At 46.2% G+C, this 107,109-nt stretch overlaps 4 protein-coding genes across 11 annotated transcripts; 2 read left to right on the top strand and 2 right to left on the bottom strand.

Annotated features, from left to right (window-relative positions):
* Positions 1 to 11,719: 11,719 nt before the first annotated feature.
* On the top strand, positions 11,720 to 18,256 carry hpda (4-hydroxyphenylpyruvate dioxygenase a). 2 transcript variants are annotated; one of them, XM_049017432.1, is made up of 15 exons: positions 11,720 to 11,827; positions 12,305 to 12,331; positions 12,719 to 12,781; positions 13,305 to 13,409; positions 13,686 to 13,728; positions 13,850 to 13,932; positions 14,832 to 14,921; positions 15,259 to 15,365; positions 15,699 to 15,776; positions 16,151 to 16,313; positions 16,461 to 16,532; positions 16,664 to 16,786; positions 16,906 to 17,022; positions 17,216 to 17,252; positions 17,963 to 18,256. In XM_049017432.1, the coding sequence occupies exons 1-15, from the start codon at positions 11,825 to 11,827 to the stop codon at positions 18,004 to 18,006; spliced, it is 1,155 nt and encodes a 384-aa protein (XP_048873389.1). In that variant the 5' UTR covers positions 11,720 to 11,824; the 3' UTR covers positions 18,007 to 18,256. The 2 variants fall into 2 exon arrangements, with proteins under 2 accessions (XP_048873389.1, XP_048873388.1); XM_049017431.1 differs by lacking the exon at positions 17,216 to 17,252 and having other exon boundaries at positions 11,723 to 11,827.
* A 64-nt stretch (positions 18,257 to 18,320) lies between these two features.
* LOC125745029 (E3 ubiquitin-protein ligase RNF43) lies at positions 18,321 to 90,547 on the bottom strand. Of its 2 annotated transcripts, XM_049017416.1 has the most exons (9): positions 88,671 to 90,546; positions 49,386 to 49,508; positions 24,550 to 24,624; positions 24,329 to 24,475; positions 23,597 to 23,698; positions 23,229 to 23,399; positions 22,501 to 22,603; positions 20,870 to 22,243; positions 18,321 to 20,736 (listed from the first exon to the last, which is right to left on the bottom strand). In XM_049017416.1, the coding sequence occupies exons 1-9, from the start codon at positions 88,911 to 88,913 to the stop codon at positions 20,711 to 20,713; spliced, it is 2,364 nt and encodes a 787-aa protein (XP_048873373.1). In that variant the 5' UTR covers positions 88,914 to 90,546; the 3' UTR covers positions 18,321 to 20,710. The 2 variants fall into 2 exon arrangements, with proteins under 2 accessions (XP_048873373.1, XP_048873371.1); XM_049017414.1 differs by having other exon boundaries at positions 18,321 to 22,243; positions 88,671 to 90,547.
* Positions 90,548 to 91,139: 592 nt separating this feature from the next.
* Positions 91,140 to 94,312, bottom strand: hsf5 (heat shock transcription factor family member 5). 6 transcript variants are annotated; one of them, XM_049017428.1, is made up of 6 exons: positions 93,927 to 94,312; positions 93,471 to 93,699; positions 93,262 to 93,392; positions 92,664 to 93,002; positions 92,427 to 92,521; positions 91,140 to 92,173 (listed from the first exon to the last, which is right to left on the bottom strand). In XM_049017428.1, exons 1-6 carry the CDS (start codon positions 93,961 to 93,963, stop codon positions 91,796 to 91,798), a joined length of 1,209 nt encoding a protein of 402 aa, XP_048873385.1. In that variant the 5' UTR covers positions 93,964 to 94,312; the 3' UTR covers positions 91,140 to 91,795. The 6 variants fall into 6 exon arrangements, 5 of the variants coding, with proteins under 5 accessions (XP_048873385.1, XP_048873386.1, XP_048873387.1 ...); XM_049017429.1 differs by having other exon boundaries at positions 92,664 to 92,748; positions 92,863 to 93,002; positions 93,262 to 93,699; XM_049017430.1 differs by having other exon boundaries at positions 92,853 to 93,002; positions 93,262 to 93,699.
* A 2,932-nt stretch (positions 94,313 to 97,244) lies between these two features.
* On the top strand, positions 97,245 to 99,055 carry supt4h1 (SPT4 homolog, DSIF elongation factor subunit). Its single transcript, XM_049017437.1, has 5 exons — positions 97,245 to 97,446; positions 98,082 to 98,188; positions 98,274 to 98,329; positions 98,512 to 98,565; positions 98,706 to 99,055. The coding sequence occupies exons 1-5, from the start codon at positions 97,378 to 97,380 to the stop codon at positions 98,771 to 98,773; spliced, it is 354 nt and encodes a 117-aa protein (XP_048873394.1). The 5' UTR covers positions 97,245 to 97,377; the 3' UTR covers positions 98,774 to 99,055.
* The last annotated feature ends 8,054 nt before the right edge of the window (positions 99,056 to 107,109 follow it).

Raw genomic sequence — 107,109 nt, forward strand, 5'->3', positions numbered from 1 at the left:
GGCGAGCACACTTTACAACAGAACAAACTCCACCAAATTTTCAACTAACAATAAGGATTTAAGCTATTACAGCATACGTAAAGCGAGTTTGAAAGTCACGATTAACTTATGTGATCCAGACAGCGAGCTTACAAGATAGACAAATGTTCTACAGTCAAGAAAAAATAAGTGTAAGTAAAGGCCAGGATTATCCGATAGGCAGTTATCAGTGGACATTCCTGAAATTCCAACTCAAAAAGCTTGCCAGTGAAACTAAGGGAGAAAGGCATAAGAAACATAGACCAGAGTTCCAAAGTGGAAAGGACAGGAAGGACAGGCGGACTGCTGATGGCAAATGCTGAGCCCAAATGCTGCCGAGTCAGGCCTCCTCACAGTCCAGAGAGGTACCATTTCCAGCCTTCAGTCATGAAAAATTTAATGGATCATTTCAAGACCAAGTCAAGAACACACAGCCCTGAAAGATGACAGCCTTAAATAGATGTGATGCCAGCTAATTTCTGCTCATCAGCTCAAACATCACTAACCAATTGTTATTAACCAATTGTTCAGTGGAAGTTCCAGAAGCCATCTTACAAACCAGAGCATGAGTAGTCAGCAAGACACTACCTACTTCATCTTTCCACTGTAAAGGAAAGTTTCAGGTTTTTTATACCCTCTTCAAAACATCTGTGCCAGCCCAGCCGGTGACCAGAAAGCGTGTTATTAAAAGCTGCCACGTTTCAAAATCAAGCAACTGCAGGCTGAGATGGGCAGGTGCTCCTTCCACACGACTCAAAGTTCATGCTTGATCACAAAAACACAATAAAACCTTAACCCTGTGACGTGATCCCTTACTGACCTCTGTTTAAAGTGGGTTAACAGTCTGAATGGGCTAATAAAGGAAACATGTGAAGCCTCCTAATAACAGTTATTCTTTTATTACTATCATTCTTTCAATGAACTTTGAAACAATATTTATTGTCTTTTGAGCAATTATTATTTACAGTGCAATTACTAAATGACATTTCCTGAAGGTACATTAAAATCTTCACTTTTTATGAGAGTAAAAGCTTGCATTCCTCAAAAGTTCTGCACAACGTAGCTGCATCTTCCCCAGGAACCATAAGGCTCAGTCAAGTGTTTTTACAGCATGCATGTTATTGCTACTGAATGCACAGTTCCAGTAAGATTTAGAAACTTTTCCCTTTACATAAAGGATGCAAAAATATGCAAATGGAGAGACTGCTGTGTGTTTCTAAGGCCAAAAAGGGGTTTATCTGAAATGCCACTTCTAAAAGGGTTCCAGGACCAGCTTAAGCAACACCCTTCCAGACATCTTTACAATCTGTGGTTTGGAGAGCTCCTGGGACAAAACTCTTAACTAAACAGCTTCGGTAAAAGAAGTTAGGTTTACTTGATTTCTAACCAGTGAGAGAACAGAAAGTAAAGCCTTTCTGGAGATTTACTGCCTGGCTTGTACCAACTCGCTACTGCATGTACAACATGAAAGTATGTAAACAAAAAAAGACAGGAAAATGATAGTAGGAAAATTTTTCCCTGCGATGGGATCGGACTCTGCAATGGCCTCCCTTCCAGCATTAAAAATGTAACCACAGACCCACACAAATTGCAATTCTTTCACGTGCATATATACCCCTAACTTCTGAACCAAACCTGACAGCACAGCACATTAAGTGTGGAAAATCTCACACAGGAACAATCGGTGTTGCAATGGCACACTATTTTTCAAAGAAATATACCAATGCTTCAATCAAGACAAATACTCCAATCATAAATTCTGAATACATTTCTCAATGTAATTTACCTCCTCAATTTTAAAATTTTGTTGTTGAGTTGCAAACAATGCCAAGAAACATTCTGCCTCTCTTGTATGTTGCTTTGCACATAAGTGTCTGCTAAATAAATACACGTAAATATGATAAATGATAAAGAACAGGAGCAGAACAGAAAAACCTGGGCGCTGTAAAGTTCCCAGGCATACTCAAAATATTGAGGTCCCTTCAACTACAACTTATTCACTCATTGAAGCTCTTTCTTCTGTAAATTTTTACTAAAGCTTGACAATAACACAACAGTCTTTCAAGAGTCAGCCATCCCATAGTTTTCAAATCCTGCTGTATGCCGTTAAACCTGATACTAAATGACTGCTGTCTAGAATGAGTGTAACGAACCAGCTCAAGCCACTGCAGCCATGCGTGTTTCCCAGCTCCACTCACATCCAGGCACTACTGATCATGGGGTCTATTCTCCCATGCACTTAAGTAAAAAACAAAATACTTATACATAGCTATGCATGTTTTTCCCTTAAGCGTAATCTCCCATCGACTTCAGTCAGAGGTTTAAGTGCATTTATGCTTTGTTTCCACCAATGCGGTGCTGAAGCTTTTCCCAACCCAAAACTAGTTCTACACATTTCCACAAAAAAAAAAAAAAAAAAACTGGCCCTTGGTCAGAAAAAATGGCTCCAACATAGCACCACACAAAGCTGGTCTCAGAATTTGGAACTGTAACAGTATTGAGAGTGGAATGGGCTATTGTGTCAAAACTTTTCACATACCTAGAAAATTCAATCCACAGCCGCTATAATTTTGTCCAATAGCGCTGGCGCCAGCAGTGAAACAACTTGCCAGCTTATTAGAGGAATAACGTCATGTTAAAGAACGAAATAGATCTTAATAAATCCAATGCATATGAACCTTTACTTTAGTCTCACTTCCACCTATGTAACATTTCCGTTCCATTCTTTTTTGAAACCAATGGAAACGTGGGCAGGTTCTCAAGCGAGAACCAGCTTAGCACTGGCCCCAGCAGCAGCCCCGGCTCCGTGTTCATGGAAACAAGGCATTAGACATAGATATGTGCTTTGGGCAGGTCAGGTTGGGGAGCATGCACTGGTACAGCATGTTGCCATGCTTACCATACAATGAAACACCTTGGGATCCTGGTTGGTGACCCTCCAGGATGACACGCAGTCCAGTACCACCCTCAGAAATTGCCCATTGATCTGCCACAGCCAGGTGTTATGTGGCTGGCCTGGCTCAGCTGCTCGGGTCCTCAGCAATGAGGATCCTGCGAGCCTGATCACCCTCAGGGAAACGTCCCACATGGCCATAGTGCCTTAACTGACACTCATCCACAATGCAGATAATGTGCCCCATTCAGGACACCCTGAGCAACCACTAATTTTATACAAAGTTAAACCTGAGGTACCAAAGGATACTCCAAAGCGAGAGAGCACCAAAAGAGTTCAGTTTTCATCTCAAGTCACCTGACAGCATCCATGTCTTGCAGCCATGTAGCAAGACAGAGAGCACAAGGACTCACATGTTGCATGTCAATGACCCCTGTGCACATTCTACCACTGACTTAAGTGCACCTTATGTATTTTTCACTACGTACTCTGGAGGGCTATATTAAGTCATGCGCTTCTACACGGTTAAATGCAATACTGCAGTTTCCAGAAAGACGAATATGTAACAAAATTAAATTAACATGTAACAAAATTTGAAACAAAATGTTCAAAACTGCATGTGAATAATAAATTTAATTTATTATAAAATGCAAAAGTATATAGAAATACATGCTCACTGGTCACTTTATTAGGGCTGGCGCTAACAAAAAAATCCTGTTTGATATTTGAAGCAGAAATGTAAATAAGTTTGAATTTCTATTCGAATTTGCATGTAAAAAGGGTCTCAGATTTTTAGACTATATATATAGGCCAAACCAGGACCAAGTAATTTGCTTATACGTTTTCCCATTTATACGGAGAAGAGGGAATCAGGGCATAAGTATAGTCTACAGAAATCGTAATCTTTCAGAAGAGTTTTAGAGAAAAATTCATTGCAAAATATGAATACAAATATTGTAGCAGTGAATGATTTGGAAGTTGTTAGCTTGGGCTGAGATATGCAATCGCTACAGCTTGTGATGCACTAAGGGCTGCTATCATAAAGTGTAAGTGATGCTGCTACCAAAAGGAGAAAAACTTTAAGGCCATTTTACGCGTTTGTCACTTGCGTATACTCTCTTGGAAGATATTCAAATTGACCCATGCATCAAAAACGCTTAAAACATGTACAAGGTGGAACAGTACATTAATTAGGCTAGTTAAGTATCGCTATTCTTTTGTGGGGCGATTCATGAATCGCAACACTAACTACAAAATCGATTTTTTTAAATGAATTTATTAATAATATGTTTGGATTCGAGGTGGACAAACATTGCTGTTCCTCTATTATCCTACTCTAAACTAATCCCACGTTGACAGGCAGGATAGCATCCCCTGTAGTAGGAGCCAATTATTTTCTAACTTTGTTTAGCAATAACAGGAATGGCAGATGACTGAATTTGCGCTGCTCCTGCACAGTTTAAATCCAAAGTATGGATGAACTTCGGCTTTCAAATTTTAAACAATAAGTAGGAGTTGGGCATGAGCCATGCTGCATGCAAACTTTGTACTGCAAAAGTTAAGCATTGTGGCAATACGAAGAAAGTGGGCACATATTGCTAGACAAAATCCTGAGATACACAAGGCAGTGTAGAAGCATAAAACTAACCGAGTTTTTATACTTCTCCACTGCCTTGTTTCTCTCAGTATCTTTTTGATAACTTCTAAGTTAAAATTTATACTCGTATATATTAAGTTGTTTTGCATTGTTTAAATGCTGCCTTTGATTTTTGAGGAGTATACTATGTTCACTCATGTTCAATTACACTGTGCAGCTACTGAATAAAGATTTAGTGGACTCAGATTTTTATTTATTTGTCTTTTTTTTACATGATTTAAGGTTTTAAAATAAAAAAAATCTAATTGGCACCTAGGTATTGCGATAATACCGTATTAGGAAATCACTGGTGATTCCCATTCCTGTTGTTGATTACCATATCATCCAGTCCTACACTGCATCACAGAAACGAATGCTAGTCCAACCAACAATATGGCTTGTGCCAAATAAAACTAGAAATACTGCAAACGTATTTCAGCACTCAAAGCATCGCCATCCATTAGAACATACAGAATGCACGCATTTACAGTAGGACTTAATTTAAAGATTTCAAATCAAAATCACAATTTAAAATAGCATGATTAACAAATCGGAAAGGCTGCAATTTAGGATATGTATTACCAATTTACATTTACAAATGGCAAAAGGGAGCCTTCTTTTAAAGTGGTACCAAAAGTTCAACTGTTATCCAGGCACCCGGCAACCCATAAGACCGAAATAGCTCTTGCAAACAGCAGTTTTATTTGCAGAATCACCGCTGCACCTCTCTCACAGCCCAAATCCACATGTCAGAACGTCATATTTAACATAGGACAAAACCTAAGCAGCACATTGGTACCAAATATACAACTGCACACAGAAGCGAATTATTCTCAAAAACAAACACCTGCACTTAATTTAAAATTGTTCTCATATATAAATGGCAGTACAGTATAATCCTGTCAGAGTGGACTCCCTTATAACGGAATATAGCGGACTCGCATATAACTGACAATTTGTTTGCCCCCCCCCCCAGGGCCGCTTTTAGCTGTAGTTTTGTTCGTTATAAGGGACATGCAGGCTCCGCCTACAAGGTGCGAGGCGTGCCGGTGATATCCAGCGCAGATACGTAGTCGGCATTATTAACAGTCACGTATCTGGTCAGGTAAAGTTGAATTACTATGTGTACAATATAATATTCCCATTTATACCACGAATAAGAACTGACGAGGCGTTTACGTTACTCTCTAACAGGCCTGGATTCTGCCTCTCTGTGGAAAACTGCAAAATAAAAGTGCGGACGACCGTTAATAGCGCACACATTTCACCTAAAGCCTTGCTCTGAATGAACTGAACCGAACAGAATCTGCATTTATGCTTTTTCGACACACATGTAGAATGAGGAATGACTGACCGGCATCATGAAAAATGGGTTATCCTTGATTGGGTATCGCCGCATACCATCTACGACATTTAAGCGTTATGGGGTTACGCACTGATGTGGCACGAGGGACAGCCACAAGCACACTTTTACCGCCACATATCGGGAACCATGGATACCGCTCGAGGCGTCCCCACGGTCAGCAACGGACCCAGTGCTCGTGAGTAGCCAGCGGCTATTCATAGAAGCCGGACATGTAACTCGATCAGAACCGATGAGATTTCAGGTTGGCAGCCGCGTTATCAGAAGTGACAAATCCTGAGAGAACGGCACGGTAGGGAACACGCCCAGTCCTTCATTCTCATTAGTCCATCGTAATATACTACAATTAATAGAGACGCTTTTGCAGGCACTGCAGAAATCAGCGACATGATCCTCACGATGTACCACCGGAATCTCAAGGTCAAGTTTACCTGGGGCGTGACTTTTTTTTTGAAGGAAGATTGGCATCGGGGTTAAAATACTCGGGTGATCCGAGTGCGATATACCCTAAAAAGTTAGACCTTTGCAAATGTTTGCTTTGGCAGTTCCTAAATACATGTAAATCAAACAAACATCAAAACATCACCTCAGTTTATACCACCTGTTTATTTGTTTATGCAAAGTTAATAATTTGCTAAACTAAAATTACAGTTACCACTACAACTGTATGAAACGTAAATAAAATGGAAAGTAAATACTGCACCAAAACCTTGCAAAGGGATGAGTGTCTGGATAGAATGTAAACCAGTACGTTACGAAGTTCTGGAAATTTTACAGAGCCCCCCTCCCCCCCTTATTTCTCTTAAACGCTCTCCGGGCCTTTACGGTCTTTTTGCGGAACACCCTACATGATAGGATCGAATTAAAAGCCACAAATGCGAAGATATAAAGACATAAATGAATACGGAAAATAGCGATTGAGAAACATTTCTACAGCAACCTGTCCAGTTGCTGCATAGTAAGCGTGCGCTAGCAAGACCGCTCACGTGTTCGCGAGGCGGGCACGAGACAACTGCGAAATCCATAAAGGGGTACCGCCCACTCAAGCGTTTCTTCAAAAGTGATAATAAAGTCAGAAATACTGCCGCCTGACTATGATAAATGCGAATTTTCATGTACTTCTGTTCCTGCACATCATGTACCCACGCGTTGATTTAGTTAAATGCGTTGATTCAGTTAAATATACAAAACGTCTAGGATACACATAAAGTTGTACATAAACCTGCTGAATGGCGGCTTTTTGAAACAATTGGGTTCGCATTGTGGTCTGGAAGAGATGAAAGCGTGTCGATTATTGATAATATATAAAAAATGCTGTTAGTTTAAAAGAAAATCGTTGCCTGCAACCATCTACGGCCCCCAAAATACAGTGAGCATAAGCGGCTATAAAATATCATCTACACATTAAAATGGGGTATGTCGTTTATTAAAGGGGCAAAGGAAAAGACCGCCAAACGACTGGCTATGATCTCTTACATTTGCTTCAATAGGACTGCTCAGTAATTAAATGAGTGTTTAAAAACGGACAGCTATCTAGATGCCAACGAGCTAGCTTTACCAACGATGTACGGGATGAAACACATGCACCATAATATCTGCAGATAATAAACATTGGATTGAGGAAACCATATTTGGATGTTAAGGATTTGCCCGTAAGGTACAGAAAATCCGTAAGACAACTCACAGAAAACATAAAAAACGATTTTAAAGCAATTACAATCGAGTTACTCACTGAGAAACAATCAGCTGATAGAATGGTGACTCAGTAGACTACAGCACTTCCGCATTCAATAGCGATGACCTATGCAACAGCCAATCCTGACCATTCTGCTTTACCAATAGGCGCTAAGGATAAGGCCGGATGGCGTCATTGACTGGCTCAATGTAGCCAATGACAGTTCAGAACAGGGGGGTACCCTACGCGTTGAGAATGGCGTGAACACACCCACTGTAGAGCCAATCAAACAGCACCAGCAGGCACACATGGCCAACTACAAAGGCAAGGGGTGCGAGCCAATAGAAAATCACAGCGCGGCACAATGTGAATCACATGCTACTGTGTGACGGCGTGATTTTAAAGTGGTAGCACTTAAAAATCGTTTATAGTCAAGAGCCTATTCGAGAAACTGCGCCCCTTGTTATGTGTGGTTCAGTGGGTTATGATGCTGGACCCGTGAAGGTCGCTGACTTTGTTATATCATGGTCGCCAGAGTTTATTACATCACTGGGGTTCCTGAGCAGGGTCACCCCAGTAGCGCTGGAAGTAGGGGTGCTGAGGGTGCTTCAGCACCCCTCTGGTTGTTGATGGTAATGCAGTAAACTCAAAACATTCTGTCGTGCTTATGTTATCCGCCAAACTCCAGGGACTGTCTGACCCTACCTTCTCCGTTATACGTCGCTTTGGATAAAAGCATGTGCTAAATAAATTAAATGTAATGTAAATTATATAAATTGTACTTATCCATGTCCTGTAACTGCTTATGGGGCAGCGTGTGGCTCGGCGAGCTGTGTCTGTAATCTGGTGGTCACCGGTTCAAACCCAGCTTCAGCATGTCTGCGGGTCCTAGAGCAAGGCCCTTAACCCCCACCTCCCTAGGTGCTGCTACAGGTTTCAAAAAATCCTCGAACGTACAGTCTACAACCAGCTTTCTCTCTATCTCTCTCAGAACAACCTCCAGGATCCTAATCAGTCTGGCTTTAAAGCAGCTCACTCTACAGAGACTGCCCTCTTAGCAGTCACTGAGAAGCTACATGCTGCCAGATCGGCCAAACTGTCATCTGTCCTCATCCTTCTTGACCTATCAGCAGCATTTGACACGGTCAACCACAAAACTCTCCTATCCATCCTTAGGAGTCTTGGCATTGGTGGCCTGGCCTGGCGCTGGCTGGCTTCCTACCTAGAAGGCCGAACATACCAAGTGACATGGAATGGATCCACATCTACTCCACGTTGTCTTTCCACCGGTGTCCCTCAGGGCTCGGTTCTTGGTCCTCTCCTATTCTCCCTCTACACTAAATCTCTTGGCGAAGTTATATCCTCACATGGCTTCTCCTACCACTGCTATGCCGATGACACTCAACTCATCCTCTCCTTCCCTCCCTCAGACACTCATGTCTCCACTAAGATCTCTACATGCTTGGCAGACATCTCATCTTGGATGACCACTCACCAGCTAAAACTCAACACTAGTAAAACTGAGCTGCTTTACATCCCGGCTGACTCATCCCCCCTCCAGGACCTTGCGATCTCTTTCGACAACTCCCTAATCCGTCCTTCGGTTTCTGCTAGAAACCTTGGAGTTACCATAGATGATCGGTTGTCATTTTCCTCACATATCGCCAGTCTTTCTCGCTCTTGTCGGTTTCTCCTCTTTAACATCAGGAGGATACGTCCATTTCTTTCCACTCAGGCTACCCAGATACTCGTCCAGTCCCTCGTCATCTCACGCCTTGACTACTGTAACTCGCTTCTAGCGGGTTTACCACTGAGCGCCATCCGTCCCCTCCAACTGATTCAGAATGCAGCTGCTCGTCTTGTTTTCAACCTTCCCAAGTTCTCCCACACCACTCCTTTGCTGCGCTCCCTCCACTGGCTTCCTGTAGCTGCACGCATCAGATTCAAAACACTGATGCTCGCATACAAAGCCAAAAATTCTCTGGCACCATCCTACCTAAAGGACCTCATCACACCCCGCTCTGCACCACGATCTCTCCGATCCTCCAGCACTGCTCGACTGGTCCCTCCTCCCCTCAAGGCACAAGGAAGACACGCATCTCGGCTCTTCTCTGTCCTGGCACCTAGTTGGTGGAATGAACTCCCCCTAGATGTCCGAACAGCAGAATCCTTGACTGTCTTCAAGCGACGACTCAAAACTTTTCTTTTTCAGAAATACCTGAGGTAGAACTTCTATATTCTTTCTCGACTCTTATTCTGGTGTGTGTTTAAAAAAAAAAATAAATAAATAAAAAAAAATAAATAAATAAAAAAAAAAATCTTCACTACTCAATGGAGTTCTCAGAGATAGTATTCATAGCTTGGGTCCTTATTGAGCTAGCATTGGAAATTCATTGCAGAGTCTCAAAGCACTTATGTAAGTCGCTCTGGCTAAGGGCGTCTGCCAAATCCTGTAAATGTAAATGTACAGGTGGTTGCCCTTTACAGACAACTTACTCTACAAAACAAAGAGCAAGTTGAGGGAGGCATAAAGACAATTTCCCAGTTAATAATAAAGTATCTATTATTATTATCCTATTTAGGGTCATGTGGGGTATGGAGCCTGTGCTGGAGGCTCACTCACACTAAGGACACAAGGCACGGAACAACCCCAGATGGGTGCCAGCCCATTACAAGGCACACTCACACACCATTCACACCTACAGGCAATTTGGTAACTCTAATTAACCTCAGTATGTTTCTGGACTGTGAGGGGAAAGCAGAGTACCCAAAGAAAACCCCACAATGACACGGGGAGAACATGCAAATCCACACCCATGGAACCCTACCAGAGATTCAAACCCAGGTCCCAGAGGTGAGAGGTAACAGTGCTAATAAGTTCACTACCATGTCACCCCATAAACTATACTCCTATTTACCCTAAGTTATTCTTGTTTTTTCTAAATAGGCGGTGATGCTTTGAAGAGAATCCATAACAAAAGATCTAATATACATTAGGTATTCCTATGAATTGCTGACTCTGAATTTTCTTTCAGGCAGAGGTATTCACTTTCACATTCCGTCTGACATAAATGTGAAGGGAAATGACGTGTTTACCTAAAAATAAAGTAGGAAACATACTGGACATTCATGACAGTCATGTTTATGGTTATCAGACATATGTGTATACCTGATAGATGCTGTGTTATACTTGCATATCTGGAACATTCCGCATGTGTCCGGCTGTGTCTTACTGCCATCCCCATGATTCCTGACTGCGGATAAGCATTTGGGACTATTTTGGTTCCCTGTCTTCATGCTAATCTTTTGAGCCGACTTCACATGTTCCGTCACACTGATCACTGGTCATTCAAGTCTTGACCGCTCCCAGATAGATGTGAGAACGGTGGAGCCTGCCACTAAGGCCTGGAGAGCAGCATTCGCTGGGAACCGGGTGTGGCTACTCGTTTGGTGACAGTCAACAAGACTGCTGTTACTACTCTTCTATTTCCAGTGACTGGCCAGCAATGGCTGGCAGCTGGCTGGTTACAGCAAAAAAACGTTAGAACGACAGATAGCTTTGAGCATTACAGGCTCCCTTTCAAGCTACATGTAACAGCAGAGCTGCCTTTTGTGTTAATGACTGGTACGAGGACAGAGTCATGTTTCTGTCACATGTGTTGCTTGAGTTCCTTGAGCAACGTAGTAAAAAAATAAAATAAAATAATAATAGCACAACAGCTCCCCCTAGAGTTAAAATGCAGCTCATGCCTGAACAGATCTACAGTGTCCTCAGAAATGCTCCACATTTTCTGTACTTTACAGGTCCACAAAACAGATTTACTCAATAATGTTTGATGAATTAAATGTGATTCATTAAGGTATACATCAAAACCTTGCTGTATTGTTTTAAATTCCTTTTTAAACTGGTACACAGGATACACAGCACACTTAACCAAAGTACAGTTGGATTACCGGTTGCTTTGGTATTTCTAATGTGATCTACTATGGTGACACCAGAATGGGTTAGTCCCTGGCCCTCAAAGACAGAGTGGAAGATCGATAAGTGACAGTAAACAGGGCCCACAGAGGGGACACTGTCACTGCACCACCAAGCTGTGGACAAATAGCTGGAAAGTGGGTGTCATCTCAGAGACCAATCACCTGTGTCGCTTGGCCATACTTATCTGCGGCTCCAGTGGGCCAGTCTCTCTCAGTAGTTGGTTTCTCTGGTCACCAGTGTCCACTGCAAAACTCAAGATGGTGAGTGTGGGGGATCTGTCTGCTTGTAATATACGTTCATGTTTGGAGGGACAAAAGTTTATCTGTTAATGAAATTAACATTGGCATTTGAATTGCAAATACTTTGGAACTAACAAATAGCTATAGCATGCACAATTTAAGAAATTATCGATCATAGTATTAAATTTAAACTCTAATTACAGATTAGACGTCAGTTTTTTGAAGTTTTGATTTGCACAATTTAATGGTCATTCAGAGTACATTTCACTACATGATGAACTTGTATAACTATGTATGTGACAAATTAAGTCTTGAATCTTGAAAGATAATACATATGTCTAATTGCTATCTTCTACTGAAAGCTTCAGGTGTCTTTCTGTGTTTACACCAGCACAGTTATGATTTCAGGTGACATTAATGATTCCTTAACGTACACATGTCACCAAATCCTAATACGCCTCTTCGGTATAATGCAGGACTGTAACTGTTTCTTTTCAGACTTCCTACACCGACAAAGGAGAAAAGGTAGACTAGTCATTATATACTTATTCAACAACACAAGGGCTGTCAATAGGACATGTCCCTTTGGCGTACTCACAAGTGTCTGTCGAACCTTATTCGTCCCTGTAGATTGAACTGCATTGTTCAAATCAGGAAAGCATTCCTCAGCTCTCATTGACATTTAAGTGGAATTACAAAGACTTTGTAAGGTGGGGCCAACATTTCTTTTTGCATTTCTGTCATTCAAAATACAGTAAGTTTACCTCAAGCACAGCCTTTTAAACTTGTCAGGATACATTAGTCTGTGATCAGTAGGTGCAAACCAGAGGCAGCTAAACAGAACATCAAATATAATTAAGATTGTTGGTATGTAGTTCATTCACCACAGGATTTTCAAATATTTCCTTTCAGCCAGAAAGAGGGAGATTTCTTAAATTCCATCATATAACATTCTGGGTTGGAAATGCCAAACAGGTAAGTTTCAAAAGCATAACACTGATTCTAGAACACTCATTAGAACTGCTAGAAGTTCTTCCCTGGAATCTTCTTAGTATTTTCTTAAATGGACGGCATTGTCATTTAATTAAAAAAACAGTTACAACCTAAAATAACTGGAATTCAATCTTGTTTTTAATCTGGAGGGTAAGACTCATTAACAAATTCCTGATTTTTCTCTAAGGGGCAAAAGGCTTTGACTATATCCAAGGTCATTCACCTTTTTTTTATGGAAATTACAATCTGGGAATTAAGACAAAGTCTCCAAGATATTTACAAGGAGTTATAATATATATAATAACAATATATTGAAGAGTAATGATATTAAAACATATTAATCAAAACATTCTTTTGAAGAATATAAAATTATTCATATTAAACTTTCCCACCTGATAGCATACCGCACCCTAGTGGAAAGTCAGCGCCAGTGTACTTGTGGCTGCCAACATGGGTCTGAGACAGATCACTGATTATTCTCCACTGAACTCCATGGTCTCTGTAGGCAGCTGTATTTTACTGCGACAAGATGGGCTTTGAACCCCTGGCTTACAAAGGTCTGGAGACGGGCAGCCGGGAGATCGTGTCCCACGTAATCAAGCAGGATAAGGTTGTGAACCCCCACTCCCGCCGTCCCCATCACAAACATGCATACAGAGATTTTATGCAGTTTTTAGGTAGTGAGAGTGTAGACTTTTTCGTATGCCGTGATGCGGCTTTTTAATCCTACGTTTGGCAGAATTAACATCAAGGACAAACCTACCACACACTTCTCCATACCATCTTAGAACTTCCCCTGTAGGCACGGCATTATGCCTCATTGCAGGGTCCTCCATAAGCGGAGAAAGGCCTTTTTTTGATAATACATTTCTTATTCCTTTTTCAGATACGGTTTGTTTTTGAGTCAGCCCTGAACCCCGGAATGGAAGGTTGAGCACCTTTTTCATTCTGTGTAGAAAATTGATGCAGCATCACAGTGAGTGTTGTCTTCTCTGAGATTAGACAGTTCCTTCTGTATTCTTATATTGTGCGCTCTTTGTTTTCCCTCAGAAATGGGAGAGCACCTGATGAAGCATGGAGATGGGGTGAAGGACATTGCCTTCCATGTGGAGGACTGTGACTTCTTAGTGGAGGTACTTGGTTGAGTATCACCAAGGAGCACATCATGTCAGGCATCCAATAATGGGTTCCTTTGTGATTTTCTGGCGGGCTTCTTTTCAGTTCAGTTCAATTAAACTTCATTTGTATAGTGCATTTTCGCAATATTACATTGTCTCAAAGCGCTTTACATTATCCCTGCCCAAAGCCCCCATAGAGCAAGCCAGAGGTGACAGTGGAAAGATAAAACTCCCTAGTAGGACAAAACCTTTGGAGGAACTGGACTCAAAGGGGGATCCCATCCTCCAGGGGGCGGCAGAGGAAGTGATATTGTATGCTCTTTATTGAGTTGGATTAGCACTGAGATTTCTGGATTTTTCAGGTGCCTAGTGTACATGTCCACGTCCTTCGGGTGCCATAGAAAGGCGAGCACAGTGACCTTTACCTTGCAGACAGCAGCCATTTAACAATGAGGTTGTCTGAGGTTAGGCAAGCAGCTTAAGTAAACTCTGCCCTGGTTCCACTTCTCCAGAAGTAGTTATCGTTTAACCCACCGATAGAGAGGTTGGCCTATGCCTGGAGGTAGCTGACACATGTGAGAGGCCGCTCTGTTTGCCCACGGCCCTCAGTGCTGACTTCAGCAAGCATTGCGTCCAAATTCAACATGGTGAAATAGCCGAACACATACAAGGGCTCCAGTGGCTACTAGTGCCTTGCGAAGCGTCGGAAGTTGGATGTGCGTAACTCCCCATAACTGACCCTCCATAGGTGATTTCAATGCATTGATTGGTGACAGGTTCCACAATGAATGAATTATTTACATTTTCTTCCAACCACAAGGGGGCACTCGTTCCACATGAGTCAGTATGCCTCAAATTCAATGAGCAGCAAAAGAATCTATGTTTATAGCACACTGGCAAATATCTGTTTTCAGACAGCCAAAGAACACGGCGCTGTGATAGTTAAGAAGCCCTGGGTGGAGGAAGACCAGTACGGCAAAGTGAAGTTTGCTGTCATCCAAACAGTGAGTTGGCATGACCCCAAGGGCTGAACTTTCCTCATCGCAGCTGGACAGGAGGGATATCATTTGCAATCTGACCAGCATGATAGACGATTAGGCATCCAGTAATCTACATTGTGGGTTGACAGTAATTTGCTTTACTAACTGAAAAGCCCGAACATGCATTAGAGATGAATTAGATAAAACTTCACAATCTGTGGACATCAGTCCCATTTCGATTAATCACCAACCAAGACTAAATATTTCTCAAAGCCTAATGTATTCAGGCCCTATTAGCGCATATAGGGCATAGCCCACTCTTGCCAACTAAAGATATTTTTATCTTTTTATTTTTATGTAGTATGGAGATACAACCCACACGCTTATTGAGTACCTGGAACCCTACAAAGGACTTTTTCTTCCTGGATACAATGAACCGCTCTACAAAGATGCTCTGCTACCCAAGCTGTAAGTCAGACAAGTCCTGCAACCTCACATCTTTGGTTCTGGAGTCTTCCATAGCTTCTGGCAGCTATATAGTGTTTATGGTCACCACGTGACACAAAATACTTCAGAATACTTTGGGGGCTGTGTGTGGCTTAGTGACCTAACCCAACCTAACCTAACCCTAGGTAAAAGAATTTCCCCATGGGGATCAATAATCATCATTTAATTTTTCATATCTATCACGATCTCTTCATGTCAAGTTAAAGAGGTAAATGTCCAGCTAGATTCTGTTTAGAAAACTCTAGAAAACAGTGGTGGGTTAAGCTTCCATTCACTTAAAGTTTTTCTCCACAGACCACCAACCTGTCTGAGCTTCATCGATCACATTGTGGGAAACCAGCCAGATGACAAGATGGTGCCAGTATCAGATTGGTAGGGAGAAAGAGGGTTTCGTGTAGCTGACTGAATGAGTCTGAGGAAGAGCAGGAGAATATCCCTTACTTCGGTGGCAATAAATGGCACATCATAACATTTTTGTTTACCTAAATCTCTGTTTTATGATGTCTGCTAGCTGAAGTTCCAGTCCTTAAGTTCAAAATCGCAAAGAATTTTGGGAACAAAATGACCATTCTTATAATATCCATAATGTTTGGGTCACATGCAATACACAGTAGAAAGTTAGAAGTCTCCTAAATCAATGTCAATATAGACAGACAGACAGATGATACATACATACATACATGGATAATCTGATATGTGGCCTTGTGCCTTGCTCACAGACCAGACTACCTGCATCCTTCCTCCAGGTACCAGAAATGCCTGATGTTCCACCGCTTCTGGTCCGTAGACGACAAGCAGATCCACACACAGTACAGTTCCCTGCGTTCCATTGTGGTCACCAATTATGAGGAGACTATCAAGATGCCCATCAACGAACCAGCTCTTGGGAAGAAGAAGTCCCAGATTCAGGTGTGGCTTTAACGTTACCAGACCACTAGCCTATACCTGGTACCATTCTTCATCAGCAGAATTTTGTTGTCATTTTTTAGTTGCAGGGTGTCAGTTATGACAGTATTTGTTGGTGCATGCTCTCTAGAATCTTCTCTGACATTTCAGGAGTATGTGGATTACAATGGTGGGCCTGGCGTGCAGCACATTGCGCTTAACACACCAAACATCATCCAAGCCGTGAGTACATTGTCTTTCTCTAGCAAAGGTTTCAGAGGGTGCCTCTCTTGGAAGAAACACCCATGAAGGGCACAAGGGATGACAGCTGTCTTGAGTGAACTACGTTGGGTCTTTCTTTTGCTCTCTTTCAGATTGTCAACCTTAGAGCACGTGGGGTGGAGTTCCTGTCTACTCCAGATACGTACTATGATACCTTGCGGGAGAAGCTCAAGATAGCAAAGATCAAAGTGAAGGAAGACCTCAACAAGCTGCAGGTCTGCAAGCGTTAGACGTTTGGTCCTGTATGATTCATGACACAGCTGGCAATACCTTTCAAAACGTAAAGCAAATGAAAAGCTGAACAAAACAAAGAGCTCTCCCCATGTTCGTTTAGGAGCTGAATATCCTGGTGGATTTTGATGAAAAGGGATACCTGCTACAGATCTTCACCAAGCCTGTACAGGATCGACCAACCCTCTTCATGGAGATCATTCAGCGGCACAATCATTTTGTAAGTCTCCTGGGGGCCTGTGCATGATTTCGATGTCCCTTGCTTCAGTGATTTTGAGGTTTTAATGTGCTACAAAACAAGCTGCCAAAACAACTCCATACCGAACAATCGGTTGGGGGCACTGACACAGGTGGATTCCTTTACACGCTTCCATGGCCACTCATATAATAGCAGCTCATTTGTCTCTTTCCAGGTCATGTGGACCTTCTTCATAAAACATTCACCACCAGGTGCTTTAAAACTCCTAGTCTGTTAACCCCCTGTTTTTTACGAAATGCTGTAAAGTGGCTCATAAATTTCTCAGACCTTGAGTTGAAGATAAATTGCTGTTGGCAATTTGGGATTTTATATTGCAGGGAGCTTTATCTTTCCCTCGGTCACCAGGGGGTGCGATAAAATTTGCCTCAAACATGATGCACTCTTTTCAAAGGACATGAAAATCAGTCTTTCAGTTGCACTCATCCATCCATCCATTTTCCAAATCGCTTATCCTACCGGGTCACAGGGGGTGTGGAGCCTATCCCGGAAGCAATGGGCACGAGGCAGGGAACAACCCAGGAAGGGGGGCCAGCCCATCGCAGAGCACACTTACACACCATTCACTCACACATGCACTCCTACGGGCAATTTAGCAAGTCCAATTAGCCTCAGCATGTCTTTGGAATGTGGGGGGAAACCGGAGTACCTGGAGGGTACCCCACGGCAACATGGGGAGAACATGCAAACTCCATACACGTGACCCAGGAGGAGACTCGAACCTGGGACCCAGAGGTGTAAGGCAACAGTACTAACCACTGCACCACCATGCCGCCCCCTCAGTTGCATTCATTTGCCGTAATTTTAGCAAAACAGCGTGATTAAGACAACCCTTAGTGGGAAAAGGCATGAGATGGCATCTTGTCCTGGATGTTGTTTATGTTCACGCTTATGTCCCCTGCAGGGATTCGGGGCAGGAAACTTCAAGTCCCTGTTCGAGGCCATTGAGAAGGACCAAGACATGAGGGGAAACCTCACAATACTGACCCAGGATGGACAACCAAAACATTATTACTGACCCATGCAGGGCCCTCGTCACCAACAATAAAAGCCGAACTCAGACTGGGATTCAGATTGATTGTACCTTAATTCTGACCCACATGTCAGACATGGGCAAGTCAAAGAAGTCAAAGACAGTGGCTCTCCATTGACCTTCCTCATGGGCTAGGAATTAAAAAATAAACTTACTTTGTGTCAAGAGTTTCTAATGGGACTCATTTTATTCACCAGTATTCTCGTGAACAAATCAACATACACCTTCATAAGGTTTATTTCAAAATAATTTATTTGTATATAATTGGAATGAGGCCAGACTGGTACATTATCAGCAATGGTATTTACTCTTTCATAAACATATTGTTTTGTACAGGGAAAAGAAAATATTTCCAGACCTGGCTAAAATGGATAAATATATTAGTAAATAAATATATTAGTGACATATTACCATACTGAAATGTTCTATTATATATAAAATACAACACTTTATTTTTTATTTAGTTTTTCACTTTCTCATTTACAAAATATACTGAGGAATCCCTTGAATTTTTATAGGGACTGTGCTTTATAGTAAGAAAGGCAGTTTCAGCTCATTCTGTGTCTAAAAAACAGCAAAACAAAAACACAAGAAGGGACCCAAACTGGACTGAACCTCAGTGACATTTCATTTAAGGCTAATTTCCACAGAGAGTGAGCTGCATAGTGCTGGTCTGTTGCAGAGCCATTTGCATTTCAGCCGCTCTGAAACCGACTTCAGGTGTAAGGCACTGTCAAGTATCACGAGCAGTGGCGCCCTGGCCCACCAACGGCCACGGGATGCATCACTCCCGCTTTTTTTGTGATTATATGATGTGTACATTCCTCTAAACAAACTGCAGACTGTAATTTCTGGAACTATCATGTGTGCAGGCAAGTTCGACATTGAGATTTGGCTCGAGTCACCTTCCAATCAATTGGACACTTAGCGAAAGGTGAAGGCCTTGAAAGATTGAAGTCAACTAAAACTAGCTGAAATAAAACAGTTAAGCTTAGCCATGCTGAACTCCAGTCATCCCCATTTAACGAGAAACACAACTGATGCTCATAACAGAGTCACATTAGCTTGATGAGACATGGTTAAGTGCTATAAGCTTTGTGTTTTCCCTAGCCTGAGCTCTTACCCTCGGAGTCCACTTGCAACATTTTGGTCTGCTGGGCCAAATCATGACAAATTCACATTTATACCACGGACTCCCAAATGCACAGCCGACAGAGTCTCTGCTGTTTCAACTTTAATGTTAAACAATTATGCCTAAGCTTTGGCTTTTTTGAAATATTTCTAACACTTAAAAAAAATGGCAATCAGTGTTTTTTTATATTTAACTTAAAGCAGAGGACAAATGATTGCTGCCACTAAAATGTGTAGACCAAAATGTTAGACCATAACGTAGGACCAAAATGTTAGACCAAAAAGTGTAGACCACAATGTTAAACCATAATGTGTAGACATGCAAGATGCTATGGTTGACTAGGAAACGTAGCAGGGGGTGTGATCCCATAGTCTGCGAGTGCTGCATTGCGATCCTTTTGAGCTGATCTGAGGGCATTCGCATGAAATGGAAAAGTGATGAGGTGAGAAAGGAAAAAAAAAATACTAATTCAGTCAATTTGTTTCTTTAACATTGAAAGCAACCAAGTCAGGAAGGAAAAGAAATTAAATGAGGACCCAGAGCTGCCTTTTGTTCGATCACCTGGCATGAAGACTCATTCTCTGTGAGCCCATCTGGGGTATGGGGGGCTGCACTGAGAGTATCTCAGGTCAATATGTGACAGTGATACTTGGAAGAGCCCAGGTGAAGCTGAGAGAAGTGCTCGAGAACCTGATCCACGAGCAATGAGGAACACAAGGCCAAACTGGGAGGAGCCACTGCCCCCAGTTCCACCCACCACACTGGTCGTAAGGCATTGCCTCTCAGTAGCTGCTGCCACCAATCTGCCCACTCTATCTGCAACCTGAGGTATGCTGGAGGACCAGATGCATCGAACAACCAACTCTGACTGTGTGACCACTACAAGTCTTCCATAGTTCCCGATTCCTACATGCCCGAAAACAATGGCTTAACTGAATGTCTTTGTGTGTTTTTTTTCTTCGATCTGTATATATTTTCTTAAAGAAAGTGGTGATAAAAGGCTCATTTTTCAGCTGGGACAGGCTGAGGAAGTCCAATCCTTGGGTGTTGATTTTTCTGGGAGGTCTTCAAGGCACTTGAATAGTTTGTATAAACATATTTCTCCCTCTTTGTGGATGTCTTTCTTTTTTTTCACTCAAGCAATTCCCAGCTCCAAAGTTTTTGCCACTTGAATAATTTTATTCATTAAATTATATTTCATACAAACTAAAAGTGAATTTGGGCAGTAGTTAGCAGTCTGCCTTTCCAGTACAGTGTCTAGATGGCAATATTAATGTCTGCGGTGTATATATGTTCCATAAAGGAACTCCACTTTTAGCTGTGTGCCCATTAGAAAAGGTCTAATTGGTGCCTCTGGAACTGGGAGGAGCTGGAAAATTTCTGACAGAACATTCTGGAATTATCTGGAAGACTTTTGTGTTATACTGTAGCTATGTTTGTCCATTCTGGCTCCTTGTAGCAGCATGACATTGGGATACATCTCATATTCACACACCAGACTCCTCTTCTGATCCTGCGGAAGAATAGAAACACAAGGGTGGATTTTGAATTTAATCATTAATGTAGGACCCAATGAAGGCTCGCAGACTGACAGTTCAGAAATCTTCATGAATGGGACTGTGAGCAGAAGCTGCAGCAGCACGTACCCTGACTGTTGTGTAAAGTTTGGCAGTATAAGCAGACATCCGGGGCAAGCTCCGCACCCGGCTGGTGGCCCCTACATTGCGGCCTGTCCACGGGACCGCTGGGCCCCTGCAGCTGCGGCTCTGATCTGGCCTGCTGGACCCGCTTCTGCCACACAACATGGCCCCCGCAGCATGGCCAGTCACCCATCCCCCCCGAGTCCAAGATGAGGGGGACGGGCAGTAGTGGGGGCATGTCGGGGGGGCAGCAGTAGCCGGCTGGCTGGCCATAGTGAATGTGGATGCTGCAGTCCTCCTGTAGGTCCAGGCTCTGGTGGAAGTGCACGGCTGGGGCCTCCAGCAAGCAGGTGCTCTTTTTCCGCCTGTGATGGCGACTGGGACCCTGGTGGCAGCAGGGAGGGGGTCCCAGGGGAGGGTCAGACAACTCGCACTCGGGTTTCTCAGGCCAGTGCGGGGGCCTGTCTGAGGGGTCCGGCTTGGGGCACTGGCATGACTTGTGCTTGACCTGGCATGGAGGAGAGTCCTTGTTGGCACCAGGGCTAGGGGTGGCACCCCGTTCCTCGTCCACACCCCTGTCGGGACCTTGGCTGTGGTCGCCATCCTCGTAATGGTGATGCCGGTGACGGTGGTAGTGGACATGGTTGAACACCTGTTCTTCTGGGCAGCTCTGATTGACCACCGAGTCCAGAGAGCGGGGCCGAGCACTGGCGTCCAGACTGTCCCTGCGCGTGTGGCCCGGTCCATAGTACATAAAAGGGTCATAATCGCTGCTCAGGGAGCTACGGAAAGTGGACCAGCTGCCATAGACACCTTGCAGACTCACATCTGTGCAGTTGAGAACAGAATCACTGGAAGAGCCATGACAGGGCCCTGAGCTGGAGTCACTGGCTGGGCCGTCTGGGAAGTAGCCACTGCGCTCGGTGTGGTAGCTGCCCCCAGAACAGCTGCCGTCGTCCTGCCGGCTGTGAGCAGCCACACGGGGCGGTGATGAGGCCCGCAGCCGGGAGCTGGAGGCACTGCGGGGTGGTGGGCAGCCCTGGCGGTAGCCATGACAAGTGCGGTGTGAGTGAGCCTGGCTCAGGTACCTCCCTGTCCGGCAGCCACTGCCGGTCCGGTGAGGACGAGTCCCATGACCTTCAGGAAGGTGGTACCCAAAGTGGGCTGGCGCTGGACCCAGAGGTCGGTTCTGCAGGCAGCGCAGGACGCGTGGGTCCAGTGGAGGAGAGCTGCCAATGTGGCGTAGGGGGGGGTACTGGCCAGGGGGTACTCGGGGGTAATGATGGGGAATGGGAAAGGGGATGGGGTGTGGCTGTAGGGTGTGGTGTCCAGGGTACTGGTGCCGCATTCGCTGAGGTTGACGGGTGGCCAGCTCTGCACCTGGAGGGCAGAAAGCGACTTCAGACAAGACATCTGACACAGAAGACACTGAGGGACACTGAAAAAAAGACAATTCGATTCTTCATTGAATTCAATTCAATTAAATTTTATTTACATAGCGCTTTTAACAACAGTCATTGTCACAAGCTCTGCAAAATCAAACAAACCCCCATGCTAGTGAGACTCCCTCCCGCTAAACCACAGAGCACACAAAACTACAATTCCCAGGCAGGCCTGTTGGGGCAGGAACACATTACCCATGATGTTGTGCATGCACAGGGGGCAGGTACGATGCTGCAGCAGCCACGGGTCGACGCACTCCTTGTGGAACTCGTGTGAGCATGATATTATGCGCAGGTTCTGAAACACATATATCCTGCAGTTAGTGTGTGCATGCATGTCTCCAAATGCCCGTGCATGAAAGGAAAGTAAGGGGGAGAAGGAGCTTCTTGGATAGCGGCATGCTGGATACTGCCAGCTGCACTGTGGTTGTCAGAACTACAGATTCATCGGTAAAAAACACGTTGATTTGGCTCAGTTCATCAGCCACCATGGACACAGGACAACCTGGCTTGTTGTCGATCCCAAAAATACAAAAGATAGAAATAGAGAATCGGTGGAGTAGCAATTCCATCTTCATTATTCCAACCGACGTGGTGTCACAGATGTTTCCTAATGATGCTGCTTGTGTTCATCTCAGTTACACATTTCACACGTCCTCCCTAACAAAACCATAATGCGATGAGCAATCACAAAACCAAGGCACCTTCTTCATACTTTATATAATTAACTATTTAACTCTGCTTCTGATTAATCCATCTCCTTTGTTTTATGTAATGGGCCAAAGACTGTCACTTACAGTCTTTGGATTGTTAAAGGCATAAAATTTGTTCTCGCCAGCTGCTTTCGGCACTGCACAGAAAGGCACCTTAATGTACCGTGAAACCCAAGAGCCACATGGTGACTCCTCTCCAAGAGCTCCCACCTGGCCATCCAGGAATTCCTCTAGGCAGATGGCACACATCGGACTGGAACCGGAGCTGCTGCCGGACTCACGGTGGCCTCCGTGGAGCTGGCTTGGAGGACAGCCCTGCGAGCTGTATGTACGCGTCTCTAGTTGGCTGATGGCACGCATAGTCTGCTGGTGAACCGAGTCCTGCACCCACAAGAAACATAATTGGTGTGTGCTATTAGCCTGCCTCTGTTGGACACCAGGTTTCAGGTGCCTTTCAATGACCAATGGTCTCACCAATAAATAATGCTAATGGATGTGCCGTATGAAAGTTTCCATGGTTAAGGGTGATTTTGGGTTGTTAGGGAAGTGTTTTTTGCTAAATATCATGTCAGACATACCCAGTTCCGGTTGGACTTGCAGCGGTACCGAAAAGCAAAGATCATGATGATGGCCAGAACAGCCAAGACCACGGTGAGCAGAATTCCAACGTCATAGTGAGGCTGTGGAGAGATGGACCAACAGTGTTATTACAAGGGATGGCAATGTCTTAAGGCAGACACACTACATTACCTTCTTCTGCAAGGCTAACATCAATCTAAGCAGTTTAACATGAAACACAGGGGGAGAACATACGTTCCATGAGTAGACCAGTAGTGTGGTTACAATCAACCAGATCCGAAGATGCCAAACTGGACATGACATGCAGCTTCTCTGCAAGTGTCCCTGTGCTGGGAGTTGACAGCAACACCACATAGGAAATCCCACCCCCCGGTAGAGTTTGACTTGTTGACAAGAAGTGAAATCTTGCTCAGGAAACAATAGTGGCAGAGACAATGGGCCAGCCATTTACAGAAGGACCATAAATATTTACAGAGCACTTGCTGGCCAATGCTGACACTTCACAAAGTCAACAGCAAGCCAAACTCTCTGGCAGATTGGAGGAATAAGATGTTTGACTACTTGAAGGCCACTCTCAGGATAGCTTACAGGGTTCCTAAGGAAATACAGGATGTATGCGTAGATTGAATGTAATTGAATAATTAACCAACCTATGAATAATTGCAAAAATAAAGAGTTTGAGGAGTGGGCTAGTGTATTGGAAAGGGGTCACGGAGGGCTGTGGCACCCACCCATTTGGGCGGCTCGATCATGACTTCGATGCGAACCATGGCTTCTTCGTTCCTGTTGACCAGGCCCATAAGTACCTCGGCATCCTTGGCCTGGACCAACACCACGGGGTTGAGCAGGAAGTCTGAGCTGACCAAAGAGTCGTGAAGCTGTGTGGAGGAGATAGGAAAAAGTCAGCTTCATGGGGGACAAAGCGTGGGCAACAGCGAAGAACTGGGCTCACCTCAACTGCAGCACCTGCATCGTCTGTGACGTCAAAGATGACCGCCTGAGCTCCACGTTTCAGCGCTAGGCGAGCCTGAGGGGATGACAGTGGTAGGGATGTGAATCGCAGTGCTGGCAGCCATGTCGGCAAAAAGCCATCACATAAGACCACTGCTCATACATCCAGGAAACAGAAGATGGAATACAGAAAAAGGGAGACGGAGCTAAATTTATACTAGGAAGAAACTCTCATGATGGACTGATGTTGCATTATTAGTTTTCAGACTGCAGTACTCAACACAAACTGTGACGAAAAATTGACAGCCAGTGAAAACAGGAGACTAGTCCATTTCACTAGGGGGCGACATCAGCACAGTCTAGCAGGCTCATGGCCATCCCGGCAATCAGATGTTACGCAACTTTGGTTGGCCGGGACAGCTCTCTGATGGAAACCAGTCACCACAGTGAGAATAAACGAATGCGCCAAGCTGCCACCCCCAGTGGAAAAGCACACGTTCTGCAGGGCAACACCTCTTCTGCTATGTCTGAACGCTAAACCCCGAAATATGAGATGCCAACAGGCGACAGGGCTACAGGATGGCATACATGAGCAGATGCAGGTGCTATCCTCAGCCCCAGTAAGTGACAGTGGTGTATGTGGGGACGGGCGGGGGGGGGGGTGGCAATTCATCTCCTATTTCAAACCAAAACAAACATGGAGATGTACCCAGTGGGTAAACATCAGCTAAGCGCAACGTGAGCCAGAGCACGTCATGGCGCTACACATACCCGGGAGGGGGGGGGGGGGGGGGTGTGGGGGCGCTTGAGTCAGTCGCTGCTTGGCCCAGTGGGAATTCAGGCTTGCTCTCACTGTTATGTTCGACACACTCTGCCAAAGACCCAAGGAAACTTCCGGACAAAGATTGAGCTGGCTATTAAGGGCATAGTTACCATTCAGGGTATAACTACAATTCAAAATCAAGATTTTACATAATGAGTTTGGCCTCATGGAACCCGGATACTGTTCAGCTTGTAGGGTAGAGTTTTTGCACAAGCTGAGACTAATTATTATTATTATGAGAAAGGACATTTCAATATGTCTTTTTCACCAATCAAATACAGTTGCTGTACTATAATACTGACAAAGTTGTATAGCCTCATTAAAATACAATAACAAAATGTTGCCCAGTTATTAAGAAACCAATAGAGTCATTAGTGTTTCAATACCCCACACCCTGTTAGGATTATATGGTGTTCTGGAGTGTTCTGGGAATACAGCAGGGGTGTGGACCAATGGCCACATCTCGCTCCAAACAGCAGCTTCAAGTAAAATGGGGGGGCGGGAACAGCACCTAAAGTCTGTCCGTCCGTCCATCCATCCATCACAACTTACGGATGCCTCCTTGCCAACCATCACCTTTTAATGCTTGAAGATCAGAATACTAGGTGAGGAGGGCCGGCCCTGTTCATGGGTTGGCTCAGTTGGCCGCCATTCCCGTTTACCTAAGAGCATGTCAGGTTTGGACCTGTATGTGTGTTTTGTTACACACCGAAGATAAGAGGTGTTCGGTGGCAGTTTCTCTGCTCGGCCGTCCTTTGTGCCCGAACCTACCCACCTGCCCATCTGCCCCTCCTGCCCTCGACTTCCACGAACAGCTATTTCGAATGTAAGAACAGAGTTCAAAGGGTGTCACATTACGCGCTGGACCGCGCTCGGGGAGAAAACAAACTCGGGTTTCACATCAGCAAGAGAGGTGTGTGTTTCTGAGCAAGGAAGGGCTCAGACCAGGGAATTCAGTACCAGGGTTTTTTTGTGATGTCACATATTCAGTGAATGTTCATTCATATAACATTCATTTACTCACTGTACAATACCCACTGTGCAATACTATTTATCACTGTATGCCCCAACGTGCAGTACTATTTATCACTGTACGCCCCACCATGCAGTAATATTTATCACTGTACAATACCTACAGTGCAATTTCATTAATCACTGTACAATACCCACAGTGCAATACTATTTATCACCCACTGTAAAATACTTTATTACTGTACAATCCACCATGTTATACTATTTATCACTGTACTATACACCATGCGATACTATTTATTACTGTACAATATAAATAAATATCATTTATAACCCATAACCCATACCCTGTGTTGTAACATACACTCCCATGATAATCATCAAAATTATTTGCCATTTGTACCACTTGGGATAGCTTTCCTTCACAGCTGGCATTAATAAGACTTGGCTGCCCAATACCCTGTCAGTTCCTCTCTTTTCCCTCATCAGGCTGCTCTTATTAGGTACTCATCATGGCTAAGCATGACTATCGGATTGCCATCGTGATTTAGCCCCCGTCATTCTGTCCCATTTTGTCTGCATTCAACATGCGTATATATGGTTCTGGAATTAAAATCAATCTCATCTTAGTGCAAGGCCATTCAGTTTCAATTTTTTTGACTGTCCATCCATCCATCTTCTGTTCCTCCTACTCAGGGATAGACCCTGGACCCCCATGACCCTGTTTGCAACTACTATCCTGCATTAACGACTGCTCTCTGTCATCCTCGGTGCGAGGTGCCAGACCCTGGGTGTGAGGGATACAAGTAGAATAGGCTATAGGGTATTTGCTAGACCAGAAACAGAAACCCATGGAACAATGTGCAAAAGATCTAACGCACCCTTCACACAGTGGCTTGGATGTTAATCTCATCTCTTCTTCACACCACTCTCCCTGCTGAGAGTCATCATGGCAGCAGGGTCAGCCAGCCAGAACAGACCTACTGTACCAAGCCCAGGTACTCCAAGACATTCCCAAGCCAGTTGGGAGATGTTCTCCCTCCAGCCTGTCCTGGGTCTGCCCCAGGGCCTCCACCCAGTGGGATGTACCCTGATAAAACCAAATTCTTTATCTAAATTTGCAGAACACACCATGCTAATCTAAGCAGGCGCTCATTAGGAGCTGACCTTTCTCTATTTTACGTGATAGCTTGGTCATTTTAATAGATCGCCCTGGAGATTGTGGCAGATAGCGGACTTCTCATCCGGCAGCACTAGAGCTTCAGATCTAGCAACGGCCAGGTCTGCGCCCCAGGCTCTTGCCCCGCACCTCACTCCCACACATGCGATCCGGGGATGTGATACCCTTTCTGACAGACACCGGCTGGCGTGTCCCTTTGGGATGCCGCTCCTGTATATGCAAACACAGGCCAGGGAAACGTAATGTAAATCATGGCTTCTGATCCGATTCTTTCATTTGAGGACACAGCTGGAGATTTTATTTCTCTGCCAGTGCAGGCCACCAGGTGACGTGGTTTGAGAACCTTGTTCCTCCAAGTGGGACCTTTTGATGAAACTAACTGTTCTGTGGCCAAGACAGAACCTGAAACTCTCCAACCCGGACAACTTGATTGAATATTCAGCCCAAACACAAGGAAACATACTTTTTAAAACTGATCATTTTAAGCATATGTAATTAACCCAGCACCAGGCAGAATTTACATTCAGCAGGGTGATACACTCTGTCCTGTTTTGGAGAGGTCATGCTGTAATGACTTCTTCAGAGACTATGATGTGGCATAAATCATTTTTATTTTCTTGAACCGCTCTTCCTAACTGGCTCGCTTCATTGCATGGCGTTTGTCCCCTTGCAAAATGCTTGTCTGCCTTCTCACCGATTCACTCTCCACGATTTACAAGCACTCAGATGCCAGTGTGTTTAAAAAGCATCTTGAAACGGTTGTCCACTTTTGTGCCGCGCGTTTGTAGCACGGCTGTGGCTCAATGTTATTGCAGGGCTCACGGATTGTCTTGGAAGCTGACTTTGATGTCTTTATCCCATTGTTTCGCTCACATTTTTCCATTGTCTGGAAGGCCGTATCGCTTATTAAGATTTCTCAGTCTGTCATTGATTTAATACGCTGTTTATGGCATAGCTAACTGGATTTCTTATGATATTTCTTTCATCTGGAGCCTGGTAAGCGAGAGGGCTTACTGTATGGCACGAAACATCGATCTGCTCACTTCGTGAGATGCATGATTTTTTTTTTTCCCCAGACGGGTAAATAAATTCTTTTAGTACTGTGAAGTATATAGCCCAGAGCACCAAACTATGCAAATCCATACATCCAGAAACAAAACCCAGGATGGAGGCCGACCTGTTGTTATCTTTTAATTTCCAGTAGGCAATTTGAGTATAAAGACCTTCTGTATAAAACATCTTGGGAAAGCTGGAAAAAAATCAGACATTTGAGATGAAGAAGAAAGGCGATCTTCGAGAAAGACGGAGAGGAATGCTAAATGCATAAAGCAGCAGGGCGGGTCAGGGCGACAGAGCTGATGGACCTGTAAGCAGTGTCCCTTCAGAGAGACAGAGAGTGTCTGCACATGAGCCGCTTGCAGCGTTCTCCACCAGAGAGCTTTGAGGGAGCTGGGACAGACAAGCCTGGAGAGCCAAACGGCCCGAGAGACTCCAGGTCTTCATACGCAGGACTGGGACCGTGGTTTAGGCAGGTCGAAGGTTTGACAGGGGGTGGGCGACGTAAAACGTTTTGAAAGTAAGGAGAATGAAGATGCCTGAGAAGATGTACAGTATCCAAACATGCTCCCACCCCCCAACGCTGAAGTCACTGCCTCCAGTGTGCTACTGCTCTCGAAACGTGGAAAGTGAAGGAGCTGGTATAAATGGAGGGCTGGGTTGCATGCTGATCACTAGGCCCTGGCATTTCTGCAAGGCTGCATACCACCCCCCCTCTATGACCTCTCACCCTGGTTGCTTGCCATGGTACCGGACCACATAAACTCGCTCCCCTGCCTTGGGCTGCTCTAATTCAACAGCACGAGCATGAACATGTTTAAGGTCACAGTCTCGAGCTCTTCTGAGGACATTCAGAGACAAAACTGTTGAGAAAAGACACATTTTTGATGGAATCCAACCTCCCCTCCCTCTATTCAGTAAACACCCTGCATATAACTATAACCCAACAAGGTTAGCAAAGGGGCCACTTTCTTTTGTAATGGGGTCCCACTGAAAAACAAAGACAAACAACAGAAAGCAGGACTCCCAAATCCGTTACCGCAGACGTAAATACTGGGATGAGCTATCGAGAAAAGCCGCCATGGCTGTTTCCACTGAGAGCGCTAAATTCTGTAATGACAGGGTCCCAGTGCCGGGGCCAGCAGGTTCGCGGAAGGCCGGAAAGTTCTGCCATAGCCTATCATTTAACATTTAGCGTAGCACACTGAAGTCATTACAGAATTATTGTGACAGACCACCGATTAAAATAGGAAACATTAAAGTGACAGAGGCCAGGATTGGAAGCAGGTGTAGTCTCGGATACGCGAGGTGGCTTTTAAAGGTGCCTGCCCTGTCACGTGGCACACACATGGCCCGCAATGCCGCCCTCCTGCTGGTTCGTGACGTCTGTTTGAGGTGCATTCCAAAGTCGCCCCCCCCGTGGGGCATCCTTTACCAAGGCCATGCAAACAGACCACTGCATGGCCAGGACACACAGTGGGCCCCAATAGCTACCCTCGACACTCAGTGACATAGGAGCAGGTATTGGGGCTCGCCCTAACACCTCAGGGAGGGGCGTCGGTGACACACGGTGGCTCCCGGCCCACCGGAAGCGGGCGGCTGCCTATGTGGAGTGAGCTGATCTGAGCTGTATGCCACCGGCACTGAATGGCCCAAGCTATAAAACAGCCACAGCTGCTGAAATTAATTTATGATAATTTTATAGGATTTCTTTAACAACACCGCAAAACTAGGGAGTGCCTGAAGAAGTGAAAACAAAAAGCCTGATTTGCATTCCTCAGCCACACTGAGCGTTCACTCAGCTTTAGAGGCACAGTTTAAAGCCCAGATTTACACACTCGCATTCCATTCCGGGCAAAGCGTTCTCCAGCTGGTGACCTTTTCACGTCTGCTTATCAAGCTCAAACGGCCCCTCGCGGCCCCTCGCTCGCTCTCTACGGGGACGGCAGACCTGAACCATACAGTGCTACAGTTCAGAGCAGCTCCTTGCTTGGGGTAATGGCATCACTTAAGCGATACTTAAAAAGGTTTAGCAGCAGCGTCTGCATTGAACTTGGTAGTGAAGGGGTTAAAGAGCTAGAAGGCTTTCGTAAGGACAGACAGCCCAGGTTCCTGCCTCCTGGTGTCCGCACGGCCATGGCAGTTAAATGAATGAGAGACTCCACCCCAGGCCACGCCCCATGCAGTTACTGTCTCTAATCGAGAGCCAGTCCTGCCTGACCCAGCTACCACACCAGAGGGCCAACCTGCATGGCCTGCCACGCCGAAAGCCATTCTCGCTAAGTATGTCGCAGCTACATTCTTCCAGAAGGTCGGCCTGCTCTCTTGGGGCTCCGTGCATCAGTCTCAGAGGCCAAACCACCCCTCTATCAGTGAGATGGAGAGGACACTGGCAGCTCGGGGGGGGGGGACACAACCTCGGCCCACATTTGTTCCTAAAATGGGACGCTGAGGTGGGTTAGGGTTAATGATTGGCTGCTGTATATGTCTGAGCACAAGTCTGAGTCGTGATGTCCAACTTTTCCAGCTCCAGGTTTACAACAAGACACCAGGCCACAAGGCGGCAGGCAGATGGGACCCTGCGGGGCCCCTTCAGATTCTGGATCAGATTTTACCATTGCTCAGACATCAAATTTGCCGCCATGCAAAGCTATCATCCAATAGTAAAACATAGCCGCTAAAATCGATCACGGCAGCAGCGGACAAATGGCCCCTCCTTTTCTGGCATTCAGCTCATGTTAAACCCTCAGACACCCCCTGAAACAGCATACTGGAAGTCTAGCTGAGAATAACGTCTAAGTAGGGGGTGTGTGAGGCCGGCAACGGCTGCCGGAAGGCGTGGTGCTAGGCGGGGCCTCTGACGCAGCCTTTCTTTACCACGATAGCTTGGGCAGGTGCCAGACTTCAGACACGATGTGATGTTGTGTGGCAGGCATTTATGGCCGAGGCCTCCACGCCAGGTTTGGGGCCCCTGGTGCTCCCGAAGGAGCATCTCGAGGGCAAGCTGCTGTTCTCGCCGCCGCAGACTGCTGGCTACTAAGTAACCTGCCAGTAACCTCTTGTTAACCCTTATAGCCAAACATGTGGGATACATAGAAGCTGTGTGACCACCTCGTACAATATTAACCAAAAAGGTCAACCGGACACTATCTGGAAATTTCTCTGAGGGGTGAAACTTTTGTCCAACACATTAAGGCATTTGTTTTTGACCCCAAAAACACATTAATCTCCAATTGTCCCAGTTATTCCAGAACAACCCCCCATTTTTTCAATTTGATGAGACCTAACAACCGATTTATTTGTTGAGCAATAATAAGCCGAGAGTGGCGCACAGCAGTGGATGCACAGGTGAGCCACGCCCAACGGTGGGTGGGTGCATGCATGCGTTCGTGAGACAGAGCTGATTTGGAAGCGGCAAATGGGGCTGGGCCTTAAGTGTAAGTCAGGTCAGAGCGATAGAGCGGGAGAACAGGCTGCTGGCAGTGCTGGGCTGGAGGGCGTGGCCACTGCCGCTCACGTGGCCCTTTGATGCACGGCTTTGGGGGGATGAGCGTGTCAGCGCAGGTTGAGAAGGTGAGCCCCCAGCACGTAGGCCTGGGCGGCCCCGCCCTCCCTCCCTCGGAAGCACCTCCACAAGGAGCTGGTAATGCAACCGGCACTGAAAGGAGGACATGAGCACTCCGTTTCCAGGGAACTTACACACCACCATGACTTATTCACCTCCCACATATTTCGTATATTTCACATGCAAAATGGTAGATGAGAGGGGAAGGCCGCCTCTGGCCCAGTATCTCGTGTCCATGATACCAGCATCAAAGAGCTGCTGTGTTGAGCGGTGGGGTGATAATCCCAGGCCAGAGCGTTGGGTGTACAGCTTCATGTGTTATTTTTTTTGGGTACAAACGGTAATTTACCTTCCAAGTGCCATTCTGGCTGCTGCGTTTACCCAGGGTTCAGCCCTGCTGGTGCCTGGCCTGTTTACTTTGAGTCTGTTTGCTCGATACAGGCTCTCCTTCACGACATTCCCCTCAGAGTATGTCCTTAGGGGACGAAGGAAGCAAAGCACAGAGTACTAGGTGTGTTTTATATACAGGCAGACACCAAGACAGCCAAGTCGCCTACCCGTACATTCGTTGCCTATTAAAAGGCTGGATTTCGGGGCCTTAAGGTAAACACCGGCTGCCGTTTGATCCTCGACTCGCATCTTGTGTCAGAAGCTTGCGAAAAGGCCCTTATGAAGCCCACTGAAACCCACAGGGGAATTACTATTCCATGTAACGCGGCACAAAGTCGTGACCTTCCGAACAGGCCTGAAATGTCATGCAGACGTCATTTAAACCGTATGAAGCATTCTTCCCCCAGTTAGCACAGCAACGAACGGGCGTGACATTCCAAAAGTACGCGGCACCCTCTGTGACTCTGCCAAATGTCCATAATAGAACTGTTTTTGTTCCTTTTTGGGAAGTGAAGGAAAAACCAGGGCAGAGGTGCCCGTGCTGGACGCAACGTGCCATCTTCCCCTACTGCACGCTGCAAATGGAAGGCCAATTAGAGTCCTGCTTCCTCTGCTTTCAAGCTGCCAAGGAGCATTTCTTGTTTTGATATGGCACCTTGTTATTTAATCAAGCCCTGTTATTGAAAACCTCCCACCATCCAAAGCCATGAGAAATTTGCTTTCGGGGCTGCCGGCCTCGCTTCCGCACCCATTTTCCTCCAGAGCGAGTGCATACCTTCAAAGCAGAGGATTTATCGCATACACTTCATCAAGGAGTCGTCTTTTTTCCTTCCCCTCCTTTGTCCCCTCCCCGAAAGCAGGGTTGAAAGAAGAGCTGTAAAATTTTCTGAGGGCGGCCCCCCGCCCCTGTGCGCTGAGACACCTGTGAGCCATGCGAGGGCGGCTCGCTTCCTCCTTTGAATCTCGCGGAGACACCGGCCGCCATGGAGTGGGGAAACACGGCTCCTCGCTTGGCATTTTTGGGCGGCAGCTGCCCGAGCTTGAAGCAGAAACGATGGGAATATTTAAGTTAATCTCATTTAAGACCAAGCAAAGCAGGCCCTGCTCTTTAAGGAGCTTCTGCAAGCCCCTGCCTGCCCACATTTAACAACCTTGTCCTAATGCGCGCATTTTTGGGGCAGTATCTTTTCTAATCTCTCATACAATGAGAATTAAAATGAAGCTCTCGCTATGAGGCTCACGGAGAAGCGAGAGTGGAAGGGGGCCCCTGCATCGCCCTTCCCCTCGACATGCGGTGGCATGACAGCCCCCGACCCCCCTGCCACTAAATGGAAGCCATCCCAGGGCTCTGCTTCACCACCAGGCCTGCTCTGAAACCGGGCCTTTCTGAAGACGACAGCCTCCTCCAGACGCGTTTGCAATCATGGGGAAGCTCTGAGGTCAGAGTCCACTGGGTTCCCTCTAATGTAACCCGACAGAGCAGATACAGAACATTGTGGAAGCGGCTCCCAAACATTCAGCTCCTAGCCGTTAACCAGAACTTCATTTTGTTAATGCTGGATAATACTGATTTACCTGGGGAATCACAGCACATCAGCTGCATTCACACTGACCTCTGCTCATGAGCAAACACAAAGGCTGGCACGTCACATGCAGTTTCAAAGCCATTTACACAAGAAACATCTGCAAAATAAAAGCACGAGAACCAGCAGTACCAGCTGTCAATAGGTGATTCAGCGCTTGGCCAGGGGCCAAGACCTATTGCAGCCCCCAAAGAGCCGCCACTGAAGGCGGGTGGATCACAAGCCCTCGGACCCCTCGTCTCCGGGAGCAGAAAAAGCCCCTCCACCCCCCCCATGGTTTATAGAGCTGACGACCAGCTCAAACCCAAACGAGGCAAGACTGGGCTTGGTGCAGAATGGCATCTCAAAAGCAATTAAAAAATAAACACGAGTGCCTTAGACCCCAAGGTCTAAGCCCCCAGGTATCACTTTCATCTCATGTAGAACTGTTTCCTTCATCTCCACAGACAGGTTTCACGAATAACCTGGGGTGGGGGAGCTTTTCGTCTCTGCTCCCGGATCTGCGAAGTTTGAATGCTGTAGATTCACAAAACAACACTAAGCCTCTTACAAACACACTGTCGCTGTAACCAAAACGGAGGGTCCCCAATCTGCAGCATTCTGTGGGGGGCCCCTGGACTGCACAGACAGTGGCCACTTTGACGGTTCACATGGAGGTGAGGCTTTTTACGGACTGGAGGAGGCGGAGGGGACCTCTTCAGGTTGGACGCAAACAGGAGGCCTGAGGTGTGGGGGGGTTCAGGGTAGCAGGATCTGCCACACCTGCACCTTCTAAAGGGGGCGGGGGGGGGTTGAGTAAAATCATTAGGGGTGTCGCCGTTAGCGACGGGTCCATCTGGAATCCTCTCATGCAGCACCTTGACTGCCGTCCATCTCACTGATTTCACCCATGGGCCCAGTGGCTGCATTCCCCCCCCCCCCCCGGCCACCTTGCATGAGTCCTTCTGTATGCCACCCCCAGCATGTCTATTATTAGAGAGGCATTTTCTCGCCTTGCCTCTCGCAAAACACTGACGACAGGCCCATGGGACCGTGACCCCGTAGCCCCTTTGAAATGACAAGTGACGGATGCGGCAACCTGAACACAAGAGCCTTCAGACGTGCACCGCTCCTTCCAGAAATACACTCCCCACCACTGTGATGCTGAATGTGGGGAACAGGGTGGGGGGGGGGGGGCAGTATTCCAACGGCTGCTATTTTCAACCACGACTCCATCTAGAGAGGGTGGGGGAGAGAGAGCAAGCCTTGGTAGATCTTACTGTTTGCGTATAAAAGTTTTGTGGTCATGTTGTTAACAAACCCAAATTTGCTTCCGAAGGGAAAGAGACTAACTGTTCCGAGAAGGTACCAGATTCCATCTGCCCTCCTTTATGGCGGATCCCAAAATATTACCATGACCAAGCACCTTGTATCCTTTGAACTTCAAACATGAAAATGTCGTTCTTTAACCCCTTGACCCGCCCCCCCAAACAGGAGATTTCCTAACTTTACTCCAGGGTGAGTACATAATCTTCTCAATGCAGCTTATGTTCAAAAGACCATGGCATCGACTGGGAGGCGACACGTGTGCTGACAGCAAGCAGGAGATCTAGAAGGCAGGGAAATCTCTCTCCAGGCAGGAGGAATCTGCTGGCAGCCGATCACATTATTAATGTCTGGCAATTAAAAAGTAGCCTTGGGTGAATATCAATAAAAAAAAGCTTTGACAGGCAGTAAAGATTTGTTCAAAGACCTGATCCTCAGATGAAAATGCTGAATGCGGCCTCTAATCAGGACGCATTCCTGCATTTCTTATTTTCTTAGACCTGTAAAGTGACTGAACGTTAAAAAAAGGCTGATTAATTGCAGGGTTTTCTTTAACTTTCAGCATTTTTGCCGCGCAGAGAACTGCAACAAAGAGAGAAAATGCAAGGGGGAAGACTAGCAGTAAGGTGAATTTAAAGAGACTGTCATGTTTACTTTTCCAGACAAGGCCTGTGCAAATTCAACACACCGTATGAAGTCCTGTTAGTCTGAACAAGCAGAATACCGAGACTCCACACAAAAGCTTCAAATTCCTTCTCATTCCAGTATAACGTTCTTATAAAAATGTTCTTAATGTTGCACTTCCTGTCACTGAATAGGATTATTTGGTTCTTGCTTTGCTGCAAGACAAAATTACGTAGCTCTGGTGCCTATGCTGCTTACATCTGTACGCAAGCGTTCATCAGAAGCTGAGCCCAGCTGCACTTATGCCTAGTCGATTCCTCAACAGCAGATATGTTTGTAATGTTCTATTTGTCCCACTTGTAAGTTGCTTTTCACAAAAGTGTCTGCTAAATAAAAATATATGTAAATATAAAGTTTGTAGATGTGATCAAACGGGCTTTTATTCTGGGATAAAGGAAACATTGCAATGTCAGAGATTTGGGGAGCACAGAGATAATGAAACCAGGAACTATTTATTTGAAGATCTGACCACCTTAAGTTGATTTTGTCTCCATTTTTGATTGCAACAGGGACACACTGATTTTAGTTCAACCAACATGCAACATGCATTGTAACAAAAACCTACAAAAATTTAAACAAAACAGCTTGTTGTGTGGGAACCAACAGCACAGCATAAGTTAACGTGAAAGATTTAAGATACCACTGCCCAGCCCAGTGAGCCCCACCCAACCCAGCCCAACACAGTCAGCCTACTCCAGCCCAATCAGTTTTGCCCAACACAGTCAACCCCAACTAGCCCAATCAGCTCCACCCAACAGTCAGCCCAGCTCAGCTTAATCAGCCCCACCCAAAACAATCAACTCCACCAAGCCTAGTCAGCTCTGCCAGCCCCACCCAAAAAGAGGCAGTCCCACCCAACACAATAACTTTCGCCCAACAGTCAACCTCACCCAGCTCATTCAGCTCCACACACAATCAGCCGTGCCCAACACAGTCAGCCCTGCATAGACTAATCAGTCCCATCCAAAAATGAGCCCCACCAAACCCAGTCAGCCTCCCCAACCCTACCCAACACAGTCAGCCCCACCCAGCCCAATCAGATTTACCCTGTTGGCCAACACAGTCAGCCCTCCCAGCCCGATCAACCCCACCCTGCACAGTTAACCCCACCAAGCCCAGTCAGCCCCACCAACCCCACCCAACAGTTAGCCCTGTCCAGCCCAATAGGCCCCACCCAGCCCAATCAGCCCCAGCACAATGTGCTCGAACAGCACTCCAAAAAGGACCTGAGCAGAGCCTTTGTTCGAGGCACTCCCCAGTGCATGCCGGGAATAGAGGACTGACTCCCAAACGGCTTAAGGAAAACCATACTCTCTCAAGACTACAAACAGTTTACACTGATGATCAGTACAGACACAACGTGACTCTGTGTGTCTGCATCTGTCAGACGGAGGCTGAGGGGGAGCTGCCCAGCACATCTGATAAAGAGAAAGCTTGTGTTTTGTGGACGGAAAGGCTTCAGACTCTGGGCTCTCCAAGGGCCTTGTTTTTAAGTCTTATTGTCAACAGCTGACCTTCTGTGAATTAGACACAGTTGATAACACAGCCAAAGCGAAGGGGAGCATTCCGTTGTTTGTCTTGCCTCCTGATTGCCTTCCCCGTTATTTTGTAAATAGCTGTCATATCTCGGTTCTGTCTCAACAACACAACCATGGAATTATGTCTGTGGCATTCATCAGAAAGTGAATGATTTAAAAAGCATGCAGTTTCACTAACCCATATGCAAAAAAGGGTGGGACCAGAGGATATTTAAATAAGAAATTTATGGCCTTGAAATGAGAGCAGTCCAAGAGCACTTAAGGATGGTTTTAGAAACATTAGTTAATACAAACTAAGGCTTGTTTTCCCCCTGAAGTGATCGTCGACATCTAGGTGGCATTTCTAAACACTAGCAAGCTATGCTTGAGGAAGGGGTCAAGAAAGGTGCGATTCTGGGAGTAGAACAACCCCACAGAGCACGGACCACTTCACAGATCAAAGCGGGGGGAAAACATACAAAGAGGTCACGTAGCACCTGAGCCCTAGCTGACCGTTGTTGGAAAGGTCATCCAGAATCCCTCAGGTACCTTGTGTGCTTTAGGGCTCACGTCCCTTCCCGGTGGCTCCGACGCTGCATTGCTCATGGCTGAGTCCACCTTCTCGTTTGCCCCCGACCCCTTGACACTTATCCGTGAAGGAAAGGTCACAACGGCACGCAGGTCTGCTCTTTCTGTTGACACACACGGCCGCCTGAGGACATGCTGGCTGTGGAATTCACTGCTCTCCAGCGAGACTGTTTACCGCGCCAGGCGGCGCCTTCCACAATCAACAAGCTTTTGTTTATTAATCCCGTTTTTTACTTAAAAAAAAATATGCGGTATGAGTCCTGCGATTTACTCTCGAGACTTTTTTTCAGACTCAGAACCCACAGATGAACTTCTGGAGAGCAGCTTTCTGCATGCTGCTTCTCCACGGCCCGAGGAAGCATTTGCAGAAGGGAGAAGGTGAGGAACGACAAATGACAGGTACAAAAGCACCAGTCACTAGATGTCACTAGGATTGCAGGTGTGACGTTGCAGCACTTTGCGTCGCCTGGGAATCGGCACAGTAATGTGGCAGAAGGACGGACAGTGACTCTGCCGCTTGTTTGGATGCCGACCTCAGGAAGATCTATGTGATCCTTCGAGGGCTGCCTTCCCAAGGGGGTGACAAAAGGCACCATTCTGGGACGCTCCATTTAGTAGGATACTGCCACTCTAGATGTGTCATCTTGGCTGGTCCATTTTGTATGCGACAAATTTCAATGCTCCCACGTAGGTTCCCCAGCGTTACTGGAGACGCGTGCTTCATGCACATGTAAGTGCCACGATACTGGACACATGAGGGGAGAAGTCGGCTGGACCAATGTCTGAAGCTCAGGCTAATGCTCACAAGGCTAACGCTAGCCTTCCGCTTGGAGACACCATTAACTCAGTAGCTATGGCTACGGATAATTCAGCCTGTCGTATGCCTCTGTCTGCCGTCCTGTTATTACCCTCATATAGGGAAAGAAGGAGCAAGAGAGGGAGCAAGAGAGAGAGCGAAAGAGAGAGATCACAGTGAAATATACAGACACATCAGATACACACATGCACTGACAGACAAATACTGTCACAATCACTTATACATACTGTGCCCTAGTACTACAATCTCATCAGTCAATCCAGTTTAAACTCGTTGCAGTTATATGGTCTCTGGACAGCAGGAACAAGGTTTTAACAGTGTACACATATAATTTAACATACTGGTGTGTTTATGTGTGTCTATATTCTGAAATTCCAACCACTACAGATTCAGATATCCATCCTGTCAGGATAATGTGGGCGCCCAACACCCCACCACAAATGAGGACTTTCTACAGGTGACCCAGCTCCACCCCCCCTTCCTAAAAAGCCCTGCATAATGAGCAAGGTCTCCCTAGTCAACCCTTTGTAATGGATTATAAAAGGCACTAACAGTCTGAAGCCACGCCAGGACCAAAGACTGACCCAAGAAGGAGGGGCTCTCAGGCTCCCCCCACGATGGCCTAAAGATAGGTGGGGGTGATGGTAGGAACACTGTGGACGCAAGATGGCGTCATGCACCCCTGGCTCTCTTTCTGCACTTGAAATGATGAAGATGCGGGGGAGTGTGTGCCAAGCCCCCCCCAACACAGTCAGGGGCTAACCGAGCCCCCCCCCCAACACAGTCAGGGGCTAACCGAGCCCCACCCAACACAGTCGGGGGCTAACCATGTTGAGGGAGTCCCCAGTGAGGCAATGCGCCTTAACGAAGTTCTGGGTTTAGTCAGTTCCAGTGCCGAACAACAGCTCCGCCCGGCTGTCAGACACGGTCGGCCCCTTTACCAAGGCCGTCTTTGGAATGTCACACTTCACTCAGTTAACGCAGACATCTCCAGTTTTGACAACAGCTGGACACTACCGTGACACTATAGAGCAGGTTCGAGCACCTGTCACGTAATTACAATTTCACCTCAACAAATGTGACAGCAGCTGTGCTTGTGCCGAGGCGGGACGTTCCAGCGTTTGTACATTCGGGAAGATACCTGCTTTTTAAATTGACCCTTTAGTAAGGAGACAGATGTTCAGCAGAGTTCCAAACCTGATATATCTTCCATGAGTTATAATAGATATTTGACTTGCTACTGAAGGAAAACAGTTGAAGGCAGAGGTTCCATTCCAGCAACCCCCCCGCAGAGCGTAAATGGGACTGTGGCTCCCGATCGGAGTGGAGGAACTAAAACATCACTAAATGGGGGGGGGGGTTAATTTATTCACCATTCAGCAGATTTCCTTTGATTTCGAACATTTCCTGTAGCCCTGCTTGGACTTCCTATGAGGGGGGCAGGAAGACCTGCACACTGTGATGCTGAGGTTATGCAAACGCTTTGCTTTTCCCCTGAGATGCGTGGTGATCCGGACTGTATGAGTCAGACTCAAACGGCAGCAGAGAGATCCTTTTCAGGATACTCACCCAAAATGTACAGATCCTTTAAGTGGTACTGCCCTGATCCCTGTATGTGCTGAATGCGTCTAGCTGCACAAGTCACTGGACCGTTTCAACAGCTCGCTCCCAGACTCCACCCCCAAGGGTCATGTGACATGACCCTTCTTGAACAGCTTCAGCTCTTAACTGTGACCGGATGTTTTGGGTGCTTGCCAACCTCGGCTCAGACGACACATGGGCATAAATGAGAGCGTGAAAAGCTCAAGGAACTGGGCGCACAGCTATAGCTTGCTAAAAAGGAAACTTGGATGGATAATTTTAACGAGGGCCGACATGTCCCAGCATGAGAAAGATAAACAGGGCAGAGAGACAAGCTTGTGAAGGAAGACCCCCTTTTCTTTAAAATCCTCCCCCTTAGGGAAGAATCGGATTGGGGGCAAAAAGACCTCCCACAATTCAGGTGACAGGGAGTAAGGTCTAACAGCTGCCAGAAGGTGGCGCAGGAGGGCGAGGGTGCTTTCAGGGGTTTGTGTGTGTGCACATGTTAATGCACGCTGCCCACATTGTACCACGCGGCTCCAGAGGGCCGGGCCAGGCAGAAGCCAGTGCTGTTATTTAGAGGCCGAGAGCGGCTTTGAAATGCAAATGAAGGCAGAGCTGCACACGAGTGTCTTGGGGACGACAGCAGCCAGGGGCTGGGTCAGCGTGGCTTTCGAGGGCTGGCCAATTACGGCCACCCCTGATATTCGGATATTACCATCACCGGCATCTCGCGGGTCCTGTGATGGACTGGCATCCTGCCCAGGCTGTTTCTCTTGCCTTGTCCCCCGTGGTTCCTGGGAGAGACTCCAGCTTCCCCACAACCCTGCACCATGTAGGAGGTTATAAAAAACGGACGGATATTTATATATATTTATATGAACATATAGCAGAGTCACGTCTCTCGCCAGCCTCAATGCTCCAGATAATAAGCATTTAAGATTTCTGGAGGTTAAAAATCCTAAGTGACGTTCCCGTAAAAAAACTAAAGCTTTGAGGTTAATCAGCCCATCTTAAGGTCCTTCGTCCGGTTCTGCGGTCAAAACATGGTTTCCCTGCTTCCGCCGCATACATGAATCGTAGCCGCAGAATGCCGAGGGGTGCCCCCAGAGAGACAGCCGGGGGCAGGATTACAAGCTGGGGCTCACTGGGAATGGCCATGGTCCACATTACAGGGGACTCGCCCAAAAGGCTTACTTTCGATTATGGGAGAGCGAACAGTCACACAACAGATGTTGGTCTGTTTCGAAAACAGCCGAAAAATATATGAGAATAAAAGAACAAAAACCAGTCACACCAGAGGAAGCAACATAACCAATGAGTGACGAGTGGCATGGCGCACTAGTGGGCGGTGAAAGTGAGTTTACATCCCCAGGCTCTCACATCTATATCCACCCAGTGGAGCCGGTTTGGCAAAATACACACATTCACGGCGATCGAGCCTAATAATTAGCCCAGCAAATGGAAGCTGGTAAAACTGGATTCATCTGTATTGTGTGATGGTTCAATTGTGGGGTGATTGAAAGACAAACTACCAAGCTTTGTGGAGAGTGTTAGCAAAAGCTGGAGAAGTCTAATACTGGGTCAGCAAGACTACACTGTGAATCCTACGCTGAGCTGTACATACAGATCAACAGCTAGAAGCCATGTTTTTGGCTGACTGATTACCGTTAAAATAAACACAACTAAAATATACACTATAAAGAAAACCGACACTAATCAACCGGTAGAGAGCATAAAACGATGTGTGTGACACTAGCACTGGATTTAATAAATGTTATGGCAGATATGTTATGATACCTGTAACCATGGCAACACGACGGCAAGCGTGACGAAGGAGTAAAACTGAAAGTGCGTAGCCTCAAGGCTGATTTATGCCTCTTGGTTGAGCCTAGACGGAGGGTATGCCACAGTGTCGGCAAGGAATGCTTTACCGTAATGTGTAGTTACATCTCTATAGATGTCTGACTACGGCGTAGGTAAATTCTATGCAGAGGTGTAAACCAGCCATCACACATGATGCGGTGCAGAGCAGGCACCCCACCCGGCAAGGACAGGACAGACATACTGTGGGAGCACCTTTGGAGATGGCAGCTGCTGTTTCTGCAAGGTGAGGAAGATCTCTGATCCAGCTGCAGAGCCTGACTGTAGGAGCTTCTGTCTGGGGTACATCGCTACCCGTTCACAGAAAATGTGTGGCCATTAAGGCTATAATCACAGTCTTCTGAGGTTCCCTGAACCCAATGCTATAATCTTTCCCATAACACACCAATATTTTCTTCCAGTTCCTACAAAACTGCACAGTAAAACGATGCTCAGACAAAATAGTTTGTTTCAGAAAATCAGAAACATCTGCGAAAACTACCCGAATAACTTATTTAATAAACCATCCATATATTACTCACCATTAGCAACCAGGGGGCCGCAAAAGCCATGTAGTGAAGCTTTTGAAAACTGTAATCTAACACGTAGTTTAGCCCAATGAGAGCCAATAATGTCACCCATGAAAGGTGAGCTGAACTGTGCCTGCGACTGACACACATACCATCTCTTGATATATAATGATAATATTCCCTGTTCACATCTGCATATAGGCCATTGCAACTGCTTAATACAACCCAATTTCCAAAAGAGTTGGGATGCTGTGTAAAATGTAAATAAAGACAGAATGCAATAATTTGCTAATCATAAAAACACATATTTGATTGAAAATTAAACATCTGAACATCTCTTCTGGAGCCTACACCTTATTGTGGTGGAGGGGTTTGTGTGTTCCAATGAACCCAGGAGCTGAGGCTTTAGTCCCCTGGTAGGGCCACCCAAGGTAAACAGGTCCTGGGTGAGGAACCAGACGAAGTTTCGGCTAATCAGACTTATGATGAGAAAAAAACATTGATTCACGTTCTCCCTCGCCCGGACGTGGGTTACCGGGGCCCCCCCCCTGGAGCCAGGCCTGGGGGTGGGGCTCGATGTCAAGCACCTGGTGGCCAGGCTTGCACCCATGGGGCCTGGTCAGGCACAGTCCAAAAGAGGCACGTGGATCCTCCCTCCAATGGGCTCACCATCTGTAGGAGGGGCCAAAGGGGTTGAGTGCAGTATGAGTTGGGCAGTGGTCAAAGGCGGGGTCCTTGGCGGTCCGATCCTCGGCTGCAGAAGCTAGCTCTAAGGACATGGAATGTCACCTCTTTGATGGGGAAGGAGCCTGAGCTGGTGCGCGAGGTTGTGAGGTTCCAACTAGATATAGTCTCCTTGAGGAGGGGTGGACCCTCTTCCACTCTGGAGTTGCTCACGGGGAGAGGCGCCGAGCGGGGTTGGGCATACTTATTGCCCCCTGGTTGGGTGCCTGTACATTGGTGTTTACCACGGTGGACGAGAGGGTAGCCTCCCTTCGCCTTCAGGTGGGGGGACGGGTCCTGACTGTTGTTTGCACTTATGTGCCAAACGGCAGTTCAGAATACCCACTGTTTATTAGTCCTTGGAAGGGGTGTTGGAGAGCGCTCCTCCTGGGGACTCTCTTGTTCTGCTAGGGGGCTTCAATGTTCACGTGGGCAATGACAGTGAGACCTGGAGGGGCGTGATTGGGAGGAACACCCCCCCTGATCTGAACCCGAGTGGTGTTTTGTTATTGGACTTCTGTGCTTGTCACGGATTGTCCATAATGAACACCATGTTCAAGCATAAGGGTGTCCATATGTACACTTGGCACCAAGACACCCTAGGCTGCAGTTTGATGATCGACCTCGTGGTCGTGTCATCGGACTTGCGGCCGCATGTATTGGACACTCGGGTGAGGAGAGGGGCGGAGCTGTCAACCGATCACCACCTGGTGATGGGTTGGCTCCGCTGGTGGGGGAGGAAGCCAGCCAGACCTGGCAGACCCAAGCGTATAGTGCGAGTCTGCTGGGAACGTCTGGCGGAATCCCCTGTCAGAAAAAGCTTCAACTCCTACCTCCGGCAGAACTTCACCCATGTCATTGGGTGACATTGAGTCCGAATGGGCTATATTCCATGCCTCCATTGTGGACGCATCTGACTGGAGCTGTGGCCGTAAGGTGGGGATTGCCTGTTGCAGCGGCAATCCCCGAACCCGCTGGTGGATAGGAGAAGGCCTTTTTGGCCTGTGGGACTTCAGAGGCAGCTGATGAGTACCGGCGGGCGAAGCAGAATGCGGCTTCGGCAATCACTGAGACAAAAACTCAGGTATGGGAGGAGTTTGGCGTGGAGAACGACAAGGAGATTCTAGTCCACCATCTGGCAGCTCAAGGCAGGAAAGCAGTGCAGCATCATCACTGTTTATGGTGGGGATAGGGTGCTGCTGACCTCAGCTCAGGACGTTGTGGGTCGATGGAGGCAATACTTCGAAGACCTCCTCAATCCCACCGACACGCCTTCCAGTGAGGAAGCAGAGTCTGGAGACTTGGGGGTGGACTCCCCTATCTCTGGGGCTGAGGTTGCTGTGGTGGTTAAAAAGCTTCTCGGTGGCCGGGCCCCGGGGGTGGATGAGATCCGCCCGGAGTCCCTCAAGGCTCTGGATGTTGCGAGGCTGTCTTGGTTGACATGCATCTGCAGTATGTTGTGGACATCGGGGGTGGAGCCTCTGGATTAGCAGACCGGAGTGGTGGTCCCCCTCTTCAAGAAGGGGGACCGGAGGGTGTGTTCCAACTATAGGGGGATCACACTCCTCAGCCCTGGTTAGGTCTATTTGGGGGTTCTGGAGAGGGGGGTCTGTCGGATAGTTGAACCTCAGATTCAGCAGGAGTAGTGTGGTTTTCGTTCTGGCAGTGGAACAGTGTACCAGCTCTATACTCTCAGCAGGATCTTGGAGGGTGCATGGGAGTTTGCCCAACCAGTGTACATGTGCTTTGTGGAATTGGAGAAGGCAATCGACCGCGTCCCAAGGAGGGTCCTGTGGGGAGTGCTCTGGGAGTTTGGGGTACCGGGCTACCTTATAAGGGCTGTTCGGGCCCTGTATAACCGGTGTCAGAGCTTGGTCTGCATTGTCGGCAGTAAGTCGGACTCGTTTCCGGTGGGGGTTGGACTCTGCCAAGGCTGTCCTTTGTCATCAATTCTGTTCATAACTTTTATGGACAGAATTTCTAGGCGCAGCCAGGGCGTTGAGGGTGTCCGGTTTGGTGACCTCAGGATTTAGTCTCTGCTTTTTGCAGATGATGTGGTTCTGTTGGCCTCATCAGACCGTGACCTTCGGCTCTCACTGGAGCAGTTTGCAGCCAAATGTGAAGCGGCTGGGATGAAAATCAGCACCTCCAAATCCGAGATCATAGTCCTCAGCCGGAAAAGGGTGGAGTGCTCTCTCCGGGTCAGGGAGGGGGTCCTCCCCCAAATGGAGGAGTTTAAGTATCTCGGGGTCTTGTTCACGAGTGAGGGAAGGATGGAGCGGGAGATCGACAGGCTGGAACAGGGCGGCGTCAACAGTGATGTGGGCGCTGCATCAGTCTGTCATGGTGAAGAAGGAGCTGAGCCAAAAGGCAAAGCTCTCGATTTACCAGTCGATTTATGTTCCTACCCTCACCTGTGGTCATGAGCTATGGGTAGTGACCGAAAGAACAAGGTCGCGAATACAAGCGGCCGAAATGGGTTTCCTCCTCAGGGTGGCTGGGCTCTCCCTTAGAGATAGGGTGAGAAGCTCGGTCATTCAGGAGGGAGCCGGTGCTCCTCCACATCGAGAGTAGCCAGATGAGGTGGCTTGGGTATCTGGTCAGGATGCCTCCTGGACGCCCGCCTGGGGAGGTGTTCTGGGCATGTCCCACTGGGAGGAGGAACCGGGGAAGACCCAGGACATGCTGGAGAGACTGTGTCTCCTGGCTGGCCTGGGAACGCCTTGGAATTCCCCCAGAGGAGCCGGATGAAGTGGCCGGGGAGAGGGAAGTCTGGGTTTCCCAATTAGACTGCTGTTCCCGTGACCCAACCCGGAAAAGCAGTAGATAATGGATGGATGGATGGATGGAACATTTGAACAAAGACAACAAAGGTTGAAACTGAGAAATGTTATTGTTTTATCACAAATATATATTTGAATTTAATGCCAGCAACACATTTCAACAAAAGTTGGGACAGGGGCAACAAAAGACTGGAAAAGTTGTGTAATGCTAAAATAAAACACCTGGATGAATATCTCATAATCATTAGGTTAATTGGCAACAGGTCAGTATGATGATTGGGTATAAACAGGGAAGTAGTCTCTGTGCAGTGAAGATGGGGAGAGGTTCACCATTCCGTGAAAGATTGTGTAATATCACCAAGAATTTCATCTGTGGTACATATTGTCATTAAAATATTCAGGGAATCCAGTGAAATCTGTATTTGCATGGGACAAGGCCGAAACACTGTATGACTGTGATCTTCAGGTCCTCAGTCAGCACTGCATATAGAGAAAATCAATGCATGGGCTCAGGAACACTTCCGAAGCGCCTGTGAACACAGTTTGTCGTTGCATCCACTAATGCAAGATGAAATCAAGCAAAGAAGAAACTATATCTAAACATGATCCAGAAATGCCACTGACTTTTCTGGACCCGAGCTCATGTAAGATGGACTGAGGCAAAATGGAAAACTGTCCTGTGGCCTGACAAATCAAAATTTCAAATTCTTTTTGGAAACCATGGACGCAGCATCCTCCAGGCTAAAGAGGAGAGAGACCATCCAGCTTGTTATCAGTGAACAGTTCAAAAGCCGGCATCCGTGATGGTGTGGGGGTGCATTAGTGCCCAAGGCTTAGGCACCATTAATGATGAATAATATGTACAGGTTTAGAAGGAACATATGCTGCCATCCAGACACAGAGAAAGCCTTGATATTTCAACAAGAAAATGTCTAACCACACTGTGCACATATTACAACAGCATGGCTCCCTAGTAGAAGAGTCCGGCTGCTAGATGGCCTGTCTGCAGTCCAGACCTGTCACCCACTGAAAGTATTTGCCGCATCATGAAATGAAAAATACGACAAAGGAGATCCTGGACGGCTGAGCAGTTGAAATCCTACATCAGGCAAGAATGGGACAACATTTCACTTTCAAAATTACGAGTCCTGTTAAAAGAAGAGGTGATGCAACACAGAGGTAAATGTACCCCTGTCCAAACTTTTTTGAAATGTGTTTCTGGCATCAAATTGAAATTGAGCATATATTTGTGATAAAAATAAAAATTTCTCGGTTTCAACATTTCATATGTTGCCTATGGAAATTGAGTTGTATTACACATTTTACTCAATAAAGCAACACATTTTCTCATTGTTTAATTATTGTGTTAAAAAGGCCATTCCTAAACCGCACCAATCCTTGACCTTTTGTTCCTAACAGTCCAATATGGCTGACATGAGGCACTGGCTGGTCCTGTCCTCCCCTCCCTAGAGGGGACAGCTGGCCTGGCGTTTCTCACGCCCCCATGCCAGGAGGCCCTCCCCTGCATACTAGCCCTGCCACTGCTCCCCCCCCCCCCCCCAGCCCCAGTGGCATGATCTGGCCGTATCAAACACCTCCGCCGTCGCATTCAAAGCCTGCCAGCATCCTGCCCCCCTACTCCCACCTCTCCCCCCCTTCCTGGACTATGAAAGAGTGCCTGCAATGTCACCGAATCTCCTGTAAAGGGCAGCTTGGCTCTGGCAGTGCATTTGTGCACTGTGAAAGGGTCAGAGCCACTGGATCGGAGGGGGGGGGTTTAGACAGAGAGGTAGGGAAAGGGTGGAGAGATAGAGAGAGAGAAGGAGAGAGGGAAAGAGGGATACAGAAATAAATACAGAGGGAGAGAGAGGGATAAAGTGAGGGGAGAAAGAGAGAAAAGGACGGGGGGGGAGGGAGAGAAGGAGAGGGGGGGGAGAGAGAAGTAAAGAGAGAGGGAGAGAAAGAGGGGGGCCTTGGGTTCCTGGCCACTTAGCTGCATTGCTGACTGCTCAGGGGTCCGTTTACACTGTGCCGGGGCATTTTTTGCGTACTGCAGCTCTGTTCCAGGCACCCTGACGAGGATGGGCACACAATCGGGCCAGCAGAGCAAGGACAGGGCTATTCATGCCGATCGGGTTGCATGTATGACCGCAATGTGCTGTCGGCCATTGCGTCGCTGGTGTGTGAATGCAGCGCATGCGCACTCTCACAGACACACAGACTCATGGCAGCACTCCCGGATGTTAATCACTAATCACTTCATTCCACTATATTAGTACTCTTGTATCACAACTGGACTTTTCTGAAGGTGCACTCTTTGTTCAGTATGTCTGCCATGCATTTGTTTTGCCTAGTACTTCGATGTATACACTCATACTCCTGCAATCCAGCTATCTGTAGGAACTAAGCTCCGTATCCCAGCTCCTCCCTACTGTATTTTTATGTAACTAGTGTAGCAGAGTTGCCAATTTTGGTCAGCTGGCTAGAGTGAGAGTTTCACTTGAGATAAGTCTGCACACACATTTACATATATGTAAGAGTTTTATTAATTTGTAAATAGTCTGTAGGGTCACAAACTACCCTGCAGCTAATTTTAGATTTATAATGGAGTAATGTAGATTTTGCGTAAGATTTCTTGCGTGAGAGTCTGAAAGCGTGAGTGTCACGCCAGATGTGTGACAATTGGAAATCCCGCCTCAGTCGTATTTTAGTACGTTCAGTCCTGTTCTGCGGGTGCATCTGCGGATGCCACTACTCACTGCAGCAGAGCTACCATAACCACACTTGCACAGAGACAATAAAATCCCTGGAGACTGGGACGTAGAGAGAAGCTCCCCAATTCCCGAAGTGCTGGTGGGGCACTCCCCCGCGACTCACCTTCTCCAGCAGAGGGAGGCACTGGGGCACCTGGTGCTCGGGGTTCTCCAGTTTGACGATGCTGATGAAGATGCTCTCTTGGCGTTCATCCTCGCTGGTGTTGCATAGGGACAGCGGGTGGGACTGCAGGCACGGGGGAGAGGAGGCACGGTCAGCGGCCGGTGATAATTACCACCACCTTGAGAGGAACATCCAGAGGTGCTGTTGTTTATGTTATAATTCCTTGATTTACCCATCAAAAATTAAAATCACTTCATCTAAACTTTATCTGCAATACTAGACTTTTAAGGATCTGAGTTCATAGATTTAAAAAACCTTTTGACCACATTACTCCCCCAAGCTCAGAGTCACCACGCTTGAAACGAGACATTTGCCTTTCGCTGATCCTCCATGCAGATGACAGCAGTCACTCCCCACGGCTTCCTGTACACGTGGCCTTAGATTTGAATGAAAGGCTCCGTATCAATAACAACAAAACAAAGGGGAAACCCATAACTCATGATTCATAAAAATATGACCGGTTTTAAAAAAAAGGGCAACATGACAAAGCCACAAATTGTAAAACGTGAACTTGGAAGCCACGTTTACACATGACGTTTGTTACGATTCGCTTGATTTAGAACATTTTATACAAGTTTATTGGGGAGTTCGCAGAGAGCAAACTGCATTTAAGAGTCCCAGAAATAGCTGGGATGGTCACTGGCCTGCTTGTCACAGAGCAGGGGTCAGGTCACCCACTCCCAGGTCCTCTTTGGGTGCCCCATAAACCCCACCAGATGTGCATCAGTTAGCTCAGGAAGGCCTGGGGGGGGTAGGAGTGGAATGAGCTATTGATCAATTGCAATTTCCAGTGTGGAGCATTTTGAGCACAGTGTACACATCCAACCTAAGGAGGGCGCTGCAGAGCTGGGAGGGTGTTATGGAATTTCATGTGGACGCGCTGATGTAACGAGATTCCCCCCATCTGGACTGGAAATCCTGAAATGGAGGAGAACTGGATGGCTCTGCACATAGCCGGAGCTGCGGACCGCTCCAACTGTGACGTCACATGATCATGGAAATGCCGCATCGTGAGCTCAGGGCCTTTAGGGCCCTCGAGGCTCTGCTGGGGTGCCAGGGGCGGGGAGACCAAGCCACACCGCTAGAGCCCTCGAGGTCACAGCCAGACAACATCAGTCCATTAATGTTCACATTAAATTCAGCACCTTTACTGGATAGTAGGCTGAATGATGCACATATGACACTGAGGTGCAAAGATCTCGAATGCATCCGTGTTGGCAATAAAAAAAGGCTTTCATTCACAGTACTCCGCACTCCATACTGAGCTGCGGAACGTACGCTGCATATTGGCCACCGCTGGTGACAAAATGTCACCAAGGGCCAATTTCACGCCTTGCCAAGACGTTCGGAAAGAGATGGCTGGGCAGCCGCGACTATCTGAGCGACAGGCGGAGCACATTCCCGCTGCTCCTGGGGAGGGCGAGGAGAGGGGCTGGCGGCCTGGAGATGGGCCTTTGTGGGTCGCCAAACTCCCAGGTTTCCCAGGACTTTCTATACTGGGACGGCACAAATGAGAGAGCGCTCCCCTTCCTGCGGCATGCTTCCCGCTCCCCCCCGTGCAACCGCAGCCCCGCCACGGAGCAGGCAGGACCGTCCTGCACGCAAGCCGTCCCAGCTGTGCCACTAGTCCGCCTTTGCTGGGGCCAAATTACAGGCCTGCAGCAGATCTTGGCTTTTCACAAAACAAGGAAAGAAAAAAAATAATAACACAGCATGAACGCCTGGACATAGCACCCAGGACAGCCAGAGCCAGAAAGCGGGGTTCAGCTCACAGGAAAGGCATGGGGAGATGGTGACGTGAAGGTCGGCACACGGGACCGGCTGGGGACGGCCGTGATAGTCGTCACACAATGAAGAGAAGCCTTTGTTCCATACCGCCATAAACACAAGTGTATTCAACCTACATGCATTTCATCAGAAAACTCGGAAAAAGTGCTGCCATGGCCTACTTAAGGAGCACGTGCTTCAGGAAAGCCCTGTAATGGTTGTTTTCTTAGCATCGCCAGCTCCCTTTGGTACCGTCCAACTCCCCACGCAGAAAAAAAGTGTCCTTCTATAGGATCATAAACGATCCCCAGTAGTGGGCTTAAGACAGACGGCGTAAACGAGCCCCCGTATATATATTTTTGTTGTCCAGCCAAACAGCAGCGTGAAGAGTCCCATAGCCTGACTGAACATTCTTGGCTGCTTTGGACAGGAGCTGAGAACAAGGTCTGGGATTTCAGATGGGAGTCGCGCCTTTGTGGGGAGAAGGAACCACGTCACTAACAATCAGACCCGTGGTGCCCAATGGTCACTCCTAAACCTGCACCTCCTAAAACACAGAGCTCTTTCAGATTCTTTGTACCCAGGATAAAAGGCATTCTTCTAATGTTCAGTCACTATCTAACCAAAATACTCCAAGGCAAATGTCTAACAGTTAAAACAGACTCCAAAACGAGAACACAGACTGTATCCATGGTGAGAAGTCTCTCCCCCCCCCGCCCTGTGGGTCTTCCTTTTTCATCTGCCAATTTCATTTTCTTGTCTGCTCTTGCGCTAACAGAGAGCGTAAGCTAGATGGTTCTGTTGGGTCTTTTCCTCAACTTCAGGAGATGAAAGTTAATCAACGTTTGATGTGTTTTAACTGGCCATCTTTTATTTAGAGAAGAAAAAGAATCAAGAAACAGGAAGTTGGGGGGTACCCAATGGGGGCTTTCTGCAATGAACACAGGCTGCTGGAAATCCACGTTCCGCCAAGCTAGTGAATGTGAAGGAAGAATTCTATTAACCAATGCCCCCCCCCCCCCAAACATTTGGCCGCTCACCCAGTTGTGTCCTGACCCAGTTTCCGCGTGGCCCTAGACATTACTCTTTGAGCTCTGCAGCTGGGACCCTCAATCAGTGCTTAACAGCTCCAAATCCAAACTAAGCACTGAGCCAAATTCCCCATCGCAGAGCACCTGTGGCGCAGTGTAAACTGAGCGACCAGCAGCTGGCCGTGACCCGGAGCCCATGCTCAGAGGTGGAGCCGGACCTCGGCTGGAGGGTGGGAGACAGGAACGGAGCTCTCTGAAGTGGGGAGCTTGGAAAATGAGGAATTTGGCTGATCCAGGCTGTCTTGATGGTTGCCTTGGCAATTCTGTGGATGGTCCTTTGTTCTTTTTCAGCTTTGGACCTTCTAACCAGCCCAGCTCCTTGGCCCCAAGCTGGGGTTGGGGGGTGTAGTCAAAGCCTCAGAGATCACACTTTGCTGGTATTTCAGCAGTGGTGCTGAGACAACCCTAGGGAACTCGGCCTGGATTTACTCTGGGTCGGCTCCCATGGACCCAAAGTCAAGCTCTCCTCGAGAAGCCAAAGCTGCCATCACATACCCCAGTATTTCCTTCAGTCCCCATTCAAGGGGACCGTTGGCTGTTTGTGTGTGCAATAAATGACAGCGAGACCTTCATAAGGATGGAACGAGCAGAGTGAAACGATGGAAGGCGCTGATATCATAACGTCAGGGACGCCACGCTGTCTGAAGCCGGTACGCTTCCCCAGAACAGGCAGTACCTGCTGCCCCATCATATAAACGAGGCCATGCATATCCACTCTCTCTCTGCACTGACTTCGCTATGACCTGTTTTAAGCATTGCTAACTGTATGTACCATTTAATTCCCGGCCTGGTAGACTAAAGATGTCCGGAAGGCGGTTCGGAAGAGTGGTACATGTGTTGCGTTCTGCAGTGCAGATTCTAGCCTGACGAGTCGAGCTGGCACAGAACTGTAAGGCGACTCTTTGAGCAAAGACTATTCCTAAGCCCCCCCCCCCATTACTCACACCCTCCCCACTTAAAGTAAAGCCAAAGCCAAGAGGCTCCGAGGATGCACAAGGGTTTTGTGGAAACTCTACACTAACTGGGGGCCACAAGTACTTGGGCAACCCTGTTGTGGGTGGGGGGGGGGGGGGAATCCCATTGCAAATGTCACAAGTGGGCTCTGCCAACAGCTGCCCCGGGCCCCCTGTACTCTAACAACAGGGACCACCCAACTCTGGGGAACATCTGGGGAAGACTGTTTGCTGAAGCTCTTAAAGGATGCAGAACAATGTGAGGGAACCAGTGCTCCAATTGTGTCAAAACAGAGGCGTGTCGAGTTTCCCTCTCGTTAATGATGGCGACGGCCTAAGCCTAGTCACGGATACCGCAGCGAACAACTTAACAAAACTCGATATCATAATGACTTCAAAATAATCACCACATACCTAAGAAAATACCTCAGTATGTCGCTACTCTCGCTTTTTTTCTCTTTCACTTCCAAAAACATTTATCTTGTATTTGTATCACTGCTGTTGCCTAGGAGATGTAAACCGTGTCAGCCAGCCTTGCTTGAAGTGACACCGACTGCATATGAAGGACAGAGTAGCGCGCCAACAGGAGGCAGCACAGGCACTGTTGTGCTTCCTCACGGGAAAACCTCGAGCAGACGTCAGCAGCTACATGATGCTATTATTTTACTGGTTGATGTGCTGAGTGATACTGTCTTTTAATGAATGTGTGTAAGGCTCCAAAAAATATCAAACAACGCCATCAAGATGCCAAGTGAACAGTGAGCAAGAAAAAATCCAAGTCAATCAGCAACAAGAAGCACAGTTTTTTTTTTATTAATACAATGTTGCAGCTTCATTTCATAAGGTGAAAGTGGGCAGCCAAAACCCTGCCATTGCCTCAGTAAAGCTGAGACTGCAGCACTTCCCACAGCAGCCAGCAGGGTGTGCAGTTTCCCACACAGCACAGGCATCTCAAGCTTAACGGTGAGGTGACTGAATTGTTGGCACCACTGTCACAGGAGAAAAATCAGGACAAAAAAATTTCAACATAAGGGGGAAAAGTACGGGAAGTCCATAACCCACTTATGCTGTCACCACTGTTGCCATGACAACCCATAAATGGACTCAAATATACTGCTCCAAATTTTCTCTTGGTGGACTTGGTTGGGCCCGGTAATGAATGCAGGTACCTCAGGAAAATTTAACCAGAAGTATAGAAGTAGGAGAGGCTCGAAGAGTGATGGGTGGGGGTGTACCTGCCTCTCTGAAACGGGGGGCGCAGGACAGGCACAACATCATCAGAAGTGTCCCTTCGCAGATAATGAACTAAAGAAATAAACAAAAGTGCCACTGATCTCCTCGAGTTGTTTACAGTGTCGACTTTTATCATGGCGGTGCTGCTCCTTTCATTCCATGCCAGGGAGGCCGCACACTGACTCCGGGGCTCCTCCTGCACTCTCTCACAGGTTCCAGGCTCTCCTAGCAAATCTGCAGCTTCCGGCCAAAACCGGGAAGAGGCACCATCATTTTGTGTTTCATCTGCACTCATAATAGCTCCCTGCTTTTGCCTGGCTGGCCAGAAGAGGTGGGCTGGGCAAGCGCCACACCCTCCACCGTCCTCCTCTCCATGGGACACGCACTCCGAGGGCACATGGGTTCCACGGCATCTCCAAGCAGCCCGGCTGCCCTGGCACAGTCTCCGCCCTCCCACCCGGGTATGGCTCCGAGCTCTCATGGAAGCTAAGGTTTCCTTCCGCTGTTCCAGCATGTCAAATGTGTCTACATTTTCTGTCCTTTCCTTTTCTTTTATATCAGGGAGAAGTGGGAGCTGCCCTGTGCCTCAGATCATTGTAACGTTACGAGCATCAGTCTGAAGATGCTTAGGGCGGCACGGCTCCTGTAATCGAGACCGCAGGAAGCGCCAGGGAGCATCTACATTTAGCTGCAAACACGGGGAGGAGAAAACTGTATTATATATATATATATATATATATATATATAAAAGAAAACAAAACCAGGCAGCAGAGACATATGGAAAGCGTTGTGACGGGCGGGTCTGAGGAGCAGCAGTTGCTAATCAGTGTTTCTGTCGCTGCGCCATTAATCTGCTGTCTCTGTGTCCGCTGACCGAGGCAGCTTCCCCAGACTCCGACCACGAAGCACCCAGCAAGGCCAGACCCTACGTGAGCCCAGCAGAGCCCAAGCACTCCCCCAAAAACACATGCGGGCACCATATACAAAATGCAGTAAAGTATCAAATGTATCTCCCGAAGCCTTTATATAAAACAGCAAACTCAATGTTTGATAACTGCTGGGTACATAAATTCCTGTACATGGGGTTCTTCTATTTTTTTTTTTTTTAACGAGACAGGTGTGTTTTACACCCCTCCACATAAAACATACCTTTTAATAGCCCCCCCCCCCCCCCCCAACAGGATGAGGTATTATCCCCGCCCTCCCCACCCTGTTCATTTCGGCTTTGCTCAAAGTTCAAGGTTTTACGTCCGCCAAGCTGATTTATCTCGCGGCCCGGCACAATCGCAGCGTGCCCGTGAGGCCTGACAGAATTTCCCAGTGGACAAAGCGGCCGTCCGACTGGTGCCCTCACGGCGAGCAGAGTCTCCGCTTTCCACGGCGCTCCTTTCTGAGCTGCACAATGGGACTGGAAACACAGCACCTGAAATGAAAAGTACCTTCCTTGCCCCTGAGCGGGTAAAGAATGAGGCGCCAATCCCACAATGCACAGCTAACGTGGCCTGCTGGGGGTATTGTATTTGATGATCTTTATCTACATGTTGTTACGAGTATCACGAGTTTCACTAATACGTTACGACTGGTTAAAATTGAAAGCAATTTTCTTCAAAAAAAAAAAAAAAGAAGAAAAGAAAAAGAGCCTTCTGGGAAAAAAAGTCTTCTGAATCCTAACCTGACTGGAACATTACTGTGTTTGATTACTCTGAGTGAACATGAAGTTGGGTTTCTTATAAAACTACGCAAAAAAAGTGAATTAGCAAAGATGTTTTTTGGTTATCATGACTTTACACAGCGCTACCGAAGCTGAAATCAAAAGTGTTAAATAGAGAGACGATTAAACCAAATTAGAAATGAGTGCCTCCATATCCCTCACTCCAGAAACATCCATTGGCTATTCCAGCTGCTTTAATTATGGCTCCACCAGAGTACGCTTATAAAACTTAAGCATTAAAAATAAAATAACAGCACTTAAATTTCTTGGTTAAATCCAGTTTCACTGGCTGGTTTTGGCACCAGGAGAGCTCACATCATAAAACTGGAAATATTTTCAAACAAATGGCTTTGTTTAGCAGTGTATCATCACCAGAGGTGCCCACGCCCACTCGGGCGATACTCTGTGTTCAGGGATTGTGCGTAAGGGGCTCATTTTGCGGGAGGACACATCAAACAGCAGCGAAGGCTAATGCCCCTCTACGCCGCACACAGCGCGTTCTCCCTGTGTGAATCACAGCCTGGTCCAGCCCGGCCCACTCGCTCACTGCTCAGGAGAGTGCAAACCCACTTCAAAACCCCAAACTGGGCCAGTTTTTTGCCACCAGATCAGACTGAGCAGAGAGCAGGCCATGAAGCAATGAAAAGCCTAACTGAACTGCTTTCATTCCCCATTGTAAATACATTGAAACATACAAGAGTATCAATGTACAAATATGTACCAGAAAGTGCTACGCATCTTCTGAAGGATGTTCCTTGAACTGAATTCAGCTCAGTGTCTCCACAGTGCCTTGCACCTCACAGTGCATCTTTCCTCTTTAAAACCCAAGCGGCCCATCCAGAGAGGAACTCCATGTCAGAGAGACATATTCAAGTCCATAACTATAAACTAAAACTAATGGGACAGAAATAGAGCTTCTAAAGCCGAGGGCTTTTCACACACCAAGGGCAGACAGTGTTACGGAGTGTTTCTGGAACAGCTATCAATACCACTGTAGTGCTGTTGCCACCAGCAGTGGTGGGCGGGGCATGTGCGTCAGGTCACAGGGCAGACACGCCTCTGGAAGGCAAAGCCCAGAGGCTCCCGGTAAATGCATCGCAACAGGAGCAAAACTATGACCTGGAGCTGATCTGCTGCAGGGAAGGAGAAGATTAAAGGACACATTGGCCAACTACAGTGCTAGCGTCACCTAGAGGCAGGCCAAAAAATGCCAACAAACTGTGGACTGTAATTGCATGAAAACAAATGTGTTCTAGTGTGAAAATGGTAACATAAGGTATCTGCAATTCAGCGGCTGAAAGGAATCATGGGATTTTAGCATTGTGAATTAGCATTAGTCCTAAGGAGGGAAAAATGAGGGAAAAGAGAAAGCTTTAGCAGTATGGATTAGCATTAATACTAACGAGGGGAAAATGGGGGAAAAGAAAGGTTTATCAGCATGGATTAGCATAAGCACTAATGGGGGAAAATGGGGGAGAAGAAAAAGCCTTAGCAGTGTGGTCTGGCAGTGGTGCTACAACAGGAAAAATGGGGGAAAGAGAAAACTTTAGCATTATGGATTAGTATTAGTGCAAAGGAGGTTTAAGCACAAGGGAGAAAGCAAACCATAATGGTGATCTGTGCGTGCGGCCCATCCTCCTGCCTGCAGAGGCCTTCTGATGAGCTGACCCAGGGCTAGCAGGCAACCCAAAACCAGGGCTCCTTGGAATGCCATGGAAAAGTGACCGCGAGGAATGCTGATTCCCCTGAGGAGAGTAAACAGCCGGGCCGGGTAGATGCTGCATTTCACCTTTGATGTCACCCAGTTCTCTTATTGCTGGAAACAAAGCCCAGCTATAACATGGCGGAGGGGGTTAGGAAATCACAGTTAGTGACCCAGCATTGAAATCGGGTTGATTTGTCAGTATTTAATGTCGTCCCCATTGCCAATGTGCTGAGTCCTTCCTTCACTGAGGGCAGCCACATGCTGTTTATCCCCAGTGTGTGGGACTCTCACCATTCTAACATGGCAGCAAGCAGCGACAGTGTTCACCATTGCGGGGGGGCCCAGAGGTTCTCTACACAAAATATGAAATAAACATGATGATTATTTAGGAAATGGTGGAGCAGCATGTTCTGCTAACCACCAACTATGATTTTCTGATTCTGCTCACCAGCTGTTAATGTCTAGGAGGGGAGACACACCCCAAAGTAATTTTTTGAGTGAGCCCCCAGAAACAAATTCCCCACTGGCAGCAGGAACTGGATGAATGAGTCTCTTAACTAAGCCTCATCAGGACCCTCAAGCCCCTTTACTGCCTAAAAGCATCTGCACAGGTGTAGAACTTCATGTGGGGCCCTCTACAACAAATTTGATGACATTCTTGAGAGCAGACCATTGAGTGTACTAAAGACTAAAGGCAAACCTCAGAATAATGGGATTAATTTAACTGTGTGTGTATCTAGGGTGAATTTCTCTAACCAAAGACCAAAACTGAACCAAAAAAAAAACTACATTATATAGGCAGAAGGTCCCATAATGAGAGCATGCAGGAAGACATTTATACTGACCCAGCAAACAAATCACTGTATAACTAATAGGCTGCAACATCGGCCAAGATTTCAGTGGTGAAACCTCATAAATGTGAAATGTCAGCTTTCACCAATGTCTATAGGCGCAGAGAAAACAAAAAAAAAAAAAACTCAACTACAGCCAAAATACATAGAATGGAAGAAACTATAAAAACGTCAGAGTTCCTTTATGTTGACCTTGTGATGTCCAAGACAAGCAGCTGACCATCAGAGATGGACTTCAAATGTTAGAGAGCTTTCTCAAGGCCATCAAAGGGTTGGACAGGACATACTGAGGCCTGCTAGTCATGGGCGTCCTGCACGTCACTGTCCAAGCCGGTGATGTAATGGCACCCTAATGCTGGGACACTGGTCGGAGTCTCCCCCCCCCATTCAGGGAACAGGACATCTTTGTGTGCAGCATATTTATTTATACATCATTTCCCATTAAATGTATTTCTGACATAATTACAGAACAAGCCATCCTCGGCGCTTCTCAAAGCGCCCACTTTCCTAAGGCTTCCAAAAACATAATGCGAGGGTCCTCTGACTCCTGGAGGCGACGTCTGCAACCACACAGAGGATCTGCCACCGAAAGTGGGTCCTGCACGCGAGCAGCCAGGCATTCCACAATGAGTCACCTTTGTCTGACTCTTATACCTTATTCAGCCAGGAGGTGTTCAATAACCCCCATCTCCTGAGCTAACCCCCCACCCCACACACACACACACATATATACACACAAAACCCTGGACAGTTTGGGAATCTTGCCCCGAACGACTAAATATTTGGCAGTGGCAGAAGCCCGTCCACCAGACGTGCTCGGTTTGTGTTGATGTTTTGGTTTTTTTTGGCAGCCTCCACTGTAAACAGTTGGAAATTTTGTATCCTCATTTCCAGTCTTGCAAATATGACATTGCCGGTAGGAGTAAGCACACTACCCCCCCCCCCTCCCCCCCCCAACCAATTACAAAAACAGTTGGGAGAGAGTTCCAGGAGCTTCTTAAGCAATTTCCTGCCGGCATATTTATTTCGATCTCTCATCTTCAAAGCGTCTCCTTGCGGTGTTCCCTTTCTTCTCTCCCGCATTTCACTTCCCCGGTCATCCTCGTCTCTTTTCTGATTCCAAGGCTATCGGCCGCAGTTCCTCATTTTCTAGCTCTGCTGCCTGCTTTCTGGCCCGTCGTCAGGAGGGAAGGAATTGGCCAGCGTTTCGGCAACGAAAAGAAGGAGGCAGAGAGAGAGAGGGAGGCAGGGAGCTGGCACAATGTTGACACGGGACCTTTCCACTGCACCAGTTGCAAAAAAAGCAGATTCCAGCTAGGCGGAGGAAGACTTTGCAGTATAAACACCTAGTAAGATTGTTTGTGATGGGAGTGACAGCCTCATTCCGACATACTCGTGTTACTGGTCATGTAAAAAAAATGAGAAGAATTAATTTGCTATAGACTGGAGCAGAATGCTACCCTTTTCAGTGTTTGATGAGCCAGATTTTTATTGAAAGTATCTAGCCTGTAAACATTTTCTCACTGGGTTTAGCAACTGTTTACATATGCATCCTGAAGTAACATGCCGGTTTCCAAATCTGGCACTACCAGGTTATTTATGTCAAGATGCAACATCTACTCGGTCAACATGATGGCTGAGGTTGCCTGAAGTTAAGCTAGTGAGGATTCCATCGCCTCCGACACTGAGCCTACAGGAGACCTTCAATCTCACAGAGCTTAATTCCGACAGACACAGAAGCAGGAGGCCTGCAACCCGATCTAATCTCACTTCTCGTTGTATCACTCAACAGGTTTGCATTGTTGCTGTATTTCCGTTACCATCCGAGCATTTTCTTTAGCCCCGGGGCAACAGAACTGGCAGATCGGCCCTGTAAAGGGCAAGGGGTGGGGTGGGTTTAGGAGACAAAGGCGTGACCTCACATGACTGTAAAGCACACTGTTGGCGAGCTGCATTACGAATCAGGTCGGATGTCCCCTTTTTACCACTGAAAGCCACCCGGGTTCTGGCGACAGGCTCCCGGCTCCGCCGAGTCTCAAGCATCTTGGGTTAGGGAGCTTCCAGGTCCAGAATGACAAAAAGTAAAACTTCCCCCTGGGCCACTAACAATAACGCTTGAAAAGCATTTAAAAGCAGCATGTATGTTTTTTTTTTTGCCGAACTTCAACTAAAAAGACTAACCCCAGCAGTCTGTTGGCGCAAAACAAACAACACGCCTGGGACCTGGGGACCTCATGGCATAATGAAAGCAAGAAAGAGAGAGATATGATATAAAAGGAAGAGAGGCCCACTTCACCCCCCAAAGGCAAAACTATCAATGGAACAGCGGCAGAGACACTTGGTTTGGAGAGTTGGGCTGAAGTAAAGCATGAAATTGCAGAGCTGTTTTTAGTCTCCGCCTCTGTAGACTTGCCAATGTGTCAGCCATGCCCCGGGACGCACACACCTGCTCAAAAAATCTCCTCGATCAGAATAACTTCACAGTCAACCATAGTAAATAACCACAAAAATGAAACTCTGGGCAATACTGACAAGTCCTTAGGAAAACACAACATGCTTTCTTCTCCCTATCTCAAGCTGGGCCACATGGGTGGCCGCAAATCCAGTCTGATTTCACGGCATGTCCCCGGCATGACTGGAAGTGGGAAGCCGGCTACACTGCTGACCTTCAGGTGGCGCTACACAGAAGTGATAGAATTTAGGATAATGCTTCAAGATCATCGTGCATTACCTTGAAACACCTATACTTTTTACAATGAAGGCAAAACATGAACAATAAAAAGATATATGTGTTAAGCTTAGAGAGGAGCACGTCCACATTTGACACTAATCAAGAATGACAAACGATGTCCTTCCAGGCCCTCTCGGGATGGGGGAGTGTCCCCTCATGCTGAAAAGAAGCACTGTTGGCTCCAGTAGATAGCGATCTTCAAACAACAGACAAAATAGCCCTCGCCCCAACCCCCTTTGAAACTTGACTTCCTGAGCAGCGGGGTGAGGGATATGGGCTGCTCTACTCCCTGGGGAATCAGGGAGGGGAGAGGATCCCCCCCCACCCCAATCCTATGCCAAGCAAGCTAAGGCCTCCCGCCATCAATGGCAAAACACCCTTCGTTGTCCCTTGCAGGAAACCCAGATTATGACAGCAAATGCAAAAAAGGGAGCTGAGTTGCCTCTGGAGATGGAGAGTGCAAAACCAGGCAGCAGAAAGGAGACTAGAAATGCAACACCAAACATGAAGCTAATCACCGTCACTGTCAACTGGGATACACACTGAGAATGAGCTAACATTCCCACAGTCTATGTTCGTGCTATGGCAATTTTGTCAGCTGATTTGTGATTGGCTGGGAGAGAGGGAGGGGTGCAAACAGAGGACCAGACACTTACAGACACTTTAACGACTATAAGCAAACCACATGAATACAACGCTTTTAGTGTGTGTTTTCTGGAGGGGAGGCAGAACTCAGCTATCCATCATAATACAAATGATCATAAACACCTGTCATTAAGTTCTGTAGATGGCTACAAAGAGTTGAAACAAGGAAACATTAGCCAACTTTGTGAGAGAGTGTGATGAGCAAAGACAAATGCTCATTATATGCCTCTTCAGGGCTCAAAACTATTTCCAAGCTTAATCAATGGGCAACAATTGATCTCCTTGCTACAGTAAACCCATTCTGACCTTCCTACCTAATGAAAAATAAGCAGATTCATTCCAGCTACCGACGCAGAACAAGAGATGTTTATGATGAAAGGAACAGAACAGTGGTTCAGAGATTTTTAAAAAATGCTAATAATAAACCATATTCATATGAAGATGTTACAAAAGACACATCACATGTTTACAAGAACCGAAGTTGGAGATATCGGACTGGAAAAATGGGCAGCAATTAAACAGATAAATAGGGCGTGGTCCACAGAGCCATGATTAAACACGAGTAACCGTGTCGGGGTTAAAAGGAATGTCTGTGTTTCCACACAGAAGCCGCTGGCAACCGTGAGACTGTTGAGAAACATGAATAGTGAGGAATAGACCACAGCGTGTGACTCATACTACAGGAAGTAAATAAGATTGGGGGGGGGAAGCACCTGTGACACGCTGCCAGGTGGCTCCAGCGAAAGGAAGTGGGCCGGCTTCATAACTTTGACCACCTGCCCCGTACGTGTTCATGTCACACGGTTGCGCAGGTAACAGGACTCACTCAGCAGGGCCAGATTCTGCATAAACAAACTCTGTTTTAACCATCACTGGCACTAGACAGGCCGAGTCGGAAATCTGCGCGGATGAAGCCGGGCCGTGGTTCCCATGTCTATGGGACCCAATGACAGTGGCTCCTGGGAGGATTTCAATAAACATCTCCAGGAGTCAAGGGATAAGATTCGTTATTAAATCCATCGTTGGAATGCCATCCTTAAGCATCATCCTTAAGCGTGACATGTGTGGCAGTAAAGCCACCAACACCGACTGCCACCCAACCGTGTACTGCGGTTTATGTTCCATTTCTCTCAGCAGTCACACCGACCTACCACCTCTGCCCCCTCGTGTGTGTGCATGTGTATGGGGGGCAGGGTAATCCGTAGACTTTGCTACAAGAGACAAAAACATTTCCATGAGAATGGTCTCGCTGAGAAAATGCAATGGTGCCAAAACCCGGTGAGAGACCTCCGCTGGGCAGGGATCTGCAAACCAGTCATGTTTACACTGCTCCAACTTCTGACCGAATAAATGTGATCACATCTGAGGAAAGGAGCTGACTGAGAGCAGCCCGGGACACTGATGCCATGTGTCCACCACAGGCGTGCTGCAACCGGACCTCAACTGAGTGTCAGCTTCCAGTGGAAAAACTCCAACCTTATGTCTGAATAGTTTACAGCCTTCAGCGCTGCTCTGAGTCAGTTGAGTTTCAGTAAGCTATTAAGCTTAAATGAAACACATACCTTCTCCTGACTCTGCACTGTTCTATCCATTGAGGATTTATAGCCTTCACTCACAGATCCAGCTTTGAGCAGGTAACTGCTCATAATCTCATGCTACGGCATTTTTTTAGGCAGCTCGGCACACAGTCACGGGAGTAAAACTTATGACACGATGTCATTGCAAATTCTAATAATATTACATATTTTCTCATAACAGAATGGGCACATGATGTGACCTTATTGTACTCCCTGTAGATTTTATCACTAAAACCTGATTCAGGGGAGGTATAATGTCCATCACACGTTTGGATAAGAACGTACTCCTGCCTGTCCAAATCTTGAGGCACTCGGGTGAGCCTGGGTTGGTCCTGTTCCGTGCAGTCGTCTCGTTTGACACCTGGCTGATGGAGAGTGAATGGATTGGTGGGTGTGGAGACTGGGGGGGTTGTTAGTGGCAAGCACTTGGGAGTGAAAAGGCGTCACAGTGAAAGAGCCATGTGTCTCCGGCTGGTGGGCGGTTTGGGGAGGGGGGGGGGGGGCAGTCTCAGCTTGCAGGCCCCGCGGCGGTGGCTGGCGGAGCAGGGCAGGGCAGGGCAGGGCAGGGCCACAGTTATATGTCGGCTTCTTTCGTTCACCTTTAATGTTTGTTGTCATTCAGACATTCAGGACGTTCCTCTGACAGCGCAGTGGGAAGAGGAAGAGGAGAAAGGCAGGGAGAGACGTCTAGCCACTCAGAATCACAATTCTCTCGCATCACAAGACGGATGTTTCTATTTAGAAACATATCTGTTTAAGTCAAAGAGAGTAGGTAAAACTAGGGTATGAACCATAGCTGTTCACTCCATATACAAATCTAATGCCAAACTATAGTTTTAGAAGTAAGAAAAAAAAATCTATTCACAATTTTATCAAATGCATATGAATAATCAGTGGTTTGCTTCCCTCTTTGAGATCTAAAATGAAGAAAAAACAAATTAAATGTGAATTTATTCAATTTAGCTATTATGCATGTATGAAACCTTGACAAAAAGGAAATATTTCACATACTTAAGATGGATTTTGGGGGGAAACTACAAGTCTCATGAGGAACATTAAAAACAACTGGCATGCAAACTCCTATCGCTGAAGGAGGAAGCGGGGCTGCTGTGGGGTGTTTTCCACATCGCACGCATCCCAATATCAAAGGAGATCGCAATTCCAGCTGCGGCGCATTCTGCTGCTATAAGAATGTCATCTGGAGGATTCATCGGCTGCCGGCAGCCTCCTCATCACAGCGCACGAGGCCCAAGACCCCAAAAATCGAACACCAGTGGCACACCAGGCTGTCTGCAATCTAGCTGATATACAATTTTAATTGTGAAGTTTCTAACCTTTTAAATATTCTTATAAATGAAAGTTAAGAAAATGGCACCCACCATGATGACCAGCAGACGACTAGTGTCCTTATGGCACTCCAGGAGAACCATAGGAACAGGGGCCTCTCCCAACCCAAACGCCAGCATGCAAAATTGAAAGTGGCTATACCCAGGGGGGTTGCAGAGTCCCAGGGGTTAAATACAGTGCTGAATCAGAGTGGAGAGATGGGCTGGGTCATGCATCAAGGAGCACGGTTTGGGTCGAGGTGAGTCTGGGTTTCAGATTACATATGTTACTTTACAGTTCAGCAACATGAAAGAACAAATTACACTGGCTTTGCCACATACAGATTACAGTACACAGTATAGATTAAAAAGCAGTTTGTCTCAGACATAATATTTATATATAAATACATATGCACACCTGATCCTCCAGTTGTAAATGACTACCATACTGTACATCGTACCAATATTATTTAATACATGACTGAATTGTATTTCATGTAACCCTCAGAGCTAAAGTAGGAAATCAAAAGCACCATCTGTCCAGTGGGTGTAAAAATTAGGACACACTGGCTAACATTTGAATGAGCAAGATGAGAATGGCTGACGGTGGGAAAACCAGGACAGAACGATTGGCTTATTTCACAGTTTGAAAGGCCAGAAATCAGCGTCATCACAGGCTTCCATCTTGACACCCTGTTTGGGGCCAGACCACCATCTGGATTGCCAGAAAATGCTGAGGAGAAAACTGCTATTTAACTAGGCTTCACCGGGACACCGATAGGCTCATCAAACCAGGCATATGAAGACCTCCCTGAGGAATGTCGTTCATTAGCCTCAAAAGAAAGAGTGGAAGGGTTGCTCTTAATATATAATATCCTTCAAAGGATCATAATTAAGGATTCTAATGCATGCAAGAGATCTAGTATGGCAGCTTTGGATGGAGAGGAAGCTTAGGATTCTTTTATGGAAGGGTCACTCAGATCTCCGGTGTTGATTCACGTCAATTTAATTTATATACTGCTTTTAACAAAGTGGCATTGTCACAAAACACTTTACAGGGTACCGGGCTTCAAGCCCCCAGAGAGAAAGCCTGAGATAAGAGGCAAAGAAAAAAAAACTTTAAGTGAGGAAAAAACCTTTGAAGGAACCAGGCTTGAGGAGGAAGCTCATCCTCTTCTGAACGACACCAGGCAATACAACGTTATGCAACTGTCGATTGACTAAGTAATACATTCCTGAAACGTCCAGACGTCCAGGAACTTAAGGACATCAGGTCCCAGGAACCACCAGCAGCAGGCCTGAATTGACCACAGGAGACAAACCCCTGTAAGGAACTCTGGCAGGGCATAATGAAACATCCCTTCTGAGCACATCAACCTTGCCCCCTCGGTGGAAAATGCTCCATCTTGTATCTGGTGACCAGCCAACAAAGCCTCAATCAACACAACAAATGCTACCACCTCACACTATGAACTTGGCTTCACATTTCTCCTCAAAGGTTTTCTTTTAGGAGGGTTTATGACCTAGAAGGAAAGTATAAGAAAGGAGAAGACTTTAGACATTCCTGGAGCAGTGTTAATTTTTTTCGGGGTGCAGGGGAAAAAAAGCAAATGAAAATCAAACAAAGGCTCCAAGGAAAAGGGAGACTTCTGCCATCCAAACATGTCACCCACGTTATCTCTGGGTCCATAAATGGAAAGGAATATAACCGCCATTTTAATTTGCAAAGTAAACAATTATTCTGTGAACAAGTCTATCTTAATGCTTGCATTAGGCTGCTGTATCTCCAGTAATTGTTTCAAAGGGTGCTGCCATCTTAGAGGTGAAAAAACTAAAGACCAGCTTGGAGCTAAATCCCAAATATGCCGCAGTGTTCAGCTCTCGAGGTCATCTCATGAGATATTTGCAGTATCACCAGAAGCAACCTTGGCTGGTCCCACCACTCTTCAGCCTGTCTAACGGATTGTTATTCTGCTAACGTTCAGGCAAGTTTATAAGAATGTTTATAGGTGGAAGAAGTCGAAGCAAAGTAATCATGAGAAAAATAAACTCTCCTATATTTTTTATTTTTTTTTGCATAGTCACAGTATCCAGGGTTTGGGCTGCTTCTGTCATCTCCCAACAGTGCAATCACTGGCGCAGGCCGTTTACCTGATGGGGGCATTCACATTACTATAAAGGCCTGAAGGCTTCCAAACAGCGTGATGGGGGAGGGGGGTATCTACATGAAAGACCGATAAGAGATCCGTATTATGGATAAGACAAAGCCTGTACGTGCAGGAACGTGCCAAGACCTATGAGATGAAGGGTCGAGATAAGGTTTATGACAATGTGTATGTGTGGTGGAGTGTGGGGGATCTATGCCTCTCCCATTATGTTAGAAATAAGAGCAAGCATGGCCCGGGCCAGGCCATGCACCTGCACGCTGCAGCGACACACAACTGGAGCGGCTAGCCATTGGCACTGAAGGCATCACTTCTCCTCAAAAGGCCGCAGGAATCTTTAATGCTTTACAGATTCATCACCATCAAAACCACCCACACCCCCCCCCCAACTTGCCCATTAAATCCTTTCTCTTATTATGACAGGTAAATAATTACTAAAAATAAAACCCTCTCTTTTTGGTGCACTAACACAAAGCATACTGCAAAAAAAGTCCATATATGGATTTTTTATGTTCTGAAAGAGCCTAATGTTACAACACTGCATGTCAGGCCACGTGGTGATCCACAGAACAGAACCTGCCCTGTACACAGCAACTCTGACCAGTAACACAAGAGCTGGCAAATATCTGATGTTCGCTTTTCCTCCAGAGATGAACAAAACACAGAACTTCAATGGAGAGAAGATGAGTCATATATAAGTTTATTCCCAAAAAAAAACAACACACACACCCACGGGCTCTGTATCCCACTGACTCCCCATCCCTTTGGTTATTGTTTTCCCTGTTTAACCGAGTGATATGGAATGGCAATCGGATTCCAATTGTCAATGCGGAGATGTGCACAGTGATAGCAGTTTGTTATGACTGTGAACGGTATCTGATGGGCTGAAATAAGGAGAGTAGGCTGAGAAAAGAAGGCATCCAGGATCCCAGAATTTAGGCTTCTCGTGGCTTGCAGTGTGCTGCTTCCTTTACCTTGCAGGAGACACCTTGTTACGGCCCCGAGGAGGATGCTAAACACACTAAAGATGTTATGCAACAATATCTCTGGTCTGCTCTTCCTCCAGAGGACCTGATCCATTCGCTCTGACCCAATCCTCCTCCTCTAGGAGACCCTGTCTACATATTCTGACATGCTCCTCCTCCTATGACAGACCCAAAGAACATGCTTGGACCCACTCCTCCTCCAGTGGACCCAATCTACATGCTCTGATCTGTTCCTCCTCCGGTAGACTCTATTCATGCGCGCTGACCCAGTCCCCCTCCTCCTGTAGACTCGATCCATACTCTGACCTGTTCCTCCTCCTGTAAACACAATCCACATGCTCTGATCCACTCCTCCTCCAGCAAACCCAATCTGCTCGTTTTGACCCACTTCTCCTCTAGCACACCTGATCCACATGTTCCTCCAGTAGACTCAATCCTTATGATCTGACCTGCTCCTCCTCCTGTAAACCCAATCCACATGCTTTGACCTGCTCCTCCACCGGTATACCAAATCCACAAGCTCGGACTTGCTCCTCCTCTAGTAAACCCAATTCACAAGCTCTGACCCAATCCTCCTCTAGTATCCTCAGTCCAAGTGCTCTGATCTGCTGCTCCTCCTCCTCCTCAGGTAGAACCAATCCATACTTCTCCTCCAGTAGACCCTATCTACATGGTCTGACCTGCTTCTCCTCTAGCAGACCCAATTCACAAGCTTTGATTCATTTCTCCTCCAGTTGACTCGATCTACATGCTCTGACCTGCTCCTCATTTAATAGACTGTTCTGACCTGCTTCTGCTTCAGTTGACCCAAACCACACACTGTGACCCACTCCTCCTTTAGTAGACTCAATCCACATGCTATGACCCGCTCCTCCTCCGATAGACCCAATCCACATGTTGCAGCCTGCTCCTCCTCTGATCGACACATTACAGGCCTCTTCACATGCTGCCAATTAACATCGAGGCTCCTGGAGCATCAGTCTGGCTTCTCCACCCCCCTGCCAAGCACGTGGGTCTATTGGCATACAACTACATTCAGCCAGCAGCTCCCCAGCACAATGGGAGCCTCTGATTAAGGCTGCCCCTCCTTGGCCAGAGAAAAACCTCCTTAAGACCTGGCTGCTTTTAACAGGGATTTTCCCTCCCTCTTATGTTACTTGACTCATGGCCATTTTTTTTGGTGAGGGGGGTGGAATCATCTGCCAGCAGGAACACAATAGAGCACATAAAGGGGCAATTTGATTAACAGCAGACTCTCAGCACCCAGTCCTGTTATCCCAGTGGCTGACTGCAGGGCGGAGCTGATAGCCTGTACCTGAATACCGAATTGGGGGGAGTGGGGGATAGTTGGGGAGTACCACAGTGGTATTCTCAATTCATTCACCTACCTTTGACAAAGGTGGGCAAGCTTCCAAATTGCAGTATTCATTTTGCAGTTTGGGCCAAGCTTGTTCACTGAATCAATAAAGTACTGACAGAAACAACAACAAACACAACAACAGATCCTTTAATACCATACAAAGATATACAAGGATGCAGTTATGACATTGACTACAAAACCCCCAAAGTTCATGGGAACTTCATGGAACGTTAACAAAACAAATATGGACATTACTCAATGCTTAACATTCAAATTCAGATGAATAAAATTCAAGTTCTCCCAAATCACAACAGTAATTATTTAAAGCTAATTAATAAATCAGATCAAAGAAATAGGTACTGTTAAACTTCATCATGGAACTGGGACCAGCTCCAGTGATCCCACAGCTCCAGAGACTGTGATTCTACAAGGGATTAAGGCAGCCATTTGAGAACCGCATCCAACTGTCACTGGGGGTGGGGCGGTAGCCAGCTCTAAGCCCAGTGTGGTACGCCTGCGCGGACTGGTGATGGCACGGTGGGAACAATGAGCGCTGAGCACGTACAGCTCATGGCGACAGCATGAAACATACCAGCCCTGGCTCCCTGGCAAAGCTTGCCAGACATGAAAATTCATTTCCAAAATTATACCTCCCCCCCACGACCGCTCTGTGCTTTTCTTTTTAAAAGGCTTGCCCTTCATCTGCGTCCCTCTCCCTTCAGAGTCCCATGGTTTAGGTGGCGTGGGGGTCGGGTGTGGACCACAGGCGTCATTACTGTGGTCACGACAGGTGGGGGAACATAATGGGGGAAGCATAGACCCCTCTGTCACTGCAGAACACAGCTGCCCGACGATTTTTACTCCACCCATCTTAAAGAAACAAAATCATCACATTCACTCACTCTGATCTAAGAGAGAGAGTCGAAGCCCACGTCCTCACAGAGTGGCGGGACTCAAGTAAGTCCTTGTATCTTTTCCATTGCATACCCATATTTGTGATCGTTTTCTTTTTTACTTCCTAGGAGAGCAAGACTCTGGAATCATTCATCCAGAGTCAAATATTATCCATGTTTACTCGTGGATAAGTCCCTCCCTGATTTTCCCTCATTCTAATATAAACCATCTGACATCGTGTCACAATGTTGTCCACCACCACTATCTATCCATCACAAAAATTAATTGCCCATCTCCCTCTTCTCATCCTGGAACCACTTCTAAAGGCATTTGCTTACACAAAGGTTTCAAAAAGTTCAAGCTGAACGTAACTTAGAAAGCCTTTTGGTGATATGAAATTTTCTGCTGCTCTCAAGCCTCAGGGGTTAAACATCTCCAACGCCAATGCTCTCAGTTGGAGAGAGAGTTTGGAAATATACCAACAGGCGACTAGTTCAGACCCTTACACGTCACCGAAGTGTCACCAGGCAGGGGGGGGGGGGGGTCCCCATACTCTCAATACTCTAGCAGGTTCTAAGCTGAGAGCTGAGCTACATGGGGCACGTGACAGGAACAGACAGGACTTATCCACTCAGCCCCATCATCTGAAGGAAGTCGGCCCAGCCACCACCAAACGCCCTCTGCGAGTTTAAGAGTATGTGTGACATCACCAATCCAGGCAGGAAGTATGGGTGTAGCTGGGTCATCCTCAGCAAAAATAAGCCTCCCAGCCTGGAAGGCGGCAGGGCCACAGTGCTGCACTGGAGGGGTCAGGGGGTCGCTGCCAGGAAGGATCAAATCAGGCCAGGCTCCGAATCAGCCCCACAGAGATCCTTCATCAGGCACCCCCCACAAAAAAGAAACAACATAAGGAAAAGCACAATAACTGTTTCCTCTAAAACATCTCTGCAGCACAGCAAAAAGACGTAACAGAATGGTCTGATAATCATCCACGGCTGATGGTGTGTAAATGATTATCATTTTTCACAATCATTGGATATAAACATTTCTGGAAAGTGGAAGAGGGGGTGTGCTCTGGTTTCCTGGCTACAGGTTGCCTTCATGATTTCATACGAGTAGCAGGGTTTATTGTACTACAAGAAGTGTACAACTGAAAAATCAAGATATCGGTATCGGGTCAATGTGTTAGCCGAAATTCTTGGCCGATATTTAAACTTATCAATATTCAAAGTTAACAGCACCAGATGTAAACACATAACTACTGAAATAATGATGATACTTGCAATGGACAATCAGTCATTTTCTGTAGTGGAGGATGAGGTATTGCATTGGCTCATACACCACTTTTAAGATATTTTTTAATTCATTATTAAATCTGGCCTGCAGATCTGTTTCATTCCCATAGTATAAAAATATGACATAATGTCATTCTGCTAATCTGCACCAGGAAGACCGACACGTTTCATTGTCAGAACCACCCACCCCCCCCCCCCCCCCCACAGAGGATAGCCGGTTATCGGTCACGGTAATATAACATACAAAAAAGATATAGGTATCAAAAATGTCCTTATTGGTGCACCACTACTAGGAGCTATTGTGGGTTAAGGGTCTTAATTACAAGTGAAATGATCCTGAGAATTGAACTGCTGACCTTCTGACCACAGGCACGGTGTCCGAACCTGCTGGAGCCACTCACCACTCATAGGACAGCGTGCTTTCTACTGTGCTCAGCCCACTCGGGGAGGGGCAAGGGATGGGGGTGCCAGAGGGCATGGGGCATTTCTGGGCCGGCAGGCGAAATAGAGACAGCTGGCAGTGTTTGAAATGCTCGGCGAGGAACTCGCACATGACGGACTGCCCGCATGACGGGGAGCCAAGTTTGGTGGGGGCCTTGAGTATGTTGTGGGGGGGGGGGGGAGCACGTGAGTTTGTACGGGGGTTGTGTGTGTCGGGGGGGACGAATGAGTGTGTGAGGGGAACTGTGAGTGTGTGAGGAAAGGTGTGAGAGTGTGAGGAGAGGTGTGAGTCTGCAGGGAGAGGTGTGAGTGTGTGAGGGGGGCTGTGAGTGTGTGAGGAAAGCGTGAGGGAGGCTATGAGTGTGTGAGGGGAGTGTGAGTATGCGAGGAGGCACAATGGTATTTCAGAAATGGCACCACATACTCCAACAGCAAAACAGCCCAACCCTCACAAACAGCTGTGGGCTGGTGGGGCCCACTTCCAGCCTATTACAGAACTTGTAAAATTAAAACACACAGACAAAACTTTATTGGGCATGTGCCGTTCTATCCAAGCCAGCCCTCAACATCACCCAGAAGAGATGCAAACAGGCAGCCTGCTGCTATCAGAACTGGCCCCCATCCCACATGCTTTGATCAGCTTACCCACAATCCCCTGGTGCATCTCGCCTTCAATCCCGCTGGCAGTGATGACCTCACCCCGTGATACACGCTCGCCCAGCTTCCGGCTCGTTAGCATTTCTCAAGTCTTCCATGCTCAAGAAACCCAAGCCTGTAACATCCGTGCCCACCCCAGATCGCCCCCTCACCACCCAGGGCCACCCTGCAAGTCTTCACCCCACCCGCTGTCTTTCAAACCTGGCAAACAGGGCGGAACCGAACAAAGTCGGACAATGAAAATGAGATCAGGAGAAAGGAAGAGGGTAACGATGCCAAATAATGATGAGAACTTGTGAGAAAAGTGCATTTCTGCAGAATTTGATCATAACTGCTATAACGTCCAGAGATTAACTTCAGTCTTCACATTTGCTCACAAGGTTTTTTTTCAGTCACATGTATCTACCTGGACTGTAGCAGGAAACTGGGGTACCAGGACAGAACATACAAAGACAGTGGGAGAACAAGCAATCTCCACACACACCAAGGCAGCGGCAGGGCCCAAAGGCTGTGAAATGGCCTGGCTTCTCTCATGATGAAACCGCGGCGTGACGGGGATCTCACTCCAGTGATAAACAGCTGACTTCCCTTTCTGCACATTTCTGAGCCAGCCTGCACCGTAAAACTGTCTGCAAACGGACAGCGGATGCTCAGGCGCTTCTAAGCCATAAGGTAAGACATGTCCCATAGTTGTCCGCAGGCAGGCCTTCAATTTAAAGAACTGGGAAAGGTCTCAGTCAGTCCCCCCCCCCCTTCGCCCGTGCACCTGCAGCAAACAGGCAGCCATTTCCAGGATGGCGTCAACACCTAATCATGGTAATCTGCGTTAGCACAAGCCTCAGCTGAAAGCTGTCATGGACTAAAAGGGTGTTTAGCACACCTCCCACAGGGGAACCAGTACCTGACACTGCCCCTGCCCCCCCCAGCTCCCACAATGATCATGAAACCCGGGGGTTGGTGACGCGGGAGGTAGGCGTGCCTTCAGCCCCATCACATCTCACAGCGGTGGAGCCATGCGGGGCCAAGCTCCACTGCACAACACAGGCCGTGTTTCTTCTGTGTGACATAAGGCATCTTACCTTTGAAGATCAAATATTACGTGTTTATTACACAAGGACTTATCTGGCCCCCGTTATCAGATTGTCTGTGTAACAGAGCGCCCCCGGATCCTGTTACACCCACCTGAAAGCTTAGGGAAGGAACTAAAAAGAAATGATTACAGGGCAAAACAAAAGGTCTGCTCCTTTTTTGCAGGCATGGAAAAAATCCAACAGGCCTGTCCTCCAAGTTACTGTCACGGGTTCAAGCTGCCTGAGTGAGTGAGTGAGTGAGTGTGTGTGTGTGTGTGTGTGTGTGTGAGTGAGAGAGAGAGAGAGAGAGAGAGAAAGAGGCTTCACATCCAGCCTCATACATTTTGGATGTTCAGGAATAATAATAAAAAAAAAATCTCTTGCCTCTGGGGTGGCACCAAAGAACTTATCATGGATTTAAAAAATGTTTTTAAAGAAGGGAACATCAGGATCTGTCGCCCAACATCACCACACACTCAGCTGAAGTCACATATGACTCTGCATGCTGCAGAGGTCCTGGGTTCAAGCTGTGGGGTGGTATTGGTACATGCTTGATGTTGTGTGACGTGGGCATCTCACAGGCTCCAAGGTGCCAAAATTGGAGGGGGGAGTAAGCGTGGGGCAGCACGTCTGAGGACCATGAATCTCAGTTTCAGGTCACAGAGAAAATAAAAAACAGGCCCGACGTAGTGGAGTGCCTTTCACCTCCGGCCCGCTTGTTAGAATACAGGGGGTGAGGACTGCGGAAAACTCCGGTGCTTAGGGACGTGGCAGCATATCCCCACAGCGCGTGTGTCACCCGGGCTGGCGGCGGGATACTTCACAGTGTCACCCAGGACAGCACCTTCGAAGCCTGAAAGCCTCTCGTTCATAATGCTTCCTGCCTGTTCGCTATGCCAGGATTTAGGACAGTGACGCTTCCATATGGCAATGTGGTGATGCCTGTTGCAGGCTCTGGATGCGAAGTGGAGGCAGGTAAGACACTGCTGCAGCAGGGTGCCCATCCGAAAAGGACTGCAAATGGCCTGGGGGGGTGAATCAGAATCATCCATAAAGCAGATTAACCACTCGGCCCGCCCTGACCTGGGATCAAGCCAGATGGCACCATAAAGTGACAGGAAAAAAACACTAAATATAATAATAAACTATCAAAAAATCATTAATCAGAGCGGCTCTACAATGAGGATCAAAGCATATGGGGGACACAGATTGGCCCTTTGGGGCAGAATTCACGTCCCTTTGATGAATCAGTGATTAACAGTGGCGGGGGGGGGGCGTTGTGTCAGGTACCGCCATGGCAGGAACATTTGGAAGGACTCCAAGCCTCCTTTGATATGGGCCCGCGTGTGCAACGCCGTCTGGGACGCAGCCAAGGTACACAGTGTCGGTAATTGTTAACAGGGTCGGCAAACAGACGAGGAGGCAGAGCCCAGGAGGCCGGTCAGGGACCATCTCAGAAAGAGCCTTTCATCTTCATGCGCTTCGCCAAACTGGTTTTCCCTGATCAATTTAATGCTATTCTTAATTCCTGCCCTCCCCACGGCCAAGGTACTCGACATCAAGCCCGGACATGAAGACGTATTCTCTCTCCCCCCTTCCCCACCCGAGGGCCTTTTGTCTTTCAGGCACTGCCAATTGAACATGAAGCGGCAAAGGGGAGGCCGACGCGGTGAAAACGGCAACACGCCTCTGTGGCACTTTCACTGTGGTCCTCGAGGGCACAGTGGCAGTTTCAAAACACACAGGTAACTACTGTACACAGCCCATACTTCAGGGACAGTGCAGAGGAGCGCAGAGGAGCGCTAACACCTGCGGCACCAACACCAAGGCCGGTTTAGCGCGGGGGAGGGGGCGTCTTTTACGGAGCCCTTTGTCACATTCCCTGCACAGGTGGAGGAATGTGTGCTGTAAGCTGCCCGTGAAGTGCGTCTTTGTGCCGTTAGACATCTTGTATCCGAGTAGAGCGGCATTCTTGCAGATGCCAAGGGGAGAGGGTCACCTCTGAAATATGGGGGGGGGGGCACCAATACAGTCTACAACCTGAGTAGATCATGCCCCCCACCCCCCAAAGACACTTTACCTCACTGAATAAAAGTCAAACATTGACATATTGCCACCAAGATTAAAGGAGGCACACAGCCAGCATGACAAATGCATTTTCAGCATTTTATTGCACATTCATAAGGACACCACACTTGCCAAACTGTGGATAATCTACAACACTTTTTTCTACAAGTCTCCTTACGGCATGAAAACAAAACATATCTTCAGTAGGAGATTAACTGAGAAAGGGTGAATAATTAACTGCAGACCAGTGCAATCCTCCCTCTATTTCTGAATGGCCCAACACTTCTGTGGACAGGAAAGAAACGCTATAGTTACCCTAAATGAGGCAGAGATAACTGTGTGAGAAGTCCTGGGAATCAGCTTGGCCTTAACCAAGTGGGGGACATCTAACTAAGTTAGGATGCCACTCTGTGAGGCCCTGAGCAGCTCCCCCTCTTAGCTGTTACATCTGGTTCATCCCACAGGAACAAAGGCATGAACTTTTAATAGTCGGGGTTATCGTGCTCAGGCATCTCAAAGTACAGGAGCAAGCAGGAGGGACAAAGCCAGAAAGGTACATCAAAATAAGTCGATTACAAGTGTAGAAATTGCTGTGATGCCACTGTCCAAAATGCAGGGTTTACTCCAGCCTGGCAAAAGCAGTATCAGCAGTATGAGAACCCTACAGTATAGTGTCTGTCTGTGAACGGTATCTTCAGAGACTATATACATGAATAGGCTTGGTTAGCAACCCACTTGACTAGGGAGCGGGCTTGCCAAGATATTTGCTTTAAGCAAAAGGCAGGGATAAACGGCAGCTTTTAATTGGGAGAGAGGAGGGGCTCGGTCTTAACCTTAATGCTAATTTGCCCCAATCTGGGCTCCAGACACAGACATCTCCAGAGCCACCTGAACATCTCCAACTGCAGAGGGGCCCCGCTGTCCAGCAGCGGACGGGACACTCGGTACCACTTCGACACGGCCATGAAGAGTTCCTGCTGGTGGGTGTGCCGCCAGGCTCCACCCTTTCCGGCGATCGGGAAGCTGCTTTATGACTCAGGAGTTCCTGTCTCTTCAGCAAAACACAAGTGACTCAACAACCACTGGTATGACTCGATCCATTCCTAAACATCGAGGCCTTGGTGTGGGTGGCTGCCCCGCCTGCCATGGATTAAACGACCTCTGGAGGACGCCGTCAGCCCAGGCGCCCGGAGCCTCAATGGACAGCCTCCATTGGGGCATAAGAGTTAATCTTTGAGGGGGATTAAACACACAAGTGTGCCATCTCCTAGGGTCCCCACTGAAGCGGATCACAGCGGAGAGATTCATTAAATAACGGACTGGGCCCGACCACCATAACCAGTCACAACTGCAACATGTGATGAACTAAACAAAAGCTTTGCTATTTACAGGTATCGCCCGCTCTGAGAGCGTTCGATTTACGCCACTTCACTTTTACGGAAGACCTACGATAGAGCGTGTTTCTGCTAACTGAAGAGGATTTTTGATTTTAAGAAAAAACAAAAATAGCATCTATCATTTGTTTATCAGCGAGGAAATTATAGATATGCCCTATAATGATGCTTTGGTTAATAACAGACTGCATGTACAACGGTAGTTCCATAATATAAAAATGGAGTTGAAAAATTCATTTTGCTTGGTGGTGTTGTGGCTGTAATGTCATAATGCAGGGCATTACTCGCATGTTTGTAGTGATGCTAGCATATCAAACCTACTGAACTGCCAGCTGTATCAAAGTATAGCACGTATAATTATGTACTGTGCAGAATACTTGGTAATGACAAAACTGTATTACTGGTTTATGTATTATACTGTACTTTTTATCATTATATAGGCTATACCATATAGCCTCGGTGTGTAGTAGCCTAGTAGGTTTGTGTTCACTACACCTTATGATGGTCTCACAACAGCCAAACCACCTAACAACACATTTCTCAGCATATATCCCTGTCCTTAAGCGACTCTATTGATTCTGGTAAGTGAAATGACATATTTCTACTTTATATAGGCTGTGTATTTATCATAGCATTTCTGCTTTTACTGCATGTTACTGTTATTTTAGGTTTTATATGTTACTTGGTATAATTTGGTGGGTTATTTATTCCATCTGGGAATGCTAAAAAAAAAAATCCTATATAAATTAATTGTAATTGGTTCTTCTCTGTACACCATTTTGGCTTACAGAAGATTTCATAGGAAAATGTACTGGGTACAATTTAACTTAGAATTTAACCATAAACAGAGCGTGGTAAGTAAGATGCTTTCATGGCATCTTCGTGTTTGGGCAGCGCGACTGGGACATTTTGGAGGTTAACATTGGAATAGTAATTAAAAAAAGCAGAATGTTCTACTTCTCGGCTTGGGAACAAGGCCACCATGTGACTTTGAGACATGAGGTATCTTCTTGTCAGATTCAGGCTCCTCTGGGACCTGCCGTTACAAAATGCTCATTGTTGCCGTTCTCACACAGAGATCAAAGCCACTTTGATCGGGTCAATTCAGTTTGGTAAACGATCACAGCCTGACTCTCACAGGCGAGACTGAACCAGACAGGTAAATTAGGTCGGACTCCAAAGGGTGGGGCTATAAAGTCACTACACACAAAGTATGCGGAATACTTAATAAAGGTAACCTTTATGGTGCAATTTGAATTTTAATATTGAGCAAGGTATATATTTTAACCAATATCATTCTTAAACCCACAGAAGAGGTGCATCCTGGGATTTCTGCCCTGACCTGTCTGCTGCAGAGAGATTCCCCATGCTGGAAAGTCCTACTGTAAATTTGTACAGGCCCAAAGAGCACAAGTAAAAGTAAAAGGCAAAAAAAAAAACCAGAAAACAGGAGTTGGTGGATTTCTCTCTGCAAACAAAGCCACCCTGGGAGCAACCTGCATGGCTGTCTGTGAGATAAGGCGGCCCCTCACTAGAGAAGGAAAAGGAGGAGGGTGCAAAATGAAGGGGTCAGCTTTATCGCAGAGCATTTCATTGTGGTTTGGTGGTGAACTCTCTGCAAAGAGCTTTTCCAAAAGCAGTGCCTCCTCCCACTGGCATAACTCAGTTTGCTATACAGCGTGTTACCATGCACATTAAATCCAGGTCAGGGCTTTACATGTAAATCTGTGTGTGTATGTGTGTGTGCATGTTTGTGTGCATCTACGCATCTATGCAAGAGGGAGGGAAAGATGACCGGGGGCCTGTGGAAAACACAGCTGTCTACCAGCAGGTAAAAACCGTTAAGATCACTGAGAGGTCAGCTGTTTTTGTTTTGGCAGAGTGAAGACATCCGGCCCTGACGGACACAACCGCACACATGGATAACTCAGGAAGAAGGGACAGCCTTTAGTGTTCATATGACGCAACACGCTCACTTGCTACCGACACTAATACTGTAAATCTCCATGACGAAGGCTGCATTCCTATATCCTTGAAGCAAGACCTTTCCAAACAGACCAAGCTTACATCTAACCTGTCTTTTCTAAACAAAGCCAACAGTTACCCCGGCCCTCCTGTTCAAACGTTTTATTGAACAAGTGCCTCAGGAACACACAAGTCTGATTTGTACTCTGCTTCAGCCATGTCTGCTCAGACCTTGCAGGATTTCAGACCAAAACGCAGGGTTCAGTCCACACATCCCTTGAGAGCTGCAATGTTCCTCATGGGATCCATCACCAATCACTGGGGAACTACGGGGAAGATAAGCTACCCGAACGAGGTACAATGATCTCCCATCTCCTCAGGCAGAAGTTAACGATATGCGGCTGTCAATCAGCAGACGGCATAGCAGCATTAACTGCTATCATCCCATGAAGTGGGAGGGAGAGATTTACAGGGGGCAAAGGAGGGTACCAAGCCACTGCACCGGACAGAATCGAATCATTAATCAGGCTATCATCAGAACCCAGCAGACAAAAACAAACAGCATGACAGTCTCACATCTCCTGAGTGGTTCGAATGGTATGTGCATGTTTTCCCCGTGTCCTCAGCATGGTTTCTCTAGCTGCTCCAGTTTCCTAGCACAATCCAAAAAATTGGATTTGTTGAACTGGTGTTGCTACACTGCCCATATTCTTTCCTAACGTGGAATAGGCTTACATCCCATCCAACGTGTCCCCTGCTTTGGGCAGGTTCCAGGCTCACTACAACCTTGTACCAGAAAAGTGGTGTGGGAACATAATTGGATGGGGAAAAAAAAAATGTGTGTTCATGTGGCTATCAGTAGAAAGCTGGTATAGAGGGCAAGGCTCTCAGACACAGATTCGCTACCGGCTAAGGCTGTGGGACACGGACCTGCTGCCGGATAAGGCTCTCGGACACGGACCTGCTGCCGGATAAGGCTCTCGGACACGGACCTGCTGCCGGATAAGGCTGTCGGGTACGGACCCGGTGCCGGTTAAGGCTGACAGGGGCACTGCTGGCTAAAGCTGTTGGATACAGACCTAGTGCTGGCTAAGGCTGTCAGACATGGACCTGCTGCCAGCTACGGCTATCGGACACGGACCTGGCACTGGGTAAGGCTGTTGGACACAGACCTGCAGTCGGCTAAGGCTGTCAGACACGAACCCGGCATTGGCTAAGGCTATTCGGATATGGACCCCATGCTAGCTAAAACTGCTCGGGTTCGACTTTGTGTTCCTTGGTTCAAAGACATGGCCAAAGGCGAATGTTTTTACCACATGGATTCATGTGCTGGAACAGAGTGGCTAGGGGAGCGACAGGAAGGGCCCCAAACCTCGGAAGCAAGTGTGCCGGTGCACGGGCTGCAGATCTAGAAAGTGTGTGAGAAGCCGTTGAAACCAAGAAGGCCAGGAAAGCTGAAGGCATGCCACCGTATAACAGGCCGGCAGACCGGGCAGCTCGGGAATTCCAGACTGGACTGATGACTTAAAAATCAGGCACTTAAGGGGATGCACCAAGCCCCTCCCCCAGCAAGCTGAGGAATATCCGAGCAACCCTTCAAATAGACAAAACGCACACAGAACAAACAAAACTGGGAATTCTTACTAGCTGTGGACATTGTTAGTCTATTGCTGAGCCCTACAGGAGTGGGCAAACACTGACGAAAGACAATCCAGCAGGACCCAGGATTTACACCAACTTTGAACTGCAACAGATCTCGGATCCCACTGCACATTCTCTAGGCTTCGGCTCAACAGTAGCTTCATGTACATTCTTGATCTTGGAAGTAATCTGACAACAATTCGCCACCAGTGACTAGCTTAATTATAAATGATGTCCTGTGTAAAACAGTCATGTACACAGGAAATGAAAGTCAACATGGATACCAAAGAAACCTTCCAAATCCATAACCTCAACTCACTAAACCCATAACCCCCAACACTCCAAGTAAATCTTGGAGCTTTTAATACCAGCTTTTACTAGCCAGATACTAGATCCAGATGTTTATATTGTAAATGCATTTAAACAGTCAACAGATTATTAAAATATGGTTTCTGCAACACATAAATGGACAGACTGGTTTGAATGAATGAATGAATGATATATTTATTTAACACTTTTCAAAGCACTTTACTGAACCGATGGGGAGCCACTTGAACCACCATCACTGTGTAGCACCCATCTGGATGATGTGACGGCTGTCTTTCTGCACCAGTATACTCACCACACAGTAGCTAAGGTAGGGAAGGGGCAGGAGGAAATTCGCCAGTTAGATATAGGGGATGATTAGGAGGCCAGAAAGGATCATAGTGGGCAATTTTAACCAGGACATCAGGCAAAAGCAGAGTTTGATGTTTGCACTTACCCTATGTCTTAACACACGTATCTGATGAACACATAACCTATTATTTTGTCTACCTATAGGCTACCAACAAATCGCTTATGCAAAGATGCAAAATGCCATGGCAGAGCATGTGCAATGCTGGTCTTACCAATAAACTGCAATTTCGACTCAAGCGACTACGGGGGCAATGCTCCCCCCCCCCCCCCCCCCCCCCAAACTCTGCCCATGACGTAGGGGTACCTTCCCAGTACTTTAAAAAATGCCCAAGGATCTTTTATAACTTCAGAAACTCAGGACTTCGTTTGCCATTTTTCAGCACAGCATCCCTGTCACTGAACTGGGGCACTGGGTCCACACAGACCACAGGATAAGCTTCTTTGTTGGCTACATCAACAGCTCTTCCAGCAATAACACAGCTTTCCTAATCGATCTCCCATCCAAGTACTGGCCAGGCCCAATCTCGCTTAACTTCAGATGGATTATCTAGTCTGAAAAACAGGGAGTATGCTGCTGACAAATGACTTTTGGCTTAAATAGCATGCTATTTAAACTGGGGAAAAAATCCAATTCATTAGTTGGATATAAATCTGTTTGAAACCTTTAAAATCACAAAACATTGCAAGAGACTGTGGTTTTAGAACCATTCAAATTATTGAAAAACATCTTTCCGCAAATGTCAGGCAGCACACCTTGCAAAGGTGGGCTTTTATTTAAGCCAGTTTAGAAAACAGTGGGCAGTATATTACATTATAAAAAAGACCCCAAGTGATCTTCGTGGTGCAGTAAAAACAAGTAAAAAAAAAATAAATTAAATAAATAAACAAACTCATGGTTAATCTGGCACGGTTTCCATGTTGGGTGATACAACCTGTGGAAAACTATGAAAATACTGTAATAATTTTAAACTATGAAATGAGCTTGATAAGTCAAGTGCTGTAACCACAAGTAATATTACTACTAATCATAACCAATGCATTGTAGACAATAAAATGATTACATTATGAAAATATTAATTTGGAAGAAAATAACTGTAAAATAATATTTTTGGTTGTGCCACCATTTTTCAGATGTTGACAGCTATATTTGTTATTCACCCAAGTGTAAGCAGTTCAATGCTGCAGAAGACTAGCTGGATTCAAGCTTTGAGAACTTGTGACGGACACTGCAACACTGGACATGAGATTTCCCCCAGCTGCATTCCAGTTTCTGCACCCACAGCCTCCATGTTGTTTGTGCCTGGGTGCAGAGTGGGCGATCCCGTCACAGCGGAGCAACAATAAACAAGAAAACAACGACAGAAAATTGAATAAAAAATAAACAGAGGGCTGGCAGGAGGAAGAAGCAGGCATGGGTAGCTTATCTTGCACTTCAAAGGCGGGAAGCAGGATATCCAGCAGGAAATTTTTTTTAAAAAGGAGCATCGATGATGGGCCAAAATCGGAAGTGTAATGTAAACAGAGGCCTTTAATTACTACTGCTGGCCCAGAGCACTTTGATGTGAGCCAACGACAGAACAAGGCTAAGACCAAAACTACAAGGGAGGCAACAGAGATAACAGTCTCAGCTCTGGGCCCCTATCAGGAAGGGGAGGAGCAGGGGCCCAAGTTATGACTGGGTGCCAGTATTGGGGGGGGGGGCACACTCTTAAGGGAGGACTCAGACATTAATGATCACTCATTCGTTTCTGACCTGAACAGACTGCGATGGGACCGGAACACGGCGCACTGCCTGACACCACAAAATGCAAATGCCATCACTTACCAGGCCACGTTTACATTTTATTTAGCACTTTTTTTGGAGAAAGCGATTGGAGCTCAAGCACCCGACAGTGAAATCACTCTGCCGACCTTGGGGTTAAAACCAATGACCGTTCGATCACTGACACACCATTCAATTTTTCTGAGCCACATACCACCCTGTTCAGCTAAAATGAGACATCAAGAGAGTCTGCGGGGAGACTCAGATTTGCGTCGCTGAAGTTGACCTCTTGCTATAAAAACAAACAATATTACTGACATCCTCACCAAGCACTTCCTTGCGATCTCCGTTCATCAGTATCTTTCTTTAATTAAACAAACAAACATGCAAGAAAGCATGCAAATGTCTCACTAGCGTTGCCTGCCATGCAGCAATTAGGCTCAATTTTCCATTCCACAGTGATGAAGAGGATGTTCTCCTCAGTGGCATAAAGTACATGTACAGACCCTAAATTATTTATTACCACAGAGTCCTTCTACATAAAACTTTGAGACTCAAGATTTCAGTAGTATCCATCCCTTGCTGATGTGAAGGGTTGCAGATTGAGCAATTTGATGAGGAATGTGAGGTATCATGGCATAATTATTATGGGGGAATTAAAAATGAGCGCTTTAAAATCATTTAGCTGCTTTTAATTGGGAAGTGATCCCATTGGATGAATAAACTCAAAAGCCAGGCAGAGCCTATTTTTTCCTTTTTCCCCAAAAGTCGTGGAGGACAGACAGCTTTCCTCTTGAGTTCAAAGTCTTTTCTGAGAGTCCTATAGCTCCACATGGATCTCAACATGCCCCAAACACCTACTGTAAGCATACAGATCATTATGAACAAACATGGATCAGTCTCAAAGCACGCTAATAGACAGAGGCAGAGACAGATAGCCCAAAGACTATGCAAACCATCTCTCTGACAAAAAAACATTTACTTTCATGCCATGTCTAATCTCATCCTTCAGCGGAATGACTGACAGATGCCAAGAAGCAAACAAGCTGATTGGTGGGTAGCAGCCAAAGAGCATGTTGGCCAAGGGAGCACGAGCAGGATGAAATGTGCTCAGAGAAGACTGATAGCTGAGGGTTAAGAAAGCAGACTACTGGGCACTGCTGCAGCCAAACGGGTGTAGCTGGGGGACCCTGGTGAAGACATACACGCCTGCCACCTGGAAGGCAGCTCCTCCAGCAGGGCCCGCTCCCTCAGGAGAGCTCCTTCCTCACGCTCATTCTTACTGCGAGGGACTGAATTCCTGAAAACTGGGCCAAAATGCACCTGAAAAAGGTCTGTGTGCGTGTGTTTTTGTTTTTTCTTCAATAACCACCACTTAAAGCTACTCACAATCCTTAACGACCCACGGTGGAGACAGGGCTCCCATGAAGGAAAGCGATATGTGACGAGTCCTGTTGCTGGCTGAGGCCTGGGCAGGCATGATCACAGACAGGAGAGGGGGGCTCCTACATTTCTGAAAAAGTGGCTCCTACCCCCAGGAAAGGAACATAAAGCTGAAGCATAAAGTTGTGTTCTGGGGCAACGGCAGCCTGTCGGGACAAGTCAGACTAGGTACAAAAGCGGCTCACTTTTCAGAGAACTGGCTTCACAAGCCGACCACACACCCTTGTCCGCCGGCCCTATGGCAGTAGAGGCGTCACTGCGGCTCACGTGCTCCCCAGTGGCTCTTCACCACAGCCAGAGTGTGTTATACAGACAGAATGTCCCACATGGGACAGAGTGTGCCATACAGACAGAATGTCCCATGTGGAATAGTGTGCGCTATCCCATACAGAATGTCCCGCAGGGGCCAGAGTGTGCCGTATCACACAGACAGAATGTCCCACACGGGCCAGAGTGTGCCGTCCCACACAGACAGAATGTCCCACACGGGCCAGAGTGTGCCATGCCACACACACAGAATGTCCCACACGGGGCCACAGTGTGCCGTATCACACAGACAGAATGTCCCACACGGGCCAGAGTGTGCCGTCTCACACACATAGAATGTCCCACACGGGCCAGAGTGTGCCGTCCCACACAGACAGAATGTCCCACACGGGGCCACAGTGTGCCATGCCACACACACAGAATGTCCCACACGGGGCCACAGTGTGCCATCCCACACAGACAGAATGTCCCACAGGGGCCAGAGTGTGCCATGCCACACAGACAGAATGTCCCACAGGGGCCACAGTGTGCCATGCCACACACACAGAATGTCCCACAGGGGCCAGAGTGTGCCGTCCCACACAGACAGAATGTCCCACACGGGCCAGAGTGTGCCATGCCACACACACAGAATGTCCCACAGGGGCCACAGTGTGCCGTCCCACACAGACAGAATGTCCCACACGGGGCCACAGTGTGCCGTCCCACACGGGGCCACAGTGTGCCGTCCCACACGGGGCCACAGTGTGCCGTCCCACACGGGGCCACAGTGTGCCGTCCCACACGGGGCCACAGTGTGCCGTCCCACACAGACAGAATGTCCCACACGGGCCAGAGTGTGCCATGCCACACACACAGAATGTCCCACACGGACCAGAGTGTGCCGTCCCACACAGACAGAATGTCCCACAGGGGCCAGAGTGTGCCGTCCCACACAGACAGAATGTCCCACAGGGGCCAGAGTGTGCCGTCCCACACAGACAGAATGTCCCACAGGGGCCAGAGTGTGCCGTCCCACACAGACAGAATGTCCCACAGGGGCCAGAGTGTGCCATGCCACACACACAGAATGTCCCACACGGGCCACAGTGTGCCGTCCCACACAGACAGAATATGGGCAGATTGTGCCATAACAGGCTGAGTGCTCCACAAGGGCCAGAGTGCACCATAGCGAGCAGAGTGTGCCGAATGGGTTAGAGTATGCTAGAGCAGGCATTGTGCGCCAGAGAAGGAGGAATGCACCACAAGGGCAGAGTGCGCTGCACAGGCCAGAGTGTGCCAGAGCAAGCAGAGTACACCGTATGGGCCAGAGTACACTGCACGGGCCAGAGTGCGCCATAGCTGGCAGAGTACACTGCACGGGCCAGAGTGCGCCATAGCTGGCAGAGTACACTGCACGGGCCAGAGTGTGCCATAGCTGGCAGAGTGTGCTGCATGGGCCAGAGTGTGCCAGAGCAAGCAGAGTACACTGCACGGGCCAGAGTGCGCCATAGCTGGCAGAGTACACTGCACGGGCCAGAGTGCGCCATAGCTGGCAGAGTACACTGCACGGGCCAGAGTGCGCCATAGCTGGCAGAGTGCGCTGCATGGGCCAGAGTGTGCCATAGCTGGCAGAGTGCGCTGCATGGGCCAGAGTGTGCCAGAGCAAGCAGAGTACACTGCACGGGCCAGAGTGCGCCATAGCTGGCAGAGTACACTGCACGGGCCAGAGTGCGCCATAGCTGGCAGAGTACACTGCACGGGCCAGAGTGTGCCATAGCTGGCAGAGTACACTGCACGGGCCAGAGTGTGCCAGAGCAAGCAGAGTACACCATACAGGCCAGAGTACACGGCACGGGCCAGAGTATGCAACATAGCCTCATCTTGATACCTCCAAGATGATACCGTCTTGGTACCCCGCACCCAAAAAAAAGAGTTTTGCTAAAACTCATATCTCCTACACAAAAACATCAGCAAAGCAGATGCTTCGTGCCTTTGCAGATGCTGAAAGGCAGGCAATTGTCTCCAGTGACTAGGAGACGGCAGCCTCACTAACACTTACAATACTGCAGACACTGGAGTAACACACTATTAACAGGAAAAAAGCTTATTCTGGGACTCACTATCATTCTTCATATGCTCACAAAAGACAGTGGTTTTTGCTATAATTTCCCAGTCATGTGAAAAAAGCCCAGTCAGACCCTTATACTGTTCCTTAAAGACTCCTTATGCTTACAAAAACTCAGAAGTAAATCATGGGGAAATTTTATTTAAGATTATTTATATAGAAAAAACAGACCGTCTCCACATTTAATCACACTTAGATGAGGCATTAGCAACTCAAATGTCCATTATTATTACTGCACATTACATCTTAATCACAGGGATGGTGATTGTTTCATTTTCTACTCAAAAAACCTCACAGAGATGCAGTCTTCACTTCTCCCTGCCTAACAAGGATGAAAAAGCCACTGTCAACTGTCAGGAAACAGGCACAATCCTCCCTATCTTTCACGATCATGGCAAAGGACATTAATAAATGAACATGGAAATGATAGGGAAAAGTTATTCTTAAGCAATTAGGTTGCTTCTGGAGATTTTAGCCACTATAATATCCACGCAGAAGACAGAAGAGATGGTCACTCTTTACATCTGAAAGTACATTAAACTCCCCAGATTTATGGAGAGCAGCCACAGTACTCATTACTATCAGCATAAATTGCTTCTCTTGCCAACTAAACAGTGCAGGCCCTGATTTTTTTTTACCAGGCCACAAATCTATCACCTTAGAAAGGGGGAGCTGGTGGGAATGGCTCCACAGTGAAAAAAACAGTGTTTCATTGAAAGAACATCATTAGAACCAAAATGCACAAAAAAGAAAAAGCCTAATATGTTGATAATTTTAGGGTTATTTCATCAGAAATACAGACTAAGCTTGTGACTGAGATCCATTGTATAGGTTCACCCACATGAGGAAACAGACTGGTTTGCTGGATATTTGCGGTTTATATAGCACCATTTCTTAGTGCATTTTGCCAAGGGAAAAGGGCAATCATGGTTTTACAACTGATCTTATCCAAACAAGACCTGCAATGGGTAATACAGCTGTCTTGTTTTTTTTTTTATAAACACAGTTAGTTCAAGTTCTAAGGGTTTTATTAGTCACGTGCAAGGTATAGTCAGACCATAACCAGCACTGAAATGAAAGGTTGTTGTTTCTGTCATAAAAACAGTGAAAACAAGATATACATTAAAAAAGACATTAAAAGTAATAATATAAGTGTGTGAATGGATAGAATGCCTGTCAGCAAGGGCATAGAAGGTAGCTTGGTATTTGGGGTGGGGAGGGGAAGATGACTTAATTTAAACGCAAATTCTATTTAGTGGAGGGGACAAATGGGGCCAAATTAAATATTTGGGAATAAGGTCCCCTGTAATCCCTGGATCCAACAGTCTTGCTTGTCAGCATCTCAGAGTTGCATTTATTTGATCACAATGAGCACCATTTCTGAACAGTTTATACTGCAATATACTGGTATTAGGAGTAAAAAGCATCCATTTAAGAGCCCTACCTGCATGAGCCTTCCTTCAGCATGGCCTCTCACCCCAGCCCCAGCAAAGACCCCCTCCAGGGTAATGGGCTTCCCTGCCTGCTCCTGCTTCAGGGGTGTCACCTTGATGACGGCTTTGGGGGCCGATCGCTCCGACTCCACAGCCGCCGCCAGCTCCAGGCCGGTCTGGCCCAGCACCAGCTGCAGGGCCGCCATGAGCAGCCACGGCCAGAGCCCGGCCAGTCGCCGCGGAGACACGGTCATTGCACCGGCTGCGGCGGCGCTCTCCGGCGGCACATGGTGCGCAGTACAAAGCAGGCAGTCCGCAAAAATGCAACCCCCTCCGACTATCTTCCGCTCTCCCCAAGGCTGGTAGGCGATTGCAACCTGCAAACTTATATGTCCAAAATGCGGCCGCACATGCACAGGTTCTAAAATGCGCACGAGTGCATGGCTCCCGATGGCATGGCCCCAATCTGCAACCTCCTTCTTGATTAAGTTAAGAAAAAGTTGTAATGATAGTGGTCATCATTTTAAAATACAATATAAACTTTTCTAGAAGGAAATACAGCATGCATAATTCAAATCCACGGGGGCAAGAGTAGCAGAAGTTTGTTTAAAAAATATTTTGAAAAAAAGTACCTAACAAGAGTACCTGATTTACCCTCTTACTAAGTGTTGCCACTGAGACGGGAGAAAAGGCTTTGATTGCATTTAAACAGATATCGTTACAGGAAGTGCTGTAACTATACAATGTAACTAGCGAGAAGCGTGCATTGATTTTCCGATCCTCCCTGACGCCCTATTGTACGCATTTCCAGCTTTCATGTCGCTTCTGCTCACCCGATTCTTCTTCCTCAGATCGGAGAATATCCACTAACTTTATTTCTTCTGTTTTTAATAGTCGCTATGTCTTGCAGACATTTACAGATCCGAAAGCAACTTTCTGTATCTTCCAAACCCTTCTCGCTCGCTGGTACAAGATGACTATTTACAGCAATCCCATCCGAGCCTGTTTATTTCATGTAATCCACAGTAAATTTAAAATGAAAGAAGAATGCACCATTGTGACATATTGTATATGACACACGTCTAATCGCAAGGATATCTTGGATTTCTTTCAACGACGTTTCCCTCTTCCAGACATTGGGATTTGAGTAATTTACCACCTATGTGTTTCCAGTGCGGGGGAAAATTTTATAAGTTTCGGGTTTGTCCCTTGTAAGAGCCGGGGGAACAGGAGAGCATGCTGTCGTTGGGTAGGAAAAAAAGACACGAACAAAATATAAGAGAATCCGGGAAATAGGCAGGTAGAAAGAAGGCAGAAATATCTGTAGCTAAACAGCGACCAAAGCCAGTAAATTTATTTTACGTCCGAGAGAGGCTGCAGAAAATCTGCTAGCAGGACACTTCGCTGGGGTGTAAAAAACACGTGTAATTTCTGAAGCAAAACTACACGCATGGCGCCCAAGATAAAATACTCCGTGCATCCAACACAGGATCGCTGTCCGATGTCACTTCCACTGTGGTTTTTTGTTCTGATTTCCAAGCCGAAATCCTTTTGAAGTTGAAACAACATAAAGCAAGCAAAGAAAAAAAAACTTCCTAAAAATGAACTTCAGCGAGTTCTTTGAGGCGGTTTAAAAATTTGTTGGTAAACTAAAACAAGTTCAGATACTTCAAAAGCAATCCTTAAATGGAAGGATGTGCGCAAAAAAGTCAAGTAAAAGAGAAAAGCTTCACGTTTGTAATGTCTCCTGCTCGGCTTCCCCTGGGACCTCATTGAGCGTCTACCTGCTCACTGCCTGCCTGCCTGTCACCGAGGGTGGAGCAGCCATCGGCGGCACTGGCCGAAAGGGGCCGCCATGCTCCCTCTGTCAGGAAGGCAGCGCGATCAACCCCAGAGAAAAGGGAAAGCACTTGGGGAAAAGCACCTTCATGCACAAAACAGAAATGAGTACTTTTAACGTATTCATCATTTAACTGTTGCCAATTCTTGATTTTTCAAAACACCTTTCCCCTCTGCCTGCATTTTATTCAATTCAGTGTTAATATTTTTTTTTACTGAAGAAATATGACACTGGACTTTATTAGTAAATATTGGGTTATGGAATCACTTTAGTTAATAGTGACTGAACAAAAGCATGAAGGGAGGCGACCATTTCGTGACTGCTGTTTTGCTTGATTGATAGTTATTCTTCAATGACGCCCTAAATCCCCATTCAACCTGCAATCATGTATTTAGCAGCTTAACGACTCCCCCTATAGGGAGCAAAGCTATCGCAACAACCGCACAGTTTTTAAAGAATATCAAATATGACCCAAAATACCTTTTAAATGAGACTTTCATACCAGAAGTAGAGATTTTAGGCCAATGAAAGCATATCATATTGGACCCCCAAACCAGATCAATCCAATTATGTTCCAAATTTAGAAACGAGAAAAATTTATAGACATTGAAGTAAAGTGCACCTTGCTGCACAGTGATGGTGGGGTGAAAGGTTTTGTCTTTTAATAACAAAGTCATGCTCAGATGTAATTAAACTTGTTCTGCAACAATTTTTAAGTTCAGGTATATCTGCCAAGTGTTAGTTTCTATAAATAGACTTCTTTCTATCCACTCCTTACTAATTTGAACATAACTTGCATGCATGTTAACATGCCACACACTTAAGTAATACTTTGATGAAACTATTTTGGACACTTTTACTTGTAAAAGACAAAAAATATAAATGGAAAACAGATGAAAGACAGGCATGACAGGAAAATATACAAATAAAAAAAAGAAAGCCAGAACACCTAAAAGTCATTGAGTTAAACAGATCCTGAGATGAGCTTAGTACCCTTGAGAGAATTCAATATATTCAGCTGAGGAACAGGTACTTTGTAAATCAGTAGCCAACAACGGTTACTTTTGTATAATATTTGTGAAATAAAAATATTAGAGGTACTGACAGTACAATACAATAAAAGAAAAGCACAATACCCAATGTTAACTTAACATATGTAGCCGAAATATCCCATATGTATTTATATATCTCATTATAATAATGCTACAAGGTGGGAATAATGTTTTTAGAGAAATCTAATGAGACAGAATAACTATACCCTTGATTGCAATCTTGATCTTTCATTTTATTGGCTCCTTAAAGACTCGGAACCCCAATGGCAGCATCTGCTGTGATGCTGACTGGCACACTGGTCTTATTCCCAACCAGAGGGCTGGAGCCACAGGGAGACATACAAGCTGAATCCACAACAAGAGGCGAAGTGCTCAAACTCAGTAACTTGTGGGGGCTGAGCTGCCCCGAAGCGGGCAGATTCGAATTGGGGAACTGAACCACCTCTGATGGACAGGTGAGCTGGATCAAGTTTTCAGGGGTCTCCACTTTTACCATGTGTAGTTTGGGAGATGCCTGTAGCTCAGTAACAGTTTGGCAAACTATATCCCGACTGACAGTCTCATTCTCATTGCTCTGCTGGTCCTGACTGCAGAGATGTAAGAGGCCTGGCGGATAGTTTGTCTGAAATAGTATCAGGAAAGCAATAAACTTATTTTAGTCAAAATCCTAGATTGTAGAGGTACAATCTACCATGCAAAAACATTTTTTGTTTCTGAAGACCTTTTTCTTATTACAGTAATTTATACCAAACCATCAGTAGAATATAGCTAACTTCCATTATATTTCAGCCAGGTACAAAACGACCTAAATTCCATTTTGAACACTACACAATTGTCCTAACATGGCATTTTATACCTAACTGACAGCTACAAACCTGGTAATAGCAGTAATGTGGTAATGGTGTAGATTGGGGAACACAGCCTGTAGAGTCAGTAGTCATTGGGCTCTTGAAGAAACCATCAGACATGGCTGCAAGAATAGAGTAAAGAGAATGATCCCTGGAACCAATAAACCTCATATATGCAACAGAACTATTATGAATAATTTGTACTGCAGTGTAACACTACTCATAGTGTGAATGTTAAGTTGAAAATACATAAGGCCAAGTCACCTGGTGCGTAACATGCAGGATGGTACAGAGCAGGTAGTAAGTCATTATACTGCGATGCCGCAGCAGGCATGGCCAGTGCCCCTGGCTGAACATGGGCGGTATCAGGGGCAGACGGCACAGCGCAGCTGAAATTGTACTGCAAAGAGGGTGCCTGATAAATGACCGGAAAAGAGATGCCCGTTTCCTCACTGGGCCTCACCATCCAGCCACACTGGGGATTGGGGGTGCAGTCATAACCCATCAGCAGGTGTTCTCCACTCTGAGGGGGCTGGCGTGGGGGCATGGCTCCCATCTGTGTCCCCTGTTGGATGTGCCCTGCGACCCTGTAACCTGCAGTCACTGGGAAATAGCCCTACGTCACCATAGTAACGCACATACACCTAAAAGAGACCTTACTTATTCTTGTTTAGGATACCACTTTGCCTCTGGGTGCTTTGGATAATACAGCAGGTATTTAAAGCCTATGATGGACTGGTGTCCCATCCATGGTATCCCCTCTCTCATCCCTCTGCCTCCCAGGTTAGACCCAGGAATGCATAAGATAAGTAGGTAAAGATGAATGGAGAGATTTTCCTTTTATATTAAATACCATTTGTACCTTCAGTACTGTTTTTCCTGCGGCCCAGAGCCCTGGGCAGCCTGCGGGGCACCTCCAGGCCAGCCTGAATCCTTGCCTTGTTGGTACTGGTCAGCCGCTTCAGATTCACCAGCAGTTCGGGGTGGCCTTGTCTGAAGTCAGGGTTAAAAAAGTGGTGATGCAGCACCCCCACTTGGCTGTGCATCGGCATCACCTTCCTGAAGCCGTACAGGTTGAGCTGCCGGTTGAAGCTGGAGAAGCTACTGGACTTGAAGGCGCCTCCGATCGGCGAGAGCAGCTCGGCCTCGAATCGCCGCTGGTCTATGAAGACACCATGGCCGAACCAGTCCCAGCGTACAGAGTGGACCCGCGGCTCGTTCACAAGCTGCCACAGCTTTGCGGGGAAGCCTTGGGGGTTGATGAGGATGGTGTGGAGGCTATATTCCCTATTCGTGGACTCTGTCAGTGAATGTAAAACATACAATATGTGAAAAGCTAATTCCCGCGGTGAATGTGAGCTAGCTCGCTAACCTAGCTGACTTCCTGAGTGAAACTCGGCCGTAATCAAGACCTTCGCCGGCGGTCCTTATCATGGCTGTCTGTCAGGGTTTCTGGGCGGCTCTGCATGACCGTTACAGTGTGCGCGCCTGGCGCTCAAGCCCTAACGGCTTTATTATACATATTACCATATACGGATATCGATGCAGCGTCCTGTAGCTTCATGTGTCTTTCTGTGCGTTTTCTCAAAGCTTACGGATACTGACAAAACGGGGCAGTTCCGCCAGAAATCTTGGGGGCAATTGAGCCAGTAGTTCAAGTGAAAATTATAGGTGTTTATCAAGGTAATTACGTTGTGCGCACAAAATATTATAGTGAGCGCACAAGAAATTATATTGCGTGCACTGCATAATCATGGTATTGAACACTCTACTTAATCTCGGAACGTTACAAATACATTCTTGTTACACCGCGATTACGTTATATTCGATATCAAGTTCTCCGGCTAATATCTTTTTAACAGATCAATCATGTCCAACACACAAATAGCGATGCACACTTAAGCCCTGCATTGGGACTGTTGGCAACGGAAATCTCGCGGGAGCAGGCGGTTTTAAGCGTGCCGCGGGCGGGATCGGGCGACTAAAAATAGGCAGCGGGTCCAAAGATTTTTGGCATGATGAAGAATGTAACTGATGTAATTTATTTTGTGTTATATATTGGTTCTTGTTCTGAGCCATTGTATTAAATTGTGATGTTCAGCTAGTTTAAATGTATTTCTTTGAAATAAGGTTCAGGGTTCTCTTCTGATTTTAAGCTGCTCTTGTTTGTTTATAATAATGTGATATTTAAACATTTGTTGTATAGATTTGGTTATTGTTATTTTTAATAACTAGATATTTCCACATCTGATTAATTTTTGACCTCAGTTTACATTTATTTGCGATTCAAAGTTGAGAGATTTTTGTTGAATTTGATTTATTTAGTTCTTGTTCTATTGGAATAAAACATTTAATGCATGCATATAAACATTTCATCATACAGTATATCCATTAATGGATCTGCGGTTGCGGGCGGCTTTGGACAGAAATATTGCGGGAGTGACAGAGACAGATAACGGGAGCGGGTGGTAATGGTCAGAAATTCACACAGCGGGCGGGAGCAGGATTTAAAAAAAACAGTCCCACGCAGGGCTCTAATGCACACTGTTCGTTCTTTGCATTTCACGTCCTTTCATTATTTGTATTTAATCTTGTTAATTTCCACTAAGATAGCATATTAACGAGATACGTGGTTCTGCATTGAGTTAATGGCAGCTCTTGCACACCCCTTGCTCTTCCAGGTTTCTTTACAAGCGAAAATTTTGTTTTGAATATTCGTATGTCCTGAGTTCATAGCGCACTCTGAAACAACATGAGACAGAGAGATCTGTTCTTTCGACAGTTGACTGTGAGGGGCAATGCTACCTTCTTGGATTGTCATATTACTGATATATATTTCCATGCACTGGAATAATCAATACAATACACAACAAGTATATTGTGTTTTGAACAGTTAGTTATGGAACAGTACACAACATTTATTGCACAAATAAATAAAGGCAGATCTTCAGGACCAGGTTTAATTGACTCATTGCTTTAAAGTGCTGCTGATTTCTTGTGCTTTCAAGATTGTGTGCACAGCTTAATTATCAAGTGCGCACAAAACCATTCGTTCGGCAAGATAACATCCCAGCGATCAGTATACACGACATTAGAAAGTACTACTACAATCTACTTAGCTGGTAACAAGTTTTACCTCTCCACTGCCACCGCCCCCAGCTTCCCGGTGTCACGGTTTATGTGGTGGTCCTGTTAACAAGCGCATCCACGTGCCAGTGTTTACATAATCTCGGAAATATGTGTTAAATAGATCTTCGTTAATTCGTTAAAAAGTTAAACGAAATTGTAAATATTTGGAATTATCCATGCACATACTTCCGCTAACTTAAAATGTATACTTGAAGAGCAATCTTTTTAAATAAGGAATTCAATTTTATATTCATTTGCTGCTACGTCACCTTTACAACTGCATGCATGTTTGCCAAATTACAAACGTGCGGGACAAGTCGTTTTCTTCATTAGCGTAAGTCTTTTCTTTATTGGCTCTCCAAATTTTCTACAAAATTTCCGAACGATGGTTTCCAAACCAGATTTGTATTTCATAATGCCACTTTTCATAATAATGGTGCATTGTGTTAATCACTTTCCGATTTATTTGATTATATATAATCCATTATTCTGCCTAGCAGATGCAGGAAGTAGTTTGAAAAGTCGCCACCAGCAACCTCTCTCATCCGCCTCACCGAAATCAATCAAATGTCCGTGGGATGTAATTTAGCTATGGTCCCCGATTGTTTCTTACTCCAAGTGAAATAATTAGTCCTTATATCATTAATCAGTACAAAGAGGTATTTTGGGCCACCTGGCAGGGTAAAAAAATGTATTGTTAATGTAAATTAAAATGTTAATTTAACTCTCACGCCAGGTGACTTCTCATAGTAACATAATTATTGTAGGAGCGTGTAAGAATTTAATGTATTAGTAATTTATATTATTATTATATATGTGTGTTTGCAATAAAATCTAATTTATAATCAAGCATCTCTCTCTCCCACCCCGTGTGTGTGTGTGTGTGTGGTTAGGGCTAGGTAGGGGATTATGGTCGTCATTCTGGGATTAAAGTTTTCCCCATCGACACGAATGGAGAGTCCCCACGAAGATATAATTACAAATCTCTTGTACAGTGTCAGATCTATCCTAGTAAAGCATTTTTAAGACTTAGATTTATTTAGAACAATTTATGTACATTTTATGAGAGAGATGTGGAATCACAGGAACACCCGTTTTATTTGTGTGATGTTAATTCTAAGTTTTTAAAGTTTTTTGGGTTGCTTTGCATGGTTGGCTGCTTAACAAAGTGCAAAATCAGTTTTGAGTAAATTTATATGTTTTTTTACTACAGTCTTTTATTACAGTCCCCTGTGATAATCTCATTTTAATTGCCAAGTTTTATATTGACATGTGTAGATTTTTTTAGGCTTACTCCTAGTTTTAGAGTTTTTGAAAACGATTTAAGGCTGTTCTTTAGATTACTAAAGAAAATGCATGGTAGTAATGGGAAGAGATTATGTGCAAAATTGAAATTATTGATTCCAAATGGATAATCCCCACTATGCCTTTGTCTGCCTGTATGTGTGTGTGTAAACCTTTTCAAGGTTCATTAACAAACTACATTCATGCCTTATTTATGACGTATGTGTATGTGCATGCATGTATGTATATGATGTGTAAATATATATATGTATGTGTATATATATTCCCCTTTCTTTTTCTTTTGTAATTTGTGTTGCGGTTGCAGCCTGGTTACAGTGTGTGCAATGTAAAAGGTTAAATTGCTTTGTTCGTTCGATAAGCATCAATGGTAATAATACAAAAAAAACTTTATCAGAGTCCGTGTTTGTCAGTGCGTACGTGTGACGCAAATTCAAGGCGCCGGAAGTCGCCTGTATTCCGCTATCGGTGGTATTCTGAGCTTGCATTTAAAAACACAAAATCTTTTTAAAATCATATTAAATACGTCGTTCTGCTTCACAACCGAATGGCGTTGGAGACGGTACCCAAGGATCTTCGCCATTTGCGAGCTTGCTTATTGTGTTCGCTTGTTAAGGTATAGTTCATGTTTCAGATCTTGTAAAATTTTATTCTAAACTGTATAGGAATCTTGCTGCAATTGTGTATATGAGCGAGTCGTAATTGTATTAAATGCTGTTTCGCTAATTTAGTAAGTACCTAGGACGTATGTGAAATTACAACCGCTTAGAATAGGGGGTCCCAACTTTTTGATGTTTGCGGACTGGTCTGCATGGTAGAAAAATACATAGACCACGGATGGTGCCGGTGGATTAATCGGCGATTTCACCAGTGTAACCATTTAGAATGTGCGAACGTGAGGAGTTGAAAACAATGAAAACATATAATTATGTTATTTATTTTTGTAAATTAACCAGCCCCATAATTCCCAACGTGAAATACTGACCATGGACCGGTGGGTTGGGAACCCTTAGTTTTGAAGGCGTCACTCACTTCTCTTCGTTTCGTTTAAGGTGATGCTTAAATATGTCGTAATAAAACCCTTGCTTCCTATTAACGCATCTTTAGCATTGTAGCCACTTGTTTGGCTATAGTTACAAGATTAATGCAATAACAACTGTGGAGTCGTTCTGACAAATCAAGCAAGCGAAATAGCCATGCTTTATCTGCTTAATTTGCGCTTTTTGTGGTTTTGCTTTTCACTTTATACAGACTATTGATCAGTTTGAATATGATGGCTGCGACAACTGTGAATCCTACCTGCAGATGAAGGGGAACCGCGAGATGGTGTATGAGTGCACAAGCTCTTCCTTTGACGGGTATGGCCCCACTCGCAGTTACTGTGCCAAATGTCATTTTAAATCTTCCTTCCGTGTGTCTGATGACCCATTTTTTGTTCTCCAGGGTCATAGCGATGATGAGCCCAGAAGACAGCTGGGTGGCCAAATGGCAGCGAATCAGTGAGTGATTTTTGTCTTTGGGTAAATGCTATGAAACATGTAATTCTGTAATAAATAAAGCATGATTGCAGTATGTTAATGAATCTTGAAAACATGGCAAAGTAACATTGTGGTCATCTTTCATATGGTGAAGCTAAACCTGTTTTATAATAAAAAATGTCTCTTTGCCTGCTGCCCACTAGGTAACTTCAAGCCTGGGGTTTATGCGGTGACAGTGACAGGGCGGCTTCCCCCGGGTACGTGTCCTGTGACGCTCCGCTATCATCTCTTCTCATGAAATTTCTGCCACCTGGAGCCTAATTGCAGCCATGAGCCACACGCCGTCTCCTCTTCTCACTGCCACTTCTCATACTTCCTCTTTCTCATTCTCTGTCAGGTGTTGTGAGGGAGCTGAAGAGCAGAGGAGTGATATACAAGTCTAGGGACACTGCCGTGAAGACATAAGTGTGACCTGTCACCATTGCCACTGCTCGGTTTCACCCAATGATTTAAGCCAGAATCTCGTTCTACACATGATCTTGTTTGATTTACTGGGCTTTTTATAAAGAACATTAGAGTAGAACCACTCGTCTTCTGCCACAAGAGGGCGATCTGGTGCTTCCTAGGCATACTTGTCATCTGGAGTATCAACTTGCCATTTTCTTAATGTTTTTTTGTGGACTTTTTATTTAAAAACACCAAACCTGTGATGTAAGTGACATGTAATAAACTGTGTTATGGTTTGCATTTTTTATTTCACCTTGAGGTGATTTACAAGTGATTGGGGAGGGGGGGGGGGTTTGTTAATTTTTTAAAATTATTATTCTAGTGGTGATTCCAGAAATTGTAGTATGTGTCTAAAACCTGTTTCCTTTGGATTTTGGGGTAGATCTTTCCTCAGGATTCCTTCTTTAAATAGTTTTTAGCGAGTTAGACACTGCTACATGAAATAGCATATTTTGCGGAAATGACAGATGTAAATAATACAGAAAATGAATTGTTACTTGAATCGGTGAAGTTAAAGGATTCTGGCTGAAGTTCTCTGAGTGGATAAATTTGACATCCATTTTTTTCTACTGGAAAATCCCACATCTTATAGTTCAAAGGGAGATAGTACATTAAAATAATTGTATTTAGTACGATATTAGTTTATGTGGGATACTGTGGCTTAATCTTATGTTGTATTTCTAGTAGAGTACTAAATATGGTGTGTCATGTCATCTCTCACAAGTCACAGCTTTCAGCAGAAGGGGCATTGGCGTCCAGGAAAAATACTTATTTCCCTCTTTGTGCATCCCTGCTGTGGAATGTAAAACTGATATTAGTGCTACTTCAAAGTTCACATAAGACAAATGGGGGGGCAAGTGCCAGAGAAACCCCAGTGCTGTGCAGGTGCTTGCACAAGCCGCATGTCACGCAAGGGGGCATTGTTGCACTCGGCTCACCGAAAGGGGAAATGGTGCATTCTTTTCAGGAAGTTGCATCAGGCAGCTGTCATGAGGGGAGAGGGACCTTAACTGCAGTATGTATAGTTTTTTCACCTCTGTTACTGAGTAAAACTGCAGCAGTTTAAGGGAAACCAGCAGGGAACCACAGGCTGAGGATACTTGAGCTCGGATCGCACACAGAGTGCTGCAGCGTCGCATGGATTTAAATAATAAATGCAGTCTCCTGCATCGATGATGCCTGTTCCGGTATATGAAAATGTTGCTAATAGGTGACTAAGGCTCCTTTAACTGGCCTGATGAAAGTGGTTTGAAATAGAGGGCTGCAATACTTCTGCTTGTAATCCCCACATGCACCTAAGCCCCGTGATGTATTTAGGTTGAAAAAACAGCCCAGTCTATATGTTACACCACAGAGCTCTGAAAAGCCTTAATCGGAGAGTCTTTCAGCTAAAACTTGGCCTCACCGATGTTTTGGTTATGACTATGGATTTGCTTCATCTGTATTCAGGGAAATCATTCCTCGGCCAGTAAATGAGATATATGCATTAACTATCCTCTCTGAAACATAAAAAACACACAGTGCAGTCACAGTGAGTTTGTGGTAACTGATAAGTAATGATAATTCAAGTTACTTATCGCTGTAAAATCTGGGTTATTGACGGGAGTGGAAAACAATCTCATTTGTGTAGATGTGATTAGACTTCACCGTCACTGAAGTAGGTGGGAAATCACTAAACGTAAGCCCTAGTCCTTGTCATGCTGTTCTCTCCTAGAAGAGGGTAGATGTAGAAATGTTTTAAGGAACATTGGATTGTAATTATCATGGTTTCATTGTATGTAACATAAAAACTTTTAATCCAGTTTTAAGAATATATGCTATAATTCTCTAAAAAATATCAGAAACTACTAATGGCAACACTCCAGGTTTTACAGGCAATGAAAAACATAATGAACTTTTCACTGAAAAGTGATCATTTACAAGCGGAGTGCTGAGAAGATGTGGCCTATATTGAAAAGTACACACATGTAGCTCAGCCACCAAAGGCCTGTAGCGTGTTTCTGCGAGGGCAGCAACCCCAGCAGAGAGGAACCACTTACTAAGCAAAGTGATATTTCAGCAGATCTGTGGAGGTGTAAGAGCAACAAAGCCCTTTAAAACCAGAAGTGACCATCCTCACAGTGCTGCTTGGAACCTCGGCGAGTTGGATCATGGCCGTCTCATGGCCATGAGACGTTTTACTCCTCTCTTATAGCGGTTGGATTAGTTGATCCAGGAAGGTGATGATATTCCCTATTGAAACAATGAGATATTATGCGAAAGTGAGCAGAGCAGGATATCCTTATCAGAGACGTGGCACTGATGGTGGTGCACCTCCCGACGTTCTTAGCATGCAGACTTCAGCTTTTTCCTCCTGGATCCCACCTTTCCCACTCAGATTTCCAGATTCCTGGTCTCATCTGGCCACAGCTCACTTTAAGTCACTGAAAGTTCTCACTAAGAGAAAACTGTTGACATTTATGGTCCCTAAAGTAAAATGAGGTGTCCTTCCCTAAGTGAAGGTTGCTTAGTAACCAGATGAACTGACCATAACACAACCAGAACGTGAAGGCCTGAGTCCGAACCTTTCCTTAATACTCACTGGGTAAAACACAATTACGGTTTATCTATTTAACAGATGCTTTCATCCAAAGCGATGCAATGCAATGCAATGTAAGCCAGTCCCTGGAGCAATGGGCGTTAAGGGCCTTGCTCAGGGGCCCAACGCTGACCCTCACCCTGCTGACATGCTGACCTTCTCATCACAACCACAGTGTCCTAACCCACTAAGCCGCATGCCAACTATGCACATACGACTTGCTGCTGTTCACTTTAATGGCCAAACATTTTCATGTGAAACTCAAACCATATTCTCAAGAACAGGTACAAAAAGACGGGGGTGTAAAACAGGAAGATGAACACCATCACTAAACCTATTGTGACTGTGCCTGGTTCCCCTGAATCGTTACCGCGGACTACGATTGTAACCTTGTTACCTCGGTAACACCTGACACATTGGCATTCTGTATTAATGAGGAATGATAGCTAATGTCAGCCTTTAAAGTGGTTACACTGGTATAATTGAAATATCATACATAACCATACAAAAAAATACCCCTACAAGCAAATTCCTCCACGTCCAACTGCTAATCACAAAATGATGCATCTCCTTCTAAAGGTCACTGGGAGGAACATCTGAGAAGGGTTTCTCCAGCCTTTGCCTGTCAACTATGCTTTCCACCCCAGTGAGTACCGTTCAGTCATTTTTCAGCCAGGGACCTACGTAGCTGACGGCAGCTTCCTGTCACTTCCGTTTCTGATAATAGATGAAAGATGCTTTAAATGAGTAAAAGCATACTGAATATTTTGGGGGAAACAAAGAAAAAAAAGGTTATGAGGAAGAACCACAGCTCTGTACAGGACCCCTCCCATCAGCCTTACACACAAGAAATGGCAGAATTTTCTTTGTAAAACTTGTGCTAAAACCCACAGGCTTTTCTACTCACTTTCCATTGGCTGCCTCCAGCAGCTGTCTGACCATATTAGGCAAAGTCGAAGCCACTGGCTGTTTGATACCAAACACCCTAGTGATCACAAAGGCACATACGCCTCACATGGCCTTTACCTTTTCTCATTGTTGCTTGTCCCTTTCATTTTAGAGAGCATCTTCTCTCTGGACTCATGGTTTCATCTCCACACACATAACGCATATAACGCAGGCAAAGTCAGCACACACCAACACTCATCCAGATCGTAAGAATGTACAGAGCATCATCAGATCCAGGTAGAATGTTTAACCTCCACTTAAACCCTACTATTTCATGTCAGAAGCCACCCTGAAGCTTCTTTGCCACAACTCCAGCATGTTATGGCAGGACAGGGATTGCCGAGGTGTCGTGGGACCCTGTAGCACGTTGGACACAAATTAAGGATTGAAACCGGAGTTGTAGCTGAAGTTATTACTTCATGGAGTGTGTAGCTGAGTGAGGAAGGGTGATCTGCATTTGTGTCCAGGTCATGTTTTGAAATCGCAGGGGTGGTAGAGTGATCACATCAACGTTGGGCCCCTGAGCAAGACCTTTAACCCCAACTGCAACAGGGGTGTCGTAACACTGACTGACCCTGCTCTCTGACCCCAAGCTTTCCTCTTTCGTACTTCACTTTGGATTAATGTGTTTGCTAAACATGTGTAAAATTGTCTGCATTTGTCTGTAATGTCAGTGAATAAATAATCATACATGTCTTGTACAGGGTCCATCTATGGCCTTCACACTAACATCTCTGGACCTTCCCTTCATTCTCAAAATAGATTTCAAGTATCAAAACTATTTCAAAGCCCATTTTAGTCCTCGTAAAGCTGGGTTCACTATTGTAAATGACTTAAAAGCAGATCTCATGCTTGTGTGACTCTCACTTTCCTCAACCTGCTGCAACTGCCACTAAAACCGCTCACCAGCTATCAGCAGAGTAGGCGAATTGTATGCTTGCAGCCTTTATGCTTTTACAGGTAAAGTGTGCTCACTCCTCGGCTCCCAGATCAAGCCCGGGTATAGATGTCAGGGGGGATGCTGCCCATCTGCGGCTCCCAATGTCTGATGAAGGACTTCAAGCCATGTTGGACATTTGGTCTATCCCAACGCCTCCAGCACTCAATGAACTAATCCACCTGGTCTTGGGACCTGTACTTGGCTTGGTCAGGTGTTATGGAGGTGAGAAAAAAAAATGGAACTAGGAATTAGGATGCTTCTTCAGCTCTCTGGTAGATGTCTGTCTGACTGTATGTTCTGCTTTGCATGACCTCGTTAAAAGGGATAGGTGCTCTCTCTGCTAAAATGATGTAATAGGAGTGTTGGGGGTGGCCAGTGTGTGGTGGAGGTAAAAACACACGGGCATGAGGGCAGGGTGCAAGAGGAATCATGTGTGGTGGTGGGGGGGGGGGAGGAGCTGGCCACTGAGATAAGGTCTATCTCGGGGAGCAGTGTGTCCTGCCTCAGGCCAGAGCTTGGTCCACCACAGACACCCCCACCCCCCCACCAGGCTACCCGAAATCCATCATGCAATATTGTCATCACAATGAGCTTCCTTGTCCCACCCCTTTGCCCTGACTAAGATCAATGTCTCTGATATCTTCCTAGCACACCTGATAACGGGATGTTGCATGGAGTGAAATGATAATTCCAGAAGAATGCTAAACATCCAGATGGTTCACCTAAAGACAACTGGCATCCTATCCAGAGTGTCTCCTGCCTTGTGCCCTGTGATGGACTGGGACTGGTATCCCATTCAGGATGTCCCCTGCCTTGCCTCCTGTGATGACTGGGACTGGCATTCTGTCCATGGTGTCTGTGCCCTGTGATGGACTGGGACTGGCATTCTGTCCAGGGTGTCCCCTGCCCTGTGCCCTGCTATGAACAGGCATCCTGTCCAGGGTGTCTGTGCCCTGTGATGGACTGGGACTGGCATTCTCTCCAGGGTGTCCCCTGCCCTGTGCCCTGCTATGAACAGGCATCCTGTCCAGGGTGTCTGCTGCCCTATGTCTTGACTCTTCTGTTCGTCTTGCATGTGTCTGCAAGTGGCCATGCAAAGTACTCATGCAAACTCTCATTGATGTGACCCATTTTAGAAATGGACTGCATCACTAAAGGTGGCCTGGTAGTTCAATTCACTTCAGTTTATTTTTATAACGCACCTTTCACACCAAGGAGCTTTACATGAGGGTGTTGTAATAAATTACAACATCATTAAGACAGAATAATACAAAAACAAAGATAAGAGAAGACAAAGAAATGGAAATGTATACTTCAGATTAAATCTATTTTAGGCAATACTACGTCTCATGAGCCGTAATCACTGCAGTGATCACCATTTCATTGTATGGCCTGCGCAGGATCCCCAAGGTGAACCGTCTCGTTTGTTCTGAATCCTATTCGCTGTTGATGATCAGCTGACCTAAAGGTGACACATTGGGGTAGGTCAGGAGGAGTAATCGTATAGTTGCACGCTGCACTGCACTTTAAATCGTATAAATTAAATTAATACATGTATTTCTGTCAATAGTAAATGTCGTAACGAACATTCACCATGAATGCCTGTTTCTTGTTAGTATGTAACCATAACCCTGTACTGCGCTAGTATTAAACCAATAGTAGCCGTTAATAGAACAACTTTCAATTTCAATGAGCTATCATTTCCTTCATTAAAATTTACCTCTGCATGCACCTCAGTACGTCAGTTTGCTCTCTGTATATAGGCCTGCAGCACAGAAAACATTCTGCACTCTCTAGGGATGCAGTGTGACATAGACCAATCAAGGTGGCAGAGTCGTTTTAAATATGCGATAGATAGTTCACGCCAAGGTGTTTGATTTCATTTTGTCCAGACATCATTTGAATTGTATGGCCATCTGAACAACTTATCAGGAACATGGGAAAAAATTGGTTCTTGATGTGGTTTTACACGCAAGGTTAAAGTGAAAGGTTAAATTCATGTTAACGAGGTAATTAGAAGGGATTCAACATTAAACTGAGGGCACCTAGAGGTTTGGACCCAGCTTTGTTCTGAATCATGTATCTGAGGTAATTCTGAACTCCCTTTGGTCATCTGTAACACCTTAACACTTCAGTGACACCTTAACATTTCTGTATTCCTCAAGTGAGAGACTTCGAGATGAGTGATTGTACAGACAGAGAGATAAGAGTCTCCGTTTAATACATTTGTCTACTTGTGTATGTTCATTTGAATGATTAAAAGAACAAGTCATTACTTTGATTGTTTGACTTGACTGAAAAAAATTATTGGGTAACTGTTATTAATTTTAATTTATTTTGATTACACCCATTATGCAAACCGAGTTACCATTTTTGCAGTCACATAAACAAATTTACATTATTTCTCAAAGAATTTGTATCCTAGGACAGATGTGACTGCAAAGAAAATGGGGAGCTAGGCGCTAAAAAGTAGCATTTATGTTTTGGAAAAAAAAAAGAATAAATGAACAGTCGAAACACTAGCTACTGATTTAATCTTTTCCAGAATTTTGAGGAAATGCCGTAATCTCTAAATTTGTGCTTGCAGGCAAGGTGGGCTGTATTGCCACTTGTTTCATGATAGCAACGGCCTGCGACTTCTTTAAAACACGCTAATGCTGTAAGAACTGTGTCGCTGGCGGCAAACTCAGATCCACTGGCCTCCTCCACACTTCCTGTTGCAGCCTTGGCTAATGCCATTAGCTCAGCTGCAACTCTACCTGCCAGAGGTGATTGTACTGCATGGGGAATCAAAATTTGGGCATTTCTTATTTGAAAACCTTCAAAAATATAATAAAGCGAGAGGGAGAAAGCTCAACATTGCCTGTAGTCATATCTTCCCCGAAGAATCAGGCTGTATATGGGGTGTCGGAAAATGAAAATGCACCTTTCATTGTCAAAGCCTTGTTTTCTCGCGCTGCGGCTGGCCTGGCCCATCCTCCCACTTCCTCCCCATCTCGCTGAGCGTGACACTGAGGTTACCGTTGCCTAGAGACCTGTGAAACGATCTCACCCAAAGCAGGCGTGCAGTTTCAGCTGCGGCTGGGGCAAAGCTATTTTCTCGCCTGCTGTTTGAAGATGCATGTCGTTGTGAAAATGAGGTCAAGGGAAAAGGAGGAAAAGAAGACCAGTTATTCAAGTTATTGAGAACAACCAAAAACATGAATTGAGAAAAAAAGATGGGTAAAACATTCTCTGATTGGTCAGCCAGCAGAGGTCATTTCTTTGCCCTGCAACATTTTATAAAAGGTAAATCTTTATGGTGATATGAAGTCCCATGAATGGCTGTGAATGCAATTGCTCCTTCCATCTTTGCATGAAAAAACAGGCCCCCCAAAAATAAACAAATTCAGAATGCAGGCCACAAAGTATCACACTTATTCACAGAGAGATGCAAACTTTGATTTTGACACATTTAAGGGAAAAAATCCATTCCAGCAGAAACTGAAACTTTGTTTTGCCAGTTGAATCTAAAACTCGTCATCTTTGCCCTATAATCAGACTCAGAAAAAAGGCAGGAGCAGAGGATACAAACATCATGGCCAGCTATGGGCACCGTATCTGCTGCTGACAGCACATGATGGCCCTGTTCTTAAAAAACCTGACCTTAGATGCAATGAGAATCTTCCATAGCCACTGGCTGTGCTTTCGGGAGAGTGACATGCTCAGTTGCACTAATCGCACAGAAAGAGCGCCACGGATCTACAAAGCAGGATGTGCTACAAAGTTAACACGAGCTTCATACAGGAAATGGTGTACATGTTCTCTCAATAGTGACTTCCTGAAAAC

This window comes from Brienomyrus brachyistius, chromosome 6, assembly GCF_023856365.1.
Source record: "Brienomyrus brachyistius isolate T26 chromosome 6, BBRACH_0.4, whole genome shotgun sequence".
NCBI lineage: Eukaryota > Metazoa > Chordata > Actinopteri > Osteoglossiformes > Mormyridae > Brienomyrus > Brienomyrus brachyistius.

Excerpts from the sequence above, each read along its gene's own strand:
- hsf5 (XM_049017426.1), bottom strand. The coding sequence starts at position 93,963 with ATGAAGCTACAGGACGCTGCATCGATATCCGTATATG. Across the intron at positions 93,700-93,926 it reads TGCATCGATATCCGTATATG|AGTCCACGAATAGGGAATAT; the intron begins GTAATATGTATA and ends ATTCACTGACAG. Across the intron at positions 92,522-92,663 it reads TCCTGCATGTTACGCACCAG|CCATGTCTGATGGTTTCTTC; the intron begins GTGACTTGGCCT and ends CTATTCTTGCAG.
- supt4h1 (XM_049017437.1), top strand. The coding sequence starts at position 97,378 with ATGGCGTTGGAGACGGTACCCAAGGATCTTCGCCATTTGCGAGCTTGC. Across the intron at positions 97,447-98,081 it reads TATTGTGTTCGCTTGTTAAG|ACTATTGATCAGTTTGAATA; the intron begins GTATAGTTCATG and ends CACTTTATACAG. Across the intron at positions 98,330-98,511 it reads GGCCAAATGGCAGCGAATCA|GTAACTTCAAGCCTGGGGTT; the intron begins GTGAGTGATTTT and ends GCTGCCCACTAG.
- LOC125745029 (XM_049017414.1), bottom strand. The coding sequence starts at position 88,913 with ATGACCGTGTCTCCGCGGCGACTGGCCGGGCTCTGGCCGTGGCTGCTC. Across the intron at positions 24,625-49,385 it reads GCCTCCCTCTGCTGGAGAAG|GCTCGCCTAGCGCTGAAACG; the intron begins GTGAGTCGCGGG and ends TCATCCCCTCAG. Across the intron at positions 23,699-24,328 it reads TGATCGAGCCGCCCAAATGG|CCTCACTATGACGTTGGAAT; the intron begins GTGGGTGCCACA and ends ATCTCTCCACAG.
- hpda (XM_049017431.1), top strand. Across the intron at positions 13,933-14,831 it reads ACTGTGACTTCTTAGTGGAG|ACAGCCAAAGAACACGGCGC; the intron begins GTACTTGGTTGA and ends ATCTGTTTTCAG. Across the intron at positions 14,922-15,258 it reads AGTTTGCTGTCATCCAAACA|TATGGAGATACAACCCACAC; the intron begins GTGAGTTGGCAT and ends ATTTTTATGTAG.